Below are 144,179 nucleotides of genomic sequence, written 5' to 3'. Positions count from 1 at the left end.
TCAAAGCAAGTTTGATACAGTACAGCAGTTGTAGAAAAGACTTTTAAAATTCTCTAAGTAGAGTTTGACAGTCTTGTTTTGAAAAAAATATTTTGATAATTAGGTTCTGTACTTTGCAAAGACATGGATGCTTGTTTGGCTTTATGCGTCTCACTGAAGTCAGTGAATTTATGCATGGAGAGTTAAACTACTTATATCTTTATGCAGTCAAAGATTTTGACATTATTTATTGTTTAGCTGTTCCATGGTGCAGTTGTCTTCTGAAAGCAAAGTGGATAAAATGCAGAAATGTTTTTTAAAAAGGGGAGGAAAAATGTGCTAAATGAATTAGTACTTATTGGCAGTTGAGAATTCTGCAACAAGATTTAAAACAACACCAAGAGATAGTAATTATTTACTGTGCTTCAGTTCCTTGAATGCAAATTAAGCATAAGCTAAGTGGATCATTACCTCTGTTTTTATGTCCGCATAGATGAACTATGAGGAAAAATATCACTGATATGAGAAAGCGTACCTATACAATTATCTGCTCTCTTGCTGTTTACCATGCAAAAGTACAAATGTTTTATTTCACCCAGACCATGTTAGCATGAGCAGGGAGGTCAAAATCATTAGCAGACTGATCCTTCTCACACTCCATTTTATGGCCCCTATCCACTGCTGGTTTCACTTCAATGAGTTTTCTGTTTCTCTTTCACCTAGCTAATTTAAATAAACAAAGTTTGGGGTTTTCAACTCTGTTTATCTGCCACTTTTTTTCTCTGTACTTGCCTCTTTTCTGAGCTCTCTCCTCTTCATCTCTTTAGTCATTACCTCCTGCATGCTATCTTACTGGTTTTCAATTCTTTCTGTTATTTTTATGACTCTTTCTATTGGATAGAAGTGTCTTATATTAGATAATCTCTATCGATTTTTGGAATGAGTATGTTGTCAGATTCCTTATTCATTTATTTCCTTGTGGTAAGCTACAGGTTCTCTTAAGCATTTGAATTCAGCAAATAAAGCCAATTGTAATCTAAGACTTATTAGCAGCTTTAATTATTGAGAATCTACATTTGCATCCACTTTTACATGCCTATGTCTAAGTCATTTTTCTTACACTTCATCTACACTAAGATAGGAAATTCTTTAACATTAAATTAACATTTATCCTAACAAATGTGACTGAATTGCTCATCAGTCTTGTAACAATGTTTGATCAAACTGCCAGTCATTCAGCTTGTTAGTGTCAGTATTTGTTACTGATTTTATTCTTCAAGCAGTATTATTTTCAATTCACTCACTAGTATCCTTGGTTTCTGCACCCTTCGGTACTCCTTATACGCAGGGCTCTTTTCTGGCTCACCTAATCTTTCATGACTGGATTCCTGCATCAGAGCTTCCCAGAAACCTGAGGCCTCTGGCGGTATCTGAACAGCTGTGCAGAGCTGAACTCTGCTTCTCCATTGTATTTCCTATGGCATTGTTTCTCCTTGTGTGTTTACACTGTGCTCTCGGGAACTGGAAGTGAAGTGATTGCGCAAGCAGGTATGGCAACTTCACTGTGCTTGTGTGAGTGTTTGTGCAAAAACCCTTCCCAAGAGATTGGTTACTCACTTCGGCCTCTGAGAAATGCAAGGGGGAGTTGTGCATTGTACACACGGAGACTCCAGCAACTTTGAGAGGGCTGTGTAACATCTGCTTTGAAGTAGAATTCTTCTAACGGATTAAGCGTTAATGAAAGGTAATGGGATGACAAAATACCGTATTATAGTAAAATCCAGATGTAATTTAAATGGGAATGGCAGTTTAGTGGAGAATCTAGCACTAGGCTGGAAGAGCCCATAGAATCAATGAAATAAAATTTCAGGTTTATAGAACCACATTGCAAAGATTTAAAAAAAATATAAATATGGAAGTAATGGCAAATGGGTATAGAAAAGAAAGGACAGAATACATAAGGAAATAACACTGAAGTATAACATACTGACACAACATGAATTTGTTCTTTCCGTCACGGTCACCCTATCTTATAAAGTTTGCAAAAGAAAAGTAGTTCACAGCAATTATAATAGACATAACCAACTGATATTGTAAATCTTATTAACTGATCAGGTGAGAGTGGGGCTGACAGGTTAAAAAAAGAAAAACCCTTTGGATGTTTTATTTAGTGTAGTGTCACAAATACATGTTGGCACAAGGCTCTGTTTGGGTGTACAGTACAAAAAGCTTTGTATATCATGAAGATCTTAATAAATCAAATGAGAATCATGTATGTGTGGTTGTGTTTCTCTGCAAAATAACAGGTGTTTAATGCATGTATTAGGGCACCTGTTTTATTTGGCTGTTATTTGTCCAGAGATGCTTATTCATGCTAAATTTAGCAAGGCTGTGGCAGAGCATGAGTTCACTTGGGAATGTGAATCTTTGAAATATGCTCTCACTGGAGCTTGGTGAATAATTTAACTCACTAAATCTCTTTTCCAGCTTGCCATTTAACTGTGAATAGATTTCAATTTTGATTTATTTTGTTCTTTATTCAAGTTATTCAACAAAAAGTTTATGCAAATGCATTGCAGCCTCAGGATAGCTCGTATATTGCTCACAGACTATAGCTTCTGCTGCTGGTGATGGGGCTGATTTGATACCCGTTTAAATAATTGGAAAGGCTCCTATACACTTCAGTTACAGAATTCTACAGATATTTTTCCATTGACTTCAGTGAGTGTGGGATGAAGCTGTGTTCTCAGCTAGCTACTCGTGCTGTGTGCTTGGGCTGATAGCTCATATAATAGGGTTTCTTCTACTTGACTAGATGACTTGAAAATCCAGAGATTTTAAAGATTTTCATGAGCATGTTCTCTCAAAAGATATGTATGTCTTTGTGATATTTTACCTTTCTGAAAAAATTCATTGAAACGTATGTAGACTTGTCAAAATGTCAGCAGAAAGCAATTCAACAATTGTATGGTACATTGGTAAATACTAAAAATATATTGGGTATTTAATGAGTTTACAAATCTAAAACCAGCTTAATGCATAAACTCCCAAAGGTATACTACATATATATATGGAAAAATCTAAGATTTTTTACTAACTTATAGTATTGTTATTTTTGAATGACTTTATAACATTGCTTTTAATATTTAAGAATGTATCTGTTTTATTTTTAGCTAGCCGTTCAGCAAGTTTGGGTTTCATTTCTTATAGTCAGAAGTCCTGTTGGGAAACGTGTCTGAATGAGAACTGCAGGATAGCAACCTTGCACTATATGATTCACAGAACTGAAATATTCATACATTTCTAAATTATTATTTTTTTTTAATCCCTGATTTTTCTTCAGAAGAGAAAAATTAAGAGATAATTTTTGTCTGAAGTAAAATCTCTTGAGATGCTTGTTTCAGTGATCATAATTTAGAAGAGTGTGTCGATTCTGTACCACCAAATCTAAAATATACCTGGGGGTATTTCTGAATCTGATTTTATGATTATTAGGCCTTCTTTAGTTGTTTAGGAATTTAGAAAATACATGTTTTATTGTTTTATTCACAGTGACTAACCATAGAATAGCCTCTAATCATATTATTTGCTTAACCAAGTGAAAGATTTAGTAATGTGTACGTTTTCTTAGTAGTTTGGCTATATTTTTGTCGGTCAGTGCCTTGAATTTCCTCCTGAAAAAAACTGATGATAAAGCATTAGTAGAGACTTCATTTATATGCGTAAGTATCACTCAATCTATCAATATTCTTTCAGTTTGCAAAGTTTCCAAAGTAGCTTATAAACACTTTTTCTATATACACACATCATCTTAATGCTACTAAGCAGTAACTATTTTGATGATGAATCTTTATCCCCTGCTCCTCTCTCTGGAGGCAGTTTGATGAATTTTCAGTGGAAGGCCTAGAAGTACTTAGCTTTCTCAGTGTTTGTGTGGCTTGTGTGGTTAAACCTTGCTGTATGTACCTCAATCAGTTCTTTTGCTATTACCAAAACATTGTTCCATCCCTCACACTTTTTTTTCCCTCACAATTATTTCAAATATTTTCCTTTGAATTCAAGACACTTAAGTAGTGGTATGAACCCTTGGTAATCTCTTTCTTCACATTTATTTTAATGTTAGATGCTGGATTGGCTATTTGCAAAAACACTAAGTGTATATATACATATTTTTTTCTGATTTATATAGTTGGTGCAAGTTACAGACTTATAATTTCTTGTAACATTTAATGGCTGACCAAACAAACTCCTTGGACTGTTGCAAGTATTCTGTGCTCATGTGAGGTTCTTTATAGTATCTTTGCAATGAATAACTTTATTTCTTCTGTGAATAAGATTTTTAAATTCATTAGTGGCAAAGGAAATACAGCAGTTGCTGAGTGATTTGAAGCATCTTTACAGCAATTTACTATTAAATTAACTGGACGACAACTTCCCCAGTACAATGATCAACTGATGAGAGATGTTTTTAAGTTATGTTTTAAAGAGCTCAGTTAATTCAGTAGATGGCACTATTCCTCCTGCGTCACTGGGCTAATAACTCAGTTACAAGATGGTTCTCTATTATGACAGTCATCTTGTTTTTCCAGATGAGATGAAATAAGATTTTTTAATATTTTGAATCTATTAAAAGTTCCCATGAGATTACCTGCAAGAATGTAAGCCTTGGCAAGCCTTCTGACAAGATTCCAGTATGAGAAATTATTAGATTTAGATAAATTTATGGTTGTATTCCTGTACATCTGAGCTATGCCTAGACCTCCCTTTTGAATTCAAGTTTTCTGTGCAATGTCATGGCTAATGTTCTACAAAAAACGTAGGTCACCATAGGCCACTACTGTTACTTAAAAAAAAAAAAAAAAAAAAAGTCTGTGTGGACTGGCAAACTCTGGAATATAACTAAGCCAGCAAAGAAGCAGCACACCAAAAAGTTAGCTTGGGTACTTCTTCTGATCTGGTTCACTGTGCAATAACCAAGAAAGTGGCATAAGAGGGAGTGACACCATCAGGGATGATAGAATGGCTTGGGTTGGAAGAGACCTTAAAGCTCCACCCAGTTCCAACACAAGCTCCACCCAGTTCCAACACCCTGCTTTTTTATCATGGTTATCTTAAAGACAACTCCACGATTTTTGTACTTTTAGGAAACTGTGATTATTCTGTGATTCTACTTAGTTTGGTGGGTGTAAGAGAAATAGTGATGGTGACAGTTTCATTGCTGATATTCAAAGCTGCCAGAATAAATCCTGAGTTTCCTTGAAAAATGATTAAAAACTGGAGATCAACAAAAGCAAATGAGGTAGTCCAAAGGACTAAACCAATGATCTGTGAAAGATATTCCATTCAACCAGGAGTAAGGTTGCTTCTTTCATACATTCTCCTTCTCTCAGAACAGGAACAATTCTTTCTTATTTCTTATGTTTGAAGGTTTAACCTTTTTGATATGCCTAATTTTGATGATATGACAAATCTATATCTTTAAAGCCTTGACACAATTTTCCTGAAGCTAAAGGGATGATAGCTAACTGCAAATGTCTGACATAGAAAATCCTTCTCCCACACCTCTCAAGTCAATAAATATTAAATTTCATTTAGGATGCAAATAATTCAATGCAAGCCTTTTCCTCGATTTTATTGGTAGCTTGGTCATATCCTCTTTTACTATGATCTAAAAATTCCTTAAGAAGCAGTATTGCAAAGTCCTGATGCATAAGTATCATGAGCTTGGTTTGAAATGATGAGACTGGAAAAAAAATATTCCTCTAGCTTTCTGGCAGAGAATCTTGGGTGTTACATCATTCTTTTATTTAAAATCAAAATATTTCATGTATGACAAAACAGAGTTGTAATTAAAATACTTGTTTTAACTTGGACTATGAAGCCTGTCATTTTCTTTATATATAACAAATAATTTTATTTTATCTATTAGATCTGAATCATCCTAGAGACGGAAGCTACTTTGAGGGTAGGAAAAGGTTTCTCCCATCCTTTTCTGTCACCTTATATATATTTTTATGTAGCTGTGTATAACTTTGTTTGCAAAATACTGCGATATTCACAACAATCATCTCTATTTCAAAAGCAAAAAAAACAGAAGCCAAATAGTATTGATTTGTATTAATTGCTTCAGGTCCAAGCAGTCATTCCCCCATTGTGTTGAGTATTGTACAAACAGTATAGAAAGTCTTTACCATCTTTGCTCCAACTCCAGTATTAAGTTTACTGCTCAAAACAGGACAGTAAATGACCTGACTTGCTTTCCCTCAAATTAAAGATACTTAAATTTCCAATGTGCTGTTTGTGGTTTGCTCTCAAATATTAGAAAATTAAAGTCTGCCAATAAATACATTCTCTACTTTCTGTACAGAACAATATTGATTCTCCTTGCATTCCTTCAAATTCCTCCTGAGCGCTGTCACTCAATAACACGGCATTCCTGTTATCCTAAAAGGATCCCAGATGGATATAGAAAATCAGCAATGAATGCATCCTTCCTTCATTTATTTTGTTTAATAACGTAATATTGGCCTTCCGTCACCTCTGTCAGATCTAAGTGCTCTCTTTAAAGCAGTTTCAAGTTCCATGGATGGATGTTTGAGCTCTCAGCATATGCGTTGTGCTAAACCAGCTCCTGCTACCTTCCCAAGGCAAAGCAATTAAAACATGACATTTCCTCCAGCCCTCCTGGCTAATGATGGCTACTTATATTTTCTGTGTAGGTGATGGGAGAATGAACAGATCTCCTTGTCATAGAATGTTGGTATTAAATGATACTGACTTTTTTAAAAAAAAGTTTTCCTTTTTTTTTTTTTTTTTTTTTTCTTTGTCATGCTGAATGCTTTCTTATCTCTTCAAACTGCATGGGTCTTGGCTGTTTGGCTTGCAGACAAAAAAAAATCTGTGCTAATGAAGACTTAGCTTTTTAGCTCTGGTAGGAGAGAGAAGTTTTTCATTTGTGGTTGTGATGGCCATGAAAGAGAGTCAACACTATGGCTTGTGGAAAATTTGTTTTCATCAGAGTACCCCCACATGGGGGATTCAGTTAATTTTAGCTCTAGGTGAGGCCCTGAAAGCTCTACACATTTTTTCTTTTTAGGGATGTCCAAGGTTCCTATTTTTAATTTTTTATTTTTTTATACAGTTCCTCCTCTGTGAAATTGAGGCATGTGCATGTCACAGTCAGTTTTCATGAAGACAGATCACTGTCTGTGCAAGGTCAAACTTCCTCAAGTCCATGAGTTTTGGCAGCCACATCACTCAGAAATGGCCACAATCACCTTTCAGTCCCTTGTCTGTCTGACCTGTCAAAAGCTTTTGTGGAGCATATTATGTTATTTAGAACATTTTTCTAATGAGTATGAGTATGAAAGATTAGTTTGCAACACAAGCAACTTAAAATAAACAAAAATATTTAACTGCTAGAAGGATCACAAGGAACAGTAATTAGTTTGAAGCTACCTTGTTGAAAAACATGGCTGAGAAAGTGATATAAAAAGCAGACTATATCATTTTCCAGTAATGAATAACCAGAATTTCTAGAAGTGAGTATAGGCCTGTTATTCATATGTGCTGAGCATCCAGTGATTGTGTGAACTTAAACAGCCACGTGCTCAGTACCTCTGGAAAGCATCTATTTAGAAATAATAAAGAAATTGAAGAATCCAAAGAGTAATCTTCAAGCATTTGTAGTAGGAGAAGGCATTTTAAAAGCCATTAACTCCCATCAAATACGTTTATCAGTAGAGTTCCTATTGTAACACCTGTGATGAAAATCCATAGTCACTTTAGCCATCAGCTTGCTTACTTTCAAAAATGTGTAGGTGTAATAAATTCCTTCTCTGAAGCATAAATATCTAAAGCTAAGAATAAGGAAACTCTTACAGAGCAGTTTTTTTTATGTGTGTGAATGAAATAATTCTCCTGTTCTTCTGATATTCTCTCCCTCACATGGAAATGCCTGGAACTACAATAAAACTTCCATGACCACTTGGATAAATAGGATTCAAGCAGATAATATAAGAGTAGTTATGTATCATCTATTCTAGGTGAAGCAGGGAGATGGCAGACCTACTTCTCTAGTTTCTAGTCAAGTGTTTCTGTTGCTTTCATAAATGTCAGATTAACTAAAATTAATGAGTCCAGGATACTCTTAATAGAAGTTCTATGAGAAAAAAACTTGTTTATTCATGGTTAAATGAAAAAAACACATTTCTGAAGCTACTAGTTGAGAATACAAATAACACTTATTGCAAAGGTTTTTTTTTTTTTTTTTTTTAAGTTTTGCTGAAATAAATGTCACAGCTCATAGCTTTTTAAAAAGAATTTAAAATAAAAACTTCAAGGAGATAACTGGATAATGCATAATGTCCAACAACATCCAATAAAGTGGTTCAAAAAGTATTTACTTTAAATAGGGAAAGGCAGTCATGAAGAAACTAAACTGGAGATATTTTCTCTGTTTCTTCAGTTATAAAACATATATCTTAAAACCAGGAAAATGTGAAGTATATTAAATGAAAGAAACAATGTTCGATTTTAATTTTCAGTGTCACTAATTAAAAAAAAAAAACAAGTACACAGAGATAACATTAATCTTAAATTTTTAAAAACCAGCGTGATTCACAATTTTCCTTTTTAAAATATTTCAGACTAGATTGGTATGACTTTATACACTTAAATGTTTTTTTTCTTGTTGTTCTTTAATGTAAACCAGAACTCATATGAAAGAATGTCCTAAGTGTGTAAGTATAATTAGTCTGGCTATTATGAACCAAATCCTTCATAATCCTAGTGCATACAGAGACCAAAGGAGACTGGATTTGTTTGTCTCTGTAACTCCTGAAATAGAGCTAATTTGCAATGGTTACACTAATTTAGCTTATCTATAAAATGAGCACATATTACAAGCGTTGTTTTATAGTTTTAATATACTGTTATTAATTTTGTAGTTAATTTAAAGACTTTGGTACTAATTGATGCTCACCCTACTCCTATCTCCCTGAGCAAAATATCTTAATTCTATAAGACATTGGGGCAAGAAAATAAACCAGATAACCTCTTGAAATCTCTTCTACTTTTAATTTAATGATAAATTAAATAATAAGTCTACTATTTATTTGGTGATAATATAAGCAACATATATTGTAAGGGCTTAAGAAATAGTAAATAGTTCCTGAGATAATGTTCACAGTTGCTGTGTATGAAACCCTTTCCCCCAGTATTACACTGTGTTGAATTCCTCTTGTGAATGAAATTACCTCACTGTGAAGATGAAAAGCAATGAAGAGAAAAAAAAAAACAAACAATGAACTTAATGCTATATGGCAAATATACCGCTTAAATATAATGTCTTTTCTACCACGTATAGATGAATATGCAAATACCCCCCTACATGTTGACATGGCAGTTTCTAGTCTGTTAACATCTGTGGGCTAGGAGAGACAATTTTTGAGTAGTGGAACTTTGCTGTGATGACTTAAGTTCAGCAGGACCTTGTAAAGCTTCTCTAAAAGTTGTTTCATGCTTGTCTGTTTAACCATATTCTACACAGATCTGAAATTGCCTGCAGTTTTCTTAAGGTATTAGATGAAATAAAGCCTTTCAGAAGCCTTTACATGATTCAAAGCAGCTGATATAAATTCATTATTTTAAGGATGAGTAGTGTCACTACTTTATTTGACAGCATTATTTGTTGGAAACTATTTTCATTCTGTAGAAGTAATTGTCTTAACATTTACATTTGTTTTTACAGCCAACATAGGTCACTACTAAAATACTGTGTCACTGACAGGTTTATAATTCTGCTGACACAGGCTGGCAGATAGACGAGCGTCTCCCATGGAATATAAACATAAATTTCAATGAATAAATAGAACAGGGCCTGTTAGTGCAGTCATCAAAAGAGAAAAGCCCCATAAGAAAATAAAAGAAGGCTTTTGACCCTTTAAATTATAGCTCGCTAGCTCACTGCTACAATCAACTGAGCTTCTTAGCACTGATGAAGCTTTGACTGCTCCTGACATCATCTTGTGTGGTATTCACATCGAAATCCAAATGGAAGGTCAAATTGCTCCAGAAATTAAGTGGATAATAGACCATCTGAATGTTCCAGGTCAGAGAAAAAAAATTATGCTGTTCTGCAAGATTCTGAGTGAATTATAGAAAAAGGAAGATATGTTTAAATACTTCAGAGTGTTTTCTGTTTAATTTTTGTGATTGTTCAAATCACTCATTCTAACTAGTCTCTTCAAGGTTTATTGCACAAATATTAGAGCAGTTAGGTGCCTTCATATTATTCATTAGCACTCAGTTTCTTGGGAGCATTTCACAGGCATGGGGTTAGAATTTTTCCCCACTGACTTTGTTAGGGGTAAACTGGGTAACCAGGTTATCTGCTGGTCCGACATCAACCAGTTTTTCCAGAGAGAAATATAATCCCACTAAACTTTTAAAATATCTTTGAGCACTACTTACAGTTTTTCCTCCTTTTAGAAATTAAGAAAAAGATGAGCAAAGTCAAGGAGTTCAGCATATTGAAGTCAGTGAAGTTGATTCTGTCTATTGTGAATTTAGCCCATTGAAACCAACATGATTTCCTCCTTGTAAGAAGACAATTTCTGTTAGACCTAAGACTGAGTTCAGCAGCTCAAGACAACACTTTCTTTTTTTTTTTTTTTTTTTTTTTTTTTTTATAAAGTAGAAAGTCATTGCACCTTGCTTACATTTATACATAATATATTGTGTATATGTAGCTTCATGTACATAGGAAACCTCTATCTATACAGCCAAATAATACACGCTCCAAACGTGGGCATGATGTGACTACAGCTACTTGTAAATGGATGGGAGGGTCTATTTCAGAGAATGAAATCCTCACATTTTAGACGATGTAATTTTGAGGTCATTACTACTTTGTGTTAGCCATGTTCACTTATGACATGGTGATTAGCAATAGCTACACTAAAATTTACTGGCATCCTTTCAGGCAACTGAAATGTGTGACTAAATATAAACAAGCTACATTTAAACTAGCTAATTATGATAGTGATATGAGTCAACCTTTCATGTGTGAGACTCAGTCTGGGCTTTTGCCATCTTTCAGTGACTCTGCCTTCCTCGCTTATAGCTGTGGCCCCAGCTGAGCTATCTGAATTACAGCTAGTTAGATGATGTTCACTAATGTTCCAAACATTACTCCTTTTAGAACCTGTATTTACTTTCATTGATAGTCCCTTTACTGCTTGTGCCATTCCTTATTCTCATACCTGTTATTTCTATTACTCCCATTACTATCTTTGAACCTTCAGTGAAAGACTCATCTATGTTGTCAGAACAGCAAACGGGGGAATTTCCATAACAAAAGTCGTTTTTGTGAATCAGCTGCATTCAGCTTTTTACAATAAGCCTCTTAAAGGAGAGGAAAGACTTGTGGACTTGTTTGTTTGTTTTTCCTAGCAGAAACTCTGTATAATTCAATGTTTGTAATGATTCTAGAGATGAATTATTGGAACTTTCATAATAGATTCAATAATATATGTAGGAAAGTCTTGTTGTTTCCTCTAAACAGATTCAGCCTGTCAGCAGGAAATTTTTACAGTGTTAGTTCTTTGATTTCTCTATGTATGTTTTTTTTTTTTTTTCTGTTTATCCATATTTATTTATTTTTATAGGAAAACTAAGTTTGGCTGAAATTTGTCATTGGCACTTTCATTATTGACTGATATTTTTGAAAGGCATTGCATGTTTGTGATAGATATCTTAAATATGAGCATCTTAAGCTGATTGGGTACAATGTGTAGGAGAGTTCTTGAAAAAAATCAAGTAGAGCTGGGTAATTTATAATTGCTCTAATAGCTGAAAACAGGTCTGAAAGCAATTTACAAATAATAGATTAATTCAGAGGTATAATCATCTATATTCATCAAGGAGAATTTATTTTCAGTTGAAATCTTTTCCTTTAACAGCAACTCTTTTCTGCTGTTTTAGATTTTTTTTTTTTTCTTGAAGACTATTTACAATTACTGGCATACCTTTTTTCTCATTCAGCATTTACTCTGATGTTCTGTTAAACTTCTGCCTCTTCCTACTCCTATCTCTACAGTTAATAGTTGTAAGTTAATCCTAGGAAAAAATGCCTTGGAGAAGGCAATGAGTACTGTGACACTACAAACTCCTTGAAGCAGACTTAAGCTACCTTGCAGAAGAGATGCATTTCTCTAAGGGGAACACATCATGTTGAGAGTCATAGTTAGTCTCTGGCAGAACCTGTAGTAATATGTGTACTTGAAACTGTGTGTGTCCTGGAATGCAGTGGCTCATGTATGCAGTGGCTCATGCCATCATTTCCTGGCTTTTTGGTGTCGTGTTTGTAATGCAAACCTGAATTCTTCAGTATGTTTGTGTTCTTTTTTGTAATAGTAAAACATAGCCTGATGTACAGCTGCTGTAAGCATAGTTGCATAGTTCTAGTCAGTTTTTCTCTAGTCTATTTTTGAATATCCTCTGTAACGTATGAATAACAGTCAAATGTATGCAGACTAACATCATTCTGATAGGCTGTCTGGAAATGGGGATGGGTTTACTGATGAAGCTTTCAGTCTTTGTTCAAACAAAATTTCATTCTTGAATGCTGTGAGTTAAAGGCAGAAAGATATTTTGGGTGACAATTAAGGCTAATTTTAGTGTTTATAATATTTTTTATTTTTCTCCCATATATTATCCCTATAGACTGAAATCATGGTTTGTTATTTAATGTGATATAATTTCTCAGTCCTTTTTGAGCAATAGTATTTCTTTGTTATATAAATACCTGATTTAAAATAGATGCACTGTAGGAGACCATATGAAGATATAATGTCCAACTTGAAATCAAACCCAGTTTATCCAGAGGTCAAAGACAAAGTAAAGAGATCAGGTAGATGAGAAGAGAGATGAATCCTTCATACTTCCTGACCAGAGTTCTTCATACAGTGTTTAAACTCTAGGGATTAAAAACAAATAAACAAAAAAGACTTTCAGAGAACAATGTGAAGTATCCACTTGCCTTCAGAGTAGGTAAAATAATTCCAAGCCCTGTAGTCCACTGCCAAAGTTAGGATATATTTTTGAACTCTCTAACCTCATGTTATGAGGTAATATAGTGCAACCTTCTCCATTGTATTTTTATGGAGTATCACTGCCTTGTGGCTTGAAAGATTTCAAAAGCTTTTCTCATTTTTCACTGACCGTGTATAATCAGGGCATGCTATTTTTTTGTTCAGAACTTTAATTACACAATTTGTGTTCCTGGTATAGAGCTATTGTGTAGATAACTTCTATTTGAAGGACGGAACTGTAATTTTCATGCCTGGCCACTCTTACTAATTTGTAAGACTTTTTTTTTACTTTTAAATTCAATGTTATAACACTCCTGAGTGTTTAAATTTCTCATGTAAAAATGATCATAGCAACAACTTCCAGACTTAGTGGTCAAAAAGTAAACTGAATATAAGCAGTAATGTTGCATTTCAGTAATAATATACAATAGGACATTAGGATCACTTTATGGTTATTACACGCACAGATCTGCAGTAAGGTGAAAAAGGAGACGACATGAAAAGAAAATGCTTTCATCAGCTATTTAAGATTGGTTAATGCATAATAATTTTTCACTCTGGAATGGTTTATTCCTGAATATGACCAAATCTATGTTATAACATAGTGTAATTTGTGAATAAATTAACCCAAACCCAGATACACTCCACTTTCATAAGACCTGTGAAATTCTAGAACATCAAGTTTAAACACTGTAGAATTCTCCTTGCTCATGCTGCTGCCATACCTTGCACAGTTACAGCTTCCCTTGATGCCTTTTTTTTCTAGCATGTAAATACGTCTTTGTAATAGCAGCATCTAATACAATTTCATCAACTAAATATTAAGGACTGATTGGAAATCACTATCAGCCTAATCAAAACCCCATTAATTTTCTCTTGGCTACAAGACTTGGATGAAGGAAGCTACAAGGAATATAAATAACTTATTGTGGAGAACAAGAACATTCTGACACTGCAAATTCAGGGCTGACAGGTTCCTCTACAGCACTCACCAGTAGCTGTATTTAGAAAAAAGAGGTGGGATTATATGTTAAATTTTATATTGCACCAAGATTTATTGCACCAAGATTATTGTAAAGACATATATTGATCTGAAGGAAAGAAGAAACTGGTCTTCAGTCTGTTCTGGCAGGATAGACCTCTAGCTCTGACCCTAATGATCCTGTACGTTTAAAAAAAAAAAAAAAAAAAAAAGACTTGCAAAAACACATTACTTCATTACTCTCCCTTTAGTTAGTTCATTTTGTATGAAGCAATAATTACAGTCTCAGTGGGGAGAGGGATAGTTCCCTGTATGTTCTGTAGACTGCCTAGCACAATAGTCATCATGACCTTTACATTGAAGGTTTTAGATTCTAACCCATTAGAAATAATGAAATATATATACATATCACTACGTTGACCTTTCTGTTTAGTTTTCTCTAAGCATTAAAAAAAAATCTTACCAAATCTACCTGTTTTTAAATTTCACTTACACTAGCTTTCAGTAAGATGGAAGTTTTTTTCAGAATTCACAAGGTGAATGTTTTCCCGAAATTCTGACAGATATTAAGAAATAAAATTTCATTTTGCATTTGTGATTTTTATTGAGCTACAGAACAAGAGTTATTTAAGCCACTGGTCTGGTAATCTGCTGACCTGAGATTAGTTTCTGCTATGCTCTGACTATTTACATGATGATAAGTTATATCTCATCTGTAAAAGTCAGTCTTAAAGCACTTCATTCCTTCTGTTTGAGTTGACTTGTACATATATTGTACAAGTAAATAAAATAAATAAATACATGCAGTAGCTAGTGTATTTGCTATATGAGTTAAAAACAAACAAAAATCAAAACCAGAAAGCATTGAAACTTTATTATTGTAGACTACATTGTTCTGTTACAATGGAAATGTTTCGTAAAATTGAAGTTGTCTTTCTCCAGAACTTCATTTGAAGAAAGCAAAAAGGAAAGTTTTCCAATTGTTGACATGGGACTTTCCAAATTTTGTTTTAAATTTACTTCTCTCTCTTTTGTTTGTTTGTTTGTTTGTTTTTGTTTTTAATACTAGTTTGCCTTACACTGAAATTAAAAAGTTTGTGCTTTTGGCAAGGACTTTTTTGGCTGTTTGTTGGGGTGGGGAACTCAGTAATACTCTATTTCTATTCTGATTTTATGAATCAAGAATTTCACCCTCTCCACATCCAGTAAGCACTGGAATTAACTCAGACCCTTCTTCGTAAAGCCGTTTTTCTGTGATGCTACCTAACTTGTAGACTATCTTGTAGACAAAATACTGCATCTTTCAAGTTATTTCATCACTCAGTTGCACTGACAGCAAGCTTTTCTAAAATTCTTGAAAAGAATTATCACAAATACTGTTTTCTCATGAGAATTCTTATTCAAAATGCTGGTGAAGCACAATCAGTAAATTGTGGATTTAATGAGAAGTACCCATTTTGATTCTTTGCATCATTGTAAATTGGGAATTACTTATTTAGCTCTTAAATAAGCATATTTAAAAAATAACGGGAAGTAGTGTTGTGTCAGAATGCTTGTGCAAAAGAGAACTACTGGAAAGGCTAATTTGTAACAAGCATGTCAAAACAACGTGGAAATACTTTGACATAGAAAATCTTTCTATATAATACGTTCTCAATTATTTTAAAAATCCATTTTATTCTGATCCCCTTTATTTATTACCAAGTAGCTAACAGATGGAGCAATTTTTTTCTGAAAGCAGTTTGAAAGAGATGTATTGTTCCACACACTGCAGCTCCACTGATTTATAGCTTCTACAGCTCAGGAAGCGTCTTCGGATGTGCTTCTCTAGTTCTGTTCAATGCAAGGGAAAAGGGTTTTCAGTGTAATCTCTCTTTTATGACATAACTTCTAAATGAAAGAACTACACGGTGAAACATTGTACCACCAGTCATTAGCATATAAACAAATTTAAATCATCAGATAGTGTGTTTTTACTAACATTGTTTTTAAAGCTTTTAGCCGTGTTTCTCTCTTTTTATTATTATTATTATTTTTTAATAAATCTAGCCTGAGGGAATGAAAGATTAAACACCAGTTTAAACAAAGACTATTTTCTTGTGTCCATACAAGCGAACTGTATCAATGTGAGGAAGTAGTCTCACATTGTGCCAGGGGAGTTTTAGATTGGATATTAGAAAGCATTTCTTCACAGAGAGCATTGGAACAGGCTGCCCAGGGAAGTGGTGGGGTACCCATCTCTGGAGGTATTTAAAAGATGTATAAACATGGCCGTAAGAGGCATGGTTTAGTGGTAGGGTTTGGTAAGTCAGGTTGATGGTTGGGCTTGATCATCTTGAAGGTCTGTTCCAACCTAGATCTTTCTATGATTCTATTCCTACAAGTATTTGAATGGTTTCTGAGCTGTGTCATTTATAGATTCTCATACAGGCCTATTTTTACTTAAATTTCCTCTTACTACTGAGATTTTTAGACTGTTACACCTAAACAAGAGTTCTGATAACACGGCTTTAATGTAGTATTTTATTTATTTGCAACACTGATTCTAGGCATGAGTATCTGTGTTTGGGAATTTCCATATATTAATCCTGAGGTATTGTTATTTCAAATTTAAGCCTCTTGTGCAATGAGATAACGCTTGTAAGTGACATTTTAAGAACTAATGGGACTGAGAAGTGGTGTGAAACCACAGGAAGAATAAACCTCTTTAGAATCTTTGGTAATGAAGTAGAAGTATTTGTATTTATGTTATGAGATGAACTCTATCACAGTTATAATAGTGATGGAAAAGAAGAGGAGCAAGTTACAAGGATATATTTGGTGCAATATCTGGCTTCCCAGAAAACGGACCATTTATTTGGTAACAGGCACTTCCAGATCACACACTGAGTCATGTCCTTACCAGAAACTTGGCTATTTTCTAGTGGGGTAAGTAGCTATAAATGCATACCTCCTTCCTGATGGATTGTGTATGATGTTATCCTTGACTTTCTCAGTAAACCAAGAGGCCTGCTGGAAAATCTGCTTTGGCCATGTGAAATGGAAGGTAGATGAATACTGATGTACAGAATGAACAAAGATGGAATAAGGTAACTTAGGTATTTCATTGTTAGGAAGAGAAATAAGCCTTGAACATATCCATGATTATTATTTCATTAAGTATCGGAAATATACAACCATGTAGAACTCGATGTGCAGACGGCAAGAAAAAAATAAAACATCACCTTTGTAATAAGGATATTGCCCATTGTACCAAATTGCTACTGTCTAAAATCACTTTGTGTTCTCCTGCCAATCTCATCTAATTTGCATTGAAAGAGGTTAAAAGATGATGACAGCTGTGCACAGTGTATCAGCGCATGAGAGAGAGAGAGAGTACACTTTGCAGTACATTTTGTCAAACTGCGATGTAGTGCTGGCGCTGGTCCAGAAGCATGAAAAGTCCTGGCTTGACTTGAAAGTAATAACTAAACTGTGTAAGGTAACAGAATAAATGAACCAGTCATTGCTTTTATAATTGGTAATAGCTCCCCTATTATCATTATTATTGTAGCTCCTGTATTATTGTTATTATTGTTGCTTTTGTTGTTTTGTGTATTAACAGCCCTGACTACCTCAGGGCTGCTTATGACAGATGCTGCACATGTGCATACATAAATACGCCTATATGCACATATATAAGCACAGACAATAGAGAGAACGTGATTGGCTTAAGCAGCTATGATTTGGAGCAGATACACAATGTGTAGGGAAGGAATGGTATTTCTTCTTAGTAATCGTTGTAATGCCAGAAGTAATGAATGGAACCAAAAAGAAAAGAAATAAAAATAACAGAATGAAAGGAGTGAGAGTGTTAGTAGAAAATGTAAAACTAAAAGACACTGGCAATTGATTTGATGCAGAATATGTCAATGTAGGAGAAAGGAGGTAAATAGCAATTTCTACTATACCTGTGGGTTCTAATCCTACATTATTGGGAACAGCTTATAGACTTCAGTGAGCATAGATTCCTGCCGTGACAGGATTAAATCTAGAAGAAGACAAATGATACTTTAATCCAATTTCCTCATTAACTTCAGTTTCTGCATTCACCGGAACACTTCAATGAGTGTCTTCCGAATTGGTGTTCTTTTTTTTTTTTTTTTTTTTTTTTGGACTTGTTCGGTAATACTGAAATACTCAGAAATACTGAGATGACAGTTTTCTTTCCTCAACCAGTTGCATCTACATTATGAAACAGCTTAAAAATCTTCATACTTTGAAGCCTAGGGAGATGCAACAGCCCCAAACTTCATTTGAAGCTAATTCTTGGCTGATTTCTGCAGCTGTCTACTCTCACCTTTATTCATGTTGACTTTGCTGAGCCAGCACTGCCTTCTGTCAGTCTTGTACACTGGAAGGACTACATCTAGAAGAGCAGGTTGACTCAGCAAGTGTAAGACCAGCAGGCTGGTGGCAGCCAATTTCAGCAGGAGGATTTGAAAGTTATTATATAACTTGCTCTGCAACCTGTTCAGCAAAACAGATGGAGAGTAGAGGCCAGATGCAAGGGCAAAAAAGAGTAAGACTACAAGGATAATAGGACAGAGAGGAGAACATCAGAAATGAACAAGTAGAAGAGTGAGGAAGAAGAGATTTCTTTAAAAACAAAAACTGCAGCCCTAGAATGTCTGAAAGCAATTAAATTGCTGGGATTTTTTTCATAGTCTCTAATGGGAACTTCATATTTATCTATATAACAAGATTCTCATATGAATGCACAGATTCACTTTTTTATTATTTTTTTTGGTAGAAGTATTTTCCTAAAATTCATAAACAGGCCTTTAATAGCTGTGGTTTATTGCTGATACATTTTATCTGACCTAAGTGTTATCTTACATAGTGGCTTATTTCAAGACCAAGTTAGTTTTCTCTTGTAGGTCCTTGCACACAAATTGCTAAATGAGGGAGGAGAAAGGGGGGAGAGGGGAAGACACCCCCTCCCCAAGCCCCCCACCTACTATTTAATAGTATAATTCATCATCATTATACAATATGAAATGATCAACATTGCAGATTTGGGAGAATGTCATTTCACTTTGAACATCTTATTCTTGTAGAACATTATAGAATAGTTTGGCTGAAGTCAGTGAACTTGCTCTTTACTGCTGTACAAAGATATAGTAGATACTTTTCTGTTAAGTATTTTGTTGTGGTGATTACTAATTTTGATAGGTTTTGCTAGTATTCACTGTTCAGTGTAACCACAAACTGGTGTTTGAAAGGTAATACAACTCATCTAATCATTATTCATATATTATTTTACTCATAATTTAATTAGTTTTGCTGTGCTACACTTTTTCATTATTCTGTAATTCATTTAGCAAATATTTATTAAAGATTTGAATGTAATTATCATTCTGTATGAACTGATTATATTACTTGTTTTACATCCGTTTGCTTTTTTATGTGATATTGAATGCAATCTTAATATTTATGTAAAGCACTTACATAACTTACTGCTATAACTCTGTTAAACTATGGAACTGTAGCCTGCTCTGAAGTTATTAGGGGTCCTTTTGTTAATCACAAAGACTTCAAAGTAAGTCCATTAACTAATCTGTCGTGTAGCTTCTTATATAGCACAGATAGGCTGACAAATAAAGCTAAAGGTGGTTCATTTAAGCCAAATACATACTAATTACACATTTTTAGCTCATGAACTTTAACATTGGCTGGTTAATCTGTTAAGAGTTTGATCAAATTTGTACACTGTTTCAAGATCAGAGGATGACATTAAAAAGCACACTGCTAAGGAAAAATAATAATCTAATTTTGCCTAAGATGAACAAAATTAACCTTCATTTGAATATGAAAGCACATAGAGCATTCGGCAACTTAAAACTGTCCTTCTCTAAGGACACAGGAGGCAGTGATGAAACTGCCTATATACCAACTTAAAACTTTATTCTTAGAGGCTTTTACACACGAGTAAGTGCTAAATAATAATAATAAGCAGAGACTGAAACAAACTACTGGTATCTGAAGGGTGTCAATGCAGTCAAGATAAAGAACTGGGAGCTCTTCAAGTGAGTCGGGGTGTGACAAAATCTGTACTGATGAATGCTGACATCTTGAATAAAATCACTACATGACTTCACGTAGGTCAAGAAACTACATTGTTTCCCTGAGCCACAATGACAGCGGGGTGACAGAGATTAATAGCTTTGTATTGACTGAGCAACTTCCAGTTCCTTATCTTTGTCAAGTCAAGGCTCTGTCCAAGAGCTGAAATTGTTATTAGACTTATAATTGCAAAGACATTTAAAGGGTTTCCCCTTAAGGGACTATGAAATCCAATAAACCTTTCATAAAACCTCAAGCATTCAAGTGCAAAACCCTTGTCTCAGAGACAGGCATGCTCACAGCCATAACAGGGGAAACCTTGAAGCTTCATGCATTGAATAATGTTTGATTTATGAAGTTGGTTTTGAATTTGTAAAAGTTTTATTAAAAATATATGAAAGAATGTTTTAAATATGAGTGAGCTGTGTTCACTTCTGTCTTGATCAAGTACCCTGTGTCTGAGCTGGAGGTCTTTCTTCACCTGTCACTTAGATTCATGAGAGCTCAGGAATACTGAATTTGTATTGCTAATTTAAGGCGCTTAATTCAATTTGGTTGAGATTAAATCTCAATTCCTCACTGAAGTTTCAAAATAAAAGCCTTAAGATCAAGCTAGGGTTTCTTTATTATTGTTGATTTGTAAGGAAATGTCTGGAGCATGTAGAGAGTTTTCAGTGCTGCATGTCAGACTGACTTAATGAACCTCTTTGAATGAGAGAATGCAGTGTTTTAAAGCAGTAGATTTAATGCTTATCTTTGTGGCTTGCTTACACTGTGTTATACTGGAACAGACTAAATTGAGAGATTGCATCACCCTCAGGAGATACCAGATTCTTTCTATTGTTTAAGAAGCTTGAGCTTTGCTAGAAAATTGTGGCTTGTTGGTAACCCACACTGTGCTGAATTTTCTGTTACTCTGTTTATTTACTTAGTCCAGAACTTAAAGGACTTGGATTTATGCCAATCATAACAGCGATCATTGCAGTCATTTTGCAGTGGAGCATGTGATATCGCAGTATTCAAAGTAATGTAGAATCTGTCCTGTGATCTTAAAAAAGGAAAATCTTATAAAACATTACTGTGATGTATTTATTTTCTAATATTCTAATATTCTATTTCTAATATTTGTTGTTTTTTTTGTTTGTTTGTTTTTTGTTTTTGTTTTTTTAAATGTTTGTTTTTTTTTTTTTGCTAAGACTTTAAGGCATGGTTAGTATAATTAAAAACTATCTTTATAATATAATCAGTTACAGATGTGTCTGTAGCCACAACAGAATACTCTTTAAATATTCAGAATACAGATTATTCAAGTAATTTACTGTGCCTTTCCACCTGCTGTAGTTATAATCCACATTCTAGGACCATTGGACCAAGATATAGAGCTTATTCCTGGCCTTCCATTTTGCTCAAGAGAAGACAGGTCTAGTTTTTGACAAAAGAAAATGTTTTCATTATAGGGACTCATAAACCTGAGTATTGAAGTGACTGTAACATCCACATGTATCTTCTGGCCTATACAAAGGTGTATCGCTTGTTGGTCATGCGTTCAGTTAATTCACATGCATGTATTAGACTAATGCAATGTTTATCAGGCTCCAGCCATTTTCTATATTTGAAGAATAAAGCACCTCACAAAGATCGTGCAGTGTTAAATATTACTGGGAGATTCTGTCTACACTCAAGAGTATAATATCTAAAACAATTAACAGTGAAAAGTAGCAGTGAAATTTTAGAATTGGTTTTTCTACCCTGTCTTCAGATTCATCCAAAGATTTGATGAGCTACGTTGCTGGGCAGAATAAAGAAAAATAAAAAGCAGCTTCAAGTGCCGTGAATTTCAGTCAGTATAAGAACTAAAACCAACACAGCTAAAACTAGCTGGTCTTCATGACATTGAAGAACCATAAATTGCAGGATTAGAAAGAGTTTCTGGATTGCTCAGACTGTTCGGGAGCATTTACAAATACAGTGCTAGATGATTCTAGTTTGCCTTAAGGGCAGACTTTCAGACTTTCCATTTTATTTTTTAGTTTTTTAATGAATTTTACTTCTATGTTTAATATTCAAAGTGTTAGACTTAATAAAATAAGATCAAGCTTTTTTTTTTTTTTCCCCATCTTACTTGAACTTCTGAGAATTTCTCTGGCAACTTTGCTATTGACTGACTTGGTGATTTATGTGTAAAAAAAAAAAAAAAGTAAAATGAGGAAAGAGGGAGGGCTGTGACTGATATACTTCAGATTAAGAAGAAGTAAGTATTCATTAATTCCAGGTCCTTTTGACTTGGCCTCTAGATAGAATAATTAGTAATCTTATTGCCTGAAATACTTTTTTTTTTTTTTAATTTTCTTTTTTTTTCTTTCCTCTAAGAGCTTTCCAGCAGTTGTAGTCTAATTCAAATGACAAAGTTGTATTAGTCTGTTCATTTGTATATACATATATATACGCCTGTAAATGTATAGAAGCAGTATGGGATGTATTGTGATGAAGATCTGTTCCAGTTCTAAAATTGTCTTTTGATTATGATAATATACTTAGATATAAATAATAATTAAAGAGATTTTCAGCTAGTATCAAGGTTAGAAGCTCTTACAGTTTGTTTTAACCCTGTTGGAAAAATAACTTAAAGAAATAATTTTATTTATTACATGTTTATTGCATAGAAATGCAATTAAAGATTAACATTATTTAAAACTTGTTTTATACATCTAGTATGTATCTTTTATATGGATAATATCATGACGATCTGGCCACATCAGAGAAGCTTTTAAATAAATGGCATTCCATCTTTAACACATGATAGAAGGCTTTCTTATATTCAGATCTCTTATTTTTCTGCCTAGAAACGTTGCAAGAAAAGAGTTTCACCTTTTTCGGCAGGTTAGTTAAAAATAAAGTCTCAGGTAAATTGTGCTATACATATGCATGTCAGTCCTACTGTAGCTGTGCAGACTGGGCTTTACATACCCAGTAAATTCTGCATACCTAGAACTGTTGCGATTTGCTGTACGTGTGTGACAAAGCACCCTCTTCTTTCCTGAAAATCCTGCAAGGAAATACAGGAGTTTTTTTTTCATAAGGCTGGCTGACCTTTAATGCTATGAACATAAGCAGCTTCTCCAATGGTGTGCCTTCCATCATGGTTTAGTGTTGCTTCTAACAGAAGATTTTGCTTTTATAAAGATATATTCTCCCGAAGTAGCTTTTTGGACATGGCCATTGAGCTTTGTTTGAGTAAGAGCTGCATTTTTAAAGCAGCCATTTCAGAAGTATTTTCTTCTTTTGCTGCATTGTTCTCTTATCTGGTAGCTTTTTTCCACACCTGAGAAAGTGGGAGTATGTTGATAACTTAAATCAGTTAGAAATATCTTGTTTTATAATAGAGCATTATATGTATATTATCAAAAGCAGTTAGAAAGTTTGAAGTGTAAGGTGAAAATTGAAGAAAGCCTTAGTGTTTCTATTTGGTATTTTGGAGTTCATGGAAAAAGGAATATCATTAAACCTTCTGAGTAGTTCTGCAAGCATTTGATTTTTCATATTACGCTGTTTTCCTCCAAAGTTTTCATATATCAATGATATTGCTCACTTCCAATTGTATCGCCATTAATTAACTTGTCTTTGTTATTCAGTGTATGGTATAAAAATTAAATGAAAAAAAAATGAGAAAAATAAAATATAAGTTAAATTGTAACTTAGAGAAAACTGTACTCAATTGTTAGCCACCGCCTCTTGGCAGAATATAAGCAGTTCAGCCATTTTTTTTCTTTTCTTGAATATTTACCATTCATTGTATATACATGTATATTATTTTGTCTTTGTTGTTCTGAAATATAAACTCTCTGGATCCTTATTTACGTAAATATATTATGTTTTCTGTCCATAATTGTGTATAAGACAGAAATGAAGAAAGAAATTAACGTGTTATGTTCCTAAGCCATTTGGTTCCTACACTGTTTTGTGGTTTGTTTATCTGATTTGTTGCCTGTTAATGCAACAAGTCAAGAAGCCAGAAAGTTGGTGACCTATTGATCGCATTTCAAATAAAAATGGAGTGAGAAAACTTGTTCAATGCCTGCAAAATACGATTCAAGTTCTTATGTCCAGTTTTTCAAGCAAATTTTGAGTACTTAAGTAATAATTCAGTTGTGTGACAATAGAATACAAAATAGAATAAAAGCTACAAATTGGGTGACTTCATAACTCTCAGCTTAAAAAGACAGTTGGCAGCTGCCTTACCATTAATCACCTAAAACCGGAAGACTCATTGCAGCTGGTTTTTCTTTCCTCTCTTCCCCCTCTAAGGCCTTTCCAAACATTACAGTTTTATGTTCAACCATCTGAATAACGATGTTATATAGTTACGATTAGATTAGTTTATTTATTGGAAAAAAACAAAACAAAAAAAAAAAAACACTGCAAATGCTAGCAGCATCTTTAACAAAAATTTTGTTAACAAATACAAATGCAGAAGACAAAATGGTGATTGGTCCACTAGTAAACTAATGTTTTAGTATCCATATTTTGTTTTATGCAATGGCCGGTTTTAAAATCATTCATTTTTAGAAATTATAGTACCAAAGTTTCAAAACCCTATGCATGCTTTATTATACCTAGAGGGGAGTATTAGTCAATACAATTTCTGCTCAGCCATGGCCTTCCTGCATGTCTTTAGGAAACAAACAATTTCTCACTTTCTCTGTTAATCTGTAAAACAGGGTTAATATTCTGGGAAATATATTTAGAAAATACCTTGAAATCCATGTTTAGCAGATTCAGTGATCACTCACTGCTTCATATGGTGATTTTTCAATATATTTGAACTTTGGGGTAATAACACATAATATTAATGTGGCTAATGGATAATTGGAAGCTTCCTTGTTAAATATTTCCCAGTGATTCATACCAAACCTCATAGATGACAACATACTGGAGAAAGAAAAGTTTTCTAGCATGAATGAATAATCGATTGCAGAAATGTGCAAAAATTCTATCTACAATTGTACTTTTTCAGTTGTGCTAGGAAGTGATTACAGTGATCATTCAGTCACCATTTAATCATTTATGCCAACAAATGATTTATTATGAATAATTTTGCTGCAGTCAATGACATGCTTAAAGCACTCAGAGCAGCCAGGCATTGTGAGCCTAAACCTGTCCTTTACTTCATTAATACTGCTGAAAATGTCCACAGCATGAATGTAGCTTAGGTGATCTCACTTAGCTCTCACTCTGTTACTCTCCTGTCTGCCTCTATCTTGTTTTTGTAGCCAAAAGGTATCTTGACTACACCATAAAGTTCTATGATCTGAGATATTACTATGGCTTCCCATTATAGGCAACAACCACTACTAATCACTGGGCTCTTCATGCTGTAGTCAGTGGGTATACTGTTGCCACCGATGAGAAGCCAGCGTGTAGTGGGAGCTGTGGCAACCATTGGTTTGCCACATGAAGTTTGGCCACATGTTTTGTTACTAAGAAGTTAGTAATTGTTAAATTTCAATTTTTAAAAAACCCTAATTTTAATAGATTTACCTGTTTTTTCCCTTAAGGATTTGAAATCATCACTATAAAGGTGAAAAGAAAAAACAAATGAGTTATCTTGCTGCATTGTATAAAAGGCATTGTTTACTGAAAGGTAGGCAAATAATTTTACTGACCTCTTTTGAAATATATTCAAGCAAACAGTGGATGCTGAAGACAGCCCAGTGCTATACAAGATAGTCTGCACTCCCAACACTGTGCTTTTCTCATGGTGTTTTCTTTTTTGTCCTGAGCTAGATTTTAGCCAAGCTTCTGAGTCCAAATGAGCTTTGCTATGCAATCTCTTTTACCTTTTTAAGTTCCAGAGGGAGATCCAAAACAGTTTAACTCTGTTCATAACAGTGTTAATCTAACTGTGCAGAACTGTAGAGAAGATGGGAAAGGATAAAATAAAATTTATTGCATTTTCATTACAGGAAAGCATGATATTTTTTTCTAAAGTTTGGATGGAAGTGCAAAGAGATGAAAAGATAAAGCCAAAGTATTCTTGTCTCCAATTCCTTTTTTCTCAGGATTGAATTTAAATTCAGAAGCCTTAAAGGATAGTAATTATTGAACTAAGTAGAGTTCCTAAACTCTATAATAAAATAAAGGTTTTCCTTTTCTTCTTAACTATGGTAGTAAAGCACTTGAAAGAAAGAAAAATAGAAAATAATAAACAGAAAATAATAAAAACTGCAGCAGCTGATGAATGTGTTGCATAAAAGTCAAGCTAGAAAATGTTTTTTATTGATTATTGATACTGGATTTTATTTCAGTACAACTGAAACCTCATTTAAGACTGTGTATCTACTGACTAAATGTGATACATTTACCAGGTATATCTTTAGAGATGATTCCTGCCCTGAATACTTAGCAGCCCTTCTAATTCAGTGACATGCATAAATACGAATCACATAAATGTAATGTAGTTTAAAGATGTCCTTATCCTACATCCAGGATTTAAAGTGTAGTAGTGGATTGAATGCTTTGCTCTATCAGGGCCTTATTTAGAATGGGGTGCCATAGTGGCAAGTAATAAACCTTACAAGGGAAAGGAAACTAGGTTAACTGTAGCAAATACGTGTAATCACGTGTCACCTCTGAGCATGACTCCATGGTTTAAATTCAAGTGAATTGCAAAGGCACATGAAGCTACGCCTGTTACAGCTTCCTAATGTTAGGTCTCCTTCCAAAGAAGAAAAAGTGCTTTAAGAACATTTAGTGAAGAAAAACTTTTGACCTCTCTACTGATTGTTATTATTTTTATTTATTATTATTATTATTGTCATATGGAAAGTGAGAAAAAAATATTTTTGGATACTATTGACTTAAAGGATCCTAGGTCTGGGAGAAGAATCTTTATTAGTTTATATAATCAAAATGTTGAAAATGTTTCAGTTTCTGTAGCCTTAGTTCTGTTTCTTTCTTAAAAGTAATAAACACTGTACACAAGAGTATTGCGAAAGCAGACTTCTGATGGCAACCCGGGGTGTCGGTTAAAGTTACATTGCTCTGGGAAAAAAGAATAGTGGTGTTTTTATGAGTATTTCTATAGATGAAAATGCTTGGGAGAGGGTAGGGGAACAGAAGGGTGTTTGAGCTATCATCACACAAATCTACTATTCTAAAATTGTTTGAATGCGTGGCATTGCTTCTCACAGGTTGCCTAAGTAAACAGAATATTTTTAATATTTTGGATTTACCTGAATTTTCCTGCTAGATGCTTACATGTGCAAGATGCAGTTTATTTTTGTGTGTGGAGAGTTTCAAGCAATATTATGTCCTATATTATCCATCCTCCTCTTTAGTCTGTACTTGGGCATATCCCTCGTATGGTTTCACATATAAGCATGTACACGCTCAGTGTCATGGTGGGACATGCTTTCAAAACAAATGGAATTAGATAATGAATAAAAATGGTTGGAAATGATGCCTCCTGTTCTGCTGACTTCTCTGCTATTACTATTTATGTGAGAAAAAACTTTGTCAACATCCTTTCATCTTTTAATACAGTTTAGATACATGTCTATTAGCCTTTAAAAATAACTTGTTGGTCACGTTAATAGTACTGTTAAAAATATTTCATATTTCTATAATTTTATTGACAACAAGAGGTTTTTGGAGTAGCTGGAAAGCAGAGACCTTCAGCTGAGCATTGCTAGAGATAAACTAGGTGAAACTGAGGGAAAAAATCACTATGAAAGGAGGAGAAAATAGTCAAAAACTTGAGAGATGTTCATACATAACTAGCCTTCTGATGAGAACTTTTTAGGAACATGTTCTTGATTTGCTGAGTTTTACTTTATGTTGTCATATAATTTAATCTCAAGAGACTAGGGGAAAGTGTCCAATATATTTCTAACACAGTAGTTATGGAGTAAAATTGATCACCAAAATTGGTACCTACTGAATCACACTAGAATTTACTGATCTGTCAAGAAACTGATATAGTGGTTTATATGAAGCGATCGGTGATTGTCTGAAATTCAACAGCTGTCAGCTGTTGTTGATAAATTGATAGAATATCTCCCTATACTTTTTGATCTGTGAAAAGGAAGATGGTACAATTTTGATATTTAGTGTCATTTGTGCAAAAAGTGTACCAAATTTGATTTATCTTATGGAAAATGTAAACAGTTCAAATAAGATAGTTTAGTAGCAGGGATATGAGAAAATTTGCAGCCTTGGTAGGGTTGCAATTGACACTTTGGTAATCACTGCAACAGAAGTAGACAGCTGGACAGAATGATTTAGAAAAAGCTAATCACATCTAGAAACTACAGATGAGAAGGCTGCTGCAACTAGGGTGGTGGGCTGGTCCATTTAGATCTAATGAGAAGGTGGCTAGAAGAATAACATGGATAAACTGAAGATCATGGTTTCACAAAGGGGATATTAAGAAAATGGAGGAAGCAGAAACAAACTAGTTAAAGGGTTGTAAAGATTGGTCAGTATAAACAGATGGATTGCTCTAAGTGAAGACAAAAGAGACAGCATTCAAAACAATGACCAAAACAGCTTTGCTCAATATGAAGATAATACCAAGTGATGATCAAAGCTTTCCTTTTGAGTAGTTCTTGCCTCCAGTTTAGGGGAATGTACTGCTCCTAAGCTAGAACATAATTGTCATTGAATATTCAAATATTTGCCATTACAGGAAAAAAAATCAACTTAGTTAACTGTCACATTACTAGTAATCTAAGCAATATTATTTCTATTACCATGAGTTTGTTTTTTTTTTTTCTTTTAATATCAAAGTAATAGTGGTAGAGTATTCTTGGGAATTTGTGGAATTATGATCAGCTCTGAATGTCCTAAAAAGGCTGCAAATTTTCATGTATCCCTACTGCCATATGTAGCCAATAATTTCCATCACAACATCTCTGTGGAAATTGAACAAAATGTCTTGATAAGAACAAAATTAACACAGGTCACACATCACTCCATATGGCAAGTCACTGTGCCAAGACAACTCAAGGTGCTTTGTAGTAGACGGAAAGTCACTAACAAAAACCTTTCTCTGTCAAGCTGTGTTTCTGTTATCTAAAGAAAGTTTGACATCCATGTCTTCAGCCAAGATCCTTCAGTGGTTTTCCATTACTTTATTACATTAGCTTACTTTGACCTAGAAGAAAATATAGATGCCTAACTCCAGGTATCTCTCAACTAAGCACAAGCTCTGTATCCCTGTGTACTCACTTCAGATATCCTGAGAAGGGGAAAACAAAAGACAAAAAACAAACAAAACACACGCACACACACAAAAAAAAAACACAATCAAAAAACCCTTGGAATTGGAATGTTTAAAATTAATTATAAATTATTCCTTACTGTATTTGTATTTGACCTGTAGAATTTTCATGTTCTCTTGTTGCCTCTGTTCATCTTCTCCCCTTTTTTTTTGTTTTTCAGCTGGGAAAAATGGGCACATATTGCTTTGTGGATAGTGTATGGGAAGTTGCCCTCAACTATGACTGTGTGCTGAGAATACGAATTGTAAGGTAGTTTTTTTTTTTTTTTTTTTTTTTTTTTTTTTTTTTTTTTTTCCCTTGTTCATTCATATGCTTTCAACTGCAGTCTGAAGAATCTTTAATGTAGCTAGACCATTTTAATCTTATAGTATCACTGAACAGGAAGCTTCCAACTGAATTCTTCCCTGCAGGGCCAACATTTTGCCTATTTGCAACTGCATGTTCCACATACAATCAAGTCTGTGAAAGCGTGAAAGCACGGTGGAGCTCTTACTTAGTCTGTGCTTGTGTCTAGAATTATTCAAATCCATAATACTGCCTCTAGCCTAGCATTTTCCTGTTGTATCCTATGTGCAGGTTTAGAACCTGTTTCTGCAAATGCCTCAGTAGTAATGCAAGGTTATACCTTGCGTCTTGTAATGCACCTCATCTTGTAATTGGCGCAAAATCAAATGTAAACGTACAGTATATGCAGCTACAGAGTTTCCAATTTGCTGAGATCACACAATTTGTTTTTAACTTGGTTTCGTGAGACATCTTGATTTTATTCAACTGCTCCAGCACCTTCCAAACGTATAATTTGTGACATCCCTAACTTGGGAATGTTATTGTTCTCCAGGTAGCATATAATAAAATAGAGTTTATTAAATATACAGGTTTGAACAGGGGTATTGACAGTGAGATTAGATGTTCAAATGCAGTATTGTTTTGCATTGCTTGGATTAGATTACTTGTATTCCGAACTTTTGGGGACATGATTGATCTAACAATTTAGGAAAGTAGCATAATGTTTATTCCTTTTTATTGCTGTTTGTAGGATTATCAACAGAGGAAAGGTAAATCCTTTCTGTGAATCTTCACTCTCCATATTTTTAATACGGCTGAGAGGAATCTGGTTCTTATGGCCAGGTTCAAGTGTCTTTGAAGTCAAAAATTTTTTTCTAACTCCCTTAATGAATCTGTATTGGACATAAACCAAATGCTTATTCCTGAGTTAGGAACTGAAAGAGTTATCCAGTTTTAGTAAATCCATTTTAGTTTTCATATCCATTTGAGGGAAATTTTATTTAATTGAAAGTATATTTCATGTATTTTTTTCATAAATAATTGGGTAGGGGTGGGCAGGTGACTGCATTTTCTGGTTAAGTAAGCTACTCTGTATGGCTAGCATGTTTACAAGAATTTCATAACTAAGAAATGACTACGTGCAATGAGGATTGGTACTTTAAGGTGGTGTTCAGCATTATGATTGTGAAAAATAGGTATATTCTAAATCCTGTTGGATTTTGCAGCTAAGTACACTGAGAGCTGCTAAAGACTTATGTTTGTGGACTGAAAAACTATCAAAACATTGGAAATGAACATTTAAGGCAGTGCAGAAAAGCATATTGACCTTTCAGGGTACTTACAGTGTAAAAGAGAAGGTTATTCCCTACATGATCATGACTGAAGGAATCCATATTTGAACTATTACTCTCTTCTTCACAGACTTTCATGAAGATGCACTGTGGGTTTTCTAATGCAATAATTATTTCCTGTGTTAACCACCATTTCCTGTGTTAGAACATGCATAATCACTCACAAAAAAACCAGCCTGTGTGTTACTCCATCTACTTATGTCTGCTTCTATAAACATATAAAATGTCTAAATAGAAAGTCAGGATTAAAGATGGAAAAGAGACAAGCCCAAATGCAGTGTAACAATGACATATGACATAGACATATTTCATCTTCTGGGAACATGACTAATGGTGTTTTGTGTTCTTTTTTATCTACTCTCCAAATTAATGCCTTTCAAAACGTTTTGTGAAGTTCTCAGGAGAACGGTGTTTTCCCAGAGTATACCTTTACAGTAGCACTGAGAAGCAAGGTTTCCTGTCCCAAGTTTTTTTTTTTTTTTTTTTCCTCTGTTGTTCAGTGAGGACCAAACTTGACACCCATCCTCCTGTTACCTGGCGTATGAAGCTCCTAAATTCCTAATTTGTAATCTCACAGTTCAGAATTAACTTCCACTATGGGTTGCTTTCATTCTGGGGAGATTTACAATATTGAAAGACAGGATGATATAAATGGAACAGAATGCCTGGGTCTTGCTCCCTATCTCATTCTCAGTGTGCTTTGATCTTTTCTCTGCTTCCTCCAGGAAGCTCAGCATCAGAAAGGGAAAAGATTCTACCTATTAAGCGTAAAAGATTTCTGATATTTGATGCAAGAGCATCCACCATGTTAATAGATTTGCTCACTGATCAAATCTAAGCGAAGAGGTACTATCTTGTTCTTGGTTTGCACAGTGCCTAAAAAAATCAGTAAATCAGTACTGACATGAGTGAAGTTCTCAATAATATTGTATATTTTACTGACTTTTATGGGAAAGTGGCCCTGTGATATTTATTTAGAAGAAGAAATAATAAAAATGCTATTCTTTTAACACCTGAATTCCTAAGGTGCTGTGTATTATTTATCTCTGTTATGAAGGATTACATGTGATTGTGACATAGCTGAGCAAACCTTTCAAGAAGTGTTGAAAACTCTCATATGTTGAGAAAGTTAAAATCTGGGTAAATGCTCCAAACGTTGGTCTGCTTGCAGGCTAGGACTTCTCTTCTTCCCTCCCTCATCAAATCAAAAATGGAAAGCATCTTTTTTCTGCCTCTGAATGATAGTATCCTGACTAACTTATTCCTACCTGAAAGCCTGGATTTAACAGGGCTTTGGCTAAAGATTTAACAGACTCTGTTACTCTCCACACATTTCTCAGATTTTATTGTACATAACTTTTCACAGAGTCTTGAGCCTCCTGTGTAATATAAGGCGTTAGAAACTCGGGTTATTACTGAAGTGGCAGCCTCAGGCGGGAGAGAAAATTGACACAAAAAGACACACGCTTACTTTCCTCCTCCCTTCCTCCCTTCTGCCTATACCCTCACTCAATGTACCACAAAATTTCAGAACTCTGGTTTCTGAAACGTGTATTTTTTTGTTGTTGTTCTATTTGCTGTGCTAAGTATAAGTATTCAAAATGTAGGAAAAAAAATTAAAACATATTTGCCTCCATTTTTATTTCTCTGTAACTCAGTCTATCAATTGTGTACATGAAATTGTGGCAGGATGCCACTCCCCAATAGTTCAGCCTTCAAGGAAACTGCCTCAGTTGCCGTTTCCTCTTTCCTAATGACTTATTTGTAACTTGAATAACTTTTTTCTGCACACAAAAAAACTCTTCTCCAAACCTTCTCCTCTAAACCCCCATGGCAGCCTCCCCCACAAGTATAATATGACAATCTTATTCCCCTAAGGCACTGACCTAGCTGAAAACAGAATCATCTTCCCTGACTTCAGAAAGGTCCAATACAGCTTATACAGAGATAAATCTAAGGACTCGTACTTGATATAAATGAAAACTATATGATTATAAATTTGCCCTTTCCTTCAGGCTGCTCAAGTATCCAGATTTCCATGAAAAGTCCTGAGAAAGGGGTATTTTCTTGGCTCTCTTGGAAGCTCAAAGGCTGAAAATAACCATCCCTTTCCATCTGTACTCTTTTTCTGGAGCAAGTAGCAGAGAGTTAACATTTCAGATTTTGCCAAAATACCCTACTTGAGGATCTGACTTATGATCTATATGAGGATTCATTTTCTTTCGGTTTTGTTCTTTATCTGTCTCAGCCTCTAACCACATGTATTAGGTTTCATCTGTCATGCAGACGTGACACGATATAGTACTATTTTAACAGTTCACACAACCACATTTGGCACTGCATTTTAAGACTTCCTGATCTCAACTCTGGTTTTAAGTTTGATACATCACCCTGTGGAAATGTGATGTTGCATTTTTATTTAAATCCTTTACTTAATGGGCTGAAAGAAAGTTAGCCAAACAAATCCCCAAGCAATTGTGTTGTATACATATTACTACTGTGAAAGAAAGATAGGGAGCTGAATACTTCTGAATTTGCTGAAGTAGTTCTGTGGTGTTACTCACAGGTGGCTGGAATTAAATTGACTAAGTGGTTTCTCCAAGCACAGCACCTGTCATATCTTGTCTCCTTTTCATAACTTCAAAGATATGAAAGTCATAAAACCAAGCCCGGAAAGGGTCAGAAGTCACTAGCTTCTTTGATTGATGTTTTGTCATATTTTGGCTCATTACTTCACCAGAAATCTTCTCTTCTAAATTTCAGAATTTATGAGCTCGCACAAAATAAATATTATTAAAAACAAGGCAAGACGGTGAGAGGGAATCTAAACAACATGCATGAATCAAACTCTTATGCCTCCAGGTTGCACTCAGAATAAGAAGATACAATAGAGATTACATTCAATGTATTCGTTATCTATTTCTTTGACCTTACAGCCACCTTACAGTGGCTGAACCATTGTTCAAGGAAATATTTTTTTTGCTGTTGTGTACAGAAAATTCTTTTTAATGAACACCACAGGGTTTACTGATCGCTCTTAATGAGTTAGGAACAAGTGTCCTGCAGGTAAATTGTCACATATCTTTAGAAATAAACCAATCAATGAAGGTGATGTATAGGATGATAGAGTTATCTGTACTTCTCCAAAAGAGAAAACAAATATATCAATGTCCTTAATGTTTTATATAAAAGACACTTAAGGAGCTGGCAAAAACTTTGTTAAACTCGTATTTCAGATCTTCAGAATCAATAACAGCAGTTAAACTGAGATTTAGGGACTCTTACAAACTATAGCAGCACACTCAAAGAAACTGAGGTTGTCATGAGGAAAAAAGGTCTGCTGTTGGCACAGTCTTTCAGTGCGGCTTTTTATTTTTTCCAAGAAGTATCTTAGAGGTGAAATAGCAATCTCTGAATGTTACTGTAACATACTTTGTTTTAGGCAATAACCTTACCAGTACAATTTAACAGTGACTGACTACCTTAACAATGTGTGGCATAAATCTGCTGTTCTGCTAGAATTCAACCATGGAAACAAAAATTATGGTTTGTTTTTTTTTGTTTGTTTTTTAAAGTTGTATTTACTTCTGAATATTTGAACTAGGATCTACTATTTATATATATATATATATATTAATTGGATTTGATGCAAGAGAGGTATACTCCTTTTCTTTATGTGTAATGTATTCATAAAGTTGTTATTAACCTTGAAGATGCATTTATGTCTTTGTGCAATATTTACATATGTGTTACATATATTTATACATTAAGATTGCTTAATCTGCTTCTCAGATACAGGAGGTGTTGGCCAGACAGCTTGCATTGCATAATGCACAAGAAAAAAGGGTCATTGAGGCCTTCTTTTATGGGAGAGGCCCTTCTCCAGTGGATGTCTGTTCTGTCTCTGTCATGTTGGCCCTCAGCTTTTCAATAGGGAATTTTCATGAATTTCTGAGAGTTCTGTTTTCAGAATTTGGTGATATGAGGCTTGCCAAAATAAACCCTTTAGCAGTCTTCTTGATGTTTATTTAGTTGAAATACTTTTAGTCTGGGCGTCTACTCTGTACAGGTCAAGCATAGCATCTCAGTGAGAAGGAGGTATAGCTGAGCTAACTCTAATGCACTTTCAACATAATCCGATGTATTTTGTGTGTGATACGTAATACAGCAACTCCCTTATTACTAAGCTTTTCAACATGTAAAATGGAAAATAACGTTATTGTACAGTTCTTTAACATTTTCCTTTTCTACATGCAAACAATGTTTTGCTTAAACAGATACATTTTAAAAAATGAACAAGTTTAAAAGTGAGAAAATCAGCATTATTTTGTGTGAAAGTGTAATGTATTACATCCCTTCTTTAGTCAAATGGCAAATATTTTTTTGTGATCCTGAATATGATTTCTTATGTATTCACATGAACATTTTCATTTTTTTAAATTATAACAAACAGCACAAAGCAATTTAAATTAGCTACCAGAAAATCCAAACTATATAATAAATATAGAATTACATGTAATTTTGTTCTTTTCCCATATGTGTGAACATATCCCTGGTTTCTTAATGTTGGAATTCTTTTAACTTATTTAAGGATGTTCTTCCTGTGGGGGGAAAAAGTTATTCTATACTGGTCTGTTATTCTTCATCCTGAAATGCATGCTTATAGAAGTATATTTCTAGTTCTTGTAAAAATTGCAAAATTCCACATTAGGATGTTTTATTTGCCATGGCTGCACTTCTTTGAAACTCCTTCCCCTAACACCATAAGGAGCAAGCAGACCAGGTTATTGTATAAGAGGTTTGTACTTCAAGTTTGTTAGCTTAAACATAATTACTTCAGGAATCTGGAGTATTATAATTAAGCCAGAATAAACACTTACAGCTGATTCTGACTTCAGGGACTAGACATTACTGAGTGGGTCAAAATGTTGTATCAAAACTGAAGGGAAATTCTGAAAAAGTTTTTCAGTTTATTGGAAAATTTTCAATCAGCTTGAAATGACACTTTTTTTGATTTTCAGTGGTTAAAATTATTTTTAATTTCAATGAAAAAATATTTATAAACACTTGTTTTTTAATTTACCTTTTTCTTTTTTCTTTCCTGTGAATACAAGAATATGATGGATATTTAGAATTTAGACTGCCGTTTCTCATACCTTTCCAGGTTTATTTTTTTCATGCTGAATATCCCCAACACAAGAAAAATTAGAAAGTAGAAAGGGAAAAAGCAATGGATTTCCACATAGAGTTCTCTGAGCTAACCCTACTAAAAACTTGGCAACTTTAGTGTAGGAGAAAAAGAGAGTGGTGAGATTAGAGGTCCCTTATAGCACATCTTGTTACTGTACTTGCCAGAGCAATGGAAGAAAAAGGACCTGGACTTCTGTGTGATGACTTTCTTGAGCATTATTTGCTGTTTAACTTCTTATAACAGTAGTGACAAAACTTTTTGTTATCTTGTGTAAAATTAATTTTATAAAGCACTGAAGTGCATAGTTGTTTGTACGAAGTTCACCGGGGTGGTGGTACAAAACTTTGCAGTAACACCAGTTATTTTCTGTCACAGCTGCAGAACGTGCCCCAGATCCTCTTACTCCAATTTTAAACAGCAAAAATTCACTGGAATTGAAAAGTTTCAGCAATAGATGAACAGGTTTCTGTACTTGGGTAACAGCTACATTAATTTATGCAAAACTAAGAAGTGGCACTAAATATTTATCTCAGTTATCTGAAACTAATGCACAATAAAGAACAGAATTCTTTTGGGTTGTTAACAACTGGTCAGATTTTCTGACCTGGGTGTAGTTCTTTAAATACTGTGCTTGAAATTGTCACCTTGTATGAGACATTCCAAGAAGTGACAACACTTCTGAAGTGTGTGAATAGCACAAGCTTGTTCGATTCAGTGACCTCAGAACATCCTTTAGATAGTTCTACTGTTGTTGTCTACACTGGTTCATTTCAACAATATAATTCTCAAGCTAGTTGTATTTGCTTTGCTTATACAATTTAAGTAAATTAAAGAACTTTCTTTTTCTTAATATATCCATTTAGTACATTCCTATGATTGCCAGACATTTGCTTCTGAGTCAGTCATTTCTTGTCTGCTGTAAATAGGATGTTCAGCCACCAATATTAGCTATGTTGTTACCTGGAGAGAGGCAATATGGAAAATGTTATTTACAGAGAAAACGTGCAGCCATTGCACTCCATGAAAAAGTCCTCAATTTTGTAACAACTGGGACTAGAGCTACAGAATTTTCTTAATGACTGTTTTGTTTTTTACTTTATAGATAATATTCAGTGTTACTTGTAATTCAATTTTGTGAATTCTGCTTTTCTGTGGAAAAGGCTTTACATTTCTGTAGGGTTTGTAAGGTTTTACTGCTTTGGGTTGCAGAACGTAATGTTTACATTTTATCATATTTTTTTAACTAATGTATACTTTTGTTTGTTTGTTTTTTTGAATTTTAAAAAATGATCTCTCACTGTGGAAGCACTCAAACTGATGCAAGAAGTAAAATGCAGAATTTCTGAATGCCTCTATAAATTCTGGTGGTCTGAAAAAATCAGAGGTATCAATAGGTATTTGATCATTTTCTGTCACAACAGATTAATGGTTATTTTACAAGAGCATGACCGTATAATCTTGTATACAGTAGTTCATTTTTGATGAGTCTGCTTTGTAGTATATTTCCATTTCTATGCTATTTACCCAAATAATTTTTCTGAAGCCTGTATGGGTTCAGTTTAGAACAGGAGTTAGTTCCTTCTCTGTAATTAAGGTTAATTGTTAATTGCTTTGTTAATTTTGCTAAAGTTTACAGTGTATTTATAGACCAGTCTTGAATACACCACTTCAAATGATAAACATAATTGTGTTACTACCACTTGATTGAATTTATGAAAGCTGATTTCACTTCATGAAATAAATGTCTGCAAGCTCAGACTTGGATGTAAACCCCCCAAAACTTGCAAAGGCAGCAGTAGTACATTGATTAAGCAGGGACCATGACAAGGTATGAGATACAAATCTTATTTAGTGTTTGAACTACACTTAAGTTGTAAGAACAGAACTAGTGATACATGGTCCATGAATTCTGTGGTAATTTATATATGGAGAAGCCCAGCATTTTGACTGGATTTTTTTCTAGTTGTGTATATTTAGGATATATAGTCTCACTGTTAGGTGATCCTGAAACGCTTTGAGAGATTTACTCTCAATCTCATAGAAAAGAATAAACTTTGCCTAGCAGGAGATACGAAGAATGGGACAAAATAATTTTTTTTCGTAGTAAGTCAGTCAGTTACTCATGAGCACTGAGAATGTACTGCTTTTTTAACTTCTCAGCTGGTTTTGAAAGATGACCTAAGTAGGATTTTATTTTTATCTAATTTACTTTTCTTGTCTCTAATGAGACTGAGTTGTAGCTATTTGAATTGTAGCTGGTGTTTCAGTTTGATCCGTTAGTTCAAAGATGCTATGGCACAGCAAGGAACCCTTGATTTATTTCCAGATCTCTTGCAGATGGTTTTGTCAAGCAATAATTTTTCTTAGAATTATTTAGATTATTTTTGGCATTTTGGATTTAGCGAGAAAAGTGCAATAGATCACATTTTTATTAACACTTCTAAATGTGTGCTGATTATACTGTATGCATCTACGCAGAAAATCAATATTAGTTTAAGCTTGTTAAGATAACTGACAGGCTGGTTATTGCTTCTGCCCTCAAGTGTCCACATGTATATTGCTAGCCATTCACAAACAGTTATTTTGGCTTAAAAACAAACCTCCTTAAGGTTCCATATATTCATAGATCGTTTCTTTCCCTCAAATTAGTGTTGTATAGACTATTTTACCAGTAAAACTATATTTGTTTCATAATTTGTTCATAATAACGTATAATGGATCTTGGGTTAGAGCTTTGTTTACTCATATTCAGAAAAACTATGTCTGTATTTACAGTTCTGACAAGTAGAAGTGTAGAAGAGAGAGATTTGAAATCTGTCAACAGAATTTCTTTTCTTAAATAAACACATTGGAGTGAAACAAGAAAATTTTATTAAGAAGGTTTAAAAGCTATTTGAAATCATCCATATAATAGATTACCACATAAATAAAATGTGTTAATCTTGCTACTGTGTGCTGTGTCTTGAGTGGAGAAGCAGTCAAAAATGAAAATCAAATTTCAAAAAAAAATCATCAGGCAAACTGAACATAAGCTTTTTTATCTTTTGGAATTGGGAGATCTGACAATAAGGTTATTTGCATATATTAGAAGAAAATCAGTACAGCGATTTTACTTTCTGTTTTGCTCCTCTGCTATATGGAGTTGTGGTAAGTCAGCTTGACTAGCTGAGCAAGGAGTGATCCCGGAGGCCATGGGTCTTTCCCTTTATTTCCCAAGCTGTGCATGTAACAGCTCAGGAACAGATTCTTAACCTATCTTCACTTTCTGCTGTCCCTTTCAGTTTTATATTGAATAATTTATTTAAAAACAAAACAAAAAAAACCCACTGATGCTCCTTTGCACAGCTGTTTCTGAATTCCTCTCTTTTAGGCTCAGTAGATAGTACTCACATCAGCATCTCACCTTTTGATCAGTCTTAAACCACACCAGTGGTGGTTACAGGCAGAGTACACTTAAACTGCCAAAGGTTATGGCTGAGTCCTTCTATATGCATTTAGAACTAAAGAAAAGGAGAATATGCCTTTTATTTGGTTGTCACAAAACTGTCCATCAAATAAACAAGTGGGAGGTCAAATCTCCTTTAGCAAGTCTTGCTTTTCTTAATCAATGATATTTCTAAGACATTAGGTTGCTTATTGGTAAATTATTGTTAAATCTTATCCTGAAATTAGAAAGTAATTTTTGAATAAATAAGTGTTTTGATCTTCCTGCATTCTCAGATGGTCACACAATACCAAGAATATGCCCAAGAAATGACCACCTACGTCTTGAACTCTTGCTTTTCCTTTAACTGAAGAGATGTGGGATGTTATTTCCTGTTTTGCTATCTTCCACGAATAATTTCATAGTTTATCTTTCACATTGATGTCTTGCATGCTTCAAACACCCTTAGAATTCTACCTGTGGAGCTGGAAAAGCACATGTTCTTAATAAGAAACACCTTGCCATTGCAATGCTTTTCAAATTTGGACACATTTGTAGCAAATGACACTAAGTTAGAATTTATCCTCAGTACCTGGAATTCAGAAATAAATCTTCTAAATCAAAACTTGAATGCTCTACTTGAAATAGACTTTGGCTTACAAAACCACCTGGACAAGTTACTGCACAAAAACTGAACTTGCCTCAAGATACACTGCAGCTTGTATTTGTGCAATGCACTATATGAATCACAGTTTTCCCCCTCTTTGAGTTCATCTCATCTGCTACAGGGAATTATATGAAGTCCAGCGTTCTTATGAAATCTATTTCTGTTCTCAGGTCAGTTTTTAGTGGTCAGACATCCAAATTACTAAGGCTGTGATTACCTTTGACTCTAGATGCCACCCTGCCAAACCAGTTTTTATTTTTTTTTTATGCTTACACTGCAATTAGTATCAGTGAAACAAATGCAGAATTGCAGAGGAAGGTTGTTCTCTCAGAATAAAAATGAAACGCCTTTTGTGTTGGATTCCAGGATCTTTGTGGATCATTTCACTTGTCTTATGTTTTTTTTAAACATCTTCCTTCTCTATTTGCAGCTTTGTAACTTTGCCAAATATTAAGCAGGAGGAGAAAGTCGTTCCAAAGGAGAGAACCTTGATTCAAAACAAATATATGCAACAATGGCAAAATGAGTACAGAATATTAATTGATCTAAATTTCACTTTACATAAACATTCTCTTCTAAACTCTGTGAAAGTTGCTCCTTAGTGTAAATATATGCACAAGAGTACAGCACTGAGTATCACTCAATTTGTAGGAAATTTTTCAACCTAGGACCTCAAACAAGTTGTGCCATGAAAGACAGAAAGGATGCCAAAAAGTTGTTTTCCTCAGTCCCATGTGAATTTGTGCAAAACCAGATTTTGATGTATTTCCCACTTGGCCAAAAGCACAAAATTAAATATTTCCCTAGTTATTATGTTCTCCATAGAGAGGCTATTTTTAGACATATCATTCAGTTCTTGAATCATATTGTAGATAGAGACATAAGAAACAGGTAGTGTTCCATTTAATTTTAATATTTATTGTGACATAAGGTTTCTTCCCACAGTTTTTAAAGCACATTCATATTAAATGGAAAGTAAAGCACAGGGATAGGTACTGAATATGTTTTGTTGTTGTTGTTTTTTTAGTGTTTACAGGAAGCACTTGGAAGGAAATGATATTCCATAGGGCGGTAAATTATATGCAATGGATTGATGTTCTGCTACTGTTCTAAGCAGGAGGAGTTGTTGTTTAACTGTCTGCATGATGTTGAATGAGATCATGCAGTTTTCCTCTCTATATTCATCTTATGCCAATTCACTACAGGTAGCAGCTATTTCAAAGGCCTGGTTCCATATTCCCGTTAAGGCAGCTAAATATTTTGATAAAGTCATTAGAAATAAAAGCTTTCATTTTTCTCGTGGAAATGATGTATATGCTACAGAAAGCATTAGTATCATAACACATGGTATATGCTTTAGGATCTTCTCTCTTATTGTGTTCCAGTATTAAAAGACCAGAGTTTGATCTTTATTTTTCAGGAAGAAAAAATATCTCATTTGCATAAAATGCTTTTGGACAGATTTATTGCTTTGTTGGTGGGATGGGGAGGGGATAGGATAACAAGTTTTACTGATTGCTGCAAACTGCAGACAATAGAACTAGCACACAACTTTTTTGCTTCAGAATACCTACATCTTTGTACCTGCTCAGAAGTCTTTCTTTGGATCAGATATAATGATCACCATGTTGTGCCCTTCTCGGCACACTGAACACAATGTGTGTGTTAGGGCTTCAGTAGTGTTTTAAATTTAACTGTTGGTTGAATCTTAACCTCTTGCACATTAATGTGCACACATAATGTGTGCACATTAATTACTGCCTTCGGAGTGATGCCCTCTTCTGTTAATTGATTATAAAATGAATTCAGTATTGTATCTTACAATGCACTAAAGCTTGATCATAAAAATGGAAGTGTGGCATCATCATTCCCCCCACAGTTTTATGAAGTCTTGCAGTGAAATATTGCAAACTACTAAAATTTATAAACTGTGCAAAGCAAAATATCCTGTATTTCTGAATTACCTGTTGAAATTAAAAATTAAAGTTTCTATCTATTTGTGGATGCCAGTGGCTTCAAGTGGATTTTTTTAGACTCAGACTTAAAACTTCTGAAATCAGACAGTTGGTGTCTCAAATGGAGCAGCAGCTTGCTCTATAACTGTGTATCTTTGGTGGATGTTGTAGTGCTTGGGAAAAGCATGTAATGGAGACGTCACACATTGATTCTGGCATGCTTGGATACCGTCTTATTACAGTGTAGAGCAGGAGGTACCAACAAGAATATGCCTTTTAGCTTAACTGATTGTTTTCCTAGGAATCAGGATATTTTTTAGCCTTTAAGACAAGAGCTATCCTAGTGAGCGAGCGTAGATAAGAGGTGTCTATTGATGTGCTATTTACTATTTGCTCCTTTGTATGTCAAGTATTACAACTCCTTTTTTATCTGCCACGTTGAACAAAGATTCAAATAATAAAATAGCATAACTTCTCGCCTGGACTGTATTCTTAGTCCTATTTTGCAGAGAAGAAAACTGAAGCAGAAGTACAAGAAGCAAAGTGCCAGATAAAGCAGTGTGGTCACTCTCCTCAACCCGCTGGAACAAATTCTCCTTGAATTCCATCTCCTGAAGCAGGCAGACTGGGACCTGAACCATTTCTTTCTTGCAGGGGGGATCTGTTAAACAGTGAATTTGGACCATGGAAATCAGAGGCTAGTCTTTTGCCTTTTGGATAGATCATGTGGAGCATAGGTAATGGGCAACAGAAGCGAAAGACTATTAAAAATTGGTTCCAGATTGAAGCCTGAGCTTTGTAGGCCATGCATGGTGATGAGAGGAGTAATAGAAATTAATGTAAACAATGACAGTAAAATTTAGAAGTGTACTTTCTGTGAGGTGTAAAACACGTGGCCGATGCATAATTTTTCTTGCTACTGATTACAGAAATTTTGCAAGTGAACTTGGAACAAGATCAATTGTTCTGTAAAATTTATTATAAACTTATGGAAGGCTCTTGAGCCTGTTTTTTTTTTTTTTTTTTTTTTTTTTTTTTTCTCAACAAGAAGAGTAAACATTTTTGGAGCACAGATTCTCCAGAAATTAACTGTCTTTTTTGTTTGTTTGTTTGTTTTTTTGAAGCCAGTTCCCTAAAACAAATGGTGGTGTCTTTGCAACCCTGTAACATGTGCCTTCTTAATAATATTTCAACACATTGACCAATTTTTAACAAACTTAGCAGAGGGTAGAAGTCTCAGATATTAAGTACCTTTGCATTTTGTGAAAATTGGCATTAGATATTGGAGAGAAGCATGTTTTTATTTTTACTCAGGGAAGAGAACAAGAAAACAAATCTTTTATTAGACATCAGGGACTCTGCATGGAATCACCCTTGAGATATAAATCTCAGCTAAGATATTTGACTTTGATAGTTTTGAGGCTCAGAAAATAATCGGATGTGGCTTGGGGAATTTTTTTTTATTTTTTTTTTCCAATCTAAAAGCATCCATATACTCTGAATCTGAATAATTTCAGACATTTAAATAAATAAATTGCAATTAGAGTTGTGATGAGAGCACTCAGAATACATGTCACTTGTGACAACCTGAATTTAACATGAAATTGCTCTACAAATAGCAAAGCACTTAGAAAACTGAAGGGGAAGCATACAGAAGATAGATATTTACATGGTTCATAAGACTGAAGGAGTAAGTATGGGATTGCTACTGTTTCTGTTGCTGCTTCATCACCTAAAGAAAGAAAGGGTTGAGGACTTCCATCTAGTTTGGGGTTTAAGGAATACCGAATGTATGTTTTTTCATCCCTGAGTTACCATAGCATCTGGTTTCCCTGGTTACCAATGACCAAGGAAGGGACGCTAGGGGAGCTGGAGGATTTTTTTTATTTTTTATTTTTTAATGGAGGGTGGAAAGAGAGAGGTCAGAGACCAGAAGAACAGAATGTGAGAATAGTGCTGGGGAATAACTCAGGAAGAGATTTTCTCTGAAATGGAATTTATAGATTTCTCTTCAGTGGAAACAGCTGAAGTAGTTAAAAGAAAAGAATCACTTGCGAGAAACAAATCCTGTTGTTTGTTTTCTTAAAAAAAAAAAAAAAAAAAAAAAAAAAGGAGAGAAGAGATGTGTAGCTGTCTTTTAAAAACGCTAGAAATAAGTAATCAGTTGTATCAATACAGGAGATACAAGGTGTGATTTGACCAGATTTTCTCTTCCAGGGTTACATGCTTTGGCTTGATTTCTATTCCAGATTCTCCAGAATACTGCCTTCATGACTTGCCAGGGATGGTGCATCTACTAACTGGTACTCAGAAAGGACAGTGTTGGCCAATACAGATTACTGCAGTAGCACTTGGGGACTGTGATTCTGAACCAGTCTTTACTGTGTTGGAGACTATGGCAGAGTTATCTTGGTTCCCTGTAAAGAGAACGTTATCCTGGTTCTTCACAATCCAGAAGATTTCTTTGGTAATTCAAAAGCTGCGACCTCAAAGTGGTATCCAGAAGGTAAATTTAAGGAAATCCTTTTAGTGTTTCCTTAGGGTGTGCTGCAGAACTATAAGTGGAAAATTAAATATGGCAGCTTAGAACAAAGAGACTTCTCAGTGTTTTGGTGGGTTTGTTTGTTTTAAATCAAAACATTGTTGATTTTCCTTTTTTGCTTTCAAATAATCTATTTCACGTCCAGAAAGCTTTCTGCACTATCCAGCACTTTAACAGTGACCAAATAAAACAAACACTCCTACGCAGCTTCCAGTTTGATAGCAGATAGCAAAGGAAAGCGGTAATTGCTTTCATCCTTTAGACTGGTTGACATGTAATCAGAGCTCTGATCTCCAAGGAGGAATTTTTCAGGCTTGGAGAATTTTTGACACCTTTACATTAGTAAAATATTTTTTTCGACATCTTTAATATTTTTATTCAAGAAAGACATGTTCATGCCAGAGAAACTCAGTGAACTCCCACAAATATGAGTGATTCTGCTGCCCCACTTCCAGTATCAGAGGCAGCTTAGATGGAAGCATATTCATGGTTTCCTGCTAGTGTTTTTTTAGCCATATATTTGTCTGATTCCTTCATTTCTCTGGCAAATTACAGATAATTGAGTGGCCCTGCTCCTCCCCAACCCTAACTCAAGACGATATAGAGGCTTAAATATAAGAATACTAAACTTTATTGTGTGTAAACTCTTGTATATGGATGAAAATTAATTCACAGTCTTTAATATGGTCTTTTATTTCTCTTCATGTGGGCCAGATGGTAGGAAGCAGGTGATTTTGCTAGCCAGAGAATTTTAAGCATGCTTGCAATGTTATTAGTAAACATATTAGTAAACACATCATTTTGCTACTTTTCATTGTTGGGTTTGTTGATGGCCTGTTCAATCAAAGTTCAGTAAATAAGTTTTGTTTTCCAAAGGTTTATTTCACAATTCTATTTTCAGTTATTTAAAATGTCAAAAACACTACACTTCTTGTCTTCTAAGGCAGAGATTTATATAAAAACAAAAACAAACACACACACACACAAAAATGTATGGGTCCTAAAATTCATTGATTCTAATGGACTCAAGACTTCACTGGTTCAAAGTTGTGCTATGATTTTAATATCCAAACCATTTCACTAGCCTAAAGAACACCTTAATTCATCAAAGTACTTCTGTAGTACTGTAATAATACTCTTTGCTTTCTAATATGTTACTAATTACTCTTAACTTAGATTAGCAGTTACAGTGACTTTAGTATAGCTATATATTGAGGACATGAAGGTAGAATGTAGTCTTGCATTTTGAATCTTCAGTTTTATTGTGCTCATGTTCTCTTTTATTTGTCAATATAACTGAAAATATTTTAAATTTTCTTTCAAGTTCCCAAATTAACTCTCAATTTCTCTTATTTATCGTGTTTTTTTTACCCTTAACCTTCCAAAAGGGTATTTCTATTTTTATCCTTATTTGCATGAGTACAATGTCACATGAACATATGGAAATGTGTTTGCATCTTCATATTATCATGCGTGCAGTCTTATGCAGTCTTTTTTTTTTTTGCCGGTATGCAATAATTAAAATATAATTACAAGCTAGTCTCAATATCATTAAGATTCTCATTCATGTGGCAGCAAATGAGAATTTTATAAATGGATTGGAAGAAGATATTTAAGGAGAGCCTTCCCAGCTTAGACACAATGTGGGAAAATGCACAAATGTGGTTTCTTGAAAATATAAGAGGTTTGGGCCAAGATCATGAGCTGATCAAAGGAACAAACCTTTTAATCACATACATGGCTTTATTATTCCCCAAAAGCATTTTGCGTGCAGGAATAACTTGGTTCCTTGCAGACAGTTCTGCCTTCAGTAGTAGTTGTTTGCTGTGCTTGTGCCATGAGTCAGGTTTTCTATGCAATGCATCTCTGCAAATTCTACATTTTGGTACTTGTAATCAGAGCTGAAATCACTGTTATCCACCTTACAGGGTTTAAGGGACCAAGTGACATCTGCAAGCCTCTAAAGTACCTTTGGCAAAGAGAGCCACGGCAGCTGCTTCATTCATTCCCTAAAGTAGCCCAGGGAGCTACTTTAAATTGTACAAATTAAAGTGTCATCTTGGCCACTGATGGTCAAACTGGATCTCCCCAGTTCTGAAGAGAGGAAAGCCACTCTGCTCACTATAGGAACATGCAACAAGTCCTTGGTTACTGAATAGTGGGAACTTTTAGTCATCCTCCTGTGCCAGATGCTGATTCTCTGGAATTGTCATCTTTAATATCTAGATGGAGTCTGATCTGATCAGAGATAGGAAAGGCTTCAGAAATGAGATTTCCCCTCCCCAGCTCTAAAGGTAAAAAATTACCTTTCCTCAGGCAGAAGTACTCATGTCTGATTTTTTTGATAGACATTAGCTAACTTTTATTTAATATAACAACTGCATGTTCTATTTTTTTTTAATATATAGCAATGTTTTCTCGTAGTATTTCTCAATATGAATCTTTTTGTAAATATTATTCCTTTCACATTGCTGAAAAATATTCAATTCAAAATGTGACTCATTTAGTGGCTAATATTTAATAGTTAAAATTACATTTTCCTTTTCAGTGCCTGGATGAGTTAAAAAAAAAAAAAAAAAAAAAAAATAATAATTTTTAAAAAATTAAAAAAAAAATTTTAAATTTTTTTAAAAAAATGCCTTCAAAAAAAAAAAAAAAAAAAAAAAAAAAAAAGTGCTTATTGGAAAGGGCAGTCTTTTAGAATTCAGTCAAAAGGTTGCCAGTGTACATATTTTGCTACTTGTGCATAAATAGTAATTTAATTTGCTGTTCTGTATTGCTGACATATTCCAAAAATGTCTATTGGAAGAGTATACAAAATTGACCTTTCCTTTCCTTATTCATTTTACAAGCAGTGTTAGTTAATTCACTTGAACAAAGTATTGTTGCCAGTAGTTAGCATTAGATGTAACCCAAAATATCCCCTAAGTGTTAAGAAAGTTTGTCATCTCAAAAGTGAGAGAGGAGAAAATAATATATATATATATAAACAACCCTGCAATAAATAAATAACTGCAACTTGTTAGATGAATGCCTGAAGAACACTCAAATCACCTGGAGAATCCAGTGCTGGTGCAGGTGCTATGCCTCTGTTCTTATAATTTGTAAGTGAAGCAAATCAAAATGATGAATCAGCTGTTGAAAAGCGAGAAGTTTTGAAGGAAGCATCCTAGTAATCTTCCATTAATATAGCATTTTCACTCAGAAGATCTTTAATTGTTGTACAATAATTCTCCAGAGACTTTGAAGATGCTAGTAATTGGTAGAAAGACATTAATTTGCTTTCTGAAATGCAGTGCCTTCTGGGGGTGAGAAATACCTGTTATGGAACAGGAGTGAAAATTCACTAAAAGCTGGAAGGGTAGGGAGAAGACTCCAGGTAAGTGTGATGTAATAATCATGTACCATTTTCTCTTTAAGTGGGCAAGAAAGGTGTATTAATGAATTTCTGTAAATATTTTAATGTCTCATGTTGTACATAGTTTCCTTGTGTGCCAGGAGACTATAGAAGGGGTGCGTGCCTATACTATAACACACTGATCACTGCTGCTATATGGGAAGCTGAAGAGGTTTTATAATAAGTTTGCAGAATTTTACCGATCGCTTTCATAGCGTAGTTTGAAACTTACTGTGCTTTATGGAAAGGATTCATAGTATGAGGAATGTGAATGCTGTGCAAGCATAAAAAGTTTAATTTTTATTATTATTATTATTATTATTTCTCTTCTTCCTTCCCCCCTTTTTAAATTTGAATTTCCCACATCTGACTCAGGCAACCCTTTAAAAGTGATGAAAATCTGCAAATCACTTCTGAGTATTAAATGTTCAATCTTCCTATATGTAAAAGACTGGATGCGTTATACATTAGCGTTCAGTTGTGGGAGAAAAAGATTTCATATGAACTGTGCAGTATTTCATGCAGTATATTTATCTTTTAATGATTGTTGGCCTAAAGATGTCACTTAATGTTAAAAAATAATAATAATTGCTATTCAATGGAAGTCATCTTTTGGATGCAGGCTTTCACATTCCTAAAAGATGAATGTTTTTCTAAAGTGAAGATATTGTTAAATGAAGGTAGCAAGTCAGCACAACTCTGTTGTTTTATCAGTGTCTTCAGAGCTGCTTTGTTTTATGCTCTCTTTCCTGAGGAGATCAATAATGGATGGCTGACATCATTCCTTCACCACTCAGAAATGAGAAAGCCTAAATGCATTTCTTTAGGGCAGGCATGTTTTTCATCCTGAGCTGAAAAGCCTGTAATTGAGTGAGGTTTATAAGTGTGATTGCTATTGGTGTGTGTTCCAGTTTGACGTGCCTGTGAAAGGTTCCACTGGCATTTACCTGGCTCTTAGGGATGTTGACCTCATCTCCCAAACCAGCCAGCATGTGAAATGTCTCTGCTGAGAGGCACATATACAGAATGATCCTAATATTGAGAAGCGTTAAGGTTCAGTTTGTGATTGCATTGATAACTTTCTTGAAGTTGGCTGGCTCTACGTAATTTGTGCATACTTTGTGTTTAATTAAAAGATAATAAATACAAGGCATAGTAAAGAACAGATGGGGATGGCCACTTGCATCATCGACTTAACACCTCTGCCTTCCTGTTGAAGAGAATAGGAAGACTTTATTAAGTTTGCAGTCAGTAAGAACATGGGAAAACTGGATGGCTTATTTGACAGGACTTTCTACTGCTATTCACAGGTCTAAAAAGTGAGGAGAAATGTATGCCTCTGTAATGATGTGTCAGCGTAGACATGTTTATTCTGGGGGGACAATGAGTCTAATTAAAGAACTGTTACTATCACTTGCCAATTTTAGCAGCATTTAGCGCTCTAGTCATTAATTCAAATGGAAATGTACCTAAATGAAAGTTGCAGGGACAAAGCAGTGGAAACAAAGAATGGCAGCTTCAGTATCAGTCCAAAGTCATGATCTCTCTCTCTCTCTCTGATACCACTCAGAATATCTTATGGGATCTCAGGCAGCCACCATTGGCACAGCAGGTCTCTGATCTTGCCAGGACACTGTGTTAAAATGGACACTGAAATGGCAAAAGTATGTTCCAGACCCAGACAGCTGGCCTGATTTTATTTTTGTTTATTTTTATTTTACCTTTTAGAAATCTTTCCATGATACACTTGTAATATATATTCTTGAGACTGGCCCAGGTACACAGGGGGCCACAGTGAAGGTCAGGCTGACGTTGCTGCTGTTGAAAAATTTGTCCTATCTGCTTGTTTGACCCAACTATTTGATTTGACTGGTTGTGTGCTTTCTGTTATGTGCATCACACAAGTGGAAAACCTAGCAAAATCCTGTAATTTAACGTATTATTGCTTTCATCTGTTAATTTGGAAAGAAGCAGATAAAACATACTGGTTTACAATGTATATGAAACCACACTGGGACATAGAAGCACCAATCTTTCCACAATTAGTAGTACTGAAAACAAAGATAAATGCAACTTAGATTTGCATTTCTAGAGTGGCATGGTGGCTTATTTTGCAGTTTCTTTGTTTCCTATTTAAAGGAACCAACAACTTTGTGATGTGTTTTGTGAATCTTGGATGCTGTGACAGTGCTGGTACTTGTACTTGAGATGATTGCTAATACTAAACAAGGCTGAAAGTCACAGCTGCTCCATAGGAGCATGCACAGGCTGTCTGGGCCTGGGGGCTGGCAGCAGGGCCTCTGTGAGGAGAGGCCAGGGCTGCCCCAGGCCCACCACAGCTGGTTCCCGGTGGTTCCGGATGGTTCTGGAATGCAGGCCACAGCTGAGACTGTCAACAGTGCTGCACGTACTTCTGTGGGAACATGTTGGGGAGAGGGCAGAAAATGCTGGAAAAAAGGAGAGAAAAGAAGTGAGAGAAAGGAGGAGGTGCTCCATGGCGGAGCAGATGCCCACTGCAACCCAGCACCAGAGCAGGTGAATATTCCTGATAGGAAGAGGTGCTGAGGGGGGACAGCCCACACTGAAGCAGGGGAACTCGCGAGGGGAAGGAGGGAACCATCACACTGAGGTGAGGGCGGGCGGCTGGGAGGAGCATGGCCCTGAGCTCCCGTCAGGGTGGGAGGTGTGCTGCCAGCACTGTGTGTGTTGGGAGGTGATGTTTCTCTCCTAGGTGTGAGCACAGAACTTTATCTCTAAAGTAACCCCACAAATGCTGTAAATCAGAGCTGTTTTTGAAATCCAGCCTGTATCTTCCTGACCACATGAGCTCAGTTTTAGCAGAAGTGCTCCTGTGTTTGTTTTGATACACAGTGAAAATAAGCGCTGGTTCTCTTACACATAAATATGCTATCTATTTGTGAATTGCATTTCAAACTCTTTTATCAATGCTGATTGCTGCCTGGGGAAATGATTCCAATATATCAAAGCCTGAGAGAACAGAAACGCAGGAGTGGCTGGATATTTCAAAGGAGAATAAAAAATGAACATCAGAATTCATGACAAATAAAAGCAATTTGTGTTACAGAGGTGTAGGCATTGTATTAAATAAATGCATTTAAAGTATTGCATGTAAATTAAATAGATACGAGTTTAAGAAGGAAGGAAAATGTGCTATGCACCAATGTTTAATAAAGTATTTGTAGGTAGTAAGAGACTTAAAAATTAGATTACCTATAATTCACTCTGGCTACTTAGAGTTATTTTTTTTTTTTCCTGTCCCAGAATAGGTCACATTTACTTCCATTGAATACTATTTTATTCTTAAAGGGGGTTTCTTTGTTTGCTTTGCCTAGAGCAGAAAATACTTCTCAGTGTTGGAAACATGGGGAGCACAATCCCTGCAGCAAGGTATTTAAAGGCAGCAAAACTGATACCTCTCACTTCCTTTGTTATGGTGCGACAAGGATTGCCTACTGGAAAGGATGAAAAATATTTTAGGTGTCCAAATTAGGTGGCATTCACCATTTAACCTTTTTCCTAAAGCATTTTTTTTTCTAAACTTTTATTTTAAGTAAATCTATTGGTTATTTTTCATTTTCCAAATGAGATATTGTTATGGGAGACATTTTGTTTCTTTGTGTTAATAACTTACATGAAACAGTACTGTTAAGAGTACACAGAGGTAGCTGTGTGACACTAAGACTATGCGGTATGTCTTAGGGATCCTGTTATGTCTATCCCATATGCTCCAATGCTTGAAGTATAAAGCTGACAGCATTTGGTAGTTTATTTCAATCATAATTTGACACCTCAGTCACTCTTACAAATGTAGCTAGCCAGCTCATCTGTTACCTGGACTGTATAATTTTGACTTGTCTCAATTTATTGCACAATTATGTTACATGTGGCAGTCGCTTGTGAATATTCTTTTTCAGCTGAACAGCAAGTTGACAAAAAAATGTATGTTGAAAGTTACGATACTTCAAAGGACATATAATCTGCTGTGCTTTTCAAAACTCCAAAATAGGTAAGATAAAATCAAATTTTATACTCAATTGTGTTCTGCCAGTCAGGCACCATTATAATTTGACAGGCATGATGTGATGCAATGAAATGTGAATGACATAACCCAGTGTGACATAACTGATAGGCCAACATAGAAATTTAATAAACATTTCCAATAAGTTTGCTATACTCTGCCTGTCATGTCCCCAACCATTCCCCTGTGTTATGTCAACATTTGGGTCAGGTACTTGGTCTTAAACAGATTATGAAATGTAACAGTTTTGCGTATTTATAAGAAAAGGAGTAGATATTTCCTTGTACCCTTCCTGGATAGTTTAGATATGAATAGTATTGCAACTGTAAAGAACATTAGTTCACATATGTGGGAATCATTTTGGTTGTAAATGGTCAGTAGAGTAGCTACAAAATATACGGACTCACTTAGCAAACATACGTATAACTTGCATAATAGAGACATGTGGTGATGTGACTAGCTACAGCCCAACTTGCTTCTTCCTTAAGTTACTGAAAAACTGCCCCAGTTTTTTTCCAAAAACTAATCATGACAAGGGCTTGCTCTAAGAATTATAAATGAAGTGTCTACTGATCTACTGCTTCCGGTTTCCTCTCCTGCTGCTGTGACACTTTTATTCTAACTTGATGAAAACCAGTTTTTGCAGCAAGACTTCTAAACCTTCTAAAATGACATTTAATACCTAAAATTAACACAACATAAAATATTAAAAAAAAAAAAAGCCTCTATACACTCAGCCAGATAGCAGTTCTGCATTTCCCTATTTGATTGTCTATAGAAAGTTAATAAATTAGAATCTAAAGCTCTAAACTTCTTGTAGTCATAATTCTTATGGCTTATGTGAGAGTCGAAAGCCTCACAAATATAACTCATAATTAGAATTCATTTTCATATTTGCATTATTGGTATTTTATGTGGAAAATATATTAAAAGTACACACCACAAAGAATGTATTTGCGCATATCAGTTCTAGGAACTGATGGTTCTAGGAACATGAAGCCTTGTAAGCAATTTATGCTTTCTTAAACAACAGCCAATATAACTAACAGTACTTACAGAAGAATTGCTTTCACTACCTAAGTCAAAACGGCTCTATGATCTACTCCAAATGAGTCAATCTAAGTGTTTGCTAAAAATAGACTGCATTATGGAAACCAGAGGGCAATTGTCATGCAGTATGTTACTTCTGCATTTGAAATGTGGACTGAGGAATCAGCGTAAGCTAATTTAATGTACAGGTATCACCTTTTCAAAAAGAAAGAAAAAACCCTCTATATGCAAATCATTATCAAAACTGTCACAGCTGTATTTGGAGACTAGGGATTATATGAATAGATTTTGTTTTATTTATTGCAACACTAAAGATAAAAATATTGATTTAAAATTCTAGGACTAGGTCCTAGATATCTGATATCCAGTTATAAGATATCTAGATATCTGATGCTGGATATCTTTCTTTTGAGCCTTGAGATCCAGCTGTAGAATCTTGTAGAGGTGCATGGACACTCTACTGAAGATAAAAAGAAATAATCTCAAATCTCTAAGGAATAAAATCATGGATGCATATAAAACAAACTATTAATTTGTCACTAGTGTAATCTAATTCAGTTTTCTTCGTGGGTAAAAGTTCAAACATTTGCAGGTTCAATTCTTTACATTTTTTTGTGCTGAAATTTAGTATAATAGAATTCATTTCCAAAAGAGTTTTCCCATAGTTCATTTAAGTGGTACAAAACCAGAGCTTTTTTTCACATATTTTTGAAAGTTTTTTGTTTTATTTTTAAAGTGCATTTAATTAAATAAAGCTCTGCCATAATTTGTAGGGGAAGCAAGGGAAGGCAGTGAAGGGAGACTGAATTGCTCCATGGCTTAATACATGGAGCTGGGGAAGTTGTTGTGGAAAGGGAGAGTTTTGAGAATATTAGAAGACCATTCAAGTTCACGTTTGGAACGCTCCCTACCTGTGAATAGTTGTTTTATTGAAAGCTTGATCACTATAAACTTTGTCTTCATGTGCTACCATTGTACAATGAATGGCAGAAAGCCCAGGAAACCTATCTAAATATTACTCTCTGTTTGACTGGAGTCAATTGGCATTGGCAGGTAGGGATTTACACCTTTATGAAAAAATAATTTATTTTACTGTTACAGTTTTAAACCTGAAAAGACCTTCCCAAGGCAGCTTAGAAGCATAGCCAGTATTCCTTAGTATTTCCTAAATGTGCGTATTTGCTGGAAGCAAACAGGAAAGTGCCTTGATAGTTTTTTATACAGGCACTGCCTCAACTCAAAGTGCTTCACTTTGCTGCCGAGGTGAGAGTAGATTAAAGCTTGTTGTACTCCCTGACCCACTTTCATCCATCTACTGCTTGTGGGCTGTCTCTTGATTGGCACAGATCACATCTACCTGCCCTGATGGCAGGCAATGTTAAAGCAAAGTCCTTGCAGGAATGGTCCAGGGCTGCCTGTTCAATGTCAGATGTGTGATACTGCAGAAAGAATAGTAAATATGATTAGCGATGGTGACTGTACGTGGCATAATGTACTCACACACCTGTGTTGCAAACTGTGGTAGGGTGTGGAAGGGATAATACTCTTATCTCATCTCCATCAGGTTGTCTGAAGCTTGCCCCATTGCAAACCTGGAGGTGAATTTTGGCTGGAATTTAGCTGCTAATCTATATTCAAAGTACAGCATGAATATACTCAGTTGTTTCCCTAAAAATAATAAACTGTTATCTCCACATGACTCCCTCTTTGAAGGTGCCTTATGCCTTCATAATAAGGCAGAGAGTCCACAGAGTTGCTCTGAATACACATTTTACTTGAAATTCATGCACTCCTTTATTATGGAATAACTTTATTGATGAAGGGCGTTCGAGTAACTCTTGAGTCCTGAAATGTACTGGTTAAAGAAAGGAATAAACTGCGTGTGCATAATAGAAAAAATGAAACTGTTCAGCTCCTCATGCCTGATGTATCAAGCCTCTGTGATGTTCCCTGCAAAGGCCAGGAGCAACAGAGGTGGTGACTGTAACTTTTTTTGGAAATTGCCAGATGGTCTTGTTATTTTATTCACATGAATAGATAATATGTGGCTCAGGAAAGAAGTGCTTATTGTCAGCTGAGATATAATTATTTCTGGACATGGAATATTTCCACTTAAATTTGTTCTTATTATCTTAGTCCCTATCTGAAGTGATTTTCTTAAGGATGCTAGATTATACAAACTAAATGTGAATAAAAATATTGAATGGTACAGAGTCATGGGAATAATACTCTGTCTAGTGTTTTTAGAAAATAAGCCTCGGATATAAATGTCATGATCTGGTATTCCATTTAATATAGGTATTTGTCATCATAGTGCATTTAAGGGATATTTTTCTTGAAAAGCAAGCAATACAATAAATTTCAGTAAAATTGAAATATAAATTCTAAGGGCAAAACAAGTAAAAGATAGAATGCAAGTAATGATAGGGTCCAAAAGAGATTTGAGATTTGTTGCTAATGAATACAAATCTTTTGTAAGTTATATTGAATGTCTGCATTCAGCAAGTCCAAAAATATTTTCTTCTGAAATCTTTAACTGCATTCATCTGTACAAGAGTCTCTGCATGTATTTTTGTCCGTTTTCTACCTGTCTCTTGTACGTGTGTCTCTATGGCTAGCCCCACAAGGATATCCAGAGGCAGGAGCAATGCAAATCTCCTGAAACTACTACCAGCTCACTGATGCACTCTTGTTTTAATTTCCTCTTCCCCGACCTTTCTAAGATTATTTGCTTCAACAAGCAATCCAGAGATGTCTTGCTAATTATTGTATCATAGATGTCTTTGCTGACTATCAACAAAAAAACAATAAATGTTTTTCACCAAAGATAAAAACGAATTAAGAGACACGTTGGTGCTTAATTAATGAACAGTGGGTCAGATTCACCTCTGAAGTAACTTCCATCCCCTACGCCTTGTCTATTTAGTTCGCAACTCCTTCTTTACCTAGAGAAACAGTTAGTTTCACAAACCTGTAATTGGCATGATTGGACAATTGCTCCATGCAGAAGGATTTGTTCAGGTTCAGAACCAGATCTGTTATTAGCTGCTAGTAGCAAGAGATTAAGGAGCGTTGTGTGAAATTAGACATTTTTCTCTTCATTCCAACCTTAGGTTTGTGCTTATACAGCCGAAGTGCCCTGCTGGTACGTTCCCTCTCCTTTACTCACCCGAGAAGGAAAATTCGTGTCATGCTGTTCCATGCATTGTATACATTTCCTTTGCTGACAAAAGCATTTCCTGTTTCTTGCCTGCCTTCCATTCTATGCAATGTCAAGTGAAATTAGTGATAGAAAGAACCCTTTCTGGTAACCAATGAATTGCTTACATGTTCTTTTCCAGATTTGCTAGGGGTTTATCAATGTTTGGTACTTTTTGCCTCGCTCTGATTATATTTTTGTGTATGCCTGGAGGAGAAGGTATCATCCACTAAAGATGCTTTACAGCAAGAAGAATTAATCTCCCCTTGGAAGTGCACGCTGGTTACTTAGCACTTATGCCATTTGTTGCAAGCCTTGTCTTCAAATCGCATTTACACTGCGTTTGTCAGAGTACCACATTTGCTATAGCTGAAAGAAGAGCTACCTCCCCTGCCCAGCCTCAATATAGGGTCTAAGTGATGAATATGATAAGTAACTATACATTACAGTTCATTAAATATTCTTAATTCTGATGTGGGAACAAATGAAATTCATCATTAACAATTGAGTTTTAGGGTGAATGTGTGTGGGTGCATGAGAATATGTATGCTAGAAGAAATTTATGCAGATTAAATCCATTAGCAATTTTCTGCACACCTCATTAAGCAAAATATCAAATCCCACTTAGCTCTTCTGCTCTCATTAGACAATTTAAACTGTACTATTCCATATCATGGAAAAAAAAATCCCTGGTGCAATAGCCCACTAGTGAATTCTCAAAATCTACAGATGTCATACTAACACCTTGGACTAATCACATTTTCTCACTGTAATGTATCATTGTTAAGTCTGCCGAGAGAGGATGCCTGGCTCCTATAGAGGGGTTCTCTGGAAAACAAGTACTTCTTGTCACAGAGTAGTGTGTGTTCCCAAGCACCTGAACTTGCCTAAAGCATGTGTGCAGCTGTGTATTGGGTGTTGAAAATACTTAAGAGTGAAGAGCGGTGAAAAAGTTGCCCTTTCACTGCTGTTGTCAGAAAAATACAGATTCATCAGAAAATTGTTTTCTGTGGGAAGATGTTACCCTTGCTAGAACTTGATATGGAGTCATTTCTTGGGTCCATGTTAGCATATCTGTGGCTACATCTATGTCAGGGGCCACAGTTTAGTAGTTATTTCAAGCCACCGTAGGGTGACTTCACTTGTAAAATAGGACTTCTCATCTTGCCCTACCTCCAGCAGTTTGTTCCAGTCCTCCTTTGAGATCTTATATATTGCCCTTAATTGGCAACAAAAGGGGACAGGTTGGCTTTAAATTAACCTGGCAAAATAAGACTGGATTAGTTTTGCTATAGTTAGGTTTGCTGATCTGGTTCACCACCTTGCCTTGAAAATAATCTGACATAAAAGAAGGAAGGAAATTACAGGTTGAGGCTAGAGAGAGGGAAAACAGAAATTGCTTCTTTTAGAGGTAATATTGCCTTATGGCTGTTTAAAGGCTTCATGATACTGAGGCAGTATTGTGATCAGTAATTGAAAGGGAGCTCTAGAAACTAAAGTCAAATGAGAGTAGGTGGAAAACCATAAAGGGAATTGGGTTGCAAGAATTTGTCACCCTTTTTGAAGGAAAAAGGAAGAAACCTGATACCCCTTGTCTGTCCATTCACGCAGTACAAGAAAAGATGCAAAAGAAAATACAAGCTATTATTGTGATTTAGTCTATGCTGAGTGAAGATCCAGAGAGAATGGAAAAACTTCTATTGCTTTCTCTGCCTACTGTTTGACTGCTTTCCCTATTTTTGAGACTGAAAAGTGCCAACCAGTTTTTATTTCCATGCCCGAACTCTTTTGTCCAATGCAACTTCTCAAAGTCTAGAAACAAATGGATCTCTGAGCCAGGGGGTGGCAGGTGGATGTGAAGGATTCTCAGCTGAATACTCAAGGATGAGGTCCATTTACTTTTTTTTTTTTTTTTTTTTTTTTTTAATTACTTATTTACAAATGAAAACACAGTAGAGCCAGAAAACTCTAACAGACACTTAGTTCCTTTCTGCATACGATATAAGTCAGTATTTTGTTTTAAAACTAGGCTAATAGTATTTTTAGCATCTGTCCTCTCCTTCTGTCTTGCAGGTGCCAGAACAGGTAGAATTTCTGTTTTTACCTCACCCTGGAAGCAGCAGTATATGAAAGAGTAGATGAATTCTTGCAGTGCCACATGTAGTGTCCTTTGCTGCCTTTGATCATTCGTCATTTTGATCATTACACAGTTTGAACAAAGTAGCTAATCAATCCCTTCTCATTGTGTCCTTCACATACTGCCTGCTACCAGCTTTGTTCATTTCCTTTATATTCAAAACTGTACAGTAAATAGGACTGTAGGTCTGCTCAGCACCAGTGGGTGGGCCTGCCACTTCTGCTGCGAGAGGAGGGGTGTTCCTGCCACCAGCTGGCACCCCACTCGGTCAATCAGGAATGCTTTCGAGCCTCACCAGGGTACGTGACTCCTTGTGGGAAATATTTTGTACCTCATTATGCTTTTTTTAGTCAGTGAAGTGCACCCCACATGCTGAGAAGCAGGGCCATAAGAAGAAATTGGCAGGTAGAAAAATTTCTGGAGCACTAGCAAAGTCTCCTGAACCCTATTTCCTCTTCTGTTCAGTTGCACAAAAGCAGACCCAACTTGGCATATATGAAAGTAGCCAAGTAGGTGGTTAGTGATTTGTGCTTTTATTGGCTTTGTATAGACTTGGGCGGGTTACAGTTCCCAGATATCCTGGTGAAACTGGGACAGTCCTAACTGTGTAAGCAATTCCAGTTCTTTCTGTATGAGTCATCCAGCAGTCCCAGCCTCAGCCTTCACTGACCCCAGCCCTGCATGAGAGAAAGGGGTTGCTGGTGGCTTCTGACAGCGCGGGGCACTGAGACACAGGCTGGGGTTCTCAAAGCCCTGGGACCTCTGAAATGTATATCAAATAATGCACTGAGTTTAGACCTCTGGAGGGAAAAACCTAATTTTCTTAATTCTTTTCTGTGTCATCTGGCAACCCAGAAAGCTGAATCTTCCCTCAGCTGCTGTGAAGTCCATAGTTCTCTGGCCTTGCCAAGGGAAGGGAAGTTTGTCAGCTACAGTCTCGTTTGCTTATGATGAGCGAGTGCTCGTAGCCATGGGTAAGCTCATGGCAGAGAATCGTGTCCTCAGCTTAGTTTGAATTGAAGGAAGATTAAAAAGAGGATGGGAAAGAAGTAATCGTTTGTTTTTAATGTCATTATTGCCTTTTCTCCTGGACCATAACTCATTCCACATCCCTTTGTGAAACCATGAATACATTGTATGCTAACCAAATAATTTCTCCTATTATACTTTACATGCAATAAAATTCTTCAAATTCAAAGGTCACCAGCCAGACATGTAAAATGACTTCATGAACGGCTTCAGCTCATTAATCATGCCTCAGTGTAGTGGTGGCTCTCCTCTGTTCATTAGAATAACATTTCTTTGCACTTTATGGCAAACCATCATTATAATGCAGAACAAGGACAACAGTATGAAAGACTTTTTTTAATGAGACTTCATAGCTGCTCGTGGTCGGACTCCCCATCCTGTTTGCTCTTGAAAGAGCCATCTGACAAAGGTTCAGAAGGATTGTACCTGATGAAGAGAAGTATGAAGAGAGTTTCACAGGGAAAACTGTCAATGAGCTTACAGAAAGCTGCATAAACCTGGCTGACCTGTTGGCTGAGCTGTCAGTCTTCAAACAAATGCAGAGAGAAAATCTTTAATTGTGCTCACCACAGATATGACATTTTATGCTGTGTCATTGTCATTTGTAGCAGTTCTTAAATTGCAGAGAAAAAGCAGTGGTTCAAGATCCCCAGGATCTTGAGTGGACTCTGCAGTTAATAAAGAGAAACTCTTTAGTTTAATAATTATCAATTATTGAGGAAAATAGACTCTTCAGAACCTCTGAAACTAGGTTGTATCATCAATGTTTTTGCTGTTAGTCTAATATTGTTTTAGTCCTTACCTGGGATATAACAAAGAAATGGAATCATTCCAGTAGTGCTGGACTGAGCTAATTTAAATCTCCCTTAATAAATATTTTAAGGGATGTTAATAATATTTTAGTATCTTTCTTCTTTAGCTGGAATAATGAAATTGCAAAAATGGCTTATAAAGTTTTGTGGATGTTCATTTTTAATTAAAATGTTCTCCTCTGTTTTCCCTCAGGAGTATAGCTACTTTGTTAAGCACTAGGAAAGATAACAAGGTTTCTCACAAAAAGAAGCACAACCTGACTACTGACCTCATGATTCTATTACTCTTTCATTTCCTGTCTGTGAGGCCAGTACAGGTTATTTCCCCAAAATAAATACTTACAAATCCAGGGCCTAATCTTGTCCTCTTGCCCAATATTCAGCTTCAAATGCAATTTTAATTCATATGGCAAACAGCATAAAAACAGTTTCTCTCAATCCTGGTAGAGGAGGTGAGTAATGATGAGAGGAGACATACCTTGTAGTATTGCCAGCCTCAACAGGTAAAATCAAGTGTTATAATCAGTGCAGTCATATGGCATTGCATTGTTTTTTTGTTTTTGTTTTTTTTTCTTCCCATCTGTTACCAAAAACCTGTAAACTCTTTATATGCCCCCAGTCGCTACATCATGAAATGGTCTACACCCACGGCTTCAGCAGCTTTGCTGCTGTTCATCGCTGCAGCTCCTCTGGTATTCTGTACATCTATCTCTTCTTCACTGGCCACCGTTTCTTTCCACAACGGTACTGGGTAGGCTAAGGGCAGAGAATTGTCTTCTGTCAGACCTGGAACTAGGAAGAGATGGTATTTTTCTCTAGTTCCCCAAGTACTCCTGTCCACAATGTGTGAAGCAAGAGAGGTAGAAGAAGCTGCTAAAAGTATAAATTATGGTTACTAAAATGTCCATGAGATGCTTCCTACAGCTGCTGTCTTCTCCAAATCATAAAGTTGCTTTTTGTAGCATCTCTTGGTATATTTTCCATCTTTCTCTCTAATAAACCAAGAAAAGAAAAGACCACCTCCCTTCCCCCTCCCCCCCCCCCCCCCCCCCATGCCCCCAATAATCTCTAGTTCTCTTTCCCTTGTGTTGTTTGATCTGCTTTGTCAAGTGATCAAAGACCCTGTTCAGGTGGTCTGTTGCTTAGTTACCACCTGCTTGGAATTCACTCTTGAGAAATTGCTTTGTCTTGAGAAGTAGCCATTTGTCTTGAGAAGTGCTCCATTTAAATGTATGATCAAAGTTTATCAGCCTGCTCTATTTGTACCATGTTAGGTACAAAAATTTTTCTTGTCACCTTCTCTGGATTTTAGATTAATCTGGAGAACAGAGGAGAACAGGCAAGAATGCTCTGCAGTTTAGAAAAAAGTTTTCCAGACAGGAGTCTGACAACAAAACAAAATGCAGTCTCCAACACCAACCAGACTGTGCATAGGTAGACATCACAGTTTCAAGTACAAAGAAAGGTATTTTAGTGTTGGAAATTTTTCTAGACTACTGCTTCTAGGGTTTTGTTTTTCTTGTAGACTTTGGATAGAAGGCGAATTCCATCTCTGTGTACAAAAGTACCTCCCAATGATAACATATATAAAAGAAAACATCCAACAATCTGCGATGTAAATATTTGTCCTACATAGGCAGGCTCGCCTAGAGAGAAATACCTGTAATGCTGATATGCTGTTGCCCTTCCTGTTACTCTTTTCCAGATTATGGCCTAGTGGCAGAACAAAAGCAGTATATGCACTTGCCATGTGCATGTTAGCGTACTGCCTTAACTTCATGCTTCGTTTACAAGCGTATGAATGAGAATGGAGCAAATTGACTGTCACAATTCATCAGCCAAGCATTAAGCAAGAGGCCCATTGATGTGTAGGGCAGTGTTCAGACCAGACATGAGATCATGAGCTGTTAGCAGCAAACACCTGCAATAGCAGGATCAAAAGAAAAGGCTGACTTGAGGTGAGAAATGTGGTTAAAAGTCTGTATGCAGAACTACATCTATCAGCAGCAGCAGAAATGCAAGACTGAACAACACAAGGATCACATTTTACCCAGTCTGTGATTGACGTATATGTGCTCTATGCTATATGCACGTAGAAGACTGCAAACAGTCTATGAACTCTAGAATAAGACTATATCAAAGTTGGTAGAAACATCTGCTAGCTTTGTTCTCAGCCAGGAACTTGTCCCAGGGTTGCCAGTGAATGCCTCCTGCATTACTGAAATTTCTGTGATCGTCAGTGGACTTGAGTGGAAACTTCCTGATGATTCATTGGATGGCAGATAGCAGAGGGGGCTGCAGACCTGACACGTCAGTGGAGAGCAGTAACTCTATCACAGTATGGGGATTTCTTCTGGGACGTGCAGGGGCCCAAGGGAAGTGAATGAGAGAGGCCCAGAGCAGGCTTCTGGCAAGTGCTATATTTCCAAGGTGTCTGTAGTGTAGGTGTATTGTGACGTGCCAGATGTGGTCTACAGCTAAAAGAAAGTTATCTGCAAAATCAATTTTTTTTTTTCCAAAAGCAGCTATGAGGTTGCTTTTCTTTACAGATGAAAACAGGTTGAACCCTTGTTTTAGTGTTTCTGCACCTTTCCACCACCTCCTTTTTTTTTCATGAAAAATAAAATTGTAAGTAATAGCAATGGTTATTGGAAACAATTTTGCTTATTCAACCAGCAAGCAACAAATTCCTACTGTACTAATGATCATGTGCTGTGCTATATTTTCACAATGTGAAAATAGCAGTCACAAAAATCACTATTTATAAAATAATCTGGTATCTAAGTATGGAATGTATGCTTCTTTAACACTTTTTTTATAATGGAACTATATTTTTTGTGGAAAGGCACTTTACCAAAGTGACACGTTAGTTTCAGCTAATACACAACCTAATGCCAAGTGAGTTCTCCTAGTACTCTTTTTGTATTCTCTGAGGCTGTTTTTATATTAAATCTATTTCAAGTTCTCATTATACAGTATTTGCTGTAATTATTAACTTATTCCTAAAATTATAGAATTAGAGAACCATAGAATCAGGGTATTTGAGGTTTGAGGGGACCTCTGAAGAGCCTAGTCCACCACCTTCCTGTTCAAAGCAGGGTCTGCTTAGAGAAGTATGCTCAGGGCTGTGTCTAGTGGAGTTTTGTATGTGTCAGAGAATGAGGTCTCTACAATCAATGTCTAGACAACTTGTACCAGTTTGTGATAATCCTCACAGCTTTGTTTGTTTGTTTGTTTTGAGTGGAATTTCTTGTATTTCAGTCTGTATGCATTGCTTCTGACCCTGTCACTGAGCACTAGCTACAATTCCTTTTCTTTCCACCATCAGTTATTTAAACAAGCTTAAAAAATAGAAATAAATTAAAAACATGCAGATGAAGATGATGATTCTGAGGAACAGCAAAAGGTGATGTAGATACAGCAATAACTAATTTCTACACGAATCAGCTTGCAGCATGGGAAATGAAAGCAAGTAAAAGATTAAACAAAAAAAAAGTCAGGATCAATACTTCGATCAATTGTGGAGCACCTGATTCAGCTGTGGCTGAGCCAGATTATCTTTTTTTTCATTGCCTAGCTAAATTTTCTGGGGAAATAGCAATCATGAAGTTATCACTACAGTATGGCTGTGTATTCTGTTTTTCACTACTTGTTAATATATATTAATAAACAATGCTGACAGTGAGAAAATATTTTTGTTACTTTGTTTGCATAGGTACAATGTCAGCATAGAAGCAGCTACCGGGGAGATCAAAAGTGTAAAAGATCAAACATTGGGAGCATACTTTACTTGTTACAATTTGTCAAAATTACTAGGGACTGTTCCATTTAAAAGTGTTACAGATGGAGAAGGAAGGAACGGTTGTGAAGATTGCATCATCAAAAGAGATTTAAATTAGAAGCATGTGTGGTGAGTCTGAGATTGCTTAGACACAGGGGTTGCAAATGATGTAGAAATGTTAATAAAACTGAGTAGCATATGAATCCAAACAATATAGGCGTTCAGAAAGAGGATCTGGGCCCAATTCTGTCTCATGCTCCTAATAGTGACAGTACTGACTTTCAAAGTAGATTGAGGAGTCAGGCCCTATTCTATTTAAAACAGTGTGTCAAATTATTTTCCTCTATAGCATTGTTTCCATGTCTCTATGCCAAATTCATAGAAGGGACTGTAAGGGCAGTGTTTCTATATTAAATGTTTTCATGAAGCATCTGGGTTCTACTTAAACTCCACATTTCAGAATATTGAGAAGTTTTGTTAATTGCTAGGTTATAAATCCCCTGACCAACTAACCTAAGTATTTTCCTTTTTAACTTGTGACAGTCACAAGAAACCACTTTTTTACTCCAACTATTTTCACACCTAATGGCTTAGAGCCTTGCAGAATTTAAAATTATCAAACCTTAAACATCTTTCCTCTGTTGAAGAGGCTCTAACACATGAAATTCCTTTGCCAGGTGACTTTTGTTAGATTTCAAAACAAGAACAGAGTCAGAAACTCCCGACCTTGAAATTAATTAGAATTCTGATGTTACTGTGATTTTGTGATGTCTGAATGTCTACGCTAGAAATGTGAATTTAACTAAAGCAAATCTTTTCAGCTTCTATCACAGAATGCAGCCCCCCCCCCCCCCCCTTTTTTCTGAATCTGAATGCACTTGCAGCATACACAGGATTAGGGCCTTAATGTTGTAGGCAGGCAGAGTCTGACTGGACCTGTGTTGAAGACAGTTTGGCTGTACCTGGCTACAAAATCTGTCTTCTGAGAAGTGTGTGTGACTGAATAGTTTTCTTGGATAGGATTTTCCTGTTTTCCAGGGTTCAGGGGAGGGTGGCACTGTTTTGGCATCCTTTCCGCAGTTATTTGTTAACCTACTGTAAAAGGATCATCCAGATTTAGCAAACTGGTTTTGCTGCCCATTCTGCCGCTTCCAGTTGGCTGTGTCTCCTACAGCTACACAATGTTCTAATTTTTCTCACTCAGTTTTGTAATCAGAGACAAGTCAAAGAAATAAACTGCCCAAGTAGCTCTTGCGCAGATATCTAGAAAATGAGATTTTTCTTTAGTATAGATTCATTTTCTATTATGTTCTGCAGGTTAAGGATGTTTATCAGTCACTTTTTGCCAGCTGTCTTTTCAACTTAAAAGTATTGGTAAATATGCTTTGTATGTATTTAAATGTATGCAGTCTAACAGAAAAGTTCCGATGATTAACTGACCCTGTCTGTATTCATTTAGGGCTGATGGCAGAGGGTACAGCACTCTGGTTCACTGGTTTTTGTACCCCCTTTCTGTGAAATAATTACATCCCAAAGAAGGTAACTGAGGTCCAAGACCTTTCGTTTCCTTCAAGTTTCTGAAAAACCTGGTATGTTAAAATCATACTTGGCCACCAGGTTCTAGTAATTGCAGATGTACCTTTTTATTTATGGCAACAAAGGTAGTTCTTGTGCCTGAAGATTAGGTGACTGTGCAGAGATATTTATATGAAGCTGCAGTGGCAGCTTCACTTGGTGAATTATACCTGTTCAGTAATTACAATGAGATTTCTTTTTCCTTACAAAACTGAGTTTTGTAGGTCATTTAACCTCTTACCTGATTTAGATTTTTTTGAAGGATGGGTGCATACAGTGCTAACTTCAATATGCCTTTAACAAATCTGATTATATTAGTGGTTGTTTCTATATTATTAATGATTTGCAAAAGTATTAAGTACATATGTCAATTGATTACTTAGAATTAAAAGTAACATTTTGTAGGCAGTGAATTCTTATAGCAGGCCATTGGTGTTTTGAAAACATAAAATCCAACTGCTTTAAAGTAACGAAGATATTTTAGTTTGGACTGTGTCTCTGTCTGAGTACTATAAGATTTTTTTGGTGAAACAGCACAGTCTGATTTACCAACCAAGAGAAGGTGAGGCTACAAGTAATGCATATCTTGTATGCACGCTGGGGCTATTTTTCTGAGTGTGGGATTATACATAGAAATCTTGATGTTTTTTGTTTTTATTAATCCCAAGAATGCATATGCACATCAGATCTGCCATTTCCCCACAAGCTGTACATAGATTTATAATTTCTGTCTCATAAACAAGGACTGAGAACTGTACATTAGGCTACACTTCAAGCTGTAATTTACAGAGCGGACTCATAAATGCAGATCCTTGCCGTTTCTGAATTAAATTCTTTTAAAAAGACCTACACAAAACAGTGGTGAGAACTTCTGTTAGAGAAATTATTGACTTTATTCTGAAGCTGTGGTTGGTCTAGTTTCAGCACAAGTTAGAGAAGTCCCAGTTGAGCTGAGAATTGATAAGGGAAAGTGAAACGCTTTTCTGCTTCACCAGCTATCTCCTCTCCTTGGCTGCCTCTGCAGTTCATGGGGGTGTGAGTTCTTCCATTTGTAGAAGAATTGAAAGCTTCCCTTCCCCCAGGGAGCAGAGGAAATCCATATGACTATATTTTGGCTCTTCACACTGCTCAAGGGCACAATTTCAAATACAAGAGAATGTAGCTTGCCTTTATTAAGACCAGTCAAAAATGTCTGGATTGTCATTTTTTATCCACAGAACTGATGAAATTTTGACATAAAACCAAGAATAAAGGTTTCTAGCACTTTTGCATTTTGATACTTCTTTATAACAGGGAAAGTTAGTATGAATGTACAGGAAAATATCATTTTTTGAAAGGAAATAGGGAAAATTGAAGTGTTTATATTACTTGATATGGAATTTCAGTGTATTAAAATTAATAAATCTGTGGGTTTTTTTTCTGAAGAAGGCTTAGAAGGGTGATCTCTTAGTTTCTTCAGTCTGTGTATAAAATAGGCAGTTACGAAGCATAGAATAATAATCTGTGTCCTGTTAATATATTGACCTCCAATTTTCAAACTGAACGTATTCCATACAATTGATTAGTGGCCCTACAGGTCACCTTTTGCTCTGTTGAAACACAGAAACGGGTGAAGCCCCAAAAGTACAAACTTTCCTCTTCTGTTCCATCTCGAGTTTTTTTCATTCCTGTTCCAGAGGAGATTGCAGAGTAAGACAGCTCACTTTCCAGACCTGCTGTCCTCTTGGGGTCTAGTAGCAGAGATCTCAATTAATGCCAGTTCTGTGCATGAGTTTTAAGACCTGGGTGCTTTCCCACCCAAAACTGAGTTGAACATACTGGTTTTTCATATAGGTCATCTAAACAGCTGTTGAAATGTGGAAGCTTCCAGTCACTGCTGATCTGAGTCAGGTTTTGAACTGATGACCTGCCGACGAAAAGCTTGAGTCAGATTTCAGTCCCCTGAGTCATTTAGACTGCCTGCAAATGCATAATTAACATTTAAGATGCAAGTCTTTTTTTAGTAGCAGAAGATGAGGGAAGAAGGTAGTTAGTGTTTAATAATCTAAAATGCCCTGATAAAACACTTTGAAGAAAATGTCTGTGCAGCTCTAAAGTGCAAAATTTGTTGTTACAAAGGAAATAACGTTGAATCACAAGTCAGGCAGGCAGCATTTAAATGAAATAAACAGCAACACTTCCTTTTTCTTGCCAGTTCGAGGATTGGGAGGGAGAGAGCAGAGTAGTGATTAGACATGTTTCCTATAATTCAGGTGGGTGTCTTAAGTCCTTTCTCTAAAGAAGAACCATATCTTAGGAAAGGCCTTGTAAATACAGGCATCCTGTTTAGGAGAATGGTGTCTTCTTCCCATTCTACTACACAGAAGTCTCTTTTCAGATTTTGATTTCATCTTTGTACAGAATGCCCTTTTGGTTATAATCCCCCCCCCCCCCCTTTTTTTTTTCTTTCAAGAGAACTATACTTAATCTGTTTAGGGGACTGAGTTTGCTGATTTCCTTCTAAAATGGTCATATTTTCTGTGTTAAGCCAAGTTTAATTTAAAATTTGCCAGTGATAGAATTTTTCCATGGCTTCTCTTTGAAGACTTTCTGGTGAACTAACAGATGTGTCATTGGCTCTTGTCTGATAGACACAGTAACTGTATCTTCTCTTAATATTGCTGATGACTCCTAATTATGCACATTCAACCTTTGCCCTGTTCTCCTTTGATGTGCTTGCAGACTTTTATATCTGAAAAATTTTCATCATAGATGAGCGACCGTTATAGCCATCAACAGAGACAGATGGAAGGTAGTTATAAGCTCAGTTTTACACAGAAAAAAAACCCTATAGAAACATAAATGAGATCCAGGTTTCTTGGCATGCTTTCTTTTTATGTGAAAGACTCCATTGTCCCAAACCTTCCAAATACACAAAGAAATAACTCCCCTCCTTATCAGCTTCTCTTTTCCAAACAGGATTTTTCAGATCAAATTTGTAATTAAACAGGAATGTTCCCCTGGTTGAACCACAATAATAAATGTTCTTGAGTGAAGACCAGGCTGTCAGGCCTGGTTCTCAGCTGTCAAGTTGCGCTGTTATACTGGGGAGCCTGTGTGAATGAGCTCTGCTTGTTTAATTTGATTTTATAAAGAGGCAGGTTTGGTGTCTCTCTAGTGTTGCTGAATAGAGAGGGCTAGGATACATGTTGTGAAGACATTTGAATGCTTGCAGATGGAGTCAGGTGAGATTATTACACCCGTTGCACATGGCAACTGACAGTAGAGCTGCCGTTAGTGGAATAGAAATATCTGCTACTCAGAAAAGAAGGTAAGAAGGAGTAGAAGCTCCAGAATGGTTTAGGAATGAAAGGTAAGATCTACTGACACGCTAGTATTGTCAGAAGTTTGGGAGCAGGATGTCTTGGAGGTGATCCGTTCTCCTAGGTGATACTTAGCTGTTATCATTTGTGCAAGGCCACACCTAAGTTAACAGGCTAATTCCTGGTTACATGTGATGAATAGAATAGAAAAGATGAATAAGGAACTATAATATGACTGGAAGGGGTTTCCTTGCTGCTTTGGTAATTGAAAAGCCCGTTTCTTATTTTTGGTCTCTATTAATTCATGTCCTGTTTGCTTCTGTTTGGTCTTACTGTTCATTAGCTTAAGAAATGCTCTTCCCTCAGTGATGCTTCTCTCTCCTCTTGTATTTAGAGAGCCATCGCATTCCCCTCAGCCTTCATTTTGCTAGACTGAGAGAGTTGAGCTCTTTCAAGCTTTCAAGTTCTCCATGCACCTTTTTAGTCTAATACCCTTCCTGATGGTTTTCCAGGCTGAGTTCATCTTTTTAGACAAAGGTCATGATCAGCATTATAGATAGTACTCCAGATAAGATTTCATTTTCCCTCCTTTCAAAAAAACATAATTCATGTTACAGTCTGACAGTAGACTTGCTGAGAATGTCAAGATTTTGCACAGGTCAGAGAAATCTCCCTCCTTATTAGAGCTGTAGGTCTTTCCTCTTTCACTTTGTCTCATAATTTCAATTACTTTTGATAATATGTGTGAATCATTTTTTTTCATCTACCAGAACAAAACGCAAAACTGAAATCTGATTTTTTAAATTTTAGTGAAGGATCTTTTCCTCCTTTATCCTAAACGCCATGCTAGATTAAACAGACTTGCTGTTCTGTTTGTAACAAAACTGTATTAAGTAGCTTTCAGTGATCAGTAAATGAGCAAGTTAACAGAAATAAACACTTATTAAAGAAATATTTAAGAAGAATTTAAATGTTTTATGCATATATTGTAAAAGCGTTCAGTATTCTCTGCATGGAAATGTCTTAAGTTTTCATAAACTACTTTTGGTTAAAAAAAAAAAAATATTAAAATAAGTTCTAAGACATACCAACTTTATATACCAAGAGTTAAGAAGAGCACAGCTTTTAAGGACATACTATATTAGCTCTAAAATTTCACATTACACTGTGAAAGACTAAGAAATGCAGCTCCCCACTTCATTTCATTTTATGCCACATTGTGATACAGTTAATTATGTGGAAGTGAGTCCAACAAAATTAACTCACTGATATTCATAGAATCATTTGTGGTAGAAAAATATAGTTCCCTGAGTGAAGTCCTACCTCTGGAATCCATGCAATTTTTTCACTGTCTTGATTAGGTAGATTTTCAACCTAAGTGTATCATAGTATAGTCTATGGCTCCATTCTGTCAAAAACACAGACACAGCATGTTTAATTTATTTACCATTTGTTGGAAACAAATACCTTCCCATCATTTAAATGTCTCACCAAGAAAAGTTAAGATTTACAGGAATGACAAATACAAGATGAACACTGTAGTAAGGAGGACAGTCCCACCAGGATGTATATACAAAAATGCTGAACTAGAAGGTAAATTGCAGTTCTCTGAATAACTAATTTAATTTTTACTTACCCAGTAAGAAAGTCTGCAATAACAATAATAATTGGAAAAACCTCCAGAGGGCTTTGTTAATGAATTACTAACTACTCACAACAGCCGTGAAATATTTTTAATATGTCTGCTTGTATGAAGTCAGCCCCAGGTCAGACCAGCGCTATTTCTCTGCATCACTCACACCCTTACAGAAAGGTCATTGGCAAAAGCTTATGCTGGCCTTCCTCAGAGAAGAGAGTTTCAAGCCAGGAGAATTCTTTGCCAGAGTTGCTAACAATCTGTACTATTAGAGATCTTTGTATAAAGCAGTAAGCATGGTCATTTTACAGTGATGTCAGCAGGAATTTGCAAATACTTACTAGGCTGTAGAAGCGAAATGCTGACATTTACTGGAGAAGTTGCTCTAAAACCAGTATTTATTCAAATACAAATATGAATTACCCTAGTGTTAACAAATGATTGTCTGAAATACTTGCAATGTTACATAAACCCATAAGCAGTTGATATTTTTCTGCTAGTTGTATTGGCCACACAAGCTTTCATATTCCATTGAAAAGCAAAATGCAAGAACATATCATTTTCCCCAAGATCAAGTTGCAGTATTTTCCTGTTTTCTTCTTGGATGAAAAATAGCCAGTACAAAAGGCTTTTGGAGGAGATGTTAAACAGTCAAATCACCTTAATTTTTCTCTTTTTATCTTAATTTCACCATATCTTAGGTAGGATACATCCTGTACTCTTATAATCTTTGGGAAACAGCAGTGACTGATGCTTCTTGTCCACTTCAAATTGTGTTGGTCTTCGGGGAATACAGAAGAATAGGGCCAAGAAGTTTTTTTGGTTGTTTTTGTTTGGTTGTTTTTTTCCCCTCTTTCAGACATTCATAGCATCCATGTGTAGGAAATGGGTGGTAGTTTGGGATGTACTTCTGTGGGGGCAGTGATTCTTAATTCTGTCTCGTTACAGTCAGAAGAGTAAGAATGATTTTTTTTTTTCCCTTTTTTCCCCCAGCCTACCTAACAGTGCCTTTAGAAAAACTTTTTTTTTTTTTTTTTTTGTTTTTTTTTTTTTTTTAATCCTCTTAATTATATCACATTTTGTTATACATTCCATTTGTGATGGAGGGTTCTAGATGGAGGGTCCTATTTTTTCAAATAGCAGTAGAAAGAAATATAGATCAAAAATCAGTAACATATCTCTTCCAAGTTGTGCTTAAATATTTTGAACAAGAGATGGGGGACAAAGAGGGAGGCCTCAATGGTTTTCAGAAAAGTAACTTCCTTTCATGGAGCAGATTATCTTGAGAGTCATCACGCAGCACTTGCAGGGCAAGCAGGTGATCAGGCCCAGTCAGCATGGGTTTATGAAGGGCAGGTCCTGCTTGACGAACCTGATCTCCTTCTATGACAAAGTGACGCGCTGGGTGGATGAGGGAAAGGCTGTGGATGTGGTCTACCTTGACTTCAGCAAGGCTTTTGACATCGTTTCCCACAGCATTCTCCTCAAGAAACTGGCTGCTCTTGGCTTGGACTGGTGCACGCTTCGTTGGGTTAGAAACTGGCTGGATAGCCAGGCCCAAAGAGTCATGGTAAATGGAGTCAAATCCAGTTGGAGGCTGGTCACTAGTCGTGTTCCCCAGGGCTCGGTGCTGGGGCCGGTCCTCTTCAATATCTTCATTGATGATCTGGATGAGGGCATTGAGTGCACCCTCAGTAAGTTTGCAGATGACACCAAGTTAGGTACGTGTGTCGATCTGCTCGAGGGTAGGAAGGCTCTGCAGGAGGATCTGGAGAGGCTGGACCGATGGGCTGAGGTCAACTGCATGAAGTTCAACAAGGCCAAGTGCCGGGTCCTGCACCTGGGGCGCAATAACCCCAAGCAGAGCTACAGGCTGGGAGATGAGTGGTTGGAGAGCTGCCAGGCAGAGAAGGACCTGGGAGTGATGGTTGATAGTCGGCTGAATATGAGCCAGCAGTGTGCTCAGGTGGCCAAGAAGGCCAACAGCATCCTGGCCTGTATAAGAAACAGCATGGCCAGCAGGGCTAGGGAGGTGATCGTCCCCCTGTACTCGGCTCTGGTGAGGCCGCACCTCGAGTACTGTGTTCAGTTTTAGGCCCCTCGCTACAAGAAGGACATGGAGGTGCTTGAGTGAGTCCAGAGAAGGGCGACGAAGCTGGTGAGGGGCCTGGAGAACAAGTCTTATGAGGAGCGGCTGAGGGAGCTGGGCTTGTTCAGCCTGGAGAAAAGGAGGCTCAGGGGTGACCTTATCGCTCTCTACAGGTACCTCAAGGGAGGCTGTAGCGAGGTGGGGATTGGTCTGTTCTCCCACGTGCCTGGTGACAGGACGAGGGGGAATGGGCTTAAGTTGCACCAGGGGAGTTTTAGGTTGGATGTTAGGAAGAACTTCTTTACCGAAAGGGTTGTTAGACATTGGAACGGGCTGCCCAGGGAAGTGGTTGAATCAGCATCCCTGGAGGTCTTTAAAAGACGTATAGATGTAGAGCTTAGGGATATGGTTTAGTGGGGACTGTTAGTGTTAGGTCAGAGGTTGGACTTGATCTTGAGGTTTCTTCCAACCTAGAAATTCTGTGATTCTGTGAAAATGAAGCTATCCTGTATAAATAGAAGCTCACCTCACATTTGAGAGCCGTTTCTCCTAGAAATAAATTATATGGGTAACAAGTCATATTAAAGTACTTTTACCTAATGAAAACAACCACTAAGGAATTTCAAAGAATGGAACTAGGTATGTGATGGTGTGTACCATAATCTCTAATTGCTAGAGAGAAATAGAAAAAGAATATCAAGATATGAACTCCCAATAACCTAGCCACCTTCTAGAGGATGTTTAAAGCAAACTCTGCCAAAATTTCTTGCCAAAACTTGTACAGCCAGTGCAATACTGCTACCTTCAGCAGTGGTGAAATGCCAGTTTGTCTGAGTCATCTAAAATGCTTTGCAGGAGTGATAGGAAATGTACTTCTTAAGACCTTACTGGCTTTCAGCATTGATATTGCTCTTATTATTGGTATCAACGATGTAACTAGTTGTGTAACTATGTATGAAAACATAGTCGGGTGCAGTTTTTCAGTGTGACAAGAAAGAATGGTTTCCAGGTAAGAAGTTTTTTAACGCATTGATCATGCCAGCTGGCCAAGAGTCAAAAAAATAATGATTGCTGAGTCCTCAGTACAATTGATTTTCAAATTACAGCTTCAAATTAGAGGGTGGCACTTTTTTTTTTTTTTTTTTTTTTTTTTTTTTCTTCAGTGAATAAGGTAATATCAGGGCACCCAAGTAAGTCATTAGTTTAAATTGGTATCACTTGAATCACATGGTAACAGAAAAACTAAAGGTGATAGCTACAACACCCAGGGAGTACTCAAACACCACAGAAGTAGTATATGGACAACTTACATTGTGCTGGCAAGTTCCAAGATTGGCATCCATTCCCAGTAGCAGAATTCCAGTGTGATTCCAGAGCTGACCTGCCAGTTTAATATACTTCCTTGGATTTCAAAGTCAGGTTGACAAAAGTCAAATTTTGTTTTGGAAAGGTCATTACACTCGGAACTGGTATTGTTACTGCCATTTTTTTCATCTCCTGTCTTGCTGAGATATGATTTAGTTATTTTACGTTTTTTATTTGCTGTCAAGGATTTTTTGAAGGAAAATTGTTTAAAAGGTGCAAATTTGAAACACTTCAAAACATTCTTGTGAACAGGCAGGTGTTTAAAATGTGACGAGAATACAGCGTAACTCCAGATTATTCATCTTTTCTGTTTTCATTTTGCACCTGAGCATTGTAGTATCAGGTATGTTTTTCTGGTACAATACTCTGCATAGATTAGATAACACTATTATATTATTCCTTAGAGGAAAGCTCAGTAAGGATAGAGGATTGTTTTGCATTTTAAAATGCACATGATGTCTTTGTGATGAAAATACAATAATGTAGAGATGCTGCACTCTTTATTGCTTCATCTTACATGGTGGAGTTTTCCCTAAGGTCCTTTCAAGCCCTTCTCTTTTCTACATGAAATGTGTCTTCAGACATTTGTACATCCTTGAAGCATCTTTACCTTTCCTCTATTGTCTGTGGTTTGCCAAATACTGGAAGAGTTAGAACCTGTCATTCTGGAATACAGAAGGAGTTCTGTATTTTCTTTCCCTCTGCTTTTTCTTTTTTTTCCCCTCAATTAGGTGTCAATGAACAAAGCTAAGAGTGAAGTTATACAAAGCATTGAATACAACAGCACGTTACAAAACAGGGGCCTAGTACAGCAGCAGGGGGTTCTTTAGGAGTGGGCAGCCTGACCATCCAAGCCTGTAGTCACTTGTCACCTCCCTCAAATGAACAGTCTGAGGAGTCTGACCAAGTGATGAGTAGGCAGAGTGCCACCTGAACACATGGGCATGAGTTTGGGTAGCAAAGAAGCAATGTCTGAGCACCAAATGTGTTTGCTGGATCCTAGATGCAGAGCCTGGCATCCCAAGCAGCTGTCCGTATTGCAGTTATGCATCGGACATGAGAATGTGAAAATGCTAATCTAGCTAACTTTTGGCTGGATTGCTCTAGAAAACCCTCTTTATCTGCATAGAGATCTTGGCTTTTTTACATTAATCATGGTGATGTGCAGAGGGATGTAAGAGAGTCCCAGAGAATCCTCTGTGATTTGTCAGACTGAGAAAAATTAATGTATCCAACCAAAATAATAGCAGTTGGCTTTCTGCTGAGATGCCAGAAATGTATTGGCTTCTGTGTAAGTGGTAACAGTGGCTATAGCCATTTCAGAGGTGCCTTGTTTCACTTCTGTAAAAACTGCTACCAGTGCCATGTTCCTTCTCAAAGGACACAAGGCAAAGCATTCTTTTGGCGTTATCTGGTAGACCTTCTATTATGGCATCAAGACAAGTACAGTGCCTTATCTTTCCAAAAGTAGCAGACAATACTTCTCTAGTGAAAGAAGAAAAAAAAGTACTGACTTCTTCAGACCTTCAAAATATACTTACCAGCACTAGATGTAATATTTTATTTTTTATTTTTTATTTCTTTTTTGGATTTTCTTGAGTAGCAAAGAGGCTTCTCTAAAACTGTAAGCTGAACCTTTGTAATCATTTTTTTAATGCAAGAAGGACACGTGACGTTTCCCAGGAACTTGGCTTTTTGATTTAAGAGTCAAAATCTTGTACTGAGGCCTTTGAGTCTGTGTAGTCACAGGTGTAAGAAGAGCCATTTCCCAGTAATATGCTGTAACATTACAGATGAAGTAGAAACTGAACCTCAGTGAACATGTCTATGGGTATCTTTTTTTTTTTTTTTTTTTTTTTTCCTTTGAGAATGGTTTCACTGAGGCACTTAATTCAGAAAGAAAGGACAAAACAGACCCACGCTCTGCCACCATCTCACGCCTATCTGGTTGGTCCAGTGTCAGTAGTTTCCAGTGCAAACAAATTGCTTAGCAACTGTTTGTATACAATTCCTAGATGCTTTCAGTGAATCAAAAGACATGCCAAGTGCATGTGCCTGTGAGCATCTGCATCCAACGTAGCGCGCACAGCCATCTATCTGCTCTGGGTTCTTGCTGGTCCCACTCTCCTGCAACCATCCTGTGCTTCAGCTCAAGCTAGTAGGCAGTAAGACTGATGCAAGCAGGAAACAGAACAGCCGGATGTCTCCAGACAATCACCTTTCTGTCAAAACTCTATGTTCCTTGATCTCTTTTGCTGCTTCTCCTGTGTCCTCCCTTACCCTTTTTTCACTTGGCACATATAGAAACAGAACAAATCCTGTGGTAATGTATGCTAGTGGTTTCTTTTGACTCACAGGAACTTCAGGAAGACGGTAGTTCATCAATGATGACTATAAAATTTATTTTCCTATGCAGACTGAAGAGAAAAAGACTCAAAAAAAGGGTTGTACATTAAATGAGATGGTACTATTTTCTATATGTTACCAGTACAGTGCCACTTAGTTTCAGAAAGTCTCACTTTTAAAACAGATCTAGTCCCTATGCACAATGCCTTTGTGACAGCATCTAGGACAATAGGAAGATTGGGACCTTGATATTGTATGTCCTGGAAACAGTGCATCTTGACTGTTTGATTGCAGGTGCAAAATCAGACTGTACTGCAGAAAATGGTAGCAACTTAATCTGGACCTCTTCACTAGTTAGATAACTTGAATTCATGTCACTACTGTTTGCTTGTTACAACATTTTTTCTGAACAGTGAAAGATTCTTAAACAGAATACATTTGTAGTGAAGCTCATGTTTGCTATTTTCTTGTAAAAGATAACTGACTTGTCAGCCAGTCATAGAGTAGAAACAATATTGACTAATGTATTTCACACCATACATTTTCAGAGGTATAGTACTGAAGAGTTATAGCAAGCGATTTCTCTTCAGTCTGGAAATTATCTGTTTAAAACCATATGGAAAAGTCTCTAAACTTCCCATACAGTTTAAAACTTTATGGAACTATAGCAAATATGCTATAGAAATCTCAGTGATTTCTTACTTCAAATCAAAATTCACTCTGTTTTTTATTCTCCTGGGGGCAAATTGTTTTTTTCAATGAGAATGCAGATTACATGGCTGGTGGCAGGTAAACATAGTAGATTTTAAAGAACACTTTTCTGTATTTCCAAAGTAAAACGTAGTCCTGGTTTTATGTCCTATTTATTGGTTCCCTTGTTGATTAAAAGTGCATAGTTCTTCCGTAATGTCATTTTCCTCAAGCTTTTATATACTGTTTGTTATTCAATTGGCAGACACAAAACCAAGCAAACCCATTTTTCCAGTGCTAATATGCTTTTGTGTGCTCCAGGCTTCCCAGGATATTCTGAAGCCAGAGAGACTGAAAGTGGAAAGGAGTCATGTCTGATAATGTTAGGCATCCCTACAGCTGAGAGTTAACATAAGCATCTTTTCCCCCTTGAAACTTGAATATTGAGCTTTCAAAATTCAATTTCCTTCCAGAGATATTTTCATTTAGCCAGCAAACCACTGTGCTCCTTGAGTTAATATAGTACATTAGAATCTACATGAGATTGCCACATCACCCCTATTTATTTATTATGTAGAGAATAGATTTGTGCTTTCTGAGCAAGGAGATAACCCGGTCATTTGGCTTATAATAGGATATATGGGTTATTTTGTATGTATATAACGTTTAGGATGGAATTTGTCATAGAATCATAGAATGATTTGGGTCGGAAGGGACCTTAAAGATCATCTAATTCCACCCCCCTGCCGTATGCAGTGACATGTACCACTAGCCTGGGTTGTTCAAAGCCTTAATTGCTGAAGTCTTCTAAAATGTGTTTTCTAAGCTATAGGTTCTCACTATAGTACTTGAGGGGTTATGAGTACTGTCAGAAGGTAATAAGTACTGCCTTAAAATAAAATAAGTTTAGACGTGGGAATCTGAAGGTCTCTCCCTCCCTATCCCCTCTGTTAACTTTAGGGGTAACTGCAAGACCAGCTTAGATCAGTTTTTGATCTTTTACAGAAATTAAATTAGGTGATGCAGTTTTAGAGGACTTAGTATCTGATATGTATATCATCCATCATTCCTTGAGTTATCGTGTCTTGGGATCAACTGAAAAGAAATCTTTCTTTTTTTTCTGAAGTTATGTCATATTTTTGCCATAATTTTTAAGTATTCCTTCCTCCTTTGAGCATCTCCTTTTATTTAAGATTGCCCACCATGCTGCTAATTGGACTATATTTCATTTGATTAGCTTATTCTGGCATGGACATATTGACATCAGCAACACTTGCTCCACTATTTGTATTTGCATAATGATGCATGCCTGAGATTTGTAAGGCTATTATGCAATAATAAGCTAAGTATTTCCATAATTATGTCATAAGCAATTCTGTCATGAGTAGTGTCAGTGAAGTCAAACAGGAATGACATTACAGTCATAAAAACATGAGAAAAGCACTTGTCTGCAATTATATCAGCAATGACCTTACAACTTGTGGTGCCTCAAGTGAAACTAGATCATTGCTAACCACATAGTTTGATGGATGGGTATATTTATAAGCGGGATCTAGCTTGGTAAATTGGAAGGTATTGATTGCAGCTTTTCCAGAGAAAAGGTTGCCACAAGAGTTCATCCTTCTTATGTGGGTACCATAAAAACATTTGCAAACAATCACAGGAACCTGGATGTTCGTCATATTGAAATCGAGGGGATGCAAATCTCAGTCAGTACAGATCACCATGTCCTGAACTGTGGAGAGGAAGATGGGATGAGAATTTTAATCTGAAAGTGAATTTTTCGCTTGACTCTTATCTGTATAAGTGATACATGAAAGAGCACCTGTATCCCTTCCAGTTCCTTTATGCACCCTTGGCTGCTGTACAGAGGGTCATTAAGAGAATGGAGTTTGAATTCTTTGATACAGACCTATCTGTAGGTTAAAAAAAAAAAAAAGTTATACATGCCTTGCAGCCAAGTTGTATGCATTTTTCTTTTCTTGGATTGCTGTGATGCTTTCTTCTTGTTTTTATGACATTAACTCAAAGGTGGGCTTTAATGAGACAAATCAGAATGTCAATTTTACTCTTTTTCCTTTATGGTTTTCTCTCTGAACCTTTGTTGTAAGCATCAATAAGAGATTATTCAAGTCTGAAAATTATGTACACATTTTTTAAAAATAGAACTGTGGAAGCTCTGCCAACATACAGCAGTTGTTATAGAGTGAAGCTGAAGGGAGCAGCAGCAAGTTGTTTAATAAGAATAAATGAATAGTCAGGTGACCTACACATCTGACTATACCTTACAAGTGCAGACAGTTTATTTAAAATATTGTTACCGTATCGCATCATAGTCTGTGCAAGTATATTTAAATTTTTTTTTCATTTCTGTATAACATTGTAATTATGCTTCTGTACTTTATTTTGGTATTTCCCCAAAATAACAATTTGTATTCATGAATCAGTAGTATTTTGGGGCATTTTAAGGTCTTAAACTATTATGTAATGGAGCTAACTAGAAAATAATTTATAGTCAAAGTTATCTTAATTGTGTCTTCATTTACTTGTCTGTAAATAATTGCCCTGGTTTTGAATCATGTGCTTTATTTTCATACTTACTGTGCCATTTTGCATCGCTGAGTGATCATTTAAATATTGTAACAATGACATTCCCAGGATTGTTACTATGAAAAGTAAATGTGATAGAACAGACACTAATCTGACATTACCAAAAGTCATTGCTGCTTATGAAAGGAGACATTCCTGTTCAAAGCATTAAAAAGTCATAGTGAATTTTGCCAAACTTTTCATCAACTACTTTTATTCTAAACAAAGGTATAATAAATGATATTGTAATGGTATAATATAGGTATGGTATAAATGATATTGAAATGGTATAATATATAGAGAAAATATAATGTAATACAAGGACCAGGTTAATCCTTTTGAGATTGTAAACACATGCTTAACAATGTCCATGTTGTACAATCAATTAATTTGTCTGTTTAGGAGACAAATGTGTGTGTGTTCAAGTGGGTGTTTAATCTGAACAGAAACCAAATAATTTATAGAACTGATTAGGATGATTTTTTTATTCTAATATGGTCGTTTTTTATTACATATAAATTTATTTAACTGAGTGAAAAGCAATACAGCCATACACCTCTGTCTCTGTTAACTGTGATTTTGCATGTAAGAAGCAAACCACATATATAAAGAAATTACAAACTGAAAATAAGTTCACATCTCTCTCAATCTTCCAATAAAAGCTTTTGAACCAAGGGCACAGACTGCCTGACCAGTGAGCCATGTGATAAAGCACAAACAGTGCAGGAAATGAAAACCCTAGGAGTAGCAGATGATGTGGGCAGGAGGCACAGGTATTTCACTCAACTCTATCTGGTTCACTCCCCAGGCTCTCAAAGAAAACTTAAACATTATTTACTCAACCATGTGCTAGTTAAAACCAATATCTCTGGACCATCTGTTCAGGAAGATGACCTCATGCAACTTTCTGCCCCAACATTACATCAGTGTAATTCTGACTAATCAATCTCTGCTTGATTGCATTGTCTTAGAGTTTTACTTACCTATAGGAAAGGATAAGGGAGGAAATGATATTTCAGCATCATTTTAAGAAACGAAGTAAGACCCTTAGTTATTATCAAGTAGCTTAGCTTTGCTGGCTCATGTGAGTTTCTCTGACATAAGCCAGATGAAGGGCTGGCCCGGGTATATTTAATATATCAATCCTATAATTATATTTTACAGTCTTTTCACTACGAAATTTGTTCCTTTTCGGGACACTTTTCAAAGGTGAGCTTATATGTTAAAGTGGCAGTTGTCTGTAACAAAAGAATCTTGCAAACATACAAATAAGGCTCAAAGTAGAAAAGCAGTTCAGTGCTTCAGCGGAGGGGTTTCTGAGTGGAAAGAAATGTGGGAAATGAGCACTGGTCTTTCAAATTGTGCACAATTTGTGTGCATGCACTTGGCTTCCAGGAGTTTAGCACCAAAATGTGTGCCTGATGCCAATCCTATTTCATCTACTCGCAGTAGTATTAGGCACTGAATCCGTATTTGTATTTAGTAGCTAAACTGATGGTAGTGCATTTTTAAAATTTGTTTTATCTCTAGATTTAATACTGAGCTTGTTTAGTCAAATCTAGTTCATGTGTACATACCTTAATTACACTTGAACACTGAGCATAATTTGGTCCAACATTCCCCTTGAAGTGCTTTGAAAGCCTAGTCAGACATTCTAGCACCAAACTTGGTTTTACAGGGCATTTTCACGTTACTGTCACTTCTGTTTACTCATTCACACCTTTGCTGCTTTCTGATATAGTTCCTGTTTGTTGCCAGGCAACTCTAGCTGTATTATGCAGTGTTCTGCAGTACACCCAGAACTAAATTGCAGTGTACTGTAAAGCAATAGCTGATGTTAGGCTGTACTTTTCTTTTATTATTATTATTATTACACCGTACCTTTGTTTCCTTACTGTTTGTTTCTAATTAAGTGGTGTTCATTGGAAGGATGCAACCTTTCCAGATACATAATCAACAGAAACATCAAGAATGCATTGCAGTGGGGAAAAAATCTAAAGGCATTCTTAGTTTTTATTCTTGAATCTTTTGAAATACCTTTGTGATGTGCCATGGCTCTTTTGGGGCATCAACTCCTATGGCATGTGTTGTTATGTTTCTCAGGTTAAGTATGTTGCATCAGATTTCTAGCAAGCATCAGTACTATGCAGAAACAGGCAGGAATGCAAGGTGGCTGATTAATCTGTTCTTATTTAGATGGTTGTGAAAACTCCAGGCACAAAGAGATTCTCTGTATGTGTTTTTATAGCACGGTGATATGTGGAGCCAGTGGCTACTGCTGTTCTATCCATTAGAGCTATAAACTTTAATGAACCTGGACAGGAGATTGTGGGGAAAACGTTTTGTGTAAGATCCTGAAAAATCTCTCTGAAAAGACAAGTAAGGAATGAAATTTACAGTTGCTGGGAATGAATACATGTCTAATGCTGAGGAGGATAAATCTCACACAAGGGAATTCATTTACATACTATTAAAGTTGACATGTTAATATCAAAGCATTAAAATATGTAAATAGGATAAACATGCACAAAATCCTAATTACTGCTTTACATTACCAACTCATTTACTCTTTATGATATTTTATGACTGTTCAGCTGTGTCAGCAAGCCATTATACATATATGAAAAAACCCTACTACAACTTGATGATAATGCGTTTTTGTAGATTTCTGTTTCTTCCTGAAAAACATTCTTCCAGTCCTAAAAGAGTATGATGTGGAAAAGATCCCTGCTGCTGAATGTCCTTTTTGCATGAACAACATATGCTTTGGGTTTCTAGTGGTTCACTGGTCTTTCCTTTATCCTGCTTACCAAAACAGGCAGATTTATATGCAAGCTAATGAGAACTGACATTCCTTACACTATCTGCTACAGCTACAGTGCAGATTTAATCCATTGCAGGTGTTATATCATTACAAAATAAGCTAGAGGCATATGAGCATTGAGGAAAACCTTAACAGTTATTATCATAGAAAAAGACGCTTCATTTTATGAAGCATTCTACCTTTTCAATTGTAAAGTCTTTATAGCAGGGAAAAAATTTGTCATAAAATCTGTACTGCCAACCTGTAATAAGACAGTTGCTTTTTTCCCCAGTAATTTCAAGCAGTTATTGAAATCAGAAAGCAGTGGTGTATTTCTTGATTTCACTAAAAATGTCTGACTTTTGATCATGTTTTATTCATTTCAAACAGTTTCTTTAAATTAAATGTAAATTTCTTTTGGGATGTCACATTACTTTTGTTGTGAGTCGTTTGATTTATGACAAGAAACCTTTCATGTCAGAGCAATTTGAGACTTACTGGATTGTGTTATGTCAGTGTCTTTAGTGGTCTTGAAGAGCAGTATTATAGAAAAACAAAATGTTGGGTCAATTCATAGACTATTTGTATAGAAAATATTACTGTTACAGTCAGTCTTGTATGTGTTAGAAAACTCTTAGTTTGAAAAATTTACTTTAAATTTAACTGGGATTTTTTTTAAAGATATTCTGGAATGTTTTTATTTATTGCTTGCTCATAGAGGATCAGGTCCTATATAAACTATTTAGTTCTTTTTGCTATCCTATAAATAAACATGAAGGGACTCAAATCCTGGAGGACTGGGACTATAACCTGAGTCTATGCTTTTGCTGAGGATCTGATGTGATAAAGAGGATAAGCGGAGCTAAGAGATTGACAGAAACAACTTCTGTTAAAGAGGAAGTTAGAGACAAAAGGCTCACACAAAACTATTTTAAGCCAAGGGCAGATGACACAAGATTCAGAATTTAATGAGCCTTAAATGCCATAGAAGGTGCCAGATGTACAATTATAGCATAAAGCCTCTGCACAGTTGCATACCTTCCCAAACTGTTTTAAAGGCCCCTCAAAATTCACACTCTCATTAATTCACATCATAACATGCTCAGAAATAGTCCAAACCATTTCAGATAGTCTGTTCCATGGTAGGTCTCGTTTTAAGTCTCTGTGAGACTTTGTTGCTCAGTTTTTCCTGACACTACAGATCCCTTCCACAGAAGCATTGTTTTGCAGCCTCGCTGCTCACCTGCATCATTTTGATGGGTGTAACTTAAGAGGCACTCTGGAATAGGCTGAGTCCCTGGGCAAACAGGCATCTCCCTGGTGTGTCTTGGAAATTTCAGTTCCAGTGTGCCGCTTGTTGCCCGTTCTTGCTTTCTTTGCTCTTCCTAATTTCTGACTTTATATTCAGAGATTTTTATTTACCACAGTTTCCACGGATGTTTTCTTTTGGTTCTTAAGGCTGTATTCATCTCTCATCTGAATACCGGTTATAAACCATTTTTGCATCTAAGTGCAAGAGAATTAATACTGATTTAGACTGTTTCCTATCAGATTTAGAAGATCTTGCATGCCTATGCAGATGATCAAGATGGGGGTACCCTATTCAGATAATTTTGGAATGCAATCATAGAATCATAGAAGGGTTTGGGTTGGAAGGGACCTTAAAGACCATCCAGTTCCAACCCCCCTGCCATGGTCAGGGACACCTCCCACCACATCAGGTTGCTGAAACCCCATCTAACCTGAACTTAAACACTTCCAGGGATGGGACATCCGCAGCATCGCTGGGCAAAATCATACCTTATTATCTTAGTTTACAGTTTGAATTGTTCTTTTAAATTTAGGTTATGCAGGAGACACCAACATCTGGCCTGTTTCTGATAGCAGTAGTCCTGTGTGTTCCCTGTTTCAGACAAGATGAAAATACTGTTTTTGAGATACAACGTATGTGTGTACAAAATTGTTCTTATCAACAGTAGTTTTTCAAAGAATGCTGTTTCAGTGGGATGAAATGCTCTGCTTTTGACTACTGGCTGAGATTGACTAGTCATTTCTGCTGCCATGAAACACTAGCATTTTTGTGCAGGATTTTCATTTTAAAATTCAGAATTACTTTTTCAATTTCAAGTTGATCTAATTTACAGAATAAGTATAAGAAAATGAAGGGGGAAAAAAAGGACTCTCTTGAAGGCAAAGAAAAGATTTCTGAAAGTTCTTTTTTTTTCTCCCCATTTTGTTTTTCAACCACAGCACCAGAATGTATATCATCTCCTTAGCTTTTGTGTTTTTTACATTTTGCTTTGTACTGATACGGAACTGATCTAGTCCAGAATATACACTGTAGCCATATAAAATAATTGCATACCTTTGCAAGCTGTATACTAAGGGGTTCCTAATTACATCACACTGCTTTACAAAAATATCTTATGGGACAGACTGGTTCAGTGTTGCTGGGGACAACATGCTCAGTGGTGTTCCTACTTACGCTGCAAAAAAAGAGCAGTGAATGCTCCCTCAGAGCCATATGGCGTCATGTGCACGGCTGGAGCCATTGGGCTTGAGAAGGCTCTGTGCCAGCTGGCTGAGCCCTGCTGGAGAAATGGACCACGGCTGGTCATCCTGGCCTGCCATCAGCCTTGATTTGTATCTTGTTCTCTCCTTTTACATGTGCAGCAGGAAGGAAATGCTGCCATACTCTCTCTTTCTCTGCTATATCACTGGGCATGCTAGAAATAGAGCAGTGAAGACTCTGTTTCCATTATAAATAGCTTATATGAAATGTTTGTTGTTGTTGTGTATTATATGATCATTTTTCATATTGCACTTCAAGAGTTGAATAGAAGCACTATAAATTCAGGAGAACATATGCTTCAGCACCCCAGATCAGGGGGAGTTGATATAAATGTATAATAGTCCAATTCTGGGGAAGGTCTAGCTTACGGACTATACTTTAAATAATGTGTAAATGCACCAGTCTCCCATGCGGTTCTCAGTTTGTGTTTCAAATCTTGACACAAAATGTGCAGGTGTGAAGAGAAGGGGAAAAATGGTGATGGTGAGGTTGAAGGATGGATCACTTTATGCTCTAAAGTGTTTTCCTTTTGCAATACCAACTCCACATACATCAAAAACAATGAAGACTGTGACTTGAATATGTGGGAAGAAGAAATGTGGAACATACTGGACAGAACTGATGGATAAGAGAAATCAGGAGTGGCTTACTTCAAAATGGGGAACATATAAGTTTCTCTACTAAATGTTGTTTTGTTCATTTGTTTTTCCTTCCATCATCTTTTAATTTATTTGGGGGAGTGTACTTGTTTGTTTCAGTTTTTATAGAGTTTCTTTTTCCAAACATTTTCTTAAATTGTTAGTTAGTGCCTGCACTTTGCCATTATTTTGCAGGGTTTCATTTTTCTGTAGTAATAGCCAGTTGGAAGATACGTGACTTCTGCTTTAAACTAATGGAAATAAGAGACTACAAAATGACAAAAAAAAAAAAAAAAAAAAAAAAAGACAACTAACAATCACTCAATGTCTCCTCAAGTCATGCAGTTATGAAAATAAAATTTCTCCAGAAATATATGAATAATAGGGTTTGAAGCTTTACTGGAAAGTTTTTGGCATTTTTTCATGTTGAAATCTCATTAGTTAACAACTACAAAACTCTACATAGATGTTTAAACGTTAGATATGTAGATAGACTAGATTATTTATCTGGGGAATATGTAGTTCCTCATATAATCCCAGGTATGTATCATATTCAAACTCTTCTGCCACCCATTTCACACTAGATATCATCTTAGATATCAGTTTTGCCCTCTCATTTTCTCCTAAGATCAGGCCCTGAAATTCTGTAGCTTTTCAAGTGGGATTTCAGCTCAATTTGGGGAAAGGGAGAGCAGGCGCCTTAATGTTTTTAGTGTTTGATATGTGCAGTGCACCATGCTGATGGCAACTAATTAATTACCTCTTTTGGAGGTAAGGTGAGGAATGTGATTCATCTGCAATGGACATAGGCCATAAAGGTATGGAGAGAGCTGAATGAAGCTACATGGTGATCCTATGATACAATAGATTAAATTTTCAAGGACTTTTTCTCCAATTCTTTATTCTCCAGTTCTCCAATTCAACTTAAACACGTTCTTAACTTTAATTATTTACTTACATCCTTCCCTATTTAGTAGGCCATGAAATCCTGTATCTGTGAGCAGTAGGTATCTGATTTGCTTCATCTCTGCTTAATAATAATAAAATCACTTCTGAAAGAAAGCCAAGGTAAAATCTTCAGAATTGTTCTACTAGCTATATTTGAAAAAAAATCCTCTTTAATGTTGCTTCATTTTTTTGACCTTCATAGAATTTTTGTGTGCAGCTTAAAAATAGAAGCAATGTGAATTGCATTTTTGTCTTTATCTCAGCGCATCTCTTTGTGGACTTTCCTGAATTCAGCTCCAATTCTTAATCTGGATAGACTGCAACAAAATTAAAAGGAATTCACTGAAAGAGAAGTTTGTCTTTAGTAATAAATTAGCATCTTGTCTTGATATTAGTGGCTGAAGTATTGCAGATAAATTAACACACAATGTTTGAGAGAAAATGAAACTAACTTCCATATTAAGCTGTGTGTTTCTGCAGAAGACTGGGTTATTGCTTTAGTTTCCTGTTAGGAGGCAAAATAGCGAACCAGATGATGAAATTAATTTAATGAAAACCAAATAAAGAAATAGAGTTTTTATTTTTAATCTCTAAAATATCAAAAAAGTTATTAGAAAAGACCGGAAATATATTACTAGTAAGAGTGGTAGTATTGTTCTAACAAGTGGATTGAAATTGGAGTGCTTAGTTATGTCAAGGTATATCCTTAGGTTTTGAAGGCAATTCTCTGTTGGCTTCCTGATATTTGTTTAGTGATATTACCATGTGCTTGAGAAGAGTGACAAACACAAGAGGGATTTTAATATTTGTATGACTTAGGCTTGCTATATGGTGTTTATCTTTTTATTTTAAGCTCAAGATGCTGAAAAAAAAATTCTCTCTGTTGTGATTTGAAGTCCTGCCAGAGCTCAGGCACTGGCAGTAGGCTATTACCTTGTCTTCTTCCAAATGGCTCTTGACATTAATCCATTGCCAAATATGTACAAAAACCTCCTTACAGATAAAACATATCAGGCTACTTGAACAGGGATGCAGATAACACAGCAGCTGAAAATATGAATAAGATATTAGGCAGGCTGAGTTAGTATCCTCAGCTGAGTATTTTGGTTATTCTCTATTTGTTTTGGGGACAACCTGTAATTTGTTACTGCAGCTAATATGAGAGGAGTTGACCAAAGGTGCATGTGGTGATACCATTGAAGTGCAATTTACCTTATGGGGTAAAATATGTGTTACAGATAGCTGGCCAAATTCTCAGGTCAGCGTAAATCAGTATGACTTCACAATCTTTAGTCTAGGTGATCAGTCAAGTGTTTTAGATATTGTTGTAGTTTACCCATCAGTACGTGATAAATTGTGCAATAAGACTTAATTTTTTTTCCTTGCAAAATTAAAAAATCTTCCATAAGTGTAGCATTACTAGCTGTGTCCTAACAGTCATCATCTCTGGCAGCCTCTGCTATTAACTTTAATTAAAAAACAATTGAAGTAACTGTATCTAGGAATTACTAGTCCAAATCCTTTTATGGTATTGTATAACTTTGTATCTGAGGGATCTGTGTACCCTTGGAGGCTGGCCACAGCCTTTGGATGAGCACCTACTGTAATGGTAATAATTCGCTAGTTAATTTATGAATTAGTTGTCATATGCTTTTATTTGTTATCATTTGTAAGAGAGATTTAGACTGTTTCTATCAAAACATTTAATAAGCTTGAGGAAAAAAATCATCAAATATGGCATCACTTTTTTTCATATTTTGAGAGGTAACAATCCTACCTCGAAGAGCATGGTGTTATATGTTAATGAACATATTAAATTCTTTCTAGTTAACAATAATTTATTACATGTCATAATCTATTGCATCCATTAATTTGAAAATTCAGATGTACATACAGTAAAGGGTTTGGATGATTTTACCTAGAGAAAGTAGTACGAGGGTAAGTATTCAACATACTGTCTTTTGCACACAGAAAATTTTTATTTTAAAGTTTCATGATAGTCTACTTGCATGGTCATTGTATAGGCCATTTTTAAGCAGATTTGTAGATGGCCTACCATCTGAAAACAAGGATATAAAAGAAAAGTTATCAAACACCACTTGCTGAAATCAAATTACTGAACATATGGCTAAGAGAGCTCATAAACTACACGTCTGTGCGTATATATATATACATGTATATATACATACATATATCAAACTTTTTTTAAGAATTTTCCTTCAAACAATGTTTATGAAACATGCTGTAATAATTTAGAAGTAACAATAGTTTAAAATCTTCATGAGGAGTTTCAGATTGTTAAACTATTACCTAAATGATTTAATATTTTATAAAGTGAATTGGTTAATGCATGAAGTCATTGTGTTCTCATCTGCAACTTCATTGTTTATGTATACATTTAAGATTTTTTTGGAAAGTCAGAATGCGTACACTTCCAGTGTTAAGGATACTTTAAGCGTATGTATGATTTATATAGTATGAGTTGCTTTGTTTATGAGTTGTACTGAAATGGATTTTCTTTTAAAGGTAAACTTTATCGGTAAAAAAAAATAGTGCTTGCATATTATTCACTGACTACTAAATCCATTACAGCCTTTTGCTTTTACTATCTACTTTACTTTCATACTTTTGTATGGATTACAGGTTAAAATAATACATATGTATGTCATTTTGAAGTTTCAATTCTTTATGCAGTAGTTAGGTTGATTTCTCTAGTTAATTAGTTAAATTATGATAACAAAAGCTTGTTTTCAAAGTTTTTTTCAAATCCTGTGGATAACGAATGCATGAGCTAGAAAACACTTTGGATCTTTTCTTCAAAACTGCTTTTATTGTAACTTTTTTTGCTTTTATTGTAACAAATCAGTAATGAAAATGTAAACAGTAATATAGTCATACTAAAAATACTACATTATCTTCCTTAAGAGTCTAGTGAATTACCTGGAAATGGTTCATTTCCAAATCAACATAAAAACATATTAATGGCAGGTGATTTGGAAATCAAAATAACAACCCTACCTCACGTACAAAATCTTGAACCTCAACCTTAAATCTCTCCAGGGCACAGATGTTTGTCAGAACATACATGTTTAATAACATACAGTAAGGTATGTGTTAAAGGAAAATATATATATATAACATACGCATGCTAAAAAGAGGAGGAAAAAAGCAAGCAAAATATTCATTTTTGCCATATTTTCACACAAATAGGAAGGCAGTTATCTGAATTAAAACTTAGAATTACAGGAAGTACATATTCAATGGTAGTGTCAGTTATATCCATGTGTATCCATAGGCTCCTGTGACTGATTCCTTGTAGACAGCTCCTTTCCCATTCATAATCCATCTCCTCCTAATTGCTTGTCCTGCAACTTATTTGTATGATTTCCATCTGTTTCTGATTCCCTTGGGTTCCCCTCGGTTATCCCAATGACCTGTTTCCCAGTAGCAGCAGTCCTAAAGGGGTGCAAGCAAAGCAAGTTTGGTAGTTCTGTAGTCAAACCTGATTCAAAAAAAAATAAATGTTTTTACGAGTACCAAACATCATGTTTTATGATGACAGTTTGATTTTCAGTGCAGTGGCTAAGTCGAGGCATACTGAGTATGTCATTGTCTACTGAATTATGGATCTAAATCTCAGTCATCTTATTTCATAATATAAGCTAATTCCTACTTAAAACAACAACAAACCTCTTCCTGTTTTATTAAAAATATATATATATAGTTTCATCATCTCTGAAGAGCTGTTCCTTTTCATTGAGTGAAAATAAAATCAGCTTTTCCTCTGAGTTGGGTTGGAAAACAGGCTTTCAACTATGGTACCTTGTCCTGCAGAAGATGTTAGTTTGCATGAGGTCCAGTTGTATTCTGTTCCTCAAGGTAACTGAAATTCCTCAGAGTGGTGAAGTGAACATGGACTTTCAGAAATTTTGTAAGATATCACTGAAAAATAATTTGCAATGTATTTTTTCAATTTTTGATCTAAATGTGCTTTATGAAGATTTATAATCATAAAATCATAATCAGCATTCACAAAAATTCACACAGACGCACTCTGTGATGAGCTTATGGTCTTCTAATTTACCTTCTCCCACACCTCATCATTTTTTTCAGTTCAAAGAGAACTAAATTACAAACAATATCCCCTGTCTACCCTGAAGGGTAGAATTTTTATAGCTGTGGTACAGAAAGTTTTCACTCAGTTAATTTGTCCCTAAGCAACAGAATCCTGCATGTTGAATTCCGTTGCTGCTCAGGAGCAGGATTTCTAATTTACTGATGGCACATCAATAGTACCAATTCCGTAATACAAGTAGAACACAACAGCAACAACAACCAGAGCTATTAAACTTGCCTTTATCATATTCTGTGGCTTTAGGTTTCTTTTTTTAACAGTAAGCTATATTCATGTGCAGACTGTAAATATCATGCATCTTTTTCATATTTACAGTAGTAAAAATGCCCAAATACCAATATTTTTAAAACCCTGGGGCATCATTGCTCATAGCCTACACCTTTGGTTTGTTTGTTTTGATGCATGAGCATCATACTGGACTGCACTGGGAGCAAATTCCCCAGCTTTCTTCTTCCTTATGTGCTTCCATCCCATGGCCCAGCTGCTGCGTGCCTGATTTTTTGATGCAGCTTTGCAAAGGGTTTTGTATTTTGGGGAACCTGTAAATATTTTCAAATTTACCAGTCTAGAAATAGTCAGAAATATCTTCTTCCTTTGATTATGCATGACTCTAACTAGATCTGAGGATGCTCAGAGCTTTTTATGAACAAGCTTTTTGGTTTAGTAGATCACGTTTAGTTTATCTGAGGTATTGGTTGCTATATTGCTGGAAAAATGTTTTTTTTTTTTTTTTTTTTTTTTTTTTTGTTAAACACTGATGCTAGTAACAGCGGAAACATTTAAATAATTGCAGTCGGATGTGACCATTATTAACATGTCTGTTTTGCCATTGTCTTAGAACAGCAATCTGTGTGAAAACTCTTTCTTTACTTTTACAATGTGAACTTGTTTATGGTGAAAAGCATCTATAAAAACCTTTCATATTAGCCAAACTTTGATGAATCCTAGCAAAATTTTTGGTGTGCTTTTTGAATTCTGTGTTTGAATATTCACATTAAAGGGTGTTATTGCTTTGCACACTATAATAGACCAAATAATCTTCACGAGTATGGGCTGTGTTACAAATGAACCTAGCAAGTCTGTTATATAAATGCATAAGTAATTTCTGTGACAAAAACTGTTATTTAAGATTACCAAAGGGAAAAAAAAATATGAGATTGTTTTTACTCTTATATTTCCTCCCTGCTTACTTTGTGTATGTCAGTTGGGTCTTTCTTATCCCATCTTTTGCATAGTTTCATCTTTATCTTCAGATTTAGTTAGAATGCCTGTCTTTTAATAGATTTGTACAGCACTGGACAAGTTGCAAATGACTTAGTAAATAAGTAGTAGGAAAAAAAAGTCTGGAACTATTCAAATAGTTGTGTTCAGTACTCTGTTAGTATGCAACCATGGACTTGTGCTACAAGCAGCTTGCCAAGAGCTAAAGATGATGATCCTTTACTATTTTTTAGGCAAATTTATCATAGAATTCATCTCAAATTATTAGTGAAGCAAGAAAAAGTGTTAAAAAATAAGTAATGAGAAATAGTGTAACATAAACAAAGTTAGAAAACATTAAAATTCTTGAAAGAGAAGAAAAATGTTTTCCTTTGATTTACTACAGAAACATGAACAGATGTGGTAGTCCTAATGGCCTTCTGTAGAACATAAAAACTAAAATGCCTTTTGTTCTGACAGTTTTTAAAGTATTTTGAGTTGCAGTTAGGGATACCGAGGAGTACATGAAAGAAGAACTTCAGCTAGAGGTGGTTTAGAGAACAATTCCAATACAACTATGTGTTGTCTTACATTGTTTATAAAACTTTACTGACTTGATTCATTAATGATTATATCCCATTGTATTCATGGTTATGTTCACTAAAGAAAGAGTTGTGTTCTCTAGCATCAGTGAATGTTTAAACACACAGTATGAGATCGTCCAAGGAGTACGCAATCTAGGATATATTAGGCAGAGCTACACTGAACAGATATATTGCATTAGATAGGGTGAAGAGCATGTTTTGAGTCCCCCCAAAATGTGCCAAGCCTCAACTGGTTTGTCCTATGTCTGTGTGACTCTAGTTACAGGTCTTAACTAAGGACCAACGGAGTGCATAGTGGGAAGGCCAGAGGAAGGAGCTTCCTTAAAGAATATTCAACAGAAATCCTGATGTCTGCAATAATAACAAGAAAGTAAAAGCATGGAATATATAAATGGTTGGTGTTCTGAAGAGGTAGGGTTTCAATGCCTTATTCTTACTTCTTTCTTTGCCTGGAATTTCTGCTATGAAATAGTGCTGATCATTAGCCTTGTTTAAATTATTATTGTCTCAAAATTATCACCTTGTCCGAGTGCAACTGCTAGACCTCTTAATAGGCAACCAATCAGAAAGAGACCACTCTCTTTCTGGATGATGCTAAACTCCTTTCACAGAGCCGACTTCCAGTCTGGAGACTTCTGGTCAGGAAGTAGCCATGCTTTCAGCCATGAATGTATGCTTTTGTGAGCTTTTGCTACCTTTGGTTTGGAAGCTATAGTAGAATGCTCTTTAGCTCAGACACAGTTTATTTTTTAAAAAATAAAATTATGGGGAAAAAAATAATAATTTCTTTCTTTATATTCCAAAGCAAATTCTTTGTCTGCAGTGGTGTCCTAGGAATGTATGCATTTGCTCACAAAATGTAGCCCCGACACCTTTGCCTAGCTAGGTGATGCCTTTGAATGAAACCATACAAAATTGAAACTGAATCTTTTTCAATTTTATTTATTTAACACTGTATGATATCACTGTAGTTGTTCTTTCTATTCCTCTACCACAATAAAGCTGTGGACAATACCCTACAGGAAACTTTTGAATGTACTGAAAGGGGGGTTATTTTTAGAGGACTACAGTTCTTCACTTGGTGGTCTGTAATAGGAAAACACTTTAGAACACAATTCAAATCATATGTTAAATACTGGCTGATGTCAGTCTTGATTCTGGGACAGATAGTTTCTGTTTTTACTGGGAAAATATTATGCTATAAAATATAAATCTGTATTTGTTATAATTCTTCTGCTAAACATAATGGTAAATGTATCCCTATAGAAATTCAGCAATAGGCATGTAGCTGTGTCTGAGAAGAGACAAGCAAGTCCTGCATGTCCTCATGCAAATACACAATCCTTCTCCCCAGGTTCTTACCTGACTGGATGCAACGGAGAAACATAGGACAGCCACCTATCCAAAATAAGAGCTTCTCTAGAGGTGTGTGGCATAGTTTCATCACAGTGTTAATGTGGTTGTATCAGCTTTGGAGATGAAGTGGAGAACAAAAGATAAATACCAGAGAGACAGTGACTTGAAACCCAGAACTTGACATTAAGGGAAGCAATGCAAATTGATTTTGTAAATCCTCCAAGTATAGAATTGCCATCGTTTAGGCTACGTATTGTGAAAACAGTAGTTTGATCCTGGTTCTTAAAAAAACAATTCTAATCAATTTTTAGTGCATTGCTCATGAACTTTGAGGAAGTGCATATTGCTTCCTGCTGGAGAGATAGCAAGCTAGCAGGACTGTCTCATGCACCTGGTCATTTCAGGAGTTGTCCGTCCTCTTGAGAAAAAGACACATGGAATAGATATGGGCTGCTGTGACCACTAAAATAACATTTTTTCTGTAACTTATTATAGACTGTGTAATTCATATGCTCTCTCAATCCAGTAAAATATAATTTTCACCAAGTTAAGGTGGTTTGTGTTCTCACAACATAAAAAATTTGGATAATTAAATTGGTTATGTAACAAATCAAAACCACCATATTTCCTTAATTTTATAGATTGGTTATAGTATTTTACTGAGGCATCACAGTCTACAAAAATATAAGTTGCTTATATAAGTTGCTTCTTTCAGAGGAGTTTTTCTTTTACTATAAAATATGCATACTTATACAAACACATATATAGTATCTATTCAGAAGAAGGGCTACCTAATAAAATAACTATATTTCTGGCTTTTATTTCATTACCAACATTTTATATACAGTATTCTAGTGTTATGACTGTAAACAGCACATTAATTTAGCCAAGCAAAGGCAATATATTTATTTTTAATCTCTCTCTATATTGTACCTTTTGTTCATGCGCTAATGTATTATTATATATCTGATTCATACTTATCAGGCACTTATAATAACTGACGTGTTCCCACAAATAGGGAATTTGTAGAAATAATGATGCTTTAAAGTATTATAAGAACAATATTTCTCTTTGTTTCATTGCAAAATGGCAACACACATCCACAGTTACTAATCTGATTTCCAGATTTAGTCAGTGAGGGACAGTGTGTTATGGATTTGGGATGAGCTTTGTGGTACTGTGAGATTATGGATTTGAATGACGTCCATTTCTATGAAAAAGATTATATCTCTTGATAGGGGGTATAATCCAGTGTTTTAAATAAGCAGTTAATAAAACATGCTTCTACTGCTCAAAGAAGATAGTGCATGGTATTCTTAGCAGCTCACAGTTTCTGATAATAATTTAAATGAAATCAATAAAAAATAGGTATATTTTGGGCTGCTTTTTTACACCACCTGTATGTTCTGTCTTATATCATCTTGTCATGCATGATTCCAGTGTGAGTTTTTTCTGTGCCACCTACAGCATCCACTCTCCTGCTTCTCTTTAGATGCAAGTGATTAAGTGATGTGCAAAGTAATGCAACATTGTGCACTGGATTTTTTTTTAATTATTGCTTACATGAGTGATAGAAGATAGGAAGTAGATTGAGGTGTGAAAATATGACAGGTTGCTTTTCTTTAATTGATTGTAGAGAAAGGTGGAATGGAGCACAGGAAACTGAACTTGAGGGAACTTTGGATCTAGAGTATTTCATTGTACTGCATAACACTCTAGTTTAAGGGCTAGACCATATAATTTAATGTCCATTGCTGTTTTGGAATGAAAAATAATGACCTTACAAAAACTTACTAACGACAGTAAGAAAAAGGGTGTTTTCCAAAAACATGTTCTCTTTAGTGGTCTTGTACTTTGTCAGAGTACCTATAATTGAAATTGTAGTAGTAAGTATTAAAAATATACTGAAGCTATTCCAGTTGATGCCTTTATTGTCCTGAATTTTACTAAATCAAATACACGAATATTTAATATTCCTAAATGTTTCCACAAAGCCTATAGCCACTTTCAGGGTAAAATTGAATTGCCTCTGGCTCACACTAAAGAAGAGGTTCCTTTTGAAACAGCTATTCTTAGAAAACAGGGCTATAGAGCACTGAGCAATAGAATCGCTATGCATAATGTTAGGGCAATTTCTTTTTGCCTTTAGGTGATTTGACTAGCTGACATTTCAGCACAAGGATCCTTCAGTGCAGTATAGAGAATCTGATGTGACAGTGTCTCTGAATCAACCACTGAACTTAAAATATTCATTATATATACAACATACGGAATAGTCTCTCATGTAATCAGAGAGTTTTCTCTCTTTTTTCCATATGTAGTTGTCTCTTCTGCTTCTTCTTTTCATTTTCACTGAAGCGTGCTTAAATGATCACACTTCAACCCCCTTTCCACTCTGCAGGACAATGCCTCATGCATTGCCATTTCTGGTTCCCCACCTCTTGTGTTTTGGTCAGAGTGCTTCTCATGCCAGTTGAGGGAATATTTTAAGTGCAGAAGAGCTAGCAGCTCTCTGCTTCTGAGAGGGCAATAGAAGGAAATGTCAAAGTCTGTCCTCATCAGTTTGGATTAAAGCTGGATGGAGTATTTGGCAAATGCATTAAAGGCAAGGCAGAGTCGTGGTGGAAAGCTGCAGTTTGAACAGTCAAATTGGCAAAGGAATTAGAAAATAAGTTTTTATGAATAAAAGGATTAGGTACCCTTAATTATATAGCTTTATTGGCGTCACATTAAAATAACTTAATCTAATGTTCTTGAAAACTGAGACTGAAAGGAAGAATTTCGAGGGTGTTTAGTGGCAAAAATTCTGTTGCAATGAATGGGGCAGAGACAGGTCAGTTACCTGCAATAACTTGCCCTATTGCTGCCTTGAGCACACACTTTGTAACTTCCAAGTTCCTTCATGGTTTCTAGTAAAAGCTGCATGGGCTCGTCGGTTCTCTTAGAGCAAATAATGTTTTTTCTTGACTGGTGGAGGGCTGAAAAAAGGCAAGCCGGCAAAAGTTACTCAAACACATCGACTTTGTCCGTTGTGCTTTGAAGTTTTTTACTCTGAGCACCATTGCAGTGTCTAGGTGAGAAGGGGCCCTTCAGTGAATGGATATTGTCTCCTTGGTCTCATCTGTGGAAAAACAATGGGTGTGCAGGGTCAGCTACACCAAAGCAAGTGTGGTAGTGGCTTCAAGTGACAGTCTCTGTAGGAGAACATACAGCACCGCAACCTCCGAGTCAGCACCAAATGGGTCACTGATTCGCTTTGATTGCAGTGTTACTCATTTCCTGTCTTAAATAATTTATAGCTTATTTATGTGTTGCACTGTAATAAAGTCATAGCTTTTTGATCTCTAAGGTGGGTGTTGCTGCCTTTTGTAAAAGCAGAAAATCGGAAACTCGTAAATCATTATTATCCTTAACAATCCTTTACTGTACAGATGTCTCAAAATAAACCAGGGGGACAGGACATTCTGTAAATTTAATGGTATATCACTTAAAACATCATATAATTACAAGGTGTTTGTTGGAATAAAAATTATACCTTTGCAGGTTAAGTAAAGAATCACTAATAAAACTGTAACAGACATACATTATACAGCATGGGGTTCATAATGAATAATTGCTAGGTTATTAGTGCTTAACAGATTAAGGGTACTTCCATTTATTACCATGCTCTGCTAAGGATGAGCGTTAATTTTTTTTCAAAGCAAATTCACTGGAAACAGACAGTTTAAAATTTATGCTTGTAATGATTGCTACATGGTCCATTAAGACCACCTCTAAGTGAGCTTAATTTGTAGCAGATAAATGTACATGTCTACATATTTTTCAACGTAGTTTATGGTGCATCCTGCACAGCTGTGCCCAACTGATTAAATCCTCACAAAATTTAAATAGGAAAGCCATTACATAGACAGTATTATATCCATTTATCATACACACATTTTCAATTTAACTCTCTAAGCCTTTGTGCAGGATATTTTCACTGATTCATTAAATATGTATAGTAAGGCTATTTTCTCTGGTTTGTTTTGCCCTTTTGTTTTCTGGGTTTGTTTGGTTCCTCCTTCTCAGTTCTGTCATTCAGTAATTAAGAACTTCAGCAAACTGAACATCTACAACAATTACCTCAGTAGTGATTCTCGATATGACAGTCACAAAATGCCAGAGATTCTGGACCCCAGATTTGTACTGGACAGATAAACATGTGGCAGATGCTAAGGCAAGTTGGGATTGCAGATTTTTCTTGCATTTCTTGAACGTTTCCTATTGGTTAACTCTTAGCATCTCCTAATTTTGTTAAAATGCTTCCTAGGATCCCAGTCTGAACTGCCAGGCTTTATCTTTGCTTTATATGAGACTCAAAACACCTAAATCATAGTTCTAGATTCTAGAAATAGGATTAGAAGCATTCATCCAATTTTAGAGATCAAATTTAGCTGCTCTGAATTATTATCTGAAATCCCTTCTATCTTCATTGACTGTACTGTAAATTTAAGCTCTCAACTTCACATGCCCTGAGCCACATATAAAATCGATGAGATATATATATATTTTTCCTCAGATAAGAAACACATTTTCACCTTAAACTTTTTTTTCAGGGTACTCCTGACTCCTCTGCCTTTAAACACTTGGAGAACCACGTTTGCTATGATATAGAAAAGGAATATTGGAATAAGATTTGTAAATGTGATATTGTAGATGGGCTTACTATCTTAGATTACACAAAATGTGTAGAAACAGAGATAAATTGTACAAAAAAATCTGTATGGACGTGCATTTCAGTTCCAGCAGCACACAAAAACAAAGCTAGCTGAACGGGATAGTTCTTGAACAACCTGTAGCTGAGGTCACAGTTTTTAAAGGCATCTGTGAGAATCTGAACGTCAGAACCTGTGTCTCAGTTCATTCAGAGACATCTGTTTCAGCGTTCATTTTCCTAGGGATTGTTGCCAGTAGGAATCAGTTGTGACTAGTAAAGTGCTGGCTCTAGGGTCTTGCCAGTTGGTGGCTTCTTCAGAGTGTGAAAACAACAAGTTTCTGTCATCACAGGTGTGAAAATAATATTGCAAGTGCATATGATATTATTTCTAGATTTCAGGGAGAGAATATTTCAATGGATGAACTACAAGTAATGAGTCGCAGGTAAAGTCTAAAGCTATGTTATTATAAACCTACTGTTTTACTTCCAGAAGTGTGAAAACTTCACTAGTAGCTATCTAGTACTCAGTGATGTTTTCTCATGGAAACAGGGCAGTGTCTTTTTCAGCTATTCGCAAGTTTTTGGAGACTTGCTCGTGATATCAAGAGGTGGTTGGCTCTGGGATTCTAGTCTATATATAGCCACCTACTTCATCTATATAAAAGCAATGTTTGTGCTTGTGATGAAACTGTTCTTTTTGTGTGTAGTGGATAAACATTTTAACAGAAGTGTTTATTTAAAAAGGCATAACAGTGCAAATGCATGAACCTGAGGAGGTTTATGTCACAATCTGTTATCCTGAAACCTTACCAAGACAAACTTACTTCAGGGGAGTCTGTTTTATTTTCCTACTGGCAGCAAAATGATTAGTCGTAAAATAATCTTATAGAGAGCTGGTTGCTGATTTAAAGACTATTCCCTTTAACATATTTTCTGAGGATTTTTTCCTTGCATACTTTAATTTTAGAGGAATAGTTAATGTATTCATTATTATTGTTAAATAATAATTTCATTTTAAATAACAAATTTGGCTAATTATAAGTATTAAGGAATCTATGAGATCTTCAGTTTGATGTTGACTTTTCTTGCAATGAATAGATGTATGAAAAAGACTCTTAAAGTATCTATCAGAAAATAGAAGACTAATAATTTCTGAAATATTTCAAGAGCAACAGACGAGTAATTGGTAACTGGATTACTAGAAAGACAATGGCCCTTAATCTACTGAAGATTTAGAAAGTGATAAAATTTGGGGTCCAAATTTTACCAGGTAACTAAACAATCCATTTCGTGGGTGCTTGGCTGAACTCTAGCCCGGATTCCATCTTACCTCAACCTTCATAATTTAAATAAATTTTTCAAAGCAGGGCCAATTCAGAAGGCAGTTTAAGGAGAAACTGTTGCCCCAGCAGTCAGAGGTAGCTAAAGCTGAGCTGAAAAATTTCAAGCAAAGTCAGTGAAAAAAATAAAATCTCTATATAACTTAAATATAGGAAATACATTCTGATGAGAGACACGTGCAGTCAACAGTAGCTCTTATTTTGTTTTCAGTTGAGATGTTTGTTATCGTCAAAATTCTAGCAAATTAAAATATGTTCATGACAGAAGCTGACCTTTATGAAAATACATTTTGCCCTCAGATGAAGGAGGTTTGATTATCAAATAGTTACCACTGCACACATACAATACCTGGCTTGGAAAGTAGAAGCCATTAAGTTTAATTCAATTTTGTTTTGTTTCAATTGAATTTACTGCAAGTTGGAAGGTATCTTCGCAATTTAACTAAAAAATGACTCTTTAAACAATAGAAATATATAGCACCACTGCTGCAGAGATATTTTGTGAAGCTCTGAGTAAGACTATTCACGGTTTTACTCCCTGTGCTGTACCTTGTAGTGTTTGATAATATCTGTGGTTTACATCTTAATGCATTAACTGTCAGTGTTATGTTCTCTTTGTGTTCCCCTATGTGTCATATGATTGACTTCTGATTTTGTTCTACTTTTTTGTTCCTTTCAAAATGTGTATGTATATATATTTAGCCATAACTAATTATGTTATATTCCAAAACATTTCAAGCACTGCTTAAATATGGAGGAAATGTTTTCAAGTTCAAGTAACCCTGTGGTGTGATATTAAACAGATTTAACACAAACTTAATACAAACATAAAAAGAACTTTCTCTAAATTTAAGAATTTAAATCTTTTTAGAAAGTGTATTATTCTTTTTTAGGTTTATAACAGCCACCATCTTTTCTACGTTTCCCAGCTGTTCATTTCTGTTTGCTTCCAAATCCTCCTTTAGAATTTTTTTTTTTTTTTATGAAACATTATTTTATGATTGCCTGATTGCCTCTCCTTTAATTCTTTCCCTTCTGAATCATTCTCTCCTGAACTGTATGTAGCTGGAAGGGTTGATGAGCTTCTATGAGTGGATACCTCAGTGTTATTTTTTTGGAGCTCTGCACCATTGCGCACTTCCTGTTTTGCAGCCAGCTTTGGCTGTGTGTAAAAAGCGCAACCCAGAAAGCACTTTAGCTGTGCAGTGTGCATGTAAGCACAGGGCATGAACAGTAAGTGACCGCACTGGTGATCAGTAACATCCCACGTGTTGTGCAGAGGCATGTCCAACTCCGAACAATTTTGTGATTTTACCATGCTCTGGAGTATAAGCTTCTCTGTTCTTAAGAGTTCTTGGGTCTGAAGTACATGGCCCAAGTCCATGGGGGAAAAAGGGGTGGGGGGGAGGATAGGGGAAGAAACAAAGAAAGCAGTAGGGAGGAGAATAAAAAGCTGGATGAGTGGAAGTATAAGAAGCTTATAGGTCCTAATCTTGTAAATTCCTCAGATTTGGGGAAAAAAAAATAAAATAAAATACAACGTTGTAATTTAGGCCTGGTTCCAGTAGCATCCTTTGAACTTACCAGCTTCCATTTCTTTATTTTCGGTGTCTGTGTTTACTATGTGCCATGGAAGGTTGTGCACTTGTACACTGGTACTTATAAACCCCCAACAGCCTCTGGGTAACCAGCCAGCTGCTGGGTATTCTGAGTAACTTGATCAGTGCAATGAAGCAATGCAGAGGAGCTGGCATTGGCTGTTTTAGTGGTGCAGCCATGGCCGGATACATTCTCTGACCCAAAAATGTTCTCTGCTGAAGTCCCTTGTGGCCAGTGTCATCTTCTAAAAGATTGCTCAGGAGAAGCATATTCTTACCAAGGTCCCTTTGGCAACATGAGTGATTTTTTTCTGCTATATTCTGTGGCTTATCATTTGAATCATTCTTTAAGGATATGCTCTGGGCTGAAATCCTATTTGCACTATTAACTTTTATTCTGTAATAAGTCATTTAAGAACATCAGATTGTCTCTAAATAGGCTTTTTATTAATGTTTTGATCAAAAATAATAAATTATGTTCATGTTAAAACAGACTTTTGTAGCTTCTGCAATGTAACCTTGAAATTTCAAAACTCTTTTTAAGACCTTGCAAAGCCTTCCTGATAGATTGAGGAGTTTATTGTTTTGTCGAAGAATAAACTCAAAGGAGCTGCTGATTTTTTTTTTCTTCAAGCACTGATGTCTTAACTCTACTTACACTCCAGATTTGAGTTGTATATAAATATCTAATAAATATATAGTGTCTATAGCTATATTTATATATATGGGGAATATGAATAGCTCACAAAATCAAATTAGATTTTTCATTAAATTCTTCCTGGTTAGTTTCAGTTATCTGATTTTAATTCCATTGTTTTCTCTGATTAATTTTGCAGTATAAGTATTGAAGTCAAAATGTAGTTTGTATGAATTTCATTTTGACTTGGGAGGTCACTGATACTACTTAGGCCCTTGGTCTGTGGGTGCATGGGCTGTCTGGTTTTGGTTCCTCTCTCTAGTTTCCCACTTGTGAAATGAGAATAATTAATAGCCACAGAGCCAAGATCCATTTCCATTTTCATTTACAATAATGGAAAGCTTTATATTGGAGCATTAGAGCACTCTTCCCTAGGAATGTTTTGAAGCTAAACTAGATGGCTTCTGCACCTTACTTTACTTCTCTCTTTTTCAACTAACTTTGTATCATAAAAATTGTTTTAGACTTACTCCATTGTACATCGTTTGCTAATTCTCTACAAGAATTTCAACGGCAAGGTGGAGAAGGGACACTTTTTTTTTTTTTTTTTTTTTACTTACAAATTACAGTTGTCATATGAAGTTTGTATCTGGGCTAAGAGATGGTAGGCATGGACAAATACAAAAGCTTACTTCATGTTTGAAATAATAGATCGAGACAAAAAAGTCCTTTACATTATGTTTTTAATTACTCATTAGAGTCCAGTTTGTGCCAAATTGCAGTATATGTGGGATTTTGTAGACAGGAAGAGAACCTGGTGAAGCAAACTGAGTAGTATTTATAGGCTTCATATACTTCACATGATATACCTTCAGAGGTTCTTAAATGGTTGGGCAACATACAGACAATTTTGTTTGCAAAGTCTCAGCCAAACAACTGTAACACCCAAACAGAATTGTTCCTGGGGTGTTGATTTTAGAGAGGTTTAGCCAGGGAACCAGTTTCCTTGCAGCTAGCAACTTAACCATACAACTTACTTTCTCCAAAGACAGATCAGTGTTCATTGTCCACCAAAATAAATTAATATGCATCTGTTTTCTTGGGTGACTCTTTGTACCCCAGAAAAGTGTCCTGCTCCCATACGTGACTGAAAGTCAGTTCAGTGGGAATTACACAAACATAACCGAGAGAAAAGGCATATTTCTGTGTGCCTGAATAAGAGCTGAGAAGACTGTGGCTTTCTCATTCTGCTGCCCAGTGTAGCACACCCTTTGTTCTGCGTGAGACTGTGAGGGTGGAGAGCCTGAATACATGCTGTCATCAGTATTTCTGCTGCCTCTAGACCTATTTATGGCTTATGTTCTTGTGTTCTCATGTGTTTGTTCTTCTGTGTTATTAGAGAAAATGTGTAGGGCTTTCATACATACTGAATCAGGATTTCCAAGAATAAAGGAGAAACTGTAATCTGACTCCTTAAAATGCTCTTGAGTTTCAGCTTTCATCTAGAAGATGCAACATTTTGGTCCAGACTGGAAAGATAAATGCAGGCCTGTATGCAGGTCAGATGGCACCCAAGGTAGCAAAAAGCTGATGAGAACACCAAAATCCTGTGAGAGTAGTTCAAATGAAATTGTGCTGGCATATGTGAACTTGAAAGTTAGTCCAAGGACAGCATCAGTTCTTCAGCTCAATGTTAGTGTAATTCAGACAAAAATCAAAATACATCAAAATTAAGGCTGGACCAGATGATCTTAGAGGTCTTTCCAACCTAAATGATTCTATGATGCTATGAAAATTAATTACCTATGGAATTGTGTGAGGAGGAGACATTTTTCTCAATTTACTTTTGTCTAGGTATTTGCAAAGCATTTCTAACCTTGCTACCAAACTCAAATTTGGCTTGTAATAACATCTCTTTGAGTAGTCATGTCATCCCACTGAAATATATCTCCTAACTCAAAGCATAACTCTGTGTTTCTGCTGTTGTAGCCAGTATATTGCTATGAAAACCGTCAGTAAGTACTTACCCGGCATTACTGAAGGATTTGACCTTCTGCAAAGTCCAAGTGACATTACTGAGTTCTCTTTTAATACTGTTTTTGTTATCCCTGCCCTTGTAAGTCCTCTCTTCCAAATGTTTTAGCGTATTGGTTTATATGCTATTTTCATTGCAATTATGGCTAGAGCAGGAATGTTTTGTTACCTTTTTAACACATTGTCACCATGCATCATTTTAAAATCCTCATTGCTCCTTATTAGAGGTTATTTAAGCTCTCCGCTCTAACTGGATAATGAAGCATCCTTAGGACACAAACTAGCAAAAGCTTTTTTTGAAGATTTTGTTGCATTGGTGACAGTCTGGCACTTTGTTTGGGATTTTGTTTAGTTGTTTGTTTGTGTCATTACTTAGGTTAGTAAAATTTAATAGAAATGTACATAAATGTCAGACAACTGGCACAGCCTCTACAGCTATGACTGGCCAAAATATGCAAGGTCTATGCATGCTCCACCTAACCCCCGCAGTATGGTGCCACCTTCTTGTTTCTTGTTTACTTCCAGTGATGATATAGAATAGGGAACAGTGTGTGAGCTGAATAACTTTGTGTCAGGAAAATCTCAGGATCCTTAAAAAAAAACAAGACAGAGTGAGGCAGGTGAGAGTTATTGATGTGGCCCTGAGATATATTACTCTAAAGGAAATTGTGAAAACTCTAAAGATTTACCTCCTTTATTTCAATTACCATTTTGTCTTGTTGTTGCATGGTCTCAAGGTGTGTTACCCAAGCATGTCATACTGTAGTGTGTTTATTACTTCTTGCAACGTCTTTGCAATGTAAAGAAGTGTTACATTATCATCCTCAACAGTTGCAGAAATTTGAGGCATACATCCAGCAGAGTACAGAGATACTCCAAATAGCAGAGCCAGTGCTAAGACAAGAACTGGGAATGGCGCATTTGCAGTGGCACAGTACTATGCCTGAGTTAATAAGCCATGTATCTCAAGGGTGTCCATACATGCAGGTGAAACACCACACAAGCCTGGTATCGCCTGAGGAGTGCTTACGGGGCAGACCTTGTATCCTGCATAGTCCGTGCTGCATATCGCACCAAGCAGCAGCACAACCTTAAAGCATCATTAGCATAAACTTCTCTGTTTTGTGGCATCTGAGTCATAAGGCTACATTTTGAAACTGAATCCGTGTCTCCTGAGTCCTTCATTAATGTCACAGACCATTCTTCTTTTCACCTCTACATGTAAGCTAATTTCAGTTTTGTTTTCATTTCTCAGGGTTTTATATGCTTGTAAGGCACCTCTCTATGAACTCTTGCCTTTCTCTAATTACATTGATTTCTTATCCTTTATATTTTGGGAATTTACTCTTCCCCTCCAGAATTAGATGGTGAACATCGTGCTGCTTCCTAAACCAACTCTCATTTTCAATTCACTGCTGAAGTGCACTGGCAGAACAGACACCTGCTGCTTGAAGGACCAACCTCTGATTAGTTGTTTCATGTTTGTATCGCCTGCTAGTCAAACAAAAATTGTCATTGCATTATTGAGTGGAGGAGAATGCTGCGGCTGAGACAATGCTGTCTACTGTGGATTTGCTGTATGCAGGCCCACATGATGCCAGAGTATAATCCCAGACAGTGATTCCCTTTTAGTCTTTAAAAGCTGAGGGGATCCACAAATCTGTGTTGTTCTCTGTATTCAGGAGCAAATCACAACTACAGAAGTGGATTGAATTGTTTGATGACTGGAATATATATGTTTTCTGAGGGGAAAACTGTAGAATGAACTGGGGACTAAAGGCATTGCAATTCCAAAAGATTTTAGTAAAACAAACAAAAGACACAAGCAAAACAGGGAAATTAGCTGGCAGTTCTCAGTTGCTCTGTTGTCAGTAGGTAGGAAACATCACTGGAGCGGTCATGATTAATTGAAATAAGGTTGACTGACCAGAGGATATACGTGTCTATGCAAAATAGCGATGAGTAAGCAAGTGTAAAAGGTTATTATGTGGCTTCAAATGCTGCATCAGTTCTTTTAATCTGAGAGAGAATTGTGTGGATTAAAATTATAGCCAAACATGGTAGATGGAGAGGCAAGAGTATATGATTTCAGAACCCTCTAGAGGCATTTGTAATAGAAAAACATCCTCATGTACAATTCCATTGTGTTTAGCTAACATTGCCATAGTGGTAGTTTTAGGACAATTGGAATGTTTTGGAAATATTACCACATTTAAATTTTGAAGTAATTCCTATAAAAGCTAATTGTTATTGCTCTAAGTCAATTGTCTGATTTTCTTGAAAAATAGTGTTTATAGGCCAGAATATACGTTTTAATTTTTATTTATTTTATTTTTAATCATTGTCAGAGATATCAGTGGATTTACAGCTATATACCTACAAGCAAAATGTGGCTGTTCAGATCCTCAGACAGCAATAACAATAGTGAATTCTGAAGCATATCTATTTCGGATTATGGGTAGTGGATTTTTCTTTGAAATTGGATTTATAGACTATTGTTTACTAGAATTGTTTCTTTTTTCATTGTATCATTTAGAGTGGGTGTTTACAGATGCACTATTACCAGAGTTACTTATAGTAAGATCTGTTTTGAGTTAAACCAGGCAGGCCGTGCTAATTGCTGTACAGAGACACTCTACGATGTAATATACAATGTCACTTAAGCCCTGTTCATAAAAACCTGAGTTTTCAAATGTTCAGTGCATTACAATGAGTTTTGGTTTGGGCTAAATTGCACTATTGATTTTTTGGTAATTAGGTTTTAATGAATTGTGTTCACTCAATTGTAGGTTTGTCAAGGGAATTCAAAGAATGGATTGTGATCATTTTATTCACTTTATTTATTTATTTTTTAATGAGTCTAACATTAGAGAGCTCCTTTTCTAGACATCAGTAGTCTTGATTTTTGTTAGCTTCTTTCAAGTCCAGTGGATAGTTTTCTCTATTACAGTATTAGTAAAATTTATGTAAGACTGTAGGAATTTGGCTTGCCTAAAAACTGATGAAGTTATCCAGCTCTTAGAAATTTTGGTTTTCATACTGTTGCTTCCCTATACCATTTGTGTTTAACTGTTTGACTGAAATTGGTCTATATGTTTTTTGTTGTTGTTGTTGAACTTTGACTCCTTTTGCTTGCTTACATGTGTTTTAATCTTTATCCCTGGTCACTAAAAAGCTGCTTTTCCTTGTTGATGCTTAATCAAAGATCATGGCAGTAGACAATCCCCTGTTCTGATTTAGTAACATGCCATGTGTTCTCCATTAGCTTTTCTTTTAGTTTATTATTATTATTTTATTATTATTAATATTATAGTTTATTAAACTATGTGCTTTAGAAGGAGAAACACATGCTGTACATCAACCCCCAAAATACAGATAAAACATTGATTATACAGTTCAGTTTATTCCTGAGGGGTCAGAGGCACCTTCAGTAGCCTTGTATTTATGACTTCAGTCACTCTTCTAATGGGAAATCAACATATTTCCCTGAAATAGTTAAATAGCTTAAAAATCCCTGTTTAGTGATTTGTTTATTTATATGTAAACTTTACCTTTCTCATAATCTTTGCTAGTGTATTGGACATTCCACTTTGCTGGACAGCAATCATGAATAATTTTTGCTGCGCAGAGTCCTGGGTCAGCACAACTTTTTTCTGAGCTGGGCAGTGAGAACGTGGCCCTTGGTGGGTAACCCTCCAAGCAGGACACGGTCTGATCCTGACCAGTCAGCTGCCTCTTGCAGGGGAAATGCCAGACTCTTCACGGCACTTGAGTGGGCTTTATCTTTCTTATGGTGATCACAGCTAATCCCAACAGCAGATTAACTTGTTCTTCCAACTCCAGCAGGCTTCTCCCTCCCTGAGATACCGTCTTTAATGAATATCTGTATGCTTAGATACAGGGCTGTTTGCCATCCCAAAGCAGTGGTGGGCCTCTGTTGAGTGCCTTTCCAGACCAGAAGTAGCGTAAGTGTCAGAAAGGTATGAACCAAAGCTAACGTATCCCAGAGAGATGTGACATATTATCTTCTTTTAGCTTCATAGCCTTTGCATTAGAATTTTTAGATGCATACAGCTGGTTTGGGATGCAGAGAAATAGATATACAACTGCTTGCATGTGGTACTTTCATGTAGTTTTCTTTGATGCTGACCTACCATATGCCCTTGAGTAAATAAACCATTGAATCTTTCTATGCTTTTGTTCTTCCTACACATCTTTTTTTCTACCTTTTATATTCAATCCGTAATATTGCAGCTTTTTATACTGAAACACAAAAACAAACCTTTTCTGATATATTTTACTGCTTTTGTCATTAATCATTGCAAAGAAAGGATCTAGCGTGTGCTTTCTTTTGTATAATTTGCACTTGCTTAGGTACGAATCAGGCAATTCAGACATGAAAACATGGACAGTAATTCAGGCTTGCCATATTTTACCATTTAATTTCACTAAGCATGGTCATCTGTGTCTTTCAAAATACATATTAAACGTAACATAGTTCCATGCCCCCACTGTACAATTAAAAAAGGACACCAATCTATTACAACTGTGCCTGAATACTTCTAAATTTGTGCACAGCCATTTCCATGTAGAAATATGCACTTTGCACATGTGGCTGTGCAGTTTAATGCCATTAATTTAAGTTTATGATATGAACACACCTGCATGTAAAACACTTTTAAAATCTGGTCATGCAGATCTTTCTTTTTTAATGAGGTTTTTGTTTTTTCTTTTGGGCAAAAATCTGCATATATTTGCATACTTTATGTGTATTTTTAGAAGAGGTCACTGTAAATTGGACTTACAAAATGGTAAAACACAGCCTGGGTATACCCAAGTATGTCACTCATGGAAATATAAAGAAGGATATGTAACCCAAAGTGGAGATCTCAGACCTGGCTAAAATGTGAAAAATCTTTTCTCATTGGCTAAGGAATACAAAAATGTTAGGTCCACAAGAGTGTGTTCTCCAAGCTTCCCTGTGTTTTCCTCTGAAAAACTCACTCTTTTCTTTCAATTACATTTGATTTTGTTATTACTATCTATCCATGTAATAGTGATATTAATTTTCTCTCTCTCTAGCTATGATGTAGTTTACTGATAGTATTGCTTGTCATTACAGTGTTAGTGTCAGTTGTGCAAAACACTGCCAGGCTTTTTATTTGTTAGGATATTACCAACAAATTACTAAACTAAGCTGTTTAGAGGTAATGCTGCTTTTCAGGTTTTTAAGAACATTTTAATCTGGAGGAAGACAGAGAGAGAAGAGTAGATTTTTGGTGGCAAAAGCAAGTATTTCCAGATCAAGAGCTTTCTTCTTGTTTTCTCTTAGAAACTTGCTTTTGCCATAAGTTACGTCCTTGGATTCCTTTCCCTGTGACAGCCTCCTTCTGTTTAAATCCATGCAGTCGAGCAGGACAAAACCAATTAGCTGAAGTAAGGTGAATAGGATACTTAGTGAAATAAATAAATACTATGCATAAGTTAATTATCCTGCTCAGTTGCACTGAATTAACAAGCAGGATGAGCTTGAGTTTGGATACACATACATTTTAACTTTTCCTCCCCAAAATTATCTAACTCTGGTGTGTTTAAAAAGCAAGATTTGCTGGCATTGTTTTCTTGTGCGTTCCTGTGTCAAAGTATTTGTCAGCAAATTTCCAACTGTTTTATCCATTTTAAAATACCTTAGATGACACGGTTTCAAGGATCTCCGTTAGAAGATTATTCTTCTTATTATGGGCAGATATGTCAAATTATTAGCATTACCTTACCAAGTTCAGCCTTTGCTCAGTTTCATCCCATTATTCCTACCCCATGGGCCACAGTAAATATTTTTTCCTATTCTTGGCATTCATGTCTTTCAGACACTTAAAGATGCTTATCATTGATCCCTTAGCTTAGACACAGAAAAAGAAAAAAAATGCTTAACAATCCCTATTTTAAAGTATAAGATGCAGGGGTACAGCATTTTTTTAGTGGATAAATATATCTTAATAAACAATTTTATAATGTATTTGCAAAACATACAAGGAATTAAATATGCATTATTTTTTCTTTAATTATTGAAATAAAGTGGATTTTTTAATTGATCTGATCCTTTCAGTTGACCTGTGTTACAACTGTTGGATCAGACTGGGGATTTTGAATCATCCAAAATGTAACGTTTGTCCTGCTCTGAAGGTTAAACACCTTCTTAACTGCTTACTTATTTCTGCTTCATCCGGTGTTGACTGGGGGACCAGATCCACCTCATTTCCTAGTAGCATACTGAGATGGTTTTCTCTGAGACATGCTGCAGTTGTTTACAGCACATATATATATACATATTCAACCCTTTGCTGAGGCTGTAATTGTTTCATGCCATCACTGATTCTTTTTTCTTGTTTGCCTTTCTAGTTATCAATATTGTTGTCTGTCTTAGAACTGCAGATTTTCCACAGAAGAAAAATCGGTTGTGTCAAGGTAAGTGAACAGAACTATATTAGATTGCAAACATTCTTGTTCTAAAAAGGTTGCTTTTATCTTTGACGCTTTGTGGTGCTGTTGTCTGCATGTGTATGTATGCTCCATGGTGAACACCTACAACTGAGGAATTATTCAGATAGTGAACAAGAAAGCAAAAAAAAAATGCTGCTTGCCTATGAACCTTGCTCCATAAAGAAAATGCATCAGAGCTATCAGCAAATATTTCTCCAAGATCTCACAAACTAAACATTCAGATAAATGGAATTTGTATGCCTTTCTGAAACACTGTTAGCTGATGTTTTAACTAGCACAAAAGCCTGATCATCATGTATAAGCTCTGCTGAAGATGTATCTTGCTTTTTCCCATAGCTTTGTAAATTCTAATTCTGAATACTCCTATTTTACTCCTGAAATGTTCTGTTGCATTTTTTGTTATGAAACATAATATCATCGTACTGTCAAAGTACAGACTAGTAATAAATAAAACTATCAAAGTTGTTTTAATAAAGCTAAACAAGTAACATCCTGTCTGCCAATCAGCTGATTAGTTTTTCTTTCTGAACATGTATTTGATCTTGATTAGTGATACTTTCTGTTGCATGTGTTCTCTATCCATGTAGTTACTAATACTGAACATGATACCCACCATTAAAAATTGGAACTGTATTCACTAGCTATCATGAGTTCGGCTCTGGTTCAGGCCAGTACTGACTTAAAAACATACTTCATTGCCCTAACTAGCTAAAATTGATTTATGCCAATGGCAGGTAACAAAAGGTTCCAGGGCCTCAGAAAGCCCTTTCTACATCTTAGTTCCTACAAACTGTGTTTCTAGCAGATGGCTGCCTTTCAGCTCCCTAAACCTCACATGGGGACTGGAGGAAACTGAGAAAACTTGCAGTGCTGTTACTGTAGTACAGCTAATGACAATCCTATGGCAAAAACAAACAAACAAAAAAAAAAAAAAAAAAAAAAAAAAAAAAAAAAACAGGAGAAGAGGCTGAAGCATTCTTATAGGGTTATCTCCTAAACTATACTCATGTACAGAAAGAAAATACAGAAAAATACTGCAATGGGCTATTAAAGGGGAAGTTCAGATAATAAGGCCCATCAGATAGTTAGCAAATACTGCTGGTAGGCATATCAGAGTTCTGCACCTGAGAAGAACAGGAATCTGCTCTCAGGAGGGTATTTTAGAACCAGCCCTGGAAGAGGCAGGATATTGACAGAAGCAAGCGGTCATGGTGAAATGTTGGTGAAAAATAAAGCAGGGAGAGAAGGGAAGAAATGGAAGACTGAGAGGACACAAAATAAAACAGGTCTATACAATTTAACAGATGCAAACAGTGAACTTGAAAATATTCCTGTAAATGTCTGTTACCCTAAACTAGCTCCTGGTAGTGCTTAGGTTTTTTTTACTTAGTTCTGTTTCAAGCTTCATTGAAGATTTCTGTTCCTATCAGAGATAAAATAATTGTTTGGTCAGCAGTAAACAGAAGCTTGCTGTTACTTCAGTGGGACCCATTTCATCTCTTTTTTTTTTTTTTTTTAAATTATTATTACTGTATGCTACTTCTTTATTATTACTTCAGTTATATAATCATAGCTCTTGCAACCACAAGAAAGAGTTCAGGAAACCACTGAAGCTTTACCTTTTTAGAGAAAAGAGCACAATGGCACAGAATATTTAGAAGAAAATGTAATCTGAAGGAGTTACATAGATATTACTGGAATTACATCTGGAAAAATAAAGTGATTTAGTAATTACTGTCCTGGCATGGTTTATATTTAATAAATTAATTGTATTTGCATACATCAAGTGTATACACAGCGATCTCAGAGTCATCCCTGTCAAATTTCATGAATCTATGAGTCAGGTAAACATCTGCAGGCAGTACAAAAAGTGCGCTTAGTCAGACAATTTATCAGGACTGCATAAAAACTGCTTCTCACAACCCTTCCCAGTTAACTGAGCCAAGACGTAAAATAGCATCTGCAAATGTTTGACTCTTGATCCCAAAGCCAGGAATCATTACTAGGCTGTTCACAGAGTATAGCTTGAATGTGTTATGTCCAGTAAAGCAATATGGCACACAACCAGATACTACAGTCTTAAATATGTGGGATGCTGACTGATTAAAGTTTATATTAATGTTACCATTGTCAAATCCAGTTTTATCTTCATCAACGTGTAGCTGATGCAAAAAAACATTGTCATCTTGGCAGTAAAAATAAGTCTCTGTCCAAGATGGTCTGCAAAATACATATCCTTTCAATTCTGACTGGTCTTTGTCTTGATAAAATCACTGGTGATTTTTAAATGATTTTCACAGCCACTAACCAGAGTTGAAGTACCATGAAGACAGCAAAGTTTCTGAAAATAAACACAATTTCAGTTGGTCTTCACCTGAGTCTAACTACAGTCCACGTTTGTTTGTTTGTTTATTTTACTACTCAAAAGCAGCTGGGGATTCAATCACTGTTTGCTGTTTGCCAGGTATGTTTTTGGACAGTGCAACAAATTAGTTAAAAAACCCTCCCTGTAAGTACAAAAAGCTGTACAGGAGACAAAACATGAGTTAGTGTCTTTTTTTCAAGATACACTTTAAAAATGGTCTTAAACATCAGCCTGAGATACTGGGTGCTCTAATGCTAAAAATGGAACACTTACCAGAAAACAATTGTACATTTCTACCGAGAAGTGTATTCTAAGAACCTGCATATTTAACGAAGTAAGAATGATTTGTACAGGCAAAGAATTTGAACATTATGTTCACTAAAAGTAGCTCATACTTTTCTACATCCTTAGACAAACTAATGTGAATCGCTTCTATAGGCTTACTGGGCTTTCTTCAGTAGACACAAGGATAGTAATCTCAGGGCAGTATAACACAAGGAAAGCATCAATTTCAGGGGTACCCCGGCTAGTCCCAACTGGCAGTCTCATTATCATTTGAATTAATGTTGCTATTTAATAAACTCTATGTGAAGAGCATGTGCCCATATACATGTCTGATTGGCAGAGCCTTTATAAGACTTTCACATAAACAATGGTTTCAAAATTACTCATAAAATATGTGACAATCAATAAACCTTTAATAATTGTCAGCAAATTAAACATAAGGGTTCAAAGACTTATTTTTGTAAATAGAGAATATAGATGGTGTAGAACTATTTTTGCAAATAATATTCCATTTATGTACATGTGACTGCTGTATAACCATTTATTTAGTTGATTTTCTGATGGGGTGGGTGTCTGAACTATGAAATGATATGTCTGTTTTCCCTCTTTCACTGGTCAGCTAATACAGTCAGCTTCCTTCCTCCCATCTCCTCCTCTGTATCTTTTTGGCTGTAATCACGTTTTATAGCCTGCACTTCTAGCACTTCCTTTCTAGTCTATAAAAGGCCAAAAGGAAGATTCAAATAAGTCTGAAGATAAGTAGTCAGGTCATCTAATTTATCTCCTCTACGCTGACTTTTGTTCATCAGTTGAGTTGCTGCTTTATAGATGAGACAGTCTAATTAGGTCCAGAGAACATCATCCAGGAGTCACTGCCTACTGTAAGGTACTATACTTCAATTTTAATGAAGTATTATGGGACTCTTAGTTTTAAATACTTCATTCATTACTGTTAGGATAATAATAATATAATAAAAGTAATTTATCTGGATCAGCATTTTAGAAAGAAACATATCTGACGCGCAGTGCATAAACAATGAGTAGCCAGAATATTTTGGAATGAGTGGTATTTATTATCCTTATATTCTTGAAAGTGAGGAAAATGATACTGAAGATGACAGACCCACAGCGGTTGTGAAAGGAATGAAAATGTTGCAAAGGAGTTTTACTTGTCATACCTACTACAATGTTTTAAAAAAACAATTTTGAATTTCCAAAACAGCATAGCAGCATTTACAGCAAAATAAAATCCACTTTTTGGCTACAAAAAATCTCAAGAAAAACAACTAGAAAATCCAAGAGCAGTTTAAAGCTAACATTCTCTAACCATTAAATACGTTTTCATAAAACTGGAGACGCTTCTATTTCCTTCCAGCTAGAAGGGGCGCTGCATGATCTACTGGAACTATCATTTATATTTTCTTTCCATAAAATCAGTTAAATGTTATTAATTGATCTTAGTTCTGAAGGTAATTTCTTTTCTCCTGCTTCCAATAATACTTGCAAAATTAAAAAGCACTGTCAATGTTAATGAAGGGGAATAATATCAGGACCTCTTAATTATATATGCTGAAATTCATCCCCATGTCTTCAGAGGAACTCAGTGAATGGGGAGTTTACTTTTTTATGTGTCACAAATCTGCACCTTCCTGCTTTTGATATTACTTACAATTTCCACTTGGAAAATCTCTGTTTTAAATCTCCAAAATTCATTTAACAGGAAAGAATGCAAAGTCAAAGCTTCGCTAAAATTAGTGTACGTGATCTTGGGCTTCACCTGAAGCTCATGAAATCATTACATTTCGGATACATTGGTTTAGCACATCTCAAAGGAAGAGGTTTAATATATGTCAGATAAATTATCTCTAGAAATGTCTGTTTCTTGCCATTCATTGACTGTAGTGGGATCCCAGGCAGCCACCTCGGATATAGATGCCTGTGTAGATTCAGACACTCAGCAGACAAATGGAAAATCCCCCTCCCCCTCTTTCCTGCCACCTGCCCTATGTCTTTCCCTTGACTTCAAGGACTTAGCTCTAATCTTTCATCCTCAATTAATTCAGGAATGAAAGAATGATTTTCATTTGCTTTCCACTTCTATTTTAAGAAAGGAAACAAGGGTTTTGAGGGAAATCTGGGGATGGTTTATATTAGTGCTCAATTACACATTATTTAGACAAGGGTAAATATTAGGATTTGAGAATCCAGCACAAGAGTAATAGATTTTTCTTTCTTTAAGGAAAATAGCCTATTTGCTTTACTGCCAAGCATTGACTGTTTCAATATGTTCAAGCCTAGAAGGCTGAAAACGACGACACAGATGTGATTCACATAGGGCTCACCAGCATGGTGCTTCAATGTTCTGGCTTGTTGGAAAGCTTCCAGGGGATTTAGGAAAAGAACATACTGCAGAAATGCAAACCATTATTTAGCCAATTAGTTAGGAAAATGTGTTGTTTCAGCATGATCAGATTTAGCTTTGTTAATTTTTATTTGTTCTCATTAAAATTTCCCCACGCAGAACAAAATATTTAGTCACAGAGCTGTTATCTATAGTTAAAATGGTTATTTATCAATCAGAAGAAGTTTTAGAGTATCCTGTGTATAGAAGGCTTACATATCTCCTAGGTGACTGTAGGAATAAAGTACAAGCGTGCTGCATAACAGGAAGGCAAACCCATTATTCTTTAAGCAATGTAGCATTTGAGCCTAGGTCAAGTTTCGTACATGAAGTTTGAGTATTTTGAACATGTAAAGCCTAATTAAAAGACCTTTAGAATTAGATTCTTCTTTCCTAGAACAAGTATTATCAATATATTGGGTCTGGAGAGAGGTGAAAGAGACTGTAGATAAATGCTGCTCGGTGATGCTGTTCTCCTTCCATGATCCCCTTATGGACTGGTACAACTGACAAATGTCAGGCTATTTTTAAGCATGTAATTAAATTATCTTGTTTTACATAAAATTAAGACACATTACTTTCTTGTTATGGAGATGAATGTAGTGTAGATGCAAAAATTTGCAGATGAGAATCAAGAGTGGTTTTACAGGAAGTACTTTCCAGGCTTTCCACATAGTGATGAAATATGGTATAAAGCAGCACAGTGTCAATAAATCTACAGGATAAAGGTCAGGTTTACATCGATGGACGGAGCTGGCAAATACATTTGTTCCTGCAATGTCTGTGTTTTAAATGCCACCCTCTGATGAACCCAGTGCAGAAATACACTTTAGGGTTTGATGAGATGTCAGTTTTGTTCAGTGCTGATCAAATAAGATGAATGAAAGTGAAACAAGAACAAAAATATTACTTCTGTCATTTATTTTTTATGCATTACAGGAAGTGGGTCAGTCGGGGAGATTTCTCTTAAACAAATAGCAATCACTGCACAATATCACCCATTGATCTATTTCACAGCAGGCAATAGCCTTTTTGTCAGAAAGGACACACAATTCAAATACCACGGAATGCATAGAAATGCCCAATGACAGGTTTAAAAAGTATCTTCCCCTCCTTTTATTGACAAGCCATCCCTTTCCACAGATCAATCTAGGCTGCAGAGGCAGGGCATTCCAAAAAAACTTCCAGATCTACAGGGAAGGCAGATATTCAATAAAAAAATGTGGAACATAAATTTTGCGTAATGTAAAAGAAACATCATATTTTGCAAAAATAATTTGTTCTTTATGATAGGAATATGAAGATACCCGGTGATAGGGCAATTGCATAAGCCTAACCGTAGCAATGTGAAGGCCCTCTGCTTAGGCTGAGTGACATATCGTATCATTAATTTATCTTCTTCACAAAACATTATCAAATGCTAGAGTCCATGTATCCTACACGATTGTAAATGTTTTAGATAAAAAATAGCTTTGTGGATAAACTGTTCTGAAAATGTGACGCTTGCTTTTTACACTTAATTTGCATATGAAATTATTTTAAAGCATTTAAATTCAATATCCTGCTTTGAGTGACTCTAAGCCATTGTCATGTGTCTGAAATTAGGGAGCTAAATTCATATATATGCATTTAAATAAGTGGTTTGAGTTCCTGAGCATTTATGACCTGCGTGGAGGTAAATGTTATTTCCAGTTTATCATCTGTATGTCAGAGCAGCTAAAAAGCAATACAAGAAATGCTCTAATAATATTTTACAGTTAATAAGGAATTTTTGCTTTATATCTATTACATATTCAAATAACTAAATACTTTGCCTGACAAAATATCTTAGTTGATCATAAAATTCGCATATCTTCTTCTGAAGATGTGTATTTTAATGCAGTGGCACCCATAAGCAGAACAGATTAGATTTAATTCAAAAGATTTCTGTCTACTACTTTGCCCTGTTATTTGTGGAGGTCAAATAAAAAACTAAATTCTAATGAGTGTCTGGCATAGAGTAAGCATTCATCTAGTAATGAGCCGAGATGTGTGAGAAATGCCAAGAACCTCTCACCTCTGGCTGAAGTCTGGGTTTACAGGTAGCCTATAATCTTCACATTATCATGTTCCTTTTTAGAGGAATAATCCTCCTCTTCAAAAATGGGGAGGGAAATAACTACTTGTGAAAGGGAACATCGGTTACAGGAGCAAGCTAAACAGAGGAGAAAGGGACCTATAGGCTGATTTGTTCCTGCTCTGTCCACTTGTTGGATTATACACAAATATTTAAATATTTACCATTCGATATAAAAAGATGACAGATCTTAACCATGGTAACCACTGTGTCACTCACTATTTAGTAGACCTCTGTTACCTGTGCAATGCCTAGAAATGCCATTGAAATATAAGCAAGTATTCAAAGCTTCAAAATTTGTTGATTATATTGTATAAGGTATTTGGGAAAATAATAATAATAATATCATACTATTTATATTCTCAATAGATATACAGCTCTTCAGAATCTTCTTAGAACATGAAGAGAGGTAAATGATGAGAGAAAATCTGAGAATGATTCTCATTGCATGACAAATCCAGAGCTTATGTGGAATGACTCCTATCAACTTTTCTCCACTGAAATATTAGGATTTGGGGATTTTAGCTATACTTTCCATTATGAGTACTCTTATGTGATGCTGTATGCTATGTTTACTTAAGCGATAAAGCAATATGCAGTGGGACTGTTAATCAAAATAAATACATAACATTTTAGGGCAATATGACAAAAATATGTAGTATCATACACGCTTGCATTTAACAATTATGCCACAAAACTGAGACATAGCCTAGATTGTTTTGAAGCTCTAGGCGTTTTACTCTGGAGATTATTGTGAAATTATCCTTTTGTATGGCAAGGCTGAGGCTCTCTTTCCATTTCTTAAACCATTCAGCTACTGGTCTGTTGGTACTCCCCAAAAGCCAGAGCAGGTTTGTGTAGTGATCTTGCATGATATCCCTTGCTCAGCACAGCTGTGTGGAGGTTGGGTGTCATGGCCTGAAGTTGTGGTGGTTTTACCGTGCTAGGCAGTTGAACACCACAACCGCTCTCTCACTCCCCCTCCTCAGATGAGGAGGGGAAGAAGTAAAGGAAAGAACAACTCACGGGTTGAGATAAGGATGATTTAATTAAAAAGGGGAAATATATATATATATATATAATTAAGGAAATATTATTATTAATTAAACAATTCAACTAAAGGGAAAAAAGGGAAAGGGGAAAAGGGAGGGGGAAAGGGAATAACTAAACAAAACAAGTAAAGGCTATGTGGAAGTGCAGAGGAAAGAAATTACTCTCTACTTCCCACAAATAAGCGATGCTTGACCACGTCCTTGAAGCAGGGCCTCAACGCACGTAGCCAGTGTTCGGGAGGAGGACAGACGTTTTCGCAACGAGAGCCCACCCCTTCCCTCTTCTTCCTTTTTCCACCTTTTATTGCTGAGTGTGACATCATATGGTATGGAATATCCCTTTGGTTGGTTTAGGTCAGCTGCCCTGCTGATGTTTCTTTCTCACTTTTTGCCCACCCCCTAGGAGGGTCAGAGAGAGTCCTGATGCTGTGCCAGCACTTCTCAGCAGCAGACACAACACTGGTGTGATACCACTGCTGTTCTAGCTACAAGTGCAGAGCGCAGCACTGTATGGGCTGCTGCAGGGAAAGTTAACATCCCAGCCAGACCCAGTACAGAAGTACATCCCCTCCACCTGAGGGCTCAGCTGCCTGGGCTGGGAGACAGCTTCAGGTGCTGGTTCAGGTGCACAGCTGCAAGGAGAGCTGCCCGAGCTGTGCTTGTTAGGGGCTCCTTCTCCTCACCTGGGAGCTATGCTGAAGCTGAGGATTTGGGGCTTAGCCCCTCCACGAGCAATGCTGTTGCCATGCTTTGTCCTGGCTTGATCCTGACCCTGTCTCAGAGACTTGCTTCTCTGCCTCGAACTGCTCTCTATCTGGGGATCTGGATCCTTGGCTAAGCCTAGGTTCCTGTACTAGATCTTCTCTGCTTGCCTTGCTCAGGTATGGTGGGGCTGCCTTTCTGTCTGTGACAGCCTTGCTGCTGCCCGCCTGGTTTTCATGGTGAGCTTCTGGCTCTGCTTACCCTCTTCAAGTAGGGCCTGACCCAGTTGCTCAGCCCCACTAGGGAAGTGAAGCAGAGTGATCACCTCCAAGCTGCAAGTGAAGTGGCAAAGCAAACCTGAAGGAGACTGCTGACCTCCCTGTAGATTATCCCTTTGACTCAGAAAAACCTGCTTTTTGTAGCCCTCTCTTTTGACCAGAGATGTCTTACCAGCTAAATATAAATTATTCCAGAGGAAGAAAAACAGTATCTTATTTGGTGGGGTATAAGGCTCTCAGGAAAAACAGAAACCATGCATGTTGAACATGAAAAACTCACAAATTTAACTATACCTCATTTCAGATTAACTTTTCTGCATCTGCAGACTGTATGGAGATTTTCCAGATACGTATCAGACCTCCTAATGCAATATCCTTCATGTGAAAGGAGAGTCAGTTACATTTTCCTTCTCAGAAGGAAATATAAGAAGGAAGAATATCCTTCCTCCTCTGAAGGAAGAATAACTCTTATTTTTCTCCCTCAAATCTCTGTCAGAATGTTGCTCTATTTAAAGCACTTTCCTTTCACCATTAACAAGTGCAAGTGACCTTTTTAATAGTAACAAAGAACAGAAAGGGAGTGTGGAGAGAATTTTGTATATCCGCACAGTGGGATTCTTGACTGTGCCCTCTCTTACCCTTGCAGATGAAGCAGTTGTGAGCATTTAGTGACAATGAACTTAGTGGCTGACTTCAGGGCATATTAGTATTTTGGGATATTTTGGCAACAGCAAACGCTTGATAAGGATGCAGTGAAGTATCCCATGGAATTGTTCTAGCCGTGACAAATAATTTCACTCACCTTTGCTGACTAAGCAGTAGTTCTTATATATGGTTTCCAGTTGTACTTTATAAATGACTTTAATTTACAGTGCATTACATGGTTATGTCTCTAAATCCCCATGCAATAATTTGTATCTTTTCCCTTGATAGTTTAATTGTTTGTATTTTTTTCGAAGGTAACTTCTTGGTAATCCAATCCAACAGCTACTTTCCCTTGCTTCTGAATAGTAAATCTTTAGGTACTGTTTATTCAAATTACCCAAGGTACGGATTTTACAACTTTTTAATCTGGATAATGCAAACAGTATTATTCTTCCTCTTCCTTGGGGGAGAGTGTGTGTGGAGGAGAAAGCACCACAAAAACCTATTTCTTTGCATAAATACAAAGCAGAACATTTAATTAGTTTTGCTAGTGTAGCTGACAAATGGTCTGTATGTACTATAAATGGGGTATATATATCATGTATACTTGCACTTTAGTTAGAACTTTGCAGTATCTTAATGCATCTGTCTAAAGGTTTTAGTTCCAAAAAATAAAACTTCATCTTAATCAAATCTTTACAGGAATTTCATTGTTCTAAGCTCCACAATATGATCCCTGATACTTTAAATTCAAGAGAAAATAGTTGGGTAAATAAAATTATTTGCTAGATGGCTATATGAAAACACACGCACACATGAGCAAAAGGAATAGGAAAAACTGAAAATCTGCCCTAAAGTCAGTCCAGTTTGTTCATGACAGGTTACTCAGTGTATGAAACAAAATATTGGAACTTTCTTTGCCTGTCAATGGGTTAGGAAATAGAACTCTTGGTGATTTGTGTTACGGTGAGGTTTACTTTTTGATACTGGTGAGTCCTGCTTATCAGATGAAAGTGCTTACATTCAAGAAAAGTTAGAAAAGGATTACAAACTCTGTGATGGTCACTTTAGAAGAAACTTTCTTTGCAATCTCATTAGAAAACTCACACAAAAAAAAAAAAAATCCAACAAAACCAACAAAAGGGGTACGTGACTTAAAAATAAGACACATTTCTCATTTCCTTTAAGGAAAAGTCAATCCTGCCAACTTGTTTGTGGAATTTTCCTGCACCTAAATTTCCATATCTGACTCTTATGCAACTTCTCATCACTTCTATGATGAAATAGCTGGTGCATCTAAAAGTTGCTTCAACCCTCACTAACTGATTAAAAGGATTTTTTTTTTAAATGGCAATATTCAGTAATTGGGAAAAATCTTTTTGCTTGAGGAGAAATATGAAAATTCTGAATTCTTTTTCCGCTCACTAAAAATTCAAAATTTCACAATGTACATATGTACTTGGACTGCAGGCCAGTTCTGTTATAGTCTTTTACCACTTTAAGCTTGATGAAATGAAGCTAGTGTTTTGCATAGTTGCTAAACAACAAATATATTAAACTCATGCTACATTTTACATCTTCTGTTAAAACCTTCACAAAGATGTAAAATGAAAGTAATGAAACAAATTAATGAGCATAATTCAGTCCATTAAATTTGTCCTTTTAACCCACGTAAATAGAAATTCATTGATTTTATTGCAGGAATTTATAGAAACTTAGTTGATGGATGTAACCTCTTCCAAATGGTTGTCTTATGTCTTTAACTGATTTAGCCTTCTTTCTTTTATTGCCATAGTGCTATTTTCCATGTTCAATCCATTGTTGAAATATGAAATTTCTATCCGAATTACCTTACTTCTTTGAAAGCATGTAATCCTGAGTGCAGAATCTTGTTTCTTTATCAGTCTAGGCAGAAATAAAGCAGAAGTTTACAGACAGCTTCTATAAGTATGGTCATTATCACACTAAAGTCCAAAGCAGGTCAACAGATGTCCTAATAAATATGGCAAAATTAAATATGCCATATGTAGATTTCCTCAGTTCTTCCTGGTTCCTTTGATGTAGATTTAACTTTTATTTTTTTATTTTTCAATGCCTGGCATTTAGAAGTTCATTTAAGACCTCTTGATTCTACCCAGCATTTTTCCATTTTAACTCTTAATCCATTCAGGTTTCAGGATGCGATAAAGGTAGATCTATTATGACCTGTAGGAATTCACAACTTTTGTGATCCTGACTTTATAGGTTGTGGACAGTAGACAATTCAAAAATAATTACTTGAAAATCTGATTCACCATTTATAGTTGCTGTGCTCCCAGTCATCTCAAATAAGTAGTAGAAGGAATTGAAATATGGAGAAAGTTAACTAAAACCTCACTATGTCAGTCAGTTAGAATCAAATATAATCGCTGTGATTTGTATTAAAAATAAATTCATAAGGTAGATTTTCCTGCATTTCTAGTAATGCATTTTCCTGTCCCTCCCCCCCTGTTCCTTTCCTATCCCCTAGTCTTTGATAATGGTTCTTTAATTGTCTTTTAATTTGTATTTACTTAGAGAAAATGTCCTGGCTTCCTACAAATGGATATATTTAGGGGTTAATAATTAAAAAATATTTTTAAAATTGTTATTTTACCAGTTAGCTACTCTCGCTTTGTTTTTTTGGACAGCTTTACTCTTTATTCTTCATAAAGGACACAGGACCTTACTGGTTGTAGTCACAGTTCTGTAAATAACACGTTGGAGCAGCTTTTCATATTGCCAGTGCTTTCTATATTCCTCGCACAAATACAGATACATTTAGGCATATGTCTGCTGAACTGAGGCTTAGTGAGATACAAGAAACAAGGGAAAATTCAGGATTTGGCTTTTCTCCAGTGATGTCACATCACTTCAAACTAGGTTAGTGACACTGGGAATGGGGAAGGAAAGGTCAGTGCGTGCCTACTTTCTCTTCTCAGCCTGCTGAAAGTGCTCTCCTAGCAATGTGAGTATTCTCTCTGGTCAGTTCATCAGAAGTAGCTGAGTCAGATATCATAAACCAGCTAACATACATTTGTTTGCCAGAAGCTCAAGCATATCATAGTCATAGTTTAATTAGTTTAATTGTTACAGGTTTATTATAGCAATAAAATATATCTGTAGCTTGTCAATCGTAAAACACTATTGCTGGGCCTGGACATAATGGGCCTGTCCAGAGATTATCAAACTACTGGTCATGAAATTGGAATGCCCTGTGTTGGTGTCAAAGAGATTGAGAGTGTTCATCTGCCATTGCAAAATTTGTCCTGTAAAAAAACCTGTGATTCAGACAGCTGATTGTACATATCTTCATTCTGAATTAAAAATGAAGGTGCCCTGGCTTCACTGAAATTTTACTGAATTACTATCAGAACAGATACAGCTGATGTCAATAGTCATTTCTGAACACAGCTGATGCTAAAGGAGGAGCAAGAGCTTAGTGTTAAGTAGGAAGTTACTCAGGTAACCCTCATGGGCATAGCTGAGAACATAGCAGTGAGGAATTGGAGCTGGATCAAGAAAGAATATGGTTCTCAAAGTGATGATTACTAGAGACAGAAGTAAAGTCCAAAGGAAAAAAAAAAAAAAAAAAAAAAAAGGAAATTGAACACATGAAATCAAGAGAGCAGGCCAGAATTAGAAGATGGCAACAAAGAGAGTAGTAGCTCAGGAGAGGTGTCTAAAGAATATTTGATAGGAGATTTTGTGCTCCCAACTAAGGTTATTAAATCAGCAACTAGAGAAATCCTGAGGGAAAAAGAGCATGTGATGGATGTAAGAGAAAATACTTTGAAGAGCATAAAACATTGTTAAATAATATTGATTGTGCAGGTGAAAGAAAATCATCTCCATGAAAATGTGAAGTAGCATCTCCCTCTGAAAGCATCAAAAATAACCCTTTCTGGTATGGATGATATGCTAGCAGAACTAAAAATGGATTAGGATGCAGGGTGAGAAACTGGACAGTGATCTAGCGATTGTGTGAGATTGACTTAGAGCAAAGAAAAGGTGTCTGGAAGGAATGTACAAATTGCAGAACAATTTCTGTAGTGTTGCATGTCAGAATGATGTAAGCCACTTTGGAAACGATTTAAAAGAAAACAAAAAGAAAAGGTAGGGTAAGGCCTGAAAGGCTCTTGAATGAGTGGATGGCAAAACATATGACCAGGATTAATAACATTGAGAATTTGGCACCAGACCTGCCGATATCAGAGTTTCTTAGTTTTGGGGGGAAAAAATAAGTAGGAGTTTATGAAGAAGGAGGTGAAGATGAGGCCCCTACCAGAAACAGAGGTTAAAGAGTAGTGTAATTATCACAATCAGAAGCCATCAGTAAATTTGCAGGAGTAGAGCTGGAATTAATTATAAATTGGCAATGGTTTGGAAAATATTTTAAGATTACAATTCGGTGCTAAGGGAAGATGATTCTTCACTAGACCTAGAGACGGAGATCTAGGGAGGGCATGTACACATGGAAAAGAGAAAGAGGGGAAAATTACAAAGAACTTCACTAAAGGCAGAGATGGGTAGTGAGAAACAAGAATCAGAAAAGATTACCAGTGAATAGATAAATTTAGAATACCTGTGTCTTCTGTAGAAATATAACCATGAATACTGAGGTTGTCTTGTAAACATCTTGGGGGTAGGGGGGTGTCATTAATGAGAATGATGGTGATGTTCATAGATAAATTCTTAGCAACAATCCAACTTCTCTAGTCAAGGACTTGAGAAGGGACTTTGGAAGAGCTTTGCTGGAATAACTACTGTGGTACACTCATTTTCATGAATATAAGAGATGGACAGTAGACTCAGCTTCCATTGAAAAGTCATTACATTTTGCACAAGATTTCTGCTACTACTCATGAATGTTTCCTTTTTTATTACGAAACTCCAAGAGTCATGTTTCAAATGCAATTTTGTCAAAAACGAACTAAAATTTTAAGAAGTAGAGATCACTCAAACTGCTCAATTATGTAAATGAAAAGTATATGTTCATTTTGTTTGCTGTTAAAAATGCATTCATGGTAAATCCCAACCTGTCTGTCATTTCAATTTGACTTGCATAAATAAGCTATCTCTGCTTAGAGAGGACTGGGGGCTGTGCAATTCTTCATCTTGGTCACTTTGTGTTTTGCACCCTTTGTCATGGTGCTCAGTTTTTCAATTTTAAAGTGTATGTTCATCACAGAAAATCTTGCCTTTGTATATGTGCTTGTGTTTGGTGTGCATCTGTTGCCAAGGAAGTGGATTGTAGGAAAGATTAAAGAATATATTTGACCTGAAAACCCTAGCTACTTGGATCTTTACGGGCATATATGGACGCATACTTCAAGAAAAACAAATGCACCTTTTATGTTCAGAGGAAATGTGTACGAAATCTGGTAGGTGAAACCCTGACCCCATGAAATCAGTGACAAGCTCTATGTTGATTTCACACAGCCCAGTACTTGGCCCTGCAGACCAAGGTGCAGGTGTTTCTGTTCTGATTTATGCAGGTGTTTCTGCTGTTTCCGCAAAGCAAAGCTGCTGCTTTTTTAATCATCTCCACTGGAATATGAGGAATCTACTCCAGTTTAGGATAAAATACCAGAGGCGGTTCTTGTTGGTGGTTGCAGGGGCAAGAGGCTGCTGCATTGCTTGCTTCCTTTGCAAGTTCATTTCATTCAGTGGTTCCATAAAAGAAAAAGGTATATATTCCAGGGCTGCAGAAATCTTTCCTAGCCTAAAAATGCAGTTTGAATTTTGTTCCTGTAGATAAATATTTTTGAGGGGTGGAGGCTGAAACCTGAACATCTCAGATTTGTTCTTCAAAAGCACACAAATGCTTAGTTCCAGCTGTAGTTCCATTAACTTGCGTTGAAACACAAGTCTTTAAGTGCACATAGTCTTTCTGAAAATGGGATTTTGGTGATTTTTTTTAAAAGCTTCCATATTGATTTTCTTTAATTTCAATAGAATTGATCAAGATAAGCTTGTGTAGCGTTTGAATATATTACTTTAGCAACTTCCACGTTTAGCTACATGTTCAGAAAAATACAGTTAATTTTCAATTTCTGTCTATATGGTTCAGTTAAATATCCTGCTAATTGATTCAGAATTACTTTACTACCGCAAATAGTTCTCATGAAGTGTTTCCATCCTTGCACCTCTAACACAGCAAAGCAAAAATGGCAGCTGCTTGGTCTGTGTTATCTGAGGCACATGGGAATAGGTCTCCAGTTCTGATAGTTTAGTGTTTCTAAACTCAAGGAATTAATTCCAGTCCCACTAAGATCCATTTAAATTTGATAAAACTGCTGTAAAATCTGGGAGAACATACTGTGTAAACAAGATCAGAATCAATCCTAATCCCAGAAATCTGTATGAATACTGGCCATTGTCTCCCACATTCTCTCCTCTCCTTGCAAAATTATTTTTCCTTACCATTAATAACCCGGCTATACCTCACCTCTTGCTATCAGGAAAGGCACAACTCTGCTTTTAAGGTTTTGAAAATTAATTGGAATACCAAACTTTTGGTGTTTATCTCTAAAGCAGAATCACACTGAAACGCTTATTTTAAAACTGAAAATGGAATTTCTCATTTTGAGTCCCTCCTTTCGCAAAAGCCTCAAAAGAGTCTCACCAGTAAAAAATGCTGGCAGTATAGCCATCAGTTGCAAAACCAGCCTAGTTATAGTTACTTCTCTTTCAGTGCTGCTTTAATAATTCCTACTTTACTTTTTTTGTTAGTCTTACTCATACAACACTTTCTTAATCTGCAGTTTTTTGTCCTAAATCTCACTCCATCTTTTCCCTCCTTTGCTTCCTACACCCACGTAATCTTACATCCTTTCTCCTTTACCCGCATATTTCCTTAGAATTCAGCAACGTTTTATTTCATCAAGCACTTAACCTTCCCAGGCTGCTGCTATTACTTGCTTCTTTGGGACTTGCTTCCCAGTCCCTATAACAGGAGTGGAAGGAATAAATATCAGTCCTTTGAATGGTGCAGCTCTGCTGCTACATGGATAAATTCCTCTTGAAGGGTCCCTTATAGAAAACTCTAAATCGATTAAAAGATCGAAAGACAGTGATACCTGAGAGTTTGTTGTATGCCATTTCTGTGGTGGTATACGGAATTCTGGAGTACAGTTGCAGTACTGAGACGCTGCCATGGAGAATGCTACAATCATATCAGATGACAATGTTTGTGTCTCTGGTACCTTCCCAAATCCAGTATCTGTTTGTTGTGGTTGTGTTTGTTTTTTAAGTTATGTTCAAGTTAAGTTACATTTATGCTCAAAATGCTGAGTTTCCATTTAGCATGGCATGTTTGGCCAGCAGTGCTTGTTTTTCTAGATGCATCTTCCAAAGCCCATATTTTCAATTTGCTGTGAAATGTAACTGAACAAGGCTAAGTGCCGGGTCCTGCACCTGGGACGTAATAATCCCAAGCAGAGCTACAGGCTGGGAGATGAGTGGTTGGAGAGCTGCCAGGCGGAGAAGGACCTGGGAGTGATAGTGGACAGTCGGCTGAATATGAGCCAGCAGTGTGCTCAGGTGGCCAAGAAGGCCAACGGCATCCTGGCTTGTATCAGAAATAGTGTGACCAGCAGGGCTAGGGAGGTGATTGTCCCCCTGTACTCGGCTCTGGTGAGGCCGTACCTCGAGTACTGTGTTCAGTTTTGGGCCCCTCGCTACAAGAAGGACATCGAGGTGCTTGAGCGGGTCCAAAGAAGGGCGGCGAAGCTGGTGAGGGGCCTGGAGAACAAGTCCTACGAGGAGCGGCTGAAGGAGCTGGGCTTATTCAGCCTGGAGAAGAGGAGGCTCAGGGGCGACCTTATCGCTCTCTACAGGTACCTGAAAGGAGGCTGTAGAGAGGTGGGGGTTGGCCTGTTCTCCCACGTGCCTGGTGACAGGACGAGGGGGAATGGGCTAAAGTTGCGCCAGGGGAGTTTTAGGTCAGATGTTAGGAAGAGCTTCTTTACTGAAAGGGTTGTGAGGCATTGGAACAGGCTGCCCAGGGAGGTGGTGGAGTCACCATCCCTGGAAGTCTTCAAAAGACGTTTAGATGTAGAGCTTAGGGATATGGTTTAGTGGGGACTGTTAGTGTTAGGTTAGAGGTTGGACTCGATGATCTTGAGGTCTCTTCCAACCTAGAAATTCTGTGATTCTGTATTTTCCACAGCTGAATCTGCCTGTCAGTGCGTTGCGTGGGACTGGGCAAGGGAGCAAGCAGACAGCTCATGTCAGAGCTGGTATTTGGTGAAGGAAGGGAAGTTACTGACTGATCTCAGGAAGTCTAGTCTATGAATCATGTCCTGGTAGATGACTTTTTGTGCAGCTATACTCAGTTTTACTTTCTTCTGTAGGTTCATGCCTGTGCTGAGTGTGCTCAGCAGGACCTACTTTGTTATGGCATACAGTTGACCTCTTCCCTGTGATACACATTTAATCAGAGTCCAGTTCTGCAAAACAGAGCAACTGTGTTAATAGATTTGTCCAGCCATCCCTGTGGCATTGAAGGGTTGTTTTCATGTTAAGGGAAGAACTCTTATCAAGTCTGCATACTTTAGTACGAATGTTTTTACTTGGTAGGCTTTTTCAAATTACTCTCTCTACTCAGTCTCATTTCTTCGGTTCATACTGTACGTTTGAAGACCTTTTGAATTTATTCCATGATTACAGTTCCTTTCCATCTTAACTATGCTTTATTTCTTCCATGCACTCTTCTTATTTTATGAAAAACGCTTACTTGTTTTTTTTTTTATGCTTTCTCACTGTGTTCTTGTCTGTATTTGAACTTTTGTTAAATGTGGTTTACTTAACAATACTAATCAGTGGCCCAAAAGAACTCTCAAAGAAAATGGAGGGGGAAAAAAAAAAGGGACACACTATGAATAGCAAATGCCTTAAACTAAGAGATCTCATACTGCGTGAGCACCAGGAAGCTTCAGCCATTTTTAGAAATAAACTTAAAAAAAATCCTCTTTTGGTAAAGTTTTATTATTATTATTATTTTAATTTGGTTTCTACATAGATGCAGAAGTACCAAAGTACCAAAAGAAATCTCCTTCACATTTGCAATCCCACTCTTAAAAATGCCATGTGATTTATGATTATGTTGATTTATGTTATAAATTTAATGCATGCTTTAACCCTCTGTTCAACGCTCTATTTTTAAGCATGTTTTCCCTGACTTCCACTAATAACTCACATTTCATTCAACTTCTTAGAGAATCTTCACAAAAATATGCATCTGAACTGGACTCTGAAGCCCTAGGCCTATAAATACTGAGAACCTTTTAGAAGGCAAATTCCTTCATTTCTCCCATGCCATAATTGCTTATCTCATTAAGAGATTGCTCTATTAAAATTATATTTGTATTTTTTACATCTTATATTTGAAAACATGAATGTAAAATGTCTCCCTGGGACTCCGCACCATAATGATGAAAGATACAAGTGCAGTCTAAGACAGACATATTTAATTAGTGAGCAAACTTGACATTTTCAGTGTTTAGACTAGACAGGGAAAAAGCCAAGAGCAAACTAGCACTTATTTTTATGTTTTTTAATTTTTTTAGATTGCAGACAGAAAATAATTTATTGAACTCAAATGAAAATGAAACTTCTCTGTATTTGTAGTGGATAAAAGGCCATTAGAGTTAGGATTCAGTACTTAATCACAAGTCTAAATATTCCAAATGCCTAAGTAGGAGCAATTACATAATTTTTGAGTGATAACCATTCACATTCCGTAGGTAGCAATGGCAGATCCATGTCTTCATTACTAAAATATTTAATTCAGTAGCACCTTCTATACATACACAGAATTACCTTCTGAAATCTATTTGTTTCCTCTTAGAATTTGTTGAAAATGTTGTTATTTGCACTCTGATGACACAAATCTACAGCATTATGTAAAGCTGTTAAAACTTTAGAAGTATTTCTCATTTTCTCCTCATTCACGTGCCGATCAATCCAGCAAAGCATCCCACTTCACAGAAAAGGCAGTTCTGAGATCTCATCCTCCTTCGGCACTCAGCGAACCTTATCACACTGAAACAGGGACCGGTTGAAATGGATCCCTCTGGATTTGATCTGGATTTGAAAGATTGGAAAAAAACACACTATATTCCCCAAGACTTTCTGTAGAGGACTCTGTCCCAGATTGCAGTTCCTCACTGCAGAGACATATTTTCTTTTCCTTTTTATCGCACAGTTAGTAGATGCTACCAAGTTGCTGTTTACCAGGAAGCAGATTTGGCTGTTTCAAAACCTGCTGCCACAAAGGGACTACAGAGAACCTTGCATCTCCCATACACTTTGGTATTATTATTACACTTCTTTGCTTCCTCATATTCTTCTATTTATGCTCTTTACACTGTTCCTCCGGCTCATGTGCAGAAAAAGCTGGTTTAATTGTTAAATCAGGCAATGATGAGAACTTCTTCAATAAACTACCATCAGTAAGTGAACAGAGAAAGGTGCAGAGCTAAGAACAAGCCAGCAAGTCTGCACAAACACAGGAGATGTGGAAGGAAGTTGAGAGCAAAGCTTGTTCACAAAGCAGCTGAGCTCCTTGGGGAGGTGAGGGAGATGCTCTTTCTGAAGTGGATCAACTTTTGTTGGCAGGCTTTAGCTCCCTGTGAGGGCAGCGAGTTCAGCAACTCCCACGTGTCTCCCAGCACATACACATGTGCAGGTGTTATCAGTACAGGTGCTATCAGTGCAGGTGCTATCAGTACACAGAGACAATGGCATCAAGGAATAAGATTGATGCTCAAAGAAAAGCCTCGTATTTGGTGCTTGGTGGGGTGAGAGAATGGATGAAACTACACTGTCTCACTACAGGGATTTCCATACATAACATTATCAAGAACAATGGTAGTTAAATCATGTTCCTTTACCTCTTCTCCTGTTGTTCCCAAGAGAAAGAGGCAGTATGGTATAGTCTTGAGGAGAACTGCCTTTGGGAACGATGCTGTATTTCATGGTTACCTTTCTGTAAGTTGGACACCTAAGTATAGGTGACTCAAGTTGTTTAGGAAAGCTGTTCCTTTGTTCTACATAGCGAATAAACACCTAAAGAGATACCACTTGAGGCAGTTTTAAGGTTGTTAAAAATAGAAATTGTTACAGCTCATTTTCAGAATTGATCTGCCCCGATATAGGTACCAATGTAAGGATGAGATATTCAGACATGACCAGCTCGCCTTATAACATATACAGTCAGATTTCAAAATTACTAAATATATGAAGTGTTGAGCTCTGCAGACTCAAACCACCCATTTTATTCCAGGTCAAAGCTGAGACCTTTACACATACTATAAACACTTAAAAGCATACATCTTTATTATGAGGAATCCTTAATACATTTTATGTACCAAGAATTAATTATTTTGTTCCTCCTTGATTCTTTTTCCACTTAAAAATACTAGTCACAAATGTCCTTTACTGTTTTATAGAACAAAATAAGGGATATATAGCACTAAATGACAAATGCAGTCCTGGTTTCACTGGTGGACTCTGATGGCAGAAGGGGAGAGGGTCTGATGCTGTTTAACTGCTAAGGTCACAAAGCATTGGGCAGTGCTAGTTGTGGACAGGAGGCAGCAGCCCCTCAGACCTCCAGAAAATCTGTTCCAGGAACTCATAAAATACTTTAACGCTACAGATTAGAGATCATCCACCACAGAAATTCTCGCTTGTAAAACAAAATCACATTTTTCTTAATTCTGTCAAGCTTGTGTAATTGTGTGTTTGTGGATGAGAATGCTGTGAGGGAGAGAGGGGGAGAATGGAAGTTTTCAGACAATTAATTTTATTATTTTTACTTAAGTTAATTCGGACTACCCTTTAGTTAGCTCTGAATCTTTCACACCCAGCATCACATACATCTTCCTTGTAAACAGAAGGACTAAGAGTTATGATTTTTTTCAAAAAAATAAGAAAGCAGTAAATAAGTAAATAAAAAAAAAAAAATCCCAATCTGGGTTAACAGCACAAGTATAAACAAAAAATAATATTTCTTTTCAGGTTCTAAGAAAGTCTTAAATGCACTAAATATACACGTGTGGATTTTTCAATCAGAGTACCAAAAGCTGATCTTAGCTATGTGCTGCGTGGCTTGTAGAATTAAATCACTGCTCCACAGGTGTGCATCAGTGGAGTTAGTTCTGCAATATTTTGGGAGACTTTTTTGGTGAGGTCTAAAGTCAGCATAAAGTATTGATTTAACATTTAACAACCTGCCAAATTAGAAAATGTAATGAGGAAAACCACCACATCCATAGCAGTGGTATATTACTTATTCAATAAAGACGGTACACTGTGTTAGGCTATGGCATATACCAGTGAGATGTTGGTTAGCATTTCATATAGAACTATTTCTAAACTAATACGCTTTTGCAGTAACATTGTTTGATCAAATTTCAAAGAATTATACCAGTTTGTTAAAAGAAAACTGGCAACTCCATTATGTTAAGAAAGATACTGGAGTATAGATCTGTTGGTAATCCCCTTGTTCTCAGGAGCTGCACCGTCTCAAATCAGCACAGTCCTGAAATAAGAGCTAGCGTTTTGACCTCCGTTGCCAGGACACTTGTTTGAATCTGGCCAACATTAATTGTGTGTAGTCAATAGCATTTATAAATCAGTCGGAGGCTGTGTGTTCATTTCAGTTTGTGTTTCCTGGGGCAAACCATCAGACCTCAAATACAACCAGTGTATTTTTTTCTGACCTGGATATTATTCACTGACTATTAGGAGAGAAACTGGTGGTCAAATGAATAGAAATACTGTCATTGTTACCGATGATGATAACAGGATGTAAGACTGTCATGTTAGCCCTATTTTTCCTAAGTTAATATATATTTTGTCCAAGATTTGCTTAAATATTCTTAATTTAAGCAAAACCTGACCAAATTATGCAATAGACACTTAGAATGAAAGCACCTGTTGTCGTCTGAATTTCTTTTGATAGCTGTCCCATCTTTCTTTCCCTCTTTTCTCAGTCAGTGAGGTTCCTATCCCTCATCCGATCTTTCTTTGCTGAATTAAAATACTTGTGCCTTGGAACTAATTTATATCAGCACAAAGTGTTACAAAATCAGATCAATAGGATTTTATACCTCCTTCAGTGTGATGAAGTGACATATAAGATGTCATATAAGAAGGCATATAAGTGACATATAAGTGACATATAAGAAGGCAAACCTTTTGGGCTGGTGGGTGGAACGTGTCCATTCGCATCTACTGCTAGCAGATGGAATGTGTTCATTTACATCTACTGCTACTAGTTCTATATAACACTACTCAACAGATCATTAAGGTTTGTGGTCAGTTTTTGGGTTCAGTTCTTGGGGACTTTTTTCTCAACTAGCAGCCTAATTTTCATTCTTTGGGAATCTGTTATTCTTTGATGGGTAATGAGTGATTCAGTAGAAGGAAGCAGGAATAGTTCAATTTCACAAGCCTTTTTAATTCAGGGTTAGAGGATGAAAGAGAAGAACCTACAGAACCTGAGAGCTAGGGCCCTTAGGATTTAGCTAAGGCCAGCTTTCTCATCTGTGGAGTTGTTTTTTTTCATTATATCTGACATTTTTTGAGGGTGAGTTTTGTTACAGTCTATTAGCCTATGGCACTGGGCTGGGAAGATGAGACTTCACTGAGATACAGAACACATGAAAAAAAAAAAAAAAAGAGTGAACAATTGAAATTACAGGGTTATTGGTATCTTGTTGTCAAGGTAGCTTGAGGTTGGTTTTGTACAGAGAGGAATTCAGCTTGCTTTTGTGTGTGATACTGTGAAATGAATTCAGTGCCCAGTGTGCTCCAATACTAATTATGAAACTTTCTAAAAACAAAGAACAAAACCAAACCAATTCTTCCTAGCTTACTTTCACTGTTTAACTCTTGTCATGCCTTTTTGGGACCACTGTATTTGATAAGAGTGAAGGTTTTAAATATGATCAATTACAGTATGTATCTTTCTGTCCTGGGTTACACATATTCATGGATGGCACAGGAGGGAGAGTTTTGTATGAGATCATTACTCGAGGATCTAACTTAGGACATTCAAGAGTCAAGTTCCTGATTTCACTGCCATTTACTTTGAGAGGAGTGAGCATGTGTCAGCAAGGAGCTAATAACTGCCTGAGTAGCTGCTAGGCAGATTATCAAGTAAAACAGTAATACCACAGCCATCAAACAATTTGTTAAATAAAGGGGGATCCAAGAAACGATACTTCTAGGTCAAATTTAGAGAACCTTTGAGCAATTTCAAAATATCTTTATTCAGCCTCCGTGAATACATGCAAGAGATGAAGCCAGTGAGTAGATGGCTGCTGTCTACAGAAGGTCTATATTCAATAAGCACAGGAAAGATTTCAAAACTGTCTTGGTGAATACTGTCTGGAAAAAAAAATAGATATTGGTCCAACATGTTTATATTCAAGGTAGTATATTTAGGCAAGATTACAAAATGGGAACAAATGGCTTGGTAGCAGTTTGTATCAAGGACTGTAAATTTAGTGTGAGATATCAAAAGTATTGCTGTGAGTACAGCAGGTGTCCTATGAAATGTATCAATAGATGTATAACCAGGACTTGGAAAACAACTTTTCTATTGTGCTGCTTACCTTCAGTACTACGACTAGTTTTAGTTCCTGAGTGTTAGGTAAAAAAGTCGGGGTCACTAGAAGATTTTTTACATACTTAAAGACTTCTCTCAAACCTCTTTCGTGTTCTCCCATTGATGTTGAATGGGTCAGTTCTTTCAGCACATGCTCTTTGTTGCATTTTCTGGATCTCTGGTATGTTTTTCTCCTCTGAAATAAGTCTTTAAATATGTTTAAATATGCTATAAGAGGAAGGAAATAATCTATTCTCTATATCAATGGTAATTGAACAGGCACTATTGGATTTATATTGCAGCAAGAAAATTCAGATTAGTTACTAGAAAAACCTTTTAAAGATAATAATGAGTTATTGGAACAGATAGCCTGAGGAAGTTTTACAATCCCAGTAGTTGGAAGTTTTTAAAAGACAGTCTAGACAAATATCTGTCAAGACTGATACGTTTGATCTTGCTGTGGGACAGAGGATGGATGAAATGACCTCTTGAGGTCCCTTCCAGCCTTGCTAGGAATCCATAAAATCATCTTTAAGCTCCCAGGGGAGAAAAGAAATATCCAAGCACAGAGAATCTGCTACAAATGACCTTTGATAATTTCATTGACAAAAATTTGGAAGTGGTCTCAGAGTACAGCTAGTAATGATGAGATAAAATTCTCCAAGCTAATACTAATCAGTAGTTTCTTCAATCATAATTCTTATAAACACATTTCTAGGTTAACTCTGTGCACTGTGACTTACGTTAAGGCTTCTTGCTGAACATAAGATTAAGATTCTATGATTGCAGAAGAGTATTAGTTTGAAAAGAAAAAAACAACACATTTTTCATTACCACATTGCCACAGAATTGTTCCTACTCTCTACAAGATAGGCCCATCAAGAGAGAGTATACTGATAAACTTGACTCTGGATATTGTTGTATCTGCAGAACACCAATGGACTTTTTGAGAAATCAGTGTCCACATTTCATGGATCCAAAGACATCTGCAATTTGACTTAAAAGAATTTCCTGTAAGGATGTGATTGCTAAAGAATCATTTATTTCCAGAGTTCTCTTGAGCAGTGTTTTTCAACCCTTGCAATTTTAATACCCTTTAAAAAATCCACAGAAGATATTGACTCCAATAGTGATCATAAGTCTATTAACTGAGAGTTTGGTATTATGGGAACTGTAATGGTAATCAGAGAAAAGCAGTCTGAGTTCATAAGTGTCTGCATCACAGATCAAAATCAACTACTGTAGGGCTGTGCAGTATACAGAGGTGAAGTAGACGATAACTAGTTTAAAGGAAAGAGCAAGGCCTTCTGAAAACAAATATAAAGATACTTTTTTATTTACCTTACAGATGAAAAAGTCTTTTATGAGACATACTGTTAAAATATAAAATCAAATAATAAAAATGAAGAGTTTTCATAGAATTGCAAGACATTTCAGATCAGAAGAGACCTCAGGTGAGCTCTAAGTCCAACCTGCTGCTTGGACTTAGCAGCTTGGCTGTGATGGAGTCAGACCCAGTTTCTCAGGTGGGCATTACCCACCTGGGTCTTCAAAACCTTCAAAGACAGAGATTGCATATCCTGTTACACTGCTTGACTCCTCTCTTGGCTTTACCACCTCTCACCCTTTGAAGGCTGAATGAAGAATTTTTTATTACTAATGACAATGTCTATGCAACAACAGCAACCAAAGTTCTCAGTGCACTTTGTGCACAGAGACATTAATCCTGTGCACTTTGTAAACATTAATCTTTTAACAGATATTTATGACTTTGGTCTTTCAACTAGCTTGCTGTCATCTGTACAAAGAAATGATAATGCTTACTTGCTTTTGAGTATTTGAGAACCTTTGGTGAAAACTACATTTTATATTGAGAATTTTCTCCTACAAATAAGGATATTTTACTCTTGCATAAATTAAAAAAAAAAATCCTATCCCCTTTTAACATGTAAAACTGACAAAGTAGTAGCTCAAGGACTAATTTAGGAAGAAAATGCAACTACTATTATCTTTTACTGAATTAAAGAACATTGAAACTATCAAAAAGATTCATCTGCTATGTTGAAAAAGGCTTTATAGATTCCACTGAAAAGAATTGTGCTATTGATTTCATTGCTTTCAAATACATTGGTTCTGGAAATAAAATTAGGTATCAGGATGCAGGAGAAAAAAATCTTATATCATCAAAATAGAAAAACAACAAAGAACTGAGTACCCTCCCCACATGTAAAAAGCTCTTTCTAAACAACTGAATTAATTTATCTCTACAAGGAAAAAACAGAGATAAATAGTTCCTATATCTTCAAAGAAGACAACTTTGCAATAACTAATATTCTTGAAAGAAAATTGATTATAATTCTTTTTCAAAGAGTATAATATAATTTTGGAGAATATTCTCTTTTCTGAATCACATGATACATTAATTTCAAGCAAATTAATGAGACAATCTCTCTTAAATTCTGATTCAATGTTCTTATCAGTCAAGAATTTAAATGAAAATGTAATGAATAAACACGTGCATGTCATACACGTGCCGCAGAAGAGCAAAATGTTTATGGAGTGGTGTAGAGAGGGAAGTGTAGTACAAAGTAGATATCTAGCCCAGTACAAGTGTAAGATGACACTTGGTCCCCAGGTCTGCTTTGTATACTATCCTTATAACTGTACTGTGTCACAGAAAAACACAAAATGCAAAATTTAATGGATGCCAACCTGCTGAGCTTTGTCCACATATCCACCATTCATATCAAAAGGAGCTTTGCTGTTTAGAAGATTTAAGAATCAAGATAGAAAAACAGTATGAAAGGAATCTATTATGTATTGTAGCTCACCTGGTAGGTCTGAGGAGAAGCTATTCATTTTGTCTAGGAATCAAAACCTCTTACTGAATATGATTAAGGCTTTTAACTGCAGACATGAATGGCCTGATGCGTGATCTTTCCAAATTGTTCAGGTTGTATAAAAGATATTTTTAGATTTGGAAATATTCTTCTAAATCCTTGTAAATTGTTTGACTGAACTTGTGTCTTCCTATAAGGAATAGTAGGAGAAATGTCCTGTTTGCTGCCAATTCAGCCCTGGCAGTGTGCTCATTGCTGCACAAATGGTAAAGGACATTTGACCTTATTTGTTCATTGGCAACAGTTTGAAGCAAAATTGTAAGCCCCCTTGGGACACTTGATAGGGCTTCCCATCACATTCAGCATTTTCTGAAAGTAGCAAAATGTTTTCTTGCCATCTGGAAAAGCTGTGATGTGCTGCTCTCAATTTTTTGTGCCCTAATTCTTCTGCCTAAACCATGTGAAATTTTCTACCTTTGATAGCAATCTCACCTTGCTCCTTAAATATAGCGTAGAATATGACCTACCGTGTTCCTTTTCTGCCTTATTACTAGTGCTTATATCCTTTTTCTGGAATACATATGAACTTTTAAATTATTTATGATAGGCTATATTACTGAGAAGAATATGAATCAAAATGGCAGACTAATAAATAAAATTACTCTTTTTTTGTCTCCCAGGAATTACACAAATACATGTTGTTTTGCTCATTTATTCAGTGAGGACAGAGACAAGTTAAATGTCTTTCATAAGGAGAACTTTATCAGAATAGATAGTATGTATTATCAACTAGACTGCAGTTTTGCGTACACTTACGTATGTGATTAATTTTATCATAATAAAACGAGGCATTTGTATAAGTACGTTCAGTGCCCTTAAAATTTAAATCTTTTTTTGAGTTGGGCTGTACTGATAACTCAGTAATATGAAGGACAAGAGGACAACTCCCACCCCACTCATTTTTTATACTCCACTTTGATTTTCTGACAATCAGATCTGGAACCAGGGAAACTTTTTGTAGAATATGATGCTGTTTGACGCTTGTTTATCCTATTACGAGACTGCAGTTGGATGAGGCTGCTGGTCAGGATAGTGAAGCCAATAGCTGGTTTCATAATTAGCATAAAAAGAAGTCTTTATTTCTTCTCTTTGCCTTGAAGTGAGCAGCTGCTCCATTCATGCATGCTAGACAAAGAATGCCAAAGCAACCCTCATTCAGGATCTCTGCTCATCTGACAAAGGCTGACTTATGTAGGGTTAGGAATTTCTCTACTGTGACATTCCTAGCAGTGTAAGAAATGCGAGAAGCTCCATGCACTAAGACAGCTTTTGTAATCAAATCTTGTAATTTGTTGGATGCATGGCATTTAGGTCTATTGATCAGTGATAAAATAACAAGGAGAAAAAGCATTAAGATACTTCATTGTCAAAGCCAAAATGGGTTTCTTTTTTTTCCTTCTGATAGCAATATTTAAGGGGAAAATGTAGTGTAATAGAGAAAATACTTGTAAACATCTAGCTTATTTAAAAATATTTGTGATGTTAGGTTGCTCCAAGAAAAAGAGATTTAGAAACTTCTAAAATGTCAGCAACTTGAAATGTTAACACTGAGTCAGGCTGAACAAAAAGTCTACTTCCTGATAGCACCTCACATTTGTCTCTCTAATATCTCAGTAATGACTGCCATTGCAAACAGTCTTTTTCTAAAGCACTAGGGATCTTCTTGACAAGCTACAGGATTACAGTTTCAGGTGTATGTACCCAGGTAACTACAAGCTACTCCAGTCTTCCACCTCCCTAGCTGTGGAACAATAGATTTTTTTCTGTAAGCAAAAATCAAGATCAGATGCTTCAGACTTACTGATGGTAAAATCTATTATGGCAGTGGGAACTCCACAGTGTCTAATATGCTTTTGTTTTTGTAACAGATCCGTTATTCTGAGGAAAAAAAAAATATATCAAAAGTTTGTTTGTTTGTTTGTTTGTTTTTAATGTTTGCTCAAAATATACTAGGAAAAAATGCTTTCCTTCATATCATTTCATTTTTTTTTTTCATTTTAACCAGTTTGTGTTTTTTTTTTTTTTCCATCAGTTGGGCAATGCATCAGTGAAGTCATAGCATTCTCCCTTGGTGGGGCTGGGGACTGACCATGGAAAATGCACAGCAGGGGATAATCATGTCCATGTGAGTAGCTGATAATGAAGGGAATGGTTAGAAATCAGTGTGTGGGGAAAGTGTTGAAATCTATTGAAAGTACAGATTAACCAAAAATCGTTTTAAAAATCCTTTTTTTTTGTGGAAAATGCATAATGGAAAGGATTTCTCTGACTTCAACATGTGGGCCAGCAGACAAGTGATGGTTGCAGAGCAGTAAAACAGTGGGAAAATTAAGACATTTCAACTCTATAAAATTGACATTTTATACATAAGCTTTGTACAGAGTGGATGAGAAGTAATCGGTTCTTACACTTCTTGAAAGTCTGTGACTGCAGCTTTCAGAAACCTGCCACAAGAGGGAAGAGAGGGGAGAAAGATTGTAGTATCCCTAGGCTAGGAATTTCTGGTTTACTTAGGAGACTTGCTGAAGAGTGGGTGTGTTACCTGCATTTGGGAACACAAGCATACATGTTAGCTGGGGTAAATATTTCGGTAAATCACCATAAATTTTGAAATGTTTGCTAAGCAAATAGCTGTCTAGACCTTAAGTTTCAGGTAGTGTACAACTGAGATGTTAATCTGGAGCAGTTACTCTTTGTTACAGAGTGTAGCTGAGCCTTTATTGTTTTATAGATGGTGGGTTTTGTGTTACAGAGGATTAGCTGTCTAGCATGTAAGTATGCTGTAATCTGTCTATATAAAGCTATATATTTCTGCTTCCTGGCAGAAAAACCGTTGAGGATATGAGTTGTATGATTATCATTCCTAGGCAAACTCTGGGAAACGAGAGGAACAAAGTGAGGGACATTTTATGTACTTTTGCCCTATACCTCTCTATTTATCTGCTTTTTGCAAATAGTGCCAAACCAAAATGAGTGAAGCTTCTTACTCACCCCAGCATAGAACATTAATATAGTCTCCTCTCCATCAAACTTGAAACTTTCTTCACTTTATTTTTAGTATGCAATTAACAACTTTTTTATAGAACTATAACGTATTATAGTAGTACTCCATAGTCATAGCTAGGTTGCCTGCTGCAAACTACCTACACAAAGGTGACCATATATATTTATAGCTGTCCAAATGTTTACAATTTTGGATTTTCTTTTCTGTCTGTCAGTACTTTCTGTAATTAAGTAAAAAGAAAAGTGAAGCTCTTCTTATAACTTCAGGTGAATTAGAAAAAAGATTCGCAGCAAAGATAGTAAAGTAATGAAACTGGATATTGAAATATTCCTTGGAGAAGACCCGTTCTTTTGCTTAGTTTAAAAAAGAAATACTGAAGTTAAGGAATATTATTGTATTTTGTAGTGACTTCAGGAAAACAGATCCTAAAATAAGTATGCACTTCTTTCACACACTGGAAATGTTGACACTTTCCAGCTGAAATTAGAGTCATACTTTTGTTCTTCTTTATTTACATGTTTGTTTATTTATTTAATTTAAAGCAAATTCAGTGTCACCATAACTCTGGGTGCCCTAGCAGAAAATGGAGGTTTAAGAGCATCAGAAATACCAGAGAATAGTTGTCATTTCTCTTCTTGACCAGAATTAAGCATTTCATGTCCTGTTTATGGCCTTCTCAGATGGCCACATTCATATTACCCTGGTCATCTTCCCAGGTAGCTTTCCTAGCTTTTCTTCCCCTCTTCTCCACACTGGAAGGTCGCAATAGTGCCGGAGAACATGAACTGGAGATACCTTTTCTTTCAGCCGAAGAGTGGAAAAAAAAATATAATAATCAAAAGGAATTTGGAAAGGATATTCCTACTTATATAAAATAAATTGAATAAACCACGACAACATGGAAGATTTGGGTGAAGATTTGAAAGAGTTGTCTAATTACATTACTTCAGCTCTTGCAGCTTTCACCCTCTACCCAAGCAGCTGTTGTCCCACCAGTCCGGTACTTCACTGTGGATCCAGGGAGCCTGGCACTGAGCCTGTGCAGCACAGCTGCTGCCTTTCAGGGGTTGTGCTGTCAAAAGTGCACTGCTGCTTTTTTGTTGGAGTCTTCTCAGGCTTCCCTGCCTAATCACTTGTGTGTGCTGCACGAGACTCACAGATGCATCCTGTAAAAGGATGGGATCTACAGAAAAGGGGGATCATTGCACAGGATTTCTGCTTGTTGGAAAACAGTCTTTTAGAGCAAAAAGCCTTTTTGTTTTGCCTGCAGTTTAGTTGTGTTCCCAAACCACAGACCACAGTCTAGGACTGGAAAGATGGGGGCTATCTATTTCCTTGCAGAGGTATTTAAACAAAATTTCTGTGCTGTACACAGTACTGCAGTATTGTTTATTGAGCCAATGTAAAAAAAAAAAACTATTCAGTAGGCAGAATAACTGTTAGCCTGTGTTAACATATGAAAACAAGTTTTACTAGGTATTACTGTCAAGGAATGCAATTCTCTGTTCCCTGTATTTTGACTCTGCAGTTATATGTGGTCAAGAAATCAGAAGTACTTTACTAAGCATTAATAAAGACTACTCGACAACTCAAGATATGAAAGAAAATTGTGTCAATTCTTCTCATTGTTACTAGTAGCCTATTGTTTGTTTGATCGCATGTAAGAAATTAGTGACATGCAGAGTGTAATTAGTGTATGCCACAGATGTTATACAATTTTAGATTTAGAGTAAAGTCTCTTGAATTGGTTTATTTGCTATCACAAAGAATGGGAAATAAATAGCAGTTTTACTTGCTTTTTACTCCAGAGCAGATAATAAAAATTAAGTAAATTAATCTAAGTGTCTGCTGGAGGTATGAAATGCTGTGCCTGTATGAAGATACAAACACATACATGAAACCATGGCAATTATGAATGCACAGCCTTGCACTGCCTTGAAACCCTGAAAAGGAAAATATACTTACTGAAGCAAAAGATTGTAGTATTAGTGTGAACTGTGCATAGGAATCAGCTTTAAAATGTGGCAAAAAAAAAGGAGTATTTTACGTAGTTCTGTATTCCTGTGTCACCTAAAGGAATAAACATTGGTTTATGGTAATCACATTTTCATTCCAAAATATACAAAATAGTTTAAAGCTCTATGCAGCTTCCATTTGAAGATCATATAATGTGCTAAATAAGTTTGAATTAAATATACACCAAACATAAAATTAGACTCAGCTCCACTATTCATTCAAATCAATAAATAATACTATGTAATTACTTCACCACATAGCTAAGGATCACAGAATCACAGAATTGTGGGGGTTGGAAGGGACCTCAAGAGATCATCAGGTCCAACCCCCCTGCCAAATCAGGTTCCTTAGTTCAGGCTGCCCAGGTAGGCATCCAGATGGGCCTTGAAGATCTCCAGAGAGGGAGACCCCACAACCTCCCTGGGCAGCCTGTTCCAGTGCTCCGTCACCCTCGCCGTGAAGAAGTTCTTTCGCATGTTGGTGCAGAACTTCCTGTGCTCCATCTTGTGGCCATTACCCCTTGTCCTGTCCCCACAAACCACTGAAAAGAGGTTGGCCCCTCTGCCTCCCACCCCTCAGGTATTTATACACATTGATTAGATCCCCTCTCAGTCTTCTTTTCTCCAGGCTGAACAGACCCAGGTCTCTCAGCCTGTCTTCATGGGGAAGATGCTCCAGGCCCCGTATCATCTTTGGGAATGCCTGTGTATTGCTCAAGGCAAGACTCTGTTCAGGTTGTTGAGGAGCTCCACCTTTATCCTAGCTCATGTGGGGAGTTTGTAGGGAAGAATCATTTGAGAAATGATAGTGCTTCTGAA

The 144,179-nt window shown here is 36.1% G+C and overlaps 3 long non-coding RNA genes across 5 annotated transcripts; all 3 read left to right on the top strand.

Annotated features, from left to right (window-relative positions):
• The first annotated feature begins 48,003 nt into the window (after positions 1–48,003).
• LOC118172705 lies at positions 48,004–143,556 on the top strand. Of its 3 annotated transcripts, none has more exons than XR_004753828.1 (4): positions 48,004–48,218; positions 52,190–52,281; positions 110,855–110,920; positions 142,874–143,556. It is a non-coding gene; the product is annotated as an uncharacterized LOC118172705 (long non-coding RNA). The 3 variants fall into 3 exon arrangements; XR_004753826.1 differs by lacking the exon at positions 142,874–143,556 and adding an exon at positions 114,332–118,446; XR_004753827.1 differs by lacking the exons at positions 48,004–48,218; positions 142,874–143,556 and adding exons at positions 50,725–50,789; positions 114,332–118,446.
• On the top strand, positions 119,740–121,907 carry LOC118172704. The gene is made up of 2 exons (XR_004753825.1): positions 119,740–120,056; positions 120,152–121,907. It is a non-coding gene; the product is annotated as an uncharacterized LOC118172704 (long non-coding RNA).
• On the top strand, positions 132,102–136,260 carry LOC118172709. Its single transcript, XR_004753832.1, has 2 exons — positions 132,102–133,957; positions 133,994–136,260. It is a non-coding gene; the product is annotated as an uncharacterized LOC118172709 (long non-coding RNA).
• Positions 143,557–144,179: the final 623 nt, after the last annotated feature.

The sequence above is a fragment of the Oxyura jamaicensis genome, chromosome 11, assembly GCF_011077185.1.
Source record: "Oxyura jamaicensis isolate SHBP4307 breed ruddy duck chromosome 11, BPBGC_Ojam_1.0, whole genome shotgun sequence".
NCBI lineage: Eukaryota > Metazoa > Chordata > Aves > Anseriformes > Anatidae > Oxyura > Oxyura jamaicensis.
Note: the sequence above shows the minus strand (reverse complement) of the source record. Positions and strands in the feature narration are given on the sequence as shown.